The sequence below is a fragment of the Anopheles bellator genome, chromosome 2 (assembly GCF_943735745.2).
Source record: "Anopheles bellator chromosome 2, idAnoBellAS_SP24_06.2, whole genome shotgun sequence".
Taxonomy (NCBI): Eukaryota; Metazoa; Arthropoda; class Insecta; order Diptera; family Culicidae; genus Anopheles; species Anopheles bellator.
Window position 1 is genome coordinate 47,855,712 of NC_071286.1, and position 141,300 is coordinate 47,997,011.

The 141,300-nt window shown below is 43.8% G+C and overlaps 12 protein-coding genes across 13 annotated transcripts; 7 read left to right on the forward strand and 5 right to left on the reverse strand.

Moving 5' to 3' along the window:
- The first annotated feature begins 18,309 nt into the window (after positions 1 to 18,309).
- LOC131212370 (transcriptional activator cubitus interruptus) lies at positions 18,310 to 60,517 on the forward strand. Its single transcript, XM_058206211.1, has 7 exons — positions 18,310 to 18,677; positions 53,523 to 53,716; positions 53,768 to 53,962; positions 55,587 to 56,059; positions 56,134 to 56,802; positions 56,860 to 57,024; positions 57,088 to 60,517. The coding sequence occupies exons 1-7, from the start codon at positions 18,310 to 18,312 to the stop codon at positions 59,950 to 59,952; spliced, it is 4,929 nt and encodes a 1,642-aa protein (XP_058062194.1). The 3' UTR covers positions 59,953 to 60,517.
- Positions 60,518 to 60,812: 295 nt separating this feature from the next.
- Positions 60,813 to 62,062, forward strand: LOC131212373 (venom serine protease Bi-VSP-like). Of its 2 annotated transcripts, none has more exons than XM_058206215.1 (4): positions 60,813 to 60,999; positions 61,057 to 61,288; positions 61,383 to 61,567; positions 61,650 to 62,062. In XM_058206215.1, exons 1-4 carry the CDS (start codon positions 60,987 to 60,989, stop codon positions 62,039 to 62,041), a joined length of 822 nt encoding a protein of 273 aa, XP_058062198.1. In that variant the 5' UTR covers positions 60,813 to 60,986; the 3' UTR covers positions 62,042 to 62,062. The 2 variants fall into 2 exon arrangements, with proteins under 2 accessions (XP_058062198.1, XP_058062197.1); XM_058206214.1 differs by having other exon boundaries at positions 60,813 to 60,995.
- LOC131212372 (CLIP domain-containing serine protease HP8-like) lies at positions 62,044 to 63,193 on the reverse strand. The gene is made up of 2 exons (XM_058206213.1): positions 62,839 to 63,193; positions 62,044 to 62,759 (listed from the first exon to the last, which is right to left on the reverse strand). Exons 1-2 carry the CDS (start codon positions 63,177 to 63,179, stop codon positions 62,111 to 62,113), a joined length of 990 nt encoding a protein of 329 aa, XP_058062196.1. The 5' UTR covers positions 63,180 to 63,193; the 3' UTR covers positions 62,044 to 62,110.
- A 2,279-nt stretch (positions 63,194 to 65,472) lies between these two features.
- LOC131212371 (RING finger and transmembrane domain-containing protein 2) lies at positions 65,473 to 69,336 on the forward strand. The gene is made up of 4 exons (XM_058206212.1): positions 65,473 to 65,591; positions 66,161 to 68,009; positions 68,095 to 68,310; positions 68,543 to 69,336. The coding sequence occupies exons 2-4, from the start codon at positions 66,420 to 66,422 to the stop codon at positions 68,774 to 68,776; spliced, it is 2,040 nt and encodes a 679-aa protein (XP_058062195.1). The 5' UTR covers positions 65,473 to 65,591; positions 66,161 to 66,419; the 3' UTR covers positions 68,777 to 69,336.
- Positions 69,337 to 69,777: 441 nt separating this feature from the next.
- On the forward strand, positions 69,778 to 70,878 carry LOC131208892 (ATP synthase mitochondrial F1 complex assembly factor 1). The gene is made up of 2 exons (XM_058201824.1): positions 69,778 to 70,419; positions 70,501 to 70,878. Exons 1-2 carry the CDS (start codon positions 69,814 to 69,816, stop codon positions 70,759 to 70,761), a joined length of 867 nt encoding a protein of 288 aa, XP_058057807.1. The 5' UTR covers positions 69,778 to 69,813; the 3' UTR covers positions 70,762 to 70,878.
- Positions 70,507 to 72,352, reverse strand: LOC131208891 (uncharacterized). The gene is made up of 2 exons (XM_058201823.1): positions 71,232 to 72,352; positions 70,507 to 71,171 (listed from the first exon to the last, which is right to left on the reverse strand). The coding sequence occupies exons 1-2, from the start codon at positions 72,261 to 72,263 to the stop codon at positions 70,818 to 70,820; spliced, it is 1,386 nt and encodes a 461-aa protein (XP_058057806.1). The 5' UTR covers positions 72,264 to 72,352; the 3' UTR covers positions 70,507 to 70,817.
- Positions 72,353 to 72,744: 392 nt separating this feature from the next.
- Positions 72,745 to 83,250, reverse strand: LOC131206884 (neuropeptide F-like). Its single transcript, XM_058199472.1, has 5 exons — positions 83,147 to 83,250; positions 80,873 to 81,052; positions 74,015 to 74,134; positions 73,604 to 73,661; positions 72,745 to 73,526 (listed from the first exon to the last, which is right to left on the reverse strand). Exons 2-5 carry the CDS (start codon positions 81,049 to 81,051, stop codon positions 73,458 to 73,460), a joined length of 426 nt encoding a protein of 141 aa, XP_058055455.1. The 5' UTR covers position 81,052; positions 83,147 to 83,250; the 3' UTR covers positions 72,745 to 73,457.
- On the forward strand, positions 74,764 to 77,771 carry LOC131206883 (synaptic vesicle glycoprotein 2B). Its single transcript, XM_058199471.1, has 6 exons — positions 74,764 to 74,990; positions 75,062 to 75,223; positions 76,082 to 76,244; positions 76,310 to 76,431; positions 76,569 to 76,992; positions 77,058 to 77,771. Exons 1-6 carry the CDS (start codon positions 74,867 to 74,869, stop codon positions 77,650 to 77,652), a joined length of 1,590 nt encoding a protein of 529 aa, XP_058055454.1. The 5' UTR covers positions 74,764 to 74,866; the 3' UTR covers positions 77,653 to 77,771.
- A 5,182-nt stretch (positions 83,251 to 88,432) lies between the features above and the next one.
- On the forward strand, positions 88,433 to 97,258 carry LOC131209555 (scavenger receptor class B member 1). Its single transcript, XM_058202648.1, has 9 exons — positions 88,433 to 88,510; positions 89,085 to 89,252; positions 94,097 to 94,188; positions 94,283 to 94,789; positions 94,874 to 95,136; positions 95,202 to 95,482; positions 95,550 to 95,668; positions 95,757 to 95,879; positions 96,616 to 97,258. Exons 2-9 carry the CDS (start codon positions 89,210 to 89,212, stop codon positions 96,913 to 96,915), a joined length of 1,728 nt encoding a protein of 575 aa, XP_058058631.1. The 5' UTR covers positions 88,433 to 88,510; positions 89,085 to 89,209; the 3' UTR covers positions 96,916 to 97,258.
- Positions 97,259 to 98,447: 1,189 nt separating this feature from the next.
- Positions 98,448 to 106,555, reverse strand: LOC131211022 (uncharacterized). The gene is made up of 6 exons (XM_058204359.1): positions 106,474 to 106,555; positions 100,612 to 100,873; positions 100,106 to 100,251; positions 99,099 to 100,017; positions 98,922 to 99,009; positions 98,448 to 98,615 (listed from the first exon to the last, which is right to left on the reverse strand). Exons 1-6 carry the CDS (start codon positions 106,553 to 106,555, stop codon positions 98,448 to 98,450), a joined length of 1,665 nt encoding a protein of 554 aa, XP_058060342.1.
- A 9,862-nt stretch (positions 106,556 to 116,417) lies between these two features.
- Positions 116,418 to 128,359, reverse strand: LOC131211624 (calexcitin-1). The gene is made up of 7 exons (XM_058205181.1): positions 128,045 to 128,359; positions 123,214 to 123,324; positions 122,403 to 122,455; positions 121,805 to 121,924; positions 118,640 to 118,716; positions 117,870 to 118,005; positions 116,418 to 116,736 (listed from the first exon to the last, which is right to left on the reverse strand). Exons 2-7 carry the CDS (start codon positions 123,272 to 123,274, stop codon positions 116,626 to 116,628), a joined length of 558 nt encoding a protein of 185 aa, XP_058061164.1. The 5' UTR covers positions 123,275 to 123,324; positions 128,045 to 128,359; the 3' UTR covers positions 116,418 to 116,625.
- A 7,606-nt stretch (positions 128,360 to 135,965) lies between these two features.
- On the forward strand, positions 135,966 to 140,216 carry LOC131210840 (uncharacterized). The gene is made up of 5 exons (XM_058204137.1): positions 135,966 to 136,280; positions 138,876 to 138,911; positions 138,997 to 139,157; positions 139,254 to 139,369; positions 139,438 to 140,216. The coding sequence occupies exons 1-5, from the start codon at positions 136,196 to 136,198 to the stop codon at positions 139,766 to 139,768; spliced, it is 729 nt and encodes a 242-aa protein (XP_058060120.1). The 5' UTR covers positions 135,966 to 136,195; the 3' UTR covers positions 139,769 to 140,216.
- The last annotated feature ends 1,084 nt before the right edge of the window (positions 140,217 to 141,300 follow it).

The window sequence follows — 141,300 nt, forward strand, 5'->3', positions numbered from 1 at the left end:
CCGATTTGAGTCTCTTTATTGCATTGTTATCATTTCATTTACCTCATCACTTTTCGTTCGACCCTAAAGTACCCTTTTCTGAAATCTCTATATTCTTGCTAACTTTTCTTACTTCCTCATCACGGCGGCTCACGGCTCGGCACGGCTCACCACGGCGCAAGCAACCCACAAAAATTTTACTTAAACTTTGTTCCATGCAACATCGACCCCAATGATCGGCTCATTAATTTTACAGCCTCGAATGCTGCCCTGATGTCGTTGTCGATTTAATGAGTGTTAATTAGCATAAATGAATAAGCCCCTTTAAACATAACGAAAGTTAATATCTGGCCAACCACGGCGGGTCTGGTCACTGTCGAATGTAGTGTTCTGTTTCTTTTGGGCCTACTTTGAGCTGAAAAGCCTTCCGACGACAGAGAAAGTATAGCGTCCAACTTTATAACACAACGCCATTTTATCGGTGAGATCGGGTGATCACATTTGGTTCATCGGTAGCTAATTATCTGTCAGTTGCATCCAGTGTGCGAGCTGGTCCATCACGTTGGCCTCATTTCTTCGGCGCAGAATTGAAATGTATTTTTACATTAAAACTTTAGCAATGTGCTTTTTGATTCCTTAGCATACTTTTAATAACTTCGAATAGGCACAGATATGTGGATATGGTGAATAAAAAATTGAAACTACCGAAATGCAAATTCAAGGTCATGGAAACACCGAGCAAGTTTCAGGTTTCGCATATCTCAATCCTCCTGTATTGGCAAAGTTGCAGCCAATCGATTAACTCGTATACGAGAAGTCAATTCATTCAAGAGCATATGTGTCATGCAATTTTATAAGTCTCCAATGGCGGCAGAGAGCTTCTCTTCCTTACACGCACTCGATAAGAGTTATTTTTTTATGTGCGTTTTCGAGAATTGAGCTTGGCTGTAGCAATACTTACCGGCCTGAATGCGGGTCCGAAAGTCTTGTTCGACGACGGTGTGAATATCTGTTCCGGACCTGCAAAGTTCGCTGGCCGAGAATCGAAAGCTACGCTTTTTAAAGTAAGAGGCGATTGGGATACTGTTCGGATCATGGTGCATTGGCTTTTCTGCATACTTTTTTTCCCATACTCAAACTTGCTTTTTGTCGGATTGCTTTCGATTTATTCTGCCTCGTTTCGGATTTTGGCTCAGTCTTCCCAGTCTTCCGAAGAGGATAGTTAACTTGCTCACTTTATCTTTATGCAGCAAAACCAGGACCCAGTGGAATCACTTTGCATTAATTTGGGCGCGGATTTCGCATAACGGCCCTCCCACACGTTATTTACCTTGTAAAAGGCGTAGCGGGATGATCAAGAATGTCAAAGTGACGTTACTGACAAGTAATAGTACAAGTAATTGCTCGATGTTTTTGCATGGGACTGTACACACTTTTTAATGAAGTGGATCCTGTTTTCTAATTTCACGATAATACCACCCGAAATAAAGAAAGTTGAATAACACGGGTTGTTAGTCCATTTACTTATTTAGGTATGTTATCAACCGTAAAAATAACAACTATTAAAACTATTGCCGGTACTGGAGAAATGGCTCTTGTTCTTATTAGTATCAGGTGGACTTGGTGATCGATAGAGATGTCCGAGGTCAGGTTCAGCATCTTTTGTGCGATTGCCACGTAAATAATGTTCAGCGTTCGGTTAAGGGTTTCTATTTTTTGGTTAAAGGAAAACCAACTTTAAGGACTACAGGATGGATAATTGAAGGTCATCGTACAGATGAAAGATAATCGCTGAAATTCACGACGAACTGGTCTATGTTTTATGAAATGAACATATTTTGGAACATGTTACAACATATTCCAATAATGGACCTGCCGTTTAATTTCATACGGTTGCAGTTCCCACCATAATTGGCTTTCACTATTATAATGATCAACTCACAGTTTAGTATTACATGATGTGTTGGTACGTTTTTAGGGTAGTTGCGAGTTTATTTTCGAGTTTACCACTCCTCCAGCTAAATAAACTCCAGAATCAAAGGTTGAGTGAATTTTTTAGTTGGCTCATATCTGGGTCGTGAGCATAGACTAACAGAAACGAACGCGAGGCGAAACAAACCAATTTCATGAGTACGATTTCAAGCAAATAAGCTAGCGGAATAGCTGGGCAAAATAGGAGATGCGTAGTTCAAGCAGCCCGCTACTGCCGTGACGAGTCAGCGGAGCGAACAGTTGTTTACGATGCCGATTGCTTGGCTAATATTGACAGGGTTTATGTTGTATGGAAAAGAAAGGTTAAAACTCCGATCACAAAATGAAATCCAAATCGTGCAGCAATCGTTCGTCGATCGAGGACGACACTCTGAAGATCATTTGACAAACGAATTTGTCTTTTTCCAACCATATATTTATTCAACTAACAACGAGCCGGTTTATTTCTTCAAATTCTTTCTTTTATGTTGCCGTCAGTGCTGCCGGCTTTTTACATTTACCAGCTAGCTTCACTTTAAGGCTACCGTTGCTTCATACCACGTTTCTAAATGAGCAACAGCTTCAAGTTTCGTTTCGGCTGACACCCAAGTATCAGGGATCTTATGGTTTACTTGAGATCTTTTCCTAACAAAAAAATTGCTTTGCAGGATACCGCAGCATAAAAGGGATTATTTATTGGCCTTAGTATCAAGTTACTTGCTTTGGTAAAATCGCTTCTTGTACGGTTGATTTCATCCGATTTGCAAACACCACCACCGCATTCGCCAATCTCGCAGCCCATGATCCCCACAGTCGGTTTCGGTTGAAAAAGACAAGGTAAAACATATTTGCCAACCGCAAATCTTCCCCAGCCATGCCCCGTAAGCACACACTGAGATTAAAGTACGTACTTTGAACACAAATTAGCATAAGCCTCATCTGTGTTTGAATCAAGGTTACGACGTAGAGAATTGTGATGGTACGCGCTATGGTTTGTGATGGGTTTAAAACTTCTACCAAGTCAGTTTTGGACATTTTTTGTATTTTCGTCTCGATCAGAGTAAGGAATTAAGGATGTCTAAGCATTGTGCTTAAACTCAGCGAACGGTTCGTCAGCTGGGCAGTTGGTAATTTGTTGACGTTAAGTAGGAATCAAACGGATGCTCTTACTTTACGATGCGTGGTCTAGAGTGAGTAATTTTATATTTTAGAAGTGGCACGACATTTTTACGTAGAACACTTTATATTACACATTACATTTTAACGGTTTTTTTAAAGCGGATTTTTTCCCATCAAAAAGTAGCGTTTTTTTAAATACGAAATTGTGTTTTATTCATTGCTCTAAAAATAACAAAAGCAGTCACTCCTAACACAATAACTGACAAAATCATGAGTAGAATATCATGAAATCAAGCATTCTTTTGCAGGTTAGTAATAACTGAAAAAGCGATGAATGCAATAAGACTAGGGCTATAATGTCACAACAACCCATAGTGCCCGGAACATTTCAGCGTAATATTGTCGCGGAGTCAAACTAGGCCATCCCTTTCCGTTTTGATAGACGGCCTTGAAGTCGATGAAGAGGTAGTAAATGTTCTTACGAAACTCAAACATCTTTTCAAGGATCTGCTGAATGCGTTATACTCCTATAGTTGCCTCATAGTAGCCTGCCTTCTGTATGGAGAAGATGATGCCAAGATTCCAGACACAAGCCATCAATTCACTATTCCATATCCCAGCTAAGATTTGATGAATCTCGTGTTCGGTTCTTCCAATTTTTATGAGCCTGGCTACGTCCATGCTCCCTACTGACTTTAGCATTGACTGAACAGGTTCGGTGATTAGTAAAAAAAATTGGTTAAAATACCACTCTGCATCAGATGTATGTATGAATGAATCACATTTATTATTATATTATATTATAGTTTATTATAGTTATTAACAATTGATTAAGAAGTGAAGTGAGAACAGATAGAAGTGCTTTATAAATTGTCCAAATTATTTTTAACAATTGTTTAACAATTATTAAACATCTGTAATTGAATATAATTTGATGTAATTTAAATAGGATCATAAATAAATCAATCAAATCAATACACAGCATAATCATATGTCATAAAAAATGTATACTGCAACCCGTTGTTTAGGATTCATTAAAGTCAGTAATCTAAATATTTTTATTTTACAAATATTAAAATTAGTTTAACACAATAACTTTTATAACATAGTTATTACCATTTAGCTATCACTTTATAAAAAATCATTCTGTGCTTCATTAAAAAAAATAAAACTACAAAAAATCTTTAAATTTATTGCTGGATTTAGGGAGGAAGGAGGAGTTCCCTGAAAGCTTGGATTTGCATGCCAGCTAGCAAAAGATGAGATCAATTACGCTGCGTCCTGCTGCATCGATTGGTTACTGACACAGCAAAATATTACTCACACGCGAGGTAGAGGAATTACTCGATGTTATGGTGCATTTACGTGTTTCCAGCTGCAGCTTGGCGTGTTTCCATTCCGACTGTCCGCCAGCTAGATATTCATCGAACATCAATAATTAAGACAATTTATGGCGGGTCTCCCAAGGCTAGCGGTCTTCCTCATTATGTGCGGCAATAACCATTTTTATCACCAACGAAAGCACCAACTTGTCCGCAGGGTCAATTGAGTGAAGAGATAATTATGACGAACAGGGCAGCGGAACATATAGGCAATAGAGTATCAACGGACCGGGCCCATGAGTGTCGCAAATTGCGTTCGTTTCGCAATCGCGAGCTTAGCCCGAAGTGGATGTGTTGCACCGGCAATAAAGGTTTTATTTTCTCAGCCGCTCATCTTTCTGGCGCACGAGACCCACGCCACGTCTTGCTGCACGCTTTCCGTCTTGGGCTCCTTCCATATCTTTGCATCTTCATTCGCGACCCTTTGCCATGTCTTTGACGGCAACGCCAGATCCAATCATTTGGAACTTTTTAGTGACGGTACAATGCACGGCAAATTTCAAACTTGCCTGCAGGAGAGAGGATCCAAATGAAGCACCGTAGATACGGCGCCGTAAGCGGACCGAATGGTAGCATTCGCTCCAGAGTTAGACCCCGGTGTCCAACAAAAGCACAGGACGTACGGGTTTGTTGGGCGCTTTCCCGTTGCGGTGGAGTTGCGAAATTTTTACGACTCTATCCACACATCATCACACTTGTGAAACCACAGTGGTTTGCCAACGGTTTCACGGTTTTGCCAACTTATGCCACAGACATTCGCCCATTCGACCGATCACGTGAATGCAAGGCATCATTTTCTAACAGAATTCCAAGAAATCCCAAAACGGAGTGAGATCACCTTTCTCCCAGAAAAGTTTACCACTCACCAGTCGAACTTTCGAAATTCTGTCCTGTGCTTATCGTGTAAATGCTTTCAGATGTGCTTTTCACGTTGCACAAATGTTTTGTGCAATAGCTGGGAAGCGAAGGACATGAGCAGAGGAAGAAGGCTAAATTTAAATACTTTCGCTGATGCTCCATGAAAATGGCCTGTAATAACTTCATAATGTAACATTCCAGTTGGCACTAATTTGTGGCATTACCAGTCGCATGATTGTGTTCGATGTGAAAGACAGACATAAATCTGCTGCAGGCTGCAGTGGCCGGAGCTGCTGCGGTAGGCCCAAAAAACTTTAAAGCAAAGACAGGAAGGCACATCATGTGCACGAACGAAGTGGAAGCAACGACAATCTGATTGAAATGTCAGTCCTTTTCAAGAGTGGCTGCTGCTGCTCTTTAAAAATGGTCAAGCCTCAAAACAACGAAGTGCTAACCAGTTACCACAACCTCGAGTCCGGCGGGTCGGACTGCGCTTCTTGCTGGGGATCATAGGTACACCAACGATCGCTGTTTTTACCGAAAACGTAGTTAAGCGAGCAACAGAAAGAGCACAGCAAGAGTACCGCTTGTCAATGTAAGGCTGTAAAGTCAAAATTTAATGACTTAATTATGCATTACGCTGCCAGGTATCCTGCACAACTTTTCGCAGCGTGGACGCCGTTTGTGCATAGTTGATTCTACTTTCGTGAGCAGGGCGTGTGCAGCATATTTTGATTAACAGCCCAGCGTGGTGTCGGTGTCCATCATCGGATGACAGAGAGGTTTCGGTTGCTTTTCCCATCGAAACCATCGATTTGTAACGCATGATTCTTGGACAATGACCGACGTTACTTTCATCTTCGTAATAGCTGGTGGCTTACACTGACAGGGCACAGCTTCGTGACGCTTATCGTAAACTACACGAAACGAGGGCTCAATCAGTTTAATTGGACCGTAGAGGTGTGGCGCAGCCATCGACAGCAGTAAACCTGTAGGTGTTGAGTGTGTGAGCGACAGGAAACATAATGATGCTACTGAATTCCATACCCAGCTTCGTGAATGAGAGAACAACAAGGGAAGCTCCTAAGCCTGGTACGGGTTAACATTGCGAACGTAATAGTAACAAATGATCAGGCATTGATAAAGAACTGCAAATTCCAATACAAGCTCATGCCCAAAACTCATTATCGATCGTTATCAAAATAAGTAATTTAAAATTAAATTTCTATTGAGCTTATACGAGAAATAGGGTTTACCATACTGTCTTTTAAGCATTAAGTCGTGATCCAAATAAGAGAGGTAAGAAAGATCATTTACAGGAGTCTGCTAAAAATTGTGGTTCCGATCGAAACCGGGTTTCTTATTAAGGACGTTCAGCGTTGTCGAAGCATTTGTCAGGCTTGATTACCATATTTACTCGCCACGTGTATTTTTCAATCTGAGAATTGTCAATCGTTTGTTTTTCGAAATTCGATGTTCGAAGTTGCTGTGGACTAAATGTTACTTCCATAGGTAACGTTGTTTAATAATGTGTGTATTTGCGCATTTTGATCGTAAAATCAGTTACCACCACACATATTAGTTAGTTCAACCATCATCACGGTTTTCTTAACGTTGAGCTCAGGAAAAAAAAAAGATTCATCATAGATTGATCGAAAGTAGTAGTTGTTGTAGTTGTACAGCGAAATAATAATTTTGGACAACAATTACTTAAGGCTGCAATTTCATCTATCTAAACTAACATACTAGTTATGCATGATAACTTCGTATGTGTAACTCATACAAGGAAGGCTCGGCGAAACACTGATTCAGAACATAACCGGCGTGATTTTGCTTTGCCGAACTACAAACTTTGGAGAACAGCTCGTAATTTTCAGGATTTCATTTTTATTGTGTCAGCTTTTTATGGCACGCCTTTCTCTAGTTGTCGAAAAGAGAAAAGAAGGTGTCGTTGGCCAGAGGCGAGAAAGATGCCGAAAGACATTTTAACGACTTGATTAATACCACCTTGATTCCCGTCGCTCGGCGTTAACTTAATTGATGCTGTTGAAAACGAAAATTGTTTTCGTGAGCTTTTTTCTTCTAGATTTTTGCCCTTTTGTGGCTGCTCATATTCATTCGTGAGGGTTTCGTCTTAAAAATAGGCATAAAAGACAAAATGGGACGTGTGCCCGGGGACGTAAAAATACGACAATAACATTCTCAACCCAGTCTAAGACGATGGCACTACTGAGCGCCGGACCGAATTGCATAATTAGCAGAATTAACATGTAAGTCCAGGTTGCGGTGACAATGTTTCAGGATCGCTGCTCGTAAATGTTGTTCAGCTACGACTGGCATGGGCCAAAAGAAGTACAGGCTTGGTGCCTTGGTGTGTTCGGAAATGTTTGGAATTTTGCGTTCATTAATCAAAGCTCCTCGCGAGCTCAGCAATCCTCCAGATGAGCAGCGCTTTCCAGCCGTGATCTACCTAAAACGGTAACTGACAGCTTCGTTGGCCAAAGATCGTTTGTTTCCTCCAGAGCATTTGACGCTTTTTCCTGCAGTTTACTGGAGTCCATGCAGGGCCAGTCAAATCCTCTTCCTGAAAGTGTGTAAATTTTAAATCAACTCATTTACTACACTACAACCATTAGAAGCCTATTACGAACTGTTTGTATACGCCGTTGAGTCCGCCGCACCAAATGGTGAGAAGACCAGATGTTTATTACTCCACGCAGCTAGTAAAACTAATCAGGAAAGTTGCTACAACCATTAGCCGTTTTGCGACTTAATCAAATCCAATTCGCTCGAAGTTCGACATGAACAACGAGACTTGGCATTCATCAGTCTGGGCGCTTCGTTCAACGGGTGGGAAACAAATTCTGGAAGGCAAGCCAATGCTAGTGACATCGCATAGTTTCGCGTTACTTTGGAACAGCTTGTTTCAAAGGAAACTTTTCCGAACGGAAGTAGAGTAGCGAACGGCACTGACGAACATCAAGGGGTAATCATGTGTGAGTTAGAAAACATCGTGTGTGCCCTTGCTCTCTCGCTGGCTTTGAAGATCCGTAGATGCGCGAATGGAACCGCACGGTGAACACGCGGACGAAAGGATTAATGATCACGTTTCGAGAGGTGAAAGATTTATTGCCGGTAATCACAGCTGGAGGACGCCGCTGCGTGAGATTGATTGGAATTTCGACACCGAATGCGAGCACGAAGCCGCGAGTGAGTGCGAAGGCTGCCGCTAGTTGTTGGCTGTGGAAACGGATAAGAATCTTGCCACGCATGCCTCAGAGGTCGCCGGATGGCCGGCCGAGTCTGTCATCCCCGTTCGAGTGGTCCGCTCCCTGGATTCGTTAGGAAGAACCGCGCCGGTGTTCGTAGAGCGCGCTTATAAACTTTGGGGAATCAACCTGACGGGACTGCGCCGTGCCGTTTCAGCGCGGGATGATTAATGAAGAAGCCTCTCACGTGGCCGAAGATATGGGAAAAAGATCCAGTTTCGATGCGAAACTCTTGGTGGCGGATTCGTGTCGATCGTTGATCTTTTGACGATTTGGACTTCGGTTCGCAAACAGGAACCAGGAGTTAAATAAGACCTCAGTCGATAGGAGTTTTGAAGAAACCCCCCCCGGAATGGGGAATCTTTTGCTAACGGAGGCGCCAAGCATCACTGTCGGAGTCGGTAGAGTTGAACGTTTTCCAAACGTATTGCGTGGGGTATTCCGATAGATTTTGTATAGATGAATTCTTGTGCGACATTGGTCATTGCAGTTTGGATTAACCTCTGTCACTGGTCAACAAATCCGCTGAGGCTGAAATGAAATCTCACTGCTTAGCGCAAGTAGATAAGTAGCAGCAGTGCCTTCCATCTACATAACAGCAATTTGTACGAAGCCTTGTTTTAATGCGGTTTTTTCCAAGGGTCTCGATGCGATTCAAAGGGTTATCAGCTGGGTTGGGGCGTTCCGTGCTGGACAAGTGTTTTCAAAAAATGTAACTGTTCCTGCATCACCAATGGATCGGTACAGTGCAGATTAGCGGGCTTGAAAAAACACGGCCTCGGCCCAGCATAACGACAGCAGCATCGTTTCCCACACGCGCAATTAGCCCATTAACGTGATACAGTGAGCTTCAGTTTTTGCTGCACTTTGCGGCTCTGCGGTGTCCTCTTTGTGGTTAGGTTGCTCTTTGTGGTTAGGTGTGTGGAAGGTGTGAAGCAAGATAACGTGATAAGCGATCAGTTTCCTGCCACGGAAGCTGCACTTAAACCACTGTGTAATATGATCGTGTGGAGACGGCATCAGAATACCCGGTGGCATCCAGTGGCGGGGCGACGCGTACTGTTTGGACAACTGTGAATTTAATCTCAGATGAGCAGATTCGTCTATTGCGGCACTACGTTTTGTGTTGATATTTACCTCAATTCGAAGCACTTTCGTCAGTCCCGTGTCGTGTCACTTGCTGGCAGTCCTGGATATACCTACGCTGGCTGAATTCATCCCACCAACGAACAGTAAAAGCGGAACAGAAAAAAGTGTCCTATAATCATGTAGATGATGGCTTAATTAGCTAGTAACAGGAATTGGTTTCGTGCCTTGCCCCGTCAGTCCGCGCGCCTCTCTCCACCGCCGATCACTTTCGTCTTCGATTACCGCCCCTTGGCCGGCGCCGACCGACCGATGCTCGAGCGCTGCTCGTTGTTTGGTCAGCGGGCTTGATGTCGCCGGGCATTAGCGAGGAGGTTGCATACTGCGAAAGACGGCAACACAAGCTCATGCTCTGGCGATCGAGCCGCGCAGACAGTGGGCAGTGCGGTCGGCTCCTTGCACGACATCGCCCGGACGCTTCGAAAACCAGTTTGGGAAGAATGTTAATAAAAATAAAGCAGTGCGACCATCTCGAAGGAGGCAACCGCCCAAGTGTTGTGCAGCAATGTCACTGAGGAGAGGTACTCCAGGGACCGGCCGGGGAGAATGCACGACAGAATGTTGGCCGGCACCCGCCTCCTTCCTGGGCGCCCCGAACGGGGAAACGGTCTTGTTCTCAGTTTCGCTCACTTAATGCGGGGCCGAATTCGTTCAGCGTTCAGGTTCGTGCGATGATAGATACCCGGCCGGGGCAGCCGTCGAGGCACGATCGTCTCGAATGGAAATAAATTGAAATAATAAATGCGTCCCGCTAATTTACATAAACGAGTTCATCAATTCGAGTGAGATGTTAAAAATGTACATCGCAAAAAGAAAGTCCCCTGGGTACAACCGTTCCCGAGCAGCCGGCCAGCAAGAGTTCAAAAAAGTTTTCGTAATTTAACGCAAGGGAACACTCAAGTGAATGTAACGTACACTTGTCTCAAGCCCTTAAGGGAAGCCATTTTTGATCCTCGAATGTACAGCAATCCGTCGATTGAAGCCGATTTGTAGCTGTTGCTTTAAGATCACCCCATTGCTAGAGCAATCCCGCCGCTGGCCATGGGTTCGATTCCCGCCCGTAAAAGCACAACGTTACAGAAAGCAACACAGACTCGCTTGTGCCATTTCTCCGCATTTCAAAAGACAGCATACAAAACGCTTTCAAAAATAATCGTGTGACTGGATTGGCGACTTTTGTGAGAGCAATTTTCTCTCGATTGGGAGAAATGGCAATTATTATTGCATTACGTTTTGGTAGCATGCATTCAGCAACGGAGAAGAGTGTATTTATTCGGAAAGTTTAGAAGGTGCATTGAATGGTTTCAGAATGAGCGACATTTTCTCTACACGCAGGTGTTATTTTATTGTAAGAGCTATTGCAAAATTTTGGCAAGCCAAGGGCTTAAAGTTTCACACTGCATCCGATTCTACGACGGTCGTCAATGCGGGTAATAACACCACAACAAAAGTTTCATGTTTTACCGTGCTATAATTCATCGCTTCATAACAGCGGATCGCTCGGAGCTGTATACCGTGCCCAAACCATTTCTCACCCGATGCCAACGTCGTGGAAGATGGGCTCGCTTTCGTCTGCATCGTCCGCTGCGGGACTGCTGCTGGGCTGAAGCTTATTCGAACGAACCATGATTGCTGCGGCTTCTTTATGCAATCGAATGTTCTTTGAGTGTTCTCCGTATGCGATCGGGACGCCGCCGCACGAACCGAAAGGTCGGCGAGCATCTCCGGAAGAGGATGCCTCCCATCGTCACTCTGCACCGTCCACCGGCAGCCGGCAAATAAATGAGAACCCTAAAATAAACAAGCGAAAACGCTGATAAAAGTCACGCACTAAGGCGAAATCTGAAGCACCCCGATATTATTATGATCGCGGTGCACAAAACACGCGCTGCACGCTAGGGTAGACCACACCATCTCATTATAAGTTGCGCACGGCCGGCCGGCCGGCTGCGGGGGGAAATCAGGCTATCGGGACGTACGTGGGGCAGCCCAGTTTCGCGAACAGTGAGACCAACGAGGCTCGGCCGGCCGGCCGGAGATACTGCTACATGTTTGGCCCGAGGAGCTCGTCTGAGTTTATGTTATGTTGCAGAATCTTGAGCAGCACGGCCACGGTTATGCCCGGGGGGCTCAAACATCGTCCATAAAATCGTCTTCGGTGAGTCCTTTTCTTGCCGACCGAAAACGTGTATTTCATCTTCTCCTCGGCCTACATCGGCCTGGCGAGTGGAGCATGCGATAAATACGTTGGCGTACGGACCGGACCTCACCGAAGCAACACCGACCCGGCCGACGAAACACTGCCACAATCGTCAATTTTCTGATGAGGAGTAAAACGAAGATAATGGCTTAATTTAGTTATTTATATTTCCGCACTGGCCAGCTTGCGGACCGCATAAGTTGTCTCGGGCGATCCACGGTGAGCCACGGGGCTGGCAAGATCACATAACATGTTGTTTTAGCGCTTGCTTTGTTTCCAGCCACACCGGGCCTAGATGAAAAGGGATGCACCGTCGCAGTCGGAAGAACACAATCGATCGATCGGCCAGCATCGCCCAGCTCGGGTTAAGGGTATCAGAGGATCAGGATGAATCTTTCGGACCGCTTCAACCCGAATGATTCGTTGTTTTGGCCGCAAGAAGGATTTTCGCTGTTACCGTACAACATTCATAAGACTGCAATGAAATCCTGTTCGAAATCACGCCAAAATAAACGCAATTATTCGATCTACATCTACGTTTTTTCCTCATTTTATGTAACAAATCAGTATTACAAGTATACTTGGAATCAACGTTTATGAAATTGCCATTTATCTGATGATATGATTGTGGATGATTGGAGACGTTGAACCGACTTTACGGGTTAAAGTTAGCAACTCTTAAGCATCAATTGCCAATTCCGGAAAAGTAAACGAAGAAACGGCATGCTTACAAATTGCCGAACGGTTGGGAGTAAAACCTTAATAAAGAAAGTATCGATGGCCATTGTTTGGGTTTAACGTATTATTATAATTCGCTGTTTACATTGCAGTATCAAGTTCTACTCTGCGATTGAAAGGATAAGGTTGAGTTGGGCAAGTCTTTAAGCTGATGAACCTAACCGGAGCGTTAAATTGTTAAATACAGAAACTATCTTGAATGTTGAATAGCAACAATGTAACGAAAGTCTTTCCATCCCATTTCACCAAGCATTCTCATTTTTCAGACCGTGGATTGTTATGAAATTTCGGTCCATCGTATTATTTCCAAGCAAATGAATCGAATTGCAAGTGTTTTCGTGCAGAGGTTGCTAGCCCCTTGATCATTTGTTCAATATTTACAAAATCCAAACGGTCACTGGGCACCCGACTGAGCTTCCGGTTGAAAGGCGATCGAAGGAAAACACAAATCATATTGATCTGACAAAATGTACAGCATGTGTTTGCGTTCGGGTTTGGGATGCTAGTCTTGTTTCTGTTAACCCCCTTTTTATGTGGCGTTGCAATCCTCAAACATGAATTTACATTCTTTCGATGAACCAAAATAATGTCTGTGAAATTATTGGTCTGAAAAACAGACACACATGCGTGGCTGGCAGAGACTCGTCTCGACAGCCGGCACGGCCGAAACAACAGCATTTCGTTCGACCGTTTCCTATTTTGATGGTAAAGAAAATATATGAATATAATTATTTCCATGATTTTTGTTCGAGAGATATCATACTTTTGCTAGCAAGACGTTCTGTTCCAACATGCTGCTTCTAATTTTGCAACAAAGGCAACAGTAGACACCACATCGAAATTTGAGACGATGGTCCAGACGTTCAAATAATAAAAATATGATATTTATAGCCTCAGTGCTTTATTTCCTCAGCGATATGGAAAAGTAATCTCTGTCGACGGCGTCGCTTCCATGTCCAGATATAAAAACGTATTTTAATAAACTATCACACATTTTTCAAAGGGCGATTCGTTTAGGACAGCTTGTGCTCCTTTTTCTCCATTGCTTCAAGCTCTTTCATCAGTTCGTTATCGTGCTGCTCTCGCACTTTGCGAATGCCCTTTTTTATCTGCTATTTCTTCGTTTCGGTTCAGTTTAATAAGGAACACGATCAGTTTGTATGTTACACATATTATACATCATTTTTTTTAATTATTTATTAATTTTTTATTACTCTCAAATCTCTTCTTTTATTCGTTCGAAAAACGTGCAATACAACTTCCTATAATTAACCCGTGATTTCGATTAATCGATTTTCAAACGAATCTCGCGGAAAATCGCACGGTGGAGACATTTTAGCATGTATTTCGAAATAAAATCAGCATATCGAAGCAAACCTGAATAGTAAAAGAGAACAGACAAAAAATACAATACAAATGGTAATGGGCTTGCAACACAATGTTTATTAACTAGTGGTTTGTGGAAAGAAAGTCGCACGACTTACCTTAAATTCGGGTTGTCCTGCCACGTTTGTGTATCCCTCTGCGTCTGCGTTTTGACCTTTGTTTTGGAAGCATTCTAAAGCGGACCGAAACATCGTACCACGGGGCAGATTTAAAGCATATAAGAGATCGGCTAAGAAGACAACAGGCAAACAAAGACCGCGAATCCTAAACGAGAAATTAAATAAGTGATTAAAATAAACACGAGGCATTTTGAGTCATGCTTGCTCCGAGCCGTGTCAGCAAAAGTCAGCGTTTTGCGCTGCACGCGTGTGTGTTGCCACCGGAGAACGGCCAGTGCTCCTCCGAAATCCCTCGCCAGGCAGACAGAACCCCCCCAGCAGCCCGTGGCGGCTCCGGAGAAGCTGGAGAGCCCCATGGGTTGAGGCAGAAGGAAGGAAGCTGGGGAGCGCTGCGCACGCTCGCGCGAGTACGATGTGGGGCGCGTGCAACGCGGGCAAGGAATCGGTCAGAGAAAGCGCCCGAAGTGAGACGGCACCAGGGGCCGGCAGGCGCTCGAGAACGGGATGGAAGAATCATTAAAGAGATACCTCTTAATTTTCTCACCCCTTCCCGATCGGCTAATGAAACGCGTTTATTAGCGTCTAGCGGTGGGCTCTGGCTCCGTAACATCCGGATGGTACTCACCCGGTCCGGTCGGCTTTCTCACTCTCACTCAGGCTGGCCGGCTGGCAAAAGCCGCGGCGCAGCATCACCCAGCTTGGGGTCCCAAGAATTTTTTGATTATCTTGTTTATATTTCTCCCCATCGAACGGTCGCCCAGGACCGCGGGCCGCGGGCCGCGGTCCGGTTGCGCGGACTCGTTGTGACTTTATTTTCCCGATTTGGCCCCGGGCCATCCCGTGGCGGTAGTGTGGAGGCACATAAACGAATTAACGAACTAACGAACACGAAGCTCCGGCCGGGGCTCCTAAGCTCTCCCAGCCGGCGTGCGCTTGTATGCGTATTCGTCGATAAAAATGGAGCCCAAAGAAGCCCACGCGAGAGAATGGGCCGTGAAGCGGCCCTAAAGGATGGGTGAGATCGAGCTTGCTGCCTCTTCACGGGCCATGTGAGGTTCGCCGAGCCCGTCGCAAGTTTGGTCGAGGCCGGGAGCGAGTGAAGGCACTCTTGAAATAAATTGAGTTGTAAGCCGCCGAGTGGCGGCTTCAAACGAGCCAACGGCGGCTCGCGGCTCGAAAATACGATAACAGCAGTTCCCGGGAAGATCTTTGCGATCGCGCACTCGGCAGGCAGGTTTTCGGACGGACAACCCGCAGGCCAACAGGTAGGTACAGCAGCAGCAGTGGTCTCGTGCACTGGTATTCGTGCGACGTCGTGGTGGTAGTGCGTCGTAACTTTTTCCCTCTTTTTTCTCTCGCCGAGTTTTTGGGACTTTTTTTCACCGAGCCAGTAAGTGAGCCATCGCCATGACCTCGAGACTCGAGGCTTCGGGCCGATTGCCCGAATCCAACGCCAGCCACCTCCTACGGTGAGGGATCCAATCGAGAAAATTTATAACCCTATCCGACAGCGTCCGACACCATGCCGTCCACGCCGGGCGTCCTTTTACGCACGCTGCGCGCGGCGTTCGTTGTGTAAGTGTTTTATTGTTGTTTTCGATGTTTTTTTCTTTTCGCTGGACATTGGTGGAAGAATTGCAAACCGAAACTAGGTGCGCTGGCGTGGCCGGTTCAGTGTCAACAGGTGTGCCGCACCCGACTCTGACGAGGATGTGGATCAGGCTGGACATTCCCGCTTAACGCTCAACTTTATGGCCAGCCAGCCAGTCCAGGGTGCTGACCGGTTGATTGTTGTATTATTTTTCCGGTTTTACGCTTCCCCACGCACCGGGGTTTGGGGGTTCCTAGCACCACGTTCCGGATAATGGTTGCCAATTTGATGGCTGCAAAAACACTGGATAGGCCACAGTAAAAATGTTATTTACGACTTGCCACATCCACGGGTAAAGGGCTCAAGTTACGATCGAGCCTGTGATAAGCCGCGTTGAGGATTTTCGGTTGGCACGAGGTCTGGAAAGAATTCCGACGTCCAGCGGATCGATCTTTTCCAACGTCCTTTTTTAGGACCATAATGGAAGCTGTGGTGGTAACGAACCTGTGCTAGTAGTTGGTAGTATATTGCGCAAAAACGTTCGATGGAGACGCATGGCGCTTAGTAGTTACACCAAGTTCCAACGACGTTCAAAGAACAGGCAGCATAACTGGGCATCGATCGTGTTAATCTGTTCGAAAAAAAGAAAAGCTGTGAGATTTTCGGTATGTAATCTTCAGACAAGTACAATAAGGTCTTCAGTACAATAAAGCATTCGTTAAATTAAAGCGCATTGGGCAAAGTGTCACAAAGTGAGATTGAGGAAGTAGAAGAAAGGCGATCTCCTGCTCATGAAATTTATTCCTGTATGCGTGGGACTCGGTGCGGCGCGATCTGGAGTAAAATTATACGCACGAAGGAACGACCGTCGTCGTCGTCATTGTCGTCATCGGCAGCTCACAGCGTTTGAGGACTTCATTTCCTCTCGAAACGGTCTCGCGCCCATTTCTCTCTCTCTCTCTCTCACTCTCTACACACATTTCTCTCTGTCCGTATATATATATATATCTGTGTATATATATATACATGTCGCTCGCTGTCTCTCTCTCGTGCTGCTGCACATTATGCGGCAGTATGTTTTCGGAACGATCTCTGCTGCCAGACGATTATCGGTGGCTCCGTTTTGGTAGCGTCGTTCGTATACCATGTTGTTTTCGTTGTCTCCTGTCGGCACCGTTCCTGCCGCTGCCGCCGCCGCCGTTCAAAGTCCGCCTGATCATGTGCCGCTGTCATATTCCCCGGTGCGGCTCGCTCTCGATCGTGTCGCACTCACACCACCACGCCACGAGCCGTCTTTCTCCGGCGGCCGTCGTATTGTCACCACACGCATACACTGGCCGGCAGCGATCGCTCGCTCGGTGCGCCCCCACTAACACCCACGAAACGGAGAGAAATCCCGGTTCGAGAAACCTATCTCTCGATCCTCCGTTGCGCCCCTCTCCCGCCGCCCGCGGCGGCTGATCCGCGCGCAACTGGTCCGAATTGTTTCGCGCTGCATGATCACTTCATTATCGAAAAGCGTCGTCTCCGCCGGCCACCGTTCTCCTGCTGAGCGGTGCGCTGTTTTCGGGATTCTCTTTCGCCCATTCGCCGTACCCACACACGCGCACACCCCATCGTGGGTCGCTCGGAGCACATTGTATCGGAATGCTGCCAGTTCGATGATCGTTCCGTACACGCACCGAACAGTCATCAGTGTGCACGCAAAGGTTGACGTCGGAACAGTGTTTGGTGTTTGGTGTGGTGAACTAAGCTCTGAAGTGGCCGGCCACCGTTGCGGGAACGATCGATCGATCACACAATGCGCTCTCCTCGGGTCTAGGCTTTCGACTCGCTGATCGTGTCACGGAGGACCACTGGGTGCACACTTTAGTAGCTTGTTGTGGTGTCCGACAGTGAGGTGTCCAGAACGCAATCCGCTTTGTGTCCGCCGCAATCAGTTCACAAACGTTAAACGTTCGATCCCTCTCCGTGTGCGTTCATCGCTAGGTGCTAGACATGTCGCGAAGATAGTGCCGTTTGTGTCGCGTTCGTCGTGTGGTCTTCCGATTATCCGACGGCATTTCCGTGTTGAAGTTGTGCGTAAAATTTAGATGCGCATAGAAATTGCAAGCTCTATGGGCGCAGTGAGTGTGTACAGAGAGAGCCAATGAAATGCAATTGATAAGAGTGCATCCTTTACGATGGTCAGTAACGTCGAGCTACCGTGCCCGAGGGTCATTACAAACAAATAGCGCGCCACGTGCCATGCGCTACAGATCGGATTGAACAGTTCGGTTGAGTGAGCTGAAACCAGCGCGTGACGTACGGAAGAGTTTAAAACTCTACGGTCGGTAACTAGCTCCTGGTTACAAGTTTGTGATATCGGCAGTGGCTAGATCCCATATGGGGGCAATAGTATCATCACGGAAGCGAAAAAAGAAGCTACTGTTCAAGTGATAGATAGTGGTTCTGCCCAAGAGAAAGGATCCTTGAGGTTTCTGGTATTGATATTCGTCGCATTAGTGTGTTGCATGAAACGCAGAGAGAAGCTCCTTCCACACTGTCCACAATGCCGGAGAAAGAAACTTTCCACGAGCATATGCAAGTGCACCCGTTCCATCACCCCGGACATCCGCTGGCTGCACACCACGGCCACCACCATCCACAGGCGGGACTGTCGGCACACGGATTAAGTGCAGCCGCCGCCGCAGCAGCCGCGGCCGCGGCAGCCGCCGCAGCCGCCAACGGTGGCGCTCCTGGCAGCGGCAGCTACGGTCCCCTGCAACTCCCGTCGGCTTTCGTAGCATTCCACTCGCAGCTTTCTTCCACAGCGGGGCTCGAGCAGCGATCGCCCCACGATGGACGCTACCTCTGGGATCCTACTGGGTCGCCTTCGGCTTCATCGTTCCATCATCCGCACCATGCATCGGTCCATGGGTAAGTGTAGAAGCGATCGTTGAGTAGTATCCCGGTTCATCCGATCGAACCAAACTCGCGGATTGTCCAATGATTTGTCTGAATCGCGTGCCGCCTGTTTCAAGGAGCAATAGTTCATTTTTTTCCTACAAAAGATGGAACGAGTAAACAATACCAAATACTGTTAGAACTCGGTAACGTGTTGCCGATAGAAACGCAGGAAACGCTCCTCATTCTCGTTATATAGGAACTACGGCACAAATGCCATGATGTACCTGATTAGAGCAGAGATGTTGGGGCCCCCGACTAGAGGGCCACGGTGGAAGGGAGCGGAGCCATCAAAAACACATGTAAACACATCCTCCAAACAAGACGCAAGACAATGAAGCGGCGGGGTGCGTTTGAATGCTCGAGGGATGGGTGATACATATTTATAAATAAAATAGACAGTTTTTATGATCCCGTCCCGTCGCAGGAAGGCTGCGTCGTCGGCAAACGTCGTTTCCGAAACCCGAAGCTGGAGACGGTGGCAAAAGCAATGCATTCAAACACTGAACCCGGATCAACAGCGAATCTCGGTAGATCCTTGTTCTTAACGCGGGGGCACAGCAAAAGAAATTGCTAAGCAATTATTTACTCAGTAAAATGGGGTGAAGTTTTGCCTTTCTTGCCGCACTGTATCGGTGTGCAATTAATGTGCATTTTAAAAACAAACAGAAGAAATGGAGGAGACTCCAACTCGCAATTCCCTTATGTTGCTGCTTTTTTATTTACTAACTTTAATTCATTACTCTTTTCATAGAGACATGCATAAAGATTGGTTTTGTTTTACTACTCCTATACATTGCTTAATAAGGCACAGATTTCCTTGCCATGCGACTTCGCTACTTCTTAACGCTAATCTACAGTTCGTGCAGAAGTTTAAAAAATTTGGTCCAGCCAATTACTTGAGTAAACAAAATGTGCTGAAAGTGTAAATTAGCATTCGGAGCACGGACTGGTGCATGACGTTAAAGTTAACGATCGATCCTGCTGGGTCCATAGAAAAAATACGCAGGCTGTCGTTGTCCGGGTTACCGAGACCTGTCATTTTTTCTTCCGTTGACAGTGCTTAGTTTTTGTATCACACTGTGCGTTCGTAAATAGCTGAAGGATAGGGACCCGGAAAATGAACAGGGCAACCTTGCCGCTCGCTACGTGATCGAATGAGGGTCTAAAGCAACAGGTCTTAGTCGGGAGTCTAGGATCTTCGGGACTCTACAGGATACTTCAGGGCTTGGGTTGTCCCGTTGCGTTCAACATAATCAGGGTTCTTCGAATGGTGGGTTCGGAATGTCGGAAAAAGGTCCATGTGTAGGCCAGCTTTTCAGTTCCTTGAAATCCAGTGGCCCCCGTTGCACAACGGCTTGATTCGTGACCGTTCTCGGTGGGTCGGGATCTTAAATAGCCGACAGTGTTTCGAGAATTGTCCGGCCGGGCAGAATCTTTCTGCCGATGAGGTCAAAAACTAGAACCCTCTACGGACAGCATCCGAAGGGTGCCACTGCCGACATTTGACACCTATCTCGACTGCCTCCGCCTTCGAGTAAACGGCGATAACTGAGTGCGGTGATGATGGCTAACGAAACGAACGGAAAAAGTGGTTCCAGTCTTCTTAGCCATCATCGCGACCATTACTTTTTAGCAGCTCCTGCGACTGTGGCCACGAAGAAGTTTGACGATTTTAGACGATTATGAGAAACCGCCTTTTGCGGCAACTGACAAACACGCTACTGCGTAACCTTAGCCTGCAGGATCAAATATCGTGTTGTGGCGATGCGATGCGATGTGTGAGGGAACCAGGCATATTTTACTGTTGGAAAATGTTTGCTTACAGAAGCACAATCACTATTAAGGGGGTTTGCTTGGCTAGGTGCCCGTAATTTTCTCAATTCGTCACCTATCACACGTGCGACCTTTTCACCGACTGGGCCGCTGCTGATGGTGCGTAAGAAACATAACACTTCCTCTTTCATCGTCGGTTATCCCAAATGTGGTGTGGCATTCGGACGGCGGCGGCGGCAGTGCGTCGGTGCGATTCATTTCATTCTCGCTCTCCACACACCCCCGGGAGCGTCGGACGTCGATCATCCAGTTTTGTCACATTTTCTCCTTCCTGTTTGAGCCAGCCATTTTCGTCGAGACTTGTGCACTCTGTGTTTCCCAGCGTCCGCTATTACCCGGTTGGCCGGACGAACGGCTCTCGTGTGTAGAATGTGCTGATGGAGGCTGAGTTCAGAAGGTTCAAAAATAAATATTTCTTCCGCTTGCGATGTGGTAGACCACAAAAAAGATTGTAGCAATAATGTTCACACTATACTTCAAGCAAACCTTCTTCACATTCTGTTCGCTGTTGTTGTCGATCGACGACGATGCGGACCGAAGAAACAGCATCGGAAGCTGAGTAGTGGCAGACCGGTCTGTTTTTTTTTTACGAACCTTCCAGGTTCGGTCCTGCCACAGCGAACACAAGTTTGTAGATATGTCGCGTACCACCACTTTCGATTCCTCGCTCTCTGGAAGAGGTTTGCTTTCATGCAGTCTTGTGGAATAATTGCACGGAAGAACTTGTAGAAGCTGTGCGGCGCCGAGCAAGGACTGCTGAAATTCTTACTTGCCAAATTATCAAATTGAGTGGAAAGTGGACGGTTTTTGTCATTGCTAATCGTCTAGATCGAATTACTTTGCCGCCTGAAACCACCGTGCCGATTACTTTTGTTCACCGACCATGTGGGGCTTCCATCTTTCCTTGCCATCGAATGTGTTGCCGTTATCATCCTTGTGAGTTCACCTTATTTGTGGTTTTTGAAATGGAGCATAATAAACAGGATGATTGAAAACATCCGCTGTTCATCAACGGCTCCGTTACATTGCACTTCGACATCGGTGTACGCCTATAAAAACACAATAAATCTGCAAAAAGTGAATTAATGTTTGATCAATCTTCACGTCCCGGGAATAGACGATCAACATTCAATGTGTGCGACATTTCGTGTATAGAAAATTAGCGAATCGCTTTTTAGATCATTGATAATTTGTATCACATACGGCCCAATGCCCTGTAGGAGTCAATTGCTCCTGGGCACAATACAAAAATGAAATGGACACGATTCCACACGCTGCATGCTGCATGGGACATGCTTCCTTAAAAAGATCATATCATCGCTTTATGTCTACCTGTCTACCGAAAAGAGGGCACGTTGTCTTATTCAATCGGCCGGTGGCAATCGACCCTCACAAATTAACACGTATCTGTCAGAGTCACTGTTCTCACGAAAGGAAACCCAGGCCCTTCGTCCGATCGTTCACTCACGCACCTTCTTGTTGTTTCAAATCTTACAGTTTGTTCCCCGTGTCATTGTTTGCATAAAACCGATCCCCGAGCACAGCCGGTGATCCAATCTCATAGCGAACGTTTTTCTCCGGATTCCAACAATTGCCAAGTTCAAAAGTCATGCCATTTCCTTTTCTTACTCTTACTTTTACGAACATATTTTGTGGGTGGAAAGAAAGATATTGAAGAAAAAAGCTAGAGGCAAGGAGAAAGATTTGACCGACTCGTCAACGTATAGTGTGCTGATGTGTAAAGTCTCCGGGTGCCACGCCTGGCGTTCGGCAACGGAGGCGGATATGATCAGGCAAATTCTTCGTACTCGAACACAAACGTGCTCCGGTGATCCTTCCAAGAGCTGCTATTATTTTCTGCCAGTTTTGTTCCATTCGGCTTACAACGTCCCTTTTTGTCGCACAGAAACGCTAATAGCACATATGGGATGCAAGTGTAAAATGAGTAATGCTCAAAAAGGACGAAACTGCAGACGAAAGGGACAAACCGAAGATAGACGGTCGGCTGTCGAAAAGATCCTGTCAAGCTCTGCCAAAGATGAAACGAAACGTTGCTGGAATTCGTAGAAACGAAGAGATTTTTTTTATAAGTGATATAATACAACAAGCCATACTGTCTTTAATCGACTGTCTACCGGTCGTGTCTTTACCGACCTTGTAAGTGAAATTCCTAGTAATGGTTTTCCAAAAATAAAGGAAAATAAATTGAGTTTTTAATTAGGTTAGTGATATGACATTGTTATTGATAAAGTTCGATTGATGTTATCGAACGTTCAGTAATTCATATTGATTTGTCGCTCGTTGGAACAGAGTCGTTGCAAAGTGAACTGATCATCGATTATGGAAGGCAGTCTTAAAAGGTGACAATAGCTTTTGCGAATACTGTCGCAGGTGATAAACCACAGTCGACCGGGTGAATGCACCTGGACATGATCGGTTTTCTTCGTGACGAGCATTAATCTTTAGCACCATCACGAGCATCGTTTCTTTTTATTTAATAGCGCACTGAAAACCGGAGGAGCACCATATAGGGGAGGTTTAATTCAAACAATGGAGACAAACACATTTATAAACAGTTAGCAACTCACGATTATTGGCGCTGAAGATAGAAACAGTAAATAACACAGTCCTGAAGCGAAGAGGAAAACAAGTGATCGAACCCTGAACAACCGCAGCACCAATAAAAAAGCTCAATCACTGATGATCGGTTAATTATCTCTTCTTGTACAAGACGCAACATTTCAATTACTTCACTATAAACTGCTTGATCGACTTCCTTTCGTCGGGGCAACGCTATGGCAAAGTAAAACAGCTTGGCGCGGTTAATGTCGTACGCCGCTGTCCTTTGTGTGTACGCCGCTTACGAACCTGCTCCACCAAGGCAACCCGAAAACTTCCGTCGCACAATCAACCCGCAGCAGCCAAACGAGTCGGCCAACAAATTCAGGTTGATTTTTAAAAGCAGACCCGAAAAAAAGCCAACGGGCGGCCATTCTGTATCCGCGAACTGTCCAGAGACCCCGTGCACGGGGATCTGCGGCCAATGTTTGGAGTCTTGCTACAAAAGGTCCGATGACTCCATCATGAAGTGTACGTCTTGTAGAGCGCGCGCGCGCACAGGAGGGACAAAAAATCGTCCAAACGAATACCTACGGAAAGAAGTCTGAAGAAAACAATCATGGCCGCCAATCCCTTCGGAGGTGGCGGCGGCGGCGAAAGTGGCTGTGATGAAAATGACGGTTTCTAGTGGTCTTTCCAGCCACACACATCTTTCTGCGGCGCACTCGGCCCAGCTGAACGAGAAATGGGAGCTTCTGAGCTTTGCTGTAGAGAGGACCACACGAAGGCGACGGCCCCCAGAATGCAGGAGGCCCCCCAAAGGCTTCACCGTGTGCACCTATCAAGCGCAAGCTTCGCCGATATTGGAGCAGGCTCTGGTTCAGATAGAAAGAGAGCAGTAATGAGATGAAAATACGTCGTACGCGGCGCAGCCAAGCCCAAGACGGTAGTGCAACTACCGCCAACGAAAGGATAAGTAGAAGCAACACACGAATGGAGGACGAGCGAATGGGCGAACGAAACGCAAAGCGCAGTCCTAAAAAGGACTGACCAGAACCGCGTCGAAGCCGGTCGACAAGTATGCTGGGATGGGGACGGGAAGGAAAAAGTGCTAACCAGTTGCCGAGATCTCACGAGATACGATCGGAAGGTTTTTTTGTTTTTCTTGGAACAGGCAATTGCAGCTTCGCTCTGACGGTATGGGTGCGCATTAGCAGCAATAACTGAAGTAAAGTAAAGCAGTAGCAATAAACATTTATTTACCGATGGCACTGAAGGTTTGCCGAAGAGAAGTCACCAGCTATTCGATATGTTCGATGCCTAAGCTACTCTAGACTGTTTTGATAATTTAACAGTGATTTCGCTCAAACCCTTTTGCTCAAAATGTTCCCAAATCTTAATGCGATGGATGCTGCAGAGTTCAGGAAACAAGCAAGCGTTGTTCTTTCAGAGTGGTCCGTCAGTGGTCCTTTGCAGTATGACAGCTGAAAGTCGAAAAAAAAATAAACAAACTAGGGATAAAGGCACACGACGGGCGAATGCACAGCAGACTCCAGCCGTTTCGGTTGCGACCGAATATAGAGACAAGGGCGACGAACGTGTAACTTTCTAAATATTGTTTGTGCAAATAAGAAACGCCAAGGGCAAAAAGACAACATGGATCTTCTAGTTTTGTCAATGTGCCGAGGACTGTCTTACTCGAAAACTTAACAAAACGGAGAAAAAGCAAGCAATATCTGGTAGTGTGAAAAAATGTGTTGTTGTGCGATGCCGTGTGGCAAGATAGTCGGTGTGGCCGCAGCTGAGATGCGCCTTGGCACTTACTTTTCACACGTCGTACGTTTGTTTGTTTATTTTTGTGGGTTAATATTTGAATGCCAACTGCCGTTTTGACTGCCGATCTGTGTTGCTACTAGTGCTGCTGCTGTTTTACTACCGTTGCGGTTGCCTTGTCGTTAAAGGCATCTTGCTGCAGGAGTGAATTCTCTACCGTTTGACGAATCGAATCCGTTTTGTTTGTTTGCCTGTGGGTAACGAGGGTGCCAAATTTGAAAACGATGCTGCTGGAGATGCTCGTGTGCTTGCCGGAAAAGAACGTCCCATGTCATGGGTGCATTTCATAGTTGTCTCAAACCGATAACGACAATTAGTGTGTAGAAGAGTATATGTCCTACCTTGTCAGACTTGGGTCCGACGGTTAGCCAAGAGACTCGAAGGCCGGTGTCCTGTTTCTGGCGTTTGTTTTTATTTTCCGTGAAGTAATTTTCGGTGACATTTTCATCACCCATTCACACTTCATCACGGTGCCTTCCCGTGCGACCATGGCCACGCTCCTAGCATGGAGTGTATCGAATATCAGTCCGACAGATATGCAGTGGGCAGCCGTTGTTCTTTTCAGGTCACCGCGATCGAAATCCCTCAGAAGACGGCCAAGAGGACGGGGATGGTTGGTGTCATGTGCTACTTGGAAACGTTTTCGCTGACATTTCATCTGTCTTCCAGATTTACAGGCCTTGTGGCCGCGTAGCCGGCGATGTCGATCGCGGAAGGCTTTTGCTCGGCTGCGAAAGGCGATCGGCGCGCACGAAGCTGGCGATCAAAGCAAAATGAATGATAACAAGTCAATCATCCATGCATAAGATGCGAAATTCGGCGGAGCGTGCGTGCGTGTGCTAGGGAAGGATCTGCGACTGCCGAAATAATGCAGTTATTCAAGGTGATTAACGCCGCTGTCGCTGCCACCGCTGCCCATTGCGAAGATTGATGCATCAGATGACGTTGAGGAAGCAAGAATGCCGGTGCCCTTTTTTGCGACGCTCTCGCGCGATTGGTAACGGTTAAATTGGGCGCGGAATTCGCGGTAGAATGTTGAATGATCATTAATCTTGGAATCGGAAAAAGTCATTCAAAACGTTAAGAATCGGTCGTGTTACCGTCGGTTTGATCGATCGGGGGATAAAGTCTGATGGCTATTTCTGTCGTTAATTTGATTACAAATGTTGGAACTTTCTGTAGCGCATGGTACAATGCGATCGAAGAACGAGTTGAGGTACAATTATAGTTCGAATGCAGTTTGGTTTTTTTCTGTATATGAATATCCTTATTCGATTTATATTGGGTTGCGGAAAACTAAATCCATAATTTTTGTGTGAAATTCAAAACATTATTTAAGGAGTATCCTATGGTCCGATTTGCGTCAAATATGCTCCGTTTTGTTGTATAATTTGTTGTATGTTGAAGAGCTTCGCAGATGGATATTCGATCCATGAAGCTGCTGTGAGTTGAAATTAAAGTTTGAAAACAACTGTGTGAACATAAACTGGAAACTGTGTGATCGATACTATCGACAAAATGAGATATCAACCACTAAAGCCATCTGTCGAGAAAAGAATGGGTTTCTTTTTTACCATAGTATGTTATAGTATGGATGGAAAAGAATGGATTTCTTTTTTACCAACCTTATAAGGTTTGTAAGGCCTTTACCAAGCTTTTAACAAGCTTTTACCAAGACTATAAGGTTTGTAAGGCCTTATAGTCTTATATAAGGTTGATAAAAAAGAAATCCATTCTTTTCCATCCATACTATAACCTTATGTAAGATTCTATTATTAGCAAATGGGTGCATGTACATTACTTGTTACATGAGGTATTATCTTTAGCTCATCCTTACCAGGACTACTGTCTCATTCAGTTGTCCGAGGCTCTGTAACATCCGAAAAAAATATCGAACCTTTGGAACCGTTTGACCGATCGGTGTTCAGGGTGTGTTGTTGAGCCAAGGAACCGTTCTTCGTTACCTTTTTTTATGTTAGGCTTCAAACTCCCAATCGAAACGCACTCTTGTGCCAAACTTATTCGGACAGGTTTTTTTTTCTTTCGTACCTTCTCTGGAATTAAGACGAAAAGCACTTCATCTCATCCCAACGCCGTTACGAGATCACTCCGTCTTTCGGCATAGCCTCTCTCTGGGGAACGCAGTGCACCGATCTTCTGGTTGTAAGCTTCTTTTTCTTTCTCCTGCGTACCAATACCATTTACCATTTGGTAAGGGAGGGAAAGAAACGATCCTCATGTGTTCTGTCTGTGCCATGGGCCGAGGCAAGGAAGAGGTTCGTAGAAAATGTTAAAATTGTAATATCTTTGTTCGTGACCTAAGGTGCGACAACAATCGGTTTCTAAGCGCTAATTTTGGTCCTTCGCAAATGATGTGTGCAACCTTTTTTCCCTCGCTCATTGCACTATTCTTGTAAAGTCTCATCAACTGCGGGACGGGATTTTCACTTGATGTGGATGGGTCGACAGGTGCAGATGAACTGCTTCACCTCGTAACGGGCTCCGGTGTATTCGATTACGATAAATTACCGCCAAACGTTTCAGTAATCAAGTTGGGCTACGATCTCAACAAAGACGATGCTGCGATTCCCTGGAAGTATGCGTAGAGATCCTTTCCAATTCATTCATTGCGTAAGTACCGTACCGCAGCTCATTTTCTGAATGGTGTTCCTGCAGTGAATTTCTCTGAGGTGTCTTTTTAAATCGATGAGAACCCAATTATCCCCCTCACGGTATAGCCGACGGTGCGTCCGACGTCTGTTTTGTTCGTTTTCGGATCATCTTCTCGGTCATCCGTGCTGATGACAGAGTAAAGAACAACGGATTATATCCTCAAACAACTTCCCGGAGCGTCGACCAGGAACTGTGTGAGCGCAGGGTGGGAAGATTCGTCCGCTGGGTGAATAATTGAGAAATTCGGCCACACTAGACACGGATTGGGTCAGTCCCAAAACACTCCCAAAAGCCGCTAATAATAGTGATTCATAAAGCAGCCGCGCACAAGGGTCGGAGATCGGTGGGCAAGTGATCGTCGGCCGTTCTCAGGTCTATCAGATTGATGTTAGGATCACGGGGCACGGCCCGGCATTCTATGCCACCCGTCATCACCAGGTTTTGGAGCAGAAGATTACATGGTAGGTGAATTTTTAATTACAATATCGCTTCACGTTCGTGCTACATAACACATACTATCGGAAACTGGACGCCATCCTCAGTCTACCTTGTCGGCCTCTTTATTGTCCTTCAAACACGTTGTTCCGGTAAAGAAGAATATAGTGGGAAGGATCGAGCTTAGGATTGAGTCATATTTGGAAGGCATTTTGGGGTATTTATTTTCATGTTTGTTATAGCATTTGCTATCTGTTGAACGGGAATCACGCGCAGTGGCGCTCGACCAATACAGAGCCTCAGTGGCAAACTAGTTGATGCGACGCCCAACATGTCGAATCTAAAAAGGGGTTAAAAATGTCCAGTACCTCGATTAATGTGTTCTAAGAAACGATTATCATGAAATGAAATGACGTAATCACGATGTTAATAACCATAACTCTTCAATGTGCAACATTTGGAGAAGGATTCGAGGAAATGGCCATCTTACCGGCAAACACCATGGAAGCTTCACTGATTAAACGATTGTTTTGATATTATTCTTCGGCGTGCCTCATCGCCTACTGCTACCATCCTTCACTGCAATCGAGAGCAGCAGCATTTCTTTCGTACCATCATAATTACTGTATGTGCCGGAGGCCTAAAGATGACAGCAAAGCAGAACACAAAAGCACTAATCAACTCGATCGTGCGCGCGGAAGGTGTTCGCGTTAGTAACCCTTACCTCGCCTTGTGTCGCACGACCAACGAGGCGAACTTTTTCAAATTATTAAGTCATTCAACTTGGACCCGCGTGTCTGCAAGACAGTGTTGGCATACACGAGATAGAAATGTTCCTTTAGAGTGGATCATCAGAGCGGTAGAGTGGACCAAATGTAAAAAAAGTGTACCAGAATAAGAAAGGAGCAACGAAAGAGGACACGACAAGGCTCGTCAAACCATTGCATCAAATGAGTGCGCACAACGAAGGCGATCGATGAAACAAAAAAAAGGTCATACTTAGCGACGCGAGGGATACTCGCGAAGGACCACCGAACTGTGGTCCGGAACACAACGTTTAACAATGTACAAAGTTAAACGAAAAGCATTAGTCTTGAGCGTGGGTATGCTGCGACCTAGTCGGGGTTTGCTCTCGGTTGCGCCGGTGCGCCATCACGTCCTCCCGAATGTGAAATGCGCACTGGGGCGCGTTTCATGTGGAATATGAAATGGGGAACGAAATATGGTGCAAAAGAACCCGACAGGCGAGAGATGTTGTCGAAATGATAGAAGGAAGGATATGTTTTCGGCAACAAAAGAAAAATAAAAGAATGAATCCAACGGAACGACTAAACAATCGTTCGACCAAATCTAACTCGAAGAAAACAAACATTTAAACTAGGGAGCGTTCCAGCGCGCGATTGAGACGTCTCGCGTCGTGAATGCCTTATTTGTGCTCCGTGTGTTTTTCTTACGACCATACAATCCTGCATGTTTTGATTATGTTTTCGTGTGCGCCATTTCTGTCGGATTAGAGATTTGTTCAGTTCACAGAAGCTGCCTGGAGACTCAATCAACAATTTCGGTCGATCTGCAACCGAAAAAGAGCAATATTTTAAAATGATTTCCAAGGCAGCTAGAACCCAGCCTTTTCGTTGTTGACCGGGTAAGTCATTGCAGGAAAATAGTGAGGTCATTTTGCCAAGCTCCAATCTGTCACGCTTGGACTTGGTTCGCAAACGGCGGGTCTAAGGCAGTGTCTCGCCGACGGGCGCTAGGCTCTGTGAATTAATAGTTCGATTCCGGCTACGAGACGAGGGCTGTTGTGCACGGTACGAAGGGACCCAGTCACATTCATCCATCCCACGCATGGTTACGACGGCGTTTATGCTTGTCATCAAATAACAAGCATATTTTACCTTTCCCTCTCGTTCCAAGCTTTTTCATCGGTTTTACGTACTCTTAATGTTACCCAAGAGTCCCGTCCCGTGAGACACGTACCACACCCGACTATGTTTGTGTCCTAACGGACATATCTATTCCTTTAATAGACATATCTACGCCAAGCCTGCAGTTACGTTATGTAGGAAAATTTTAAACTATCTAGTAGAAAAGAAAAATAAGGAAAAAAGTCTTACGTCTTACATTGAAGAGAACCTGGCTGTCGATGAAAGTGGAATTATGCTGTAAACAGTTCATGGGTCTGCAAAACCCTTCGTCAAGATTGGAAGAGAAAACAATAATTTAGTTGGAATGTCCAGCACAACCAAATACTCGGTGGCCTCAGCGCGCTAACAGATTGTTTAAATACAAACAACAATCAATTGTTGGGGTTTGGCTGTGATTTCCAGGTTCGTCGCTGGACAATGTACTCTTTTGTGATTCCGGCCTGCGGCCTCCCAAATTGGGCTCTGCCATCACCGTGCGTGCTGGCTGTAGGGCCCGTTTCCACTCGTAGTAAGACTCACGGCGGCATCCTAATAATGCAGCTTTATGCCACAAGGGAGCGATGGTTGGAAAAAAGGCACACAACAATCACTGGCAACATTCGACGGACTGGAAAAGCGCTAACGAAAACTGACAGCACGGTGGAGCAATATTTCACGATCCATCGAAAATGTTAACCATCAAAGCAAACAATCGGAACATCTACGGCCGGCTGCTGCTAATATGGCCTTTGCAGATGATGTATCGTCACCAGGCATGAGCGAGCAGCTCGTCGAACCATCTGAAGGATTCATCGAACCACAGACATTCAGAGTGGTCGGAATGAGCGTTTCGGCGGTGGGTGCCGTTTTTATGAGAAGGCCAGAAAATTTGTGGCCGAACGGAACGTGACGTTAGGGTGTGGAGACATATGGAGAACAATTTGTTTAATTTATGTTGGAACACGCATTTCTCTCGGACGATAAGCGACGAAGCGAAGCTGAAGAGAAACATTAGGAAACAATCTTCTGTTTGGTCAACGTTGTTGGGCCGTTTGAAGAACGGACTGAGAAATGGCTCAATTTCCCTCCATTGCCAGGGTTATCTCAGCGCCTTTCGGTTCTTCTTACACTCTCCCCCTTCGGCGGGGTCAATTTGGGATCCCGTCGAGCACAGTGGAAAGTTGTTCGTTGGCTTCAGATACGTTAGATATCAGAGTACTTTCTCATCTCGCTAATGCTCTCCACAGCCAAGGATCACGCAGCAACGACGTGGCGAAGAAGAAGCCGACAGAACCGAAAACTAATACAGAACCTTCAGGATGACATTTATTCGATTAGCTTGGGGGGGTTTAGAAACTTTTCACTTTGCTTTCAGTTCCCGTTGGCTGGGAGGAAGAAATAAATGTAATTCGTATGGAAATTTCGGAGAGTGGTCATTGTCGGCCTTCATCGTACTGTCTGCCGTTCTTCCGAACCGCTGGCCAGAGTCCGAGAGGTACCTGGCCCAAATCAATCGATTCCGTCGCCCGCCCCGGGTTGGGTTGCCGTCTGAGTTTCCATTGTTGTTTTCTATCGCCTCAAACACGTCGGAACGTTCCCGTCCGTTATCGAGGTGAAGATTTCGTTACCACCGTCCGTTACCCTGAGTTCTCTCACGAGGCGCTTTGTGTGATTTGTTGTTTGATTTATGGGAGTTGTTTTGGATGTTTCATTCGCGTCTGGGTTGTAGCGAACCGGTCGTGTTTTATGCTCCAAACGAGAAGGGCGAGCCTAGATCGGATGAACATATTTTATCGTCCATTTTTACGACTTTATAAATTTAGGCTATTCAATAGTTACGCTCGCCAGGCCGCAAATTTTTTTGAATCCTAATAAGAGGAGGCAGGTGTAAATTATCGAATGAATTGGATGGAATGGCGGGCTGTTCACGTCAGCTGGCCAGAGAGAAATACGACAGAATGGACCACGCTACATCACGTTTCTTTATAACTCACGCCAACGAAAGGCAAGCTCTAGTAAACGTGCCACAGGCTACGAAGCGAAGTGATGTATGAAGTCATATTTTTTTTTACTGTTTATGAAGTGGCCAGTCGCATGAAATGCTAGATAGTTTCAAGAAAGTGGTACAACTTTACCATTGCTTTTTCCACGGATTTGTCAATCGTTAACGCCAAGAGTTCGTGCGTCATCGCATCCCGTGGAATGTGGCCGCTTCCTGTCCATTCTCCTTTGTCCTGCTAACACTGGCGCCACCTGTTTTCGGTAACTAGTTTATTTTCTTTACTACCCATCTCCTGTGTTTGGGCTCAATTAGGGTGCATCGATAAAATGCACCGAAGTAGCGCGGCTAGATAAGTGAAACAGATGGATCCTCAAATGAGTGAACCATCGGACAACATTTGTGCCGCGGAAGAACCGGACATATCGCCGGGATGTCTTTATGCCCCCACCCAGAGTACCTGTTTGCGGACTCGATGTACTGGGTCCAGACGGAGTCTAGGACCGGTTTCCAGGTTGTCTTAATTGGAATCCACACTCTTTCCACTTTGTCATCAGTTTCCGAGACTAATGGCTTTATTCCAACTTCCATTGTGTCGAAGTTCTTTCCACACCATCGGTGTAGAGTGACTGTTGGTCAGTTCATGCTATATTCACGTTTATCGTAACACGCAAGTAATTGCGATCACAAACATTTTTTGAGCATAAAACCGCACCTGATACTTGTGTGGCCTATATTCATTTGTGTGGCCAGAATTTAATAAACTGCTTGTGCTTGTTAAAATCAGTGTAATCGGTTCACGGCGAGTTTAGTGATAAAGTAAAATAAAACTGGAATAAGCGTATCCACAATGCTTTGAGGTTCCTGGGCAAACGCTGCCAAACGGCAAAGCATCTAAAATAAAACCGGTTTGTGGCGGTAGTACTAAATCAAACATTAACTGCTCGTAGATAAAGTCGTTGACTTGAGGCCCCGGTCCACACTGCAGAAATGTCGGCGAGGTAGTCGCAGCCGGAGCCCATTTCTCCCAGCTTCCATATTGCTCCTTTCGGAGAGATTCGACGTGTTGGTGGTACGAGGCTTTATCGAACGAAAGTTTTGTCTTCCGTACCTCAAATACCATAGTAAGTAGGGATGTTCCCGATTCCGGTTGGATGCCTCGGAGGGCGACAGCGGTCAGCTTAGGTGGCTATAGATAGAAAAAGCCAAGGCGAATATGCTAATCGAGAATCTTTTGACACCACATGCTGAAAAACATACAAATTGCTTAATTAAAGCGTTGAACGAGTATATGTTTTACTCTCCCGCATTCGTAATCCAACAGTGACTTTCTTTGCTACGGGCGGCCCTTGTGGCACGTCAAGTTGACATCATGTGGCGGAGAAGCGGCAGAATCGTTTGATAGCAACAGGAAAGATGGTAGAAAAAAAGGAAATAGCGCTACGTTAGATACGACCGTTTTGGAAGCTTACGGAGCCCAAGAGAATGAACAAGAACACAGATTAGGGTGAAGAAATATTTTGGACGATGATAGAGAGAAGGTGTATTGAAAAGAAAAAGGAAAACACGAACATAGAAAGGTACAGAGAGAGAGAGAGAGAGAGAGAACGCGAAGAAGAGAAAAGGTTCTACAACGTATAATTTATTGTTTGTATATCGCAGAAGAATGTCGTTTCGGAGCTGTCGGTTTTCATTTCTTACCGAAACTTTATATCTTTATTTCGAATTTTTTAAAGAAATAGGTAAAGAAAGACAACTAATCGGATCGGTTCGGTGGGATTGATCGAAATTGAACTATTGGAGTCGATACGTTTTTTTAAATAGACTGGAAATTGCGCCTGAGAAGGAGAACGAACTACGAAGCGGTTTTCAGTGTACTGATCCTTTATGCAAATAATTTACCTTTTGCAATACTATGAAGTAGAAAATTAACTAAACTATAGTGTAGAGAAGTTGAGCGTAGTTGAGCAGGTAAAGACAGCTCGGCGGTTGTAACCGGATTAAGTAAGTAAGTATAGTGTAGAGACCGTATAGAAGAATGCTATCAAAAGCAAACATTATTGTACACATATCGTTCATCTTCGTATTTTAGGTTATCGATCCTTTACTTGTTTTGGAGCGTTTAAAAATTTTACAAACTTATGTAGAACAATTATTTTTTGTATGATTTTTGACAACCGTGCCCGATTTCCCAGCTGAATTGCTAGAAACCGATTGTACATCGTATCCATAGTAATCCTTTTCGGTGTTTCCAAACCTAATAACCTTATACAATTGGGCAATGAAAAGATACAAAATCTATTGCTGGAAAACAAACTTCTTTAATGTTTGGTTTCGCAAATGTTTCGTAAATCGATCACGACGCTCTCAATAAAACCTTGGTCGATGATCCGAGCTCCTGATTGGCCTTTACTTCCGGTTACGTTGTGGGTGCATGAGGACACATTCATCTCGAGCAACGAAAGCTTTTCTTCTCTTCAGTTTCTTCTTCAAAGGGCCGCCCCGTGAGGAGGACTTCTCCATGGCAATGGTGACACGGTGCATGTGGGGCAAACCACTCCCGTCACAACCCAGTGCATATCAATCCGGTGACATTTGTGGAAAGGTGCCCCGGGTGTTGGTCGGATGCTCAATATCGCAGTGAATGGACTACATTTCCCGCCGACCGACAAGTGACTCCGACCCTGACCGGCGATCGTTGCCAACTCCATAATGACTTTTCGTTTGCTTTGCCCGGATCTAGCGACGATGATTAATGTTTTGGTGTGTGATGGACCGAACCTTTGGGACCATCCTTGCTGCCGCCGCCGCCACCGCTCCAAAGGGTCGGTTTGTATCTTTGCCGCTCGCCGGGGTAGGACAACGGACCGGCGTTGTACCGACACGGGCCGGTGCCTGTTATTTCTGCATGTTAGCGCTGCTCAAATGGAGCGGCAAAACTTGAAAGACCCACGACAGTAAACGCTACCCGTGTACCTGCTGCTGCCCGGGTGCTCGAAATCCCGGAGTTGGAGTTCCGTTTCGGGGTGCCCGTTCTTGGGAGGAATCTTCCCAAATACTTCCGAACAAACGGACCGGGCCGCCGCTCCCCCAAGGGGCAACATTAAATTGGCAGGCAAATCATCTACCAATTTTGTCGATCCTTCTTCCTTCGGCAGGGAATGTTCCGGAGGTCGGCTCGGCTCGGCGGGTCTCTCGAGAAGGGTCGGCCGAATGATGATGATCGGTCAATTTCTTCGCGAGCCACACAGTCTCTCGACCTCACCGAGGGTTGGTGGGTTTTGGTTTTTCTCCCCTTGCCCCTTGCGCCGCCGCCCGGTTTGGTGTATTATTATTAGCACACGAGCGCTGATCCGTGGCTGATGACTCAATCAAATCGAAACATAATTAGACGTTACCAAGGTGGCAACGAAATCGAGATTGAGGAACTGGCTCACCGGTGGGATGAAAGACGCCGGTGTCGGTGCTCGGATAAGATTCTGGGACTCGGCCACCGTGGGCTGTGTTTAATGAATCCCTTTTTGAGCCGTTTCGTGCGCTCTGTACGGATCCCAGATGCAGCTCTGGTTGCAACCGGCCCAGCGTTGCTTCGAGTAGAAATTGATTAGCTCTCTGAAGGAGTCGCTGCGTGATACAGTTCCATGATGACAACAACGTTAAGCGTACCGGCGATTTGCGCCATCGCTCATAACGAGCGGTATGGATTGATTGAGGCTACGATTGGAAGAAAAAAAAGATCGCTCATTCCGACGGTCAACAACGCCGGATAGCTTGGCCAACAACACCCCACCGTTAGCGGTTACATACGGCAGGAGGTCTGCATCGGTCGCGGTCCCCGTCATCCAGCCTCCTCCAGGCTGGTGGAGCAAACGATCAATAAATTATTAATTTGACATCTGTTATTCCAGCAATTCAAAGTGATCGATCAAGTTTGTCGGCTCCAGTCGTCGGAACCACCCAACGCCACTAACTAACCGAGCGGCGCGCCGTAGTCTCGCGGCTGTAACCCTTCAGCACGGCCACGACGAGTGCCGTTCGGGATTAAGAGCTTTCCCATCCAATCAATCTTCCCGCAGTTGGCCGACCGGCCGACGGGAAGCAAGAATCGCGTGGTCATACTCTGCGGCCCGCTGCTTGGCCGCAATCTTCCGACTGTCTGAAAACGTAACTCTTTCCGCCCGTTACGTTCTGAGCGATACCTGCCTGTCCTTCGGGTTTCGAAGTTGATGGTTATGTGAGTGCGTCGTGCGCGCACATACACCTTCATCAACCAGCGAGGCTTTTGAGGGTTGCCTTCGAGGATTGCCTTTGATTAGGAAGCTCTTTCGTTTCTCTCGTGCGATTGGCAACGGTCGTAGATCATTCCGCGCGTTTCGATAGCTTCGTGTCTGCCACGAACTCAGGCAGTAGATTCGAATCTGTTGCAGCCGCGTTTGCCAGACCAGAGTTCCTGGCCGTCCTTGTCTCGAGCTTTGCGACGGACGTCGTCCGAAAGAGTACGTGGAAAGAAGCAGATAATCCACTTAACACACACGTTCAACAACTTACCCAGCGCGGTAAGAAAGAAATGAAAGAGAGAGAGAGAGAGAGAGAGAAACAATCCGGTCGATTAATCAGCCAGCGATGATCTTGTCCACTGCCTTCGTGGTCCTGTTTGGTCGGCCAGAAAATTGTCTCATTTACGCCCCAATCCTAACGCCACGCGGCGCAAGGGTCAGCGTTTTGTTTCAAAGTATCACACATATTATGGAGGGAGCCTCCACAACGATCCACCGGTAAACAACTTCAACTCGAGTTGGTTGGCTAACGATTGAGTTGTAAAACGCTTAACTGTGCAAACGCCCTATGACAACTCATTAAGCAAATTTAAAAGGAAGACCACCGTTGATTTAACAATTAAAAGACACGTTGCGCGAACATTACACTACCCGATGAGCCCACACGCAAATAGTAAAATCGTTCGGTTTCTTTTACCGACCGACTTTGGTAAATAGAAGGCAACACAACGAAACTATTCTCATTGTTGTATGTCCATAAATAGTGCGATGCGGTCTACTGCTAACTTAATTAGGGCGTTTTTTTTTATTGCTCTTTCGTCGTTTCGTGGCCTTTGTGTGTCTTCATTATTCTTGATGAACGTAGCTAATGTTCTTACGAATAGACACAGTTTAGGGATGCTCAGTTTTGGTCTGTAATCGGTTCTACGTGGGTTCTAACAATCCCCCAAGGCGGCTGAACTTTGGTGGGAAAAAATCTCGTGAGTCTGAAAGTTTCGAGCAAAGTCTCGGAAAAGTTTCTGGCGATGACCATCGTGAAAGAGCGTAACTGTGGTGCACGAATAGCGCCCAGATAATCGTTCCTATATCACGTTTCCATTGGAGCTTCGCCGTCATGACCCGGTGTCCGTCAGACGGATCAGTCACCGTATGGTTTTTTTAGGATCAGAAATATATTCTTCCTCTTTACCTATTCGATCCGTTAAAGAACAGACAAGGCCCCACTACCTTCGCATACCCAACCAAAATATAGCAGAAATTCGAATATAATTTCAATTTCCACTGTTCATTTCAAAGCTTAATGGTTTATTTAAAATTTGAAGGCAGGACCGACGGCTAAATTAAAGCTTTTCAAAACCCGTCATCGTAAACGAGAGCAGAAAAGGACGAAATATTTTTTTCAAAAATTTTAACTATGAATAAATGTATATTGTAGAATCAGAGCGAGGTTTCTTCGCGTTTCGCGACACCGAAAGAGTGACAAGAGCACTGATCGTTTGTTCTGATGATCGAATGATCGACGAGCAGTTGCAAAAATGATGAACCAATTAACCGTTTCATGCCTTTTTTCAGCGCCCAAAGAAAATTCTATGTTTTCTTTTCACTGTTTCTGGACGACCACATGAACCGTAAATCGGAGCGCAAAAACGTCAAATCGTTTACGCTTCGTGTGGCAGGTTTAAAATATAAAACCGAAATGTCAAACGTGTTTACATTCGTGTTTTTGGTCCGAGAAAACAGAAATCGAAGAAAAACAAATTAATTTCAGTATTTTGTTGTTGTTTTTTTAGATTTTCTTGCTCTACCAGCAAATAGGAACCTACATTATATCCTCTATTTGTAAACAAAGCGTTTGCTTAATGTTGTCCGCTGTCCGCTGAGGCATAAATGTTTTGACATATGCGCAAAAAGTTTGACATTTATCTGAAATGTCAGATCGTTTATTTTCGCTTCGTCTGGACGTGCAGTTTGCTCAATGTAATTTAAACGTTCCATTCGGGTGCAGTGCCTTTTGTAGAACCGAGCACATTCTTTGAAGTATTGAACTTTTCAAGCTAAATTTATTTCAACTAATTATTGACTAACTTTCTAAAAATTTAAAAAATAACATATAAAAAAATTTAGTTAATCTTCTATTGTGGCATTTTTGTTGATACACCTTGTGCCAATTATAGCTCAAATAGTGTTGTTGACAGGCCAGATGTGATGCGGTTGACGTCTTTCCTATTGCTCTGATATGGTACATTCTCCGCATTGTACACTCCTTGCAGAGGCAGTAGCGTATTCAACGTTTCTTGTCTGCATATTTAAAATTACTGTTGAGTTATGAAATATTCGTCATTGACTAGCATTTTGCCAACCTTCAGAAGAAATCACCATTGTGCCTTCTGCTGCCGTTGCGCATTCCGTACATCATCAAACCGGGTAATGAAAAGAACAAACAAACGATCATATTAACACTTCTAACTGTCACAAAAAGAATGTCCCTAAACAAGTGAGCGTTATGCGGATGGCAGGATAGTAGGACTGCTACCGTGCAGTTAGTTGGGCAGCTCACCATCTGCATCAAAGCGATGTGCAAGACCGGACGGTCCGATCTCGTGGCGAAGAGACAGAAAAGTCAAGAAAACGTTAGATAAGAGGAAATACAGAGTCAACATCGTTCCCGTCACCGTAAAAGAGGTTGGACGTATAATAATAATAACCAGGCATTCCCGAACCGCACCGTGAGTTGAACGCGGAGCTGACTTAAGTAAAATAGATTCAAGTACTGAAGGAGCGAGAGAGGCTCTCACACAGTTATTACTAAATTCCGGTGATTCCGGTATTCAAGCAAAAATAAGTCTTTAGAAATAAATGGTTGTGATGGACGGAAAAAGAAAACTTCCACTTGAGGAGAAAGATGCGGGCATAAAGATTAAATTGAAACACAAATAAAACGAGAGAGATGAAGAGAAAGGATGTATGAGATACCTCCACTTTCAACAACTTATTTAAATTGATTAACTCGTATATGTAAATTAAATTTATTCGAGAGGGCATTTATTGTTTGGGCCGATTTCTTCGGCTTTTGCATTCCCCAGTTCGCTTCGCTTAGCGGTTTCCTCCCGTATTCTCCGAAGGTGTCGTCCAATCTCGGTTTTCGGTTTTCATAATTTGTTGGCCTTCTTTTATGCTCTTACACTGATGATTCCAGTTCCGTTTGCGCTTTTGTAGAAACTGAAATGTAAAGCGAAACGTTGATTCAACACTATCTTTTAGTTGTTCGGTTCGCTAAGTCAGTTTGTTTTCAGATGCATCCAACGCCATAGACAACGGCTATCATATTATACGTGGAAAGATGCGTTGAAGGATCAAACTAGACAGCTTCTTCTATTCTTCAAGATCATCTGCATTTGTGAGATTTGAATGAGAATTCACGGCCGGCCACTTCGGCAAACAAAAAACCATCGACTTCGGAGAAACGACCAAAATAGCTTAATTTTCTTGAACTCAAGCGAATGCATAAATCATTTGTAAATCATGCAATTCCTCGTCGACCTCGCGTCTGGTTCGTCTTCCACCTCAAACTGCGGCTGGCACGCACTTGAAAATGCTTGTTGAAGCCTTGTGAAGGATGCCATTTGGCGGAGTACCGCGATACTGGCGATCTGTACTGTAAAGCAAACGGTTTACATTAACGGCGTGCGGTACGGTGATACTGTCCCGTAAATTCACTGACGGCTTCTCGACCACTTCAAGTGTGGCGATGATAGGATCATCAGCGCGCAGATGACCACGATGGTGAGATTTGATCGCTCTATCGTTCGTGACAAACACCAATTTTCGTTTCAACACTCATGCTCGCTGGCTCTCTGCGGCTGTAATTAAATCACCTCATCAATCTCTTCAAACACAGACTGCCGCCGTCACCGTTTCCCGTTTCAGCGACATTTAAACGGGCAGCTTTGACCCGAAACGGGTCCGAAAATATGCATTCTCCAGTAAATATACTACTGTGGCTAAGAAATAACGGGAATTAGCATATAACTTAAAAATCTCTTTATTCTTTCAAAATCGTTTCCTCTTGCTGAATTCTTCAGGAATAACCCATAGTTCAATAAGTTCCGGGACTAGCGTAGAGATGGCGCTAATAATGCCATTTACATACCAAGGTTCAGAAGTACCAACCTTCAGATAAGATGTGTCAAAATTTGATGTAATTCGAAGCATAACCAAGAAAGCTATAGTGGTTAAAGTCACGCTACCTTTGCAATCGTGAAAAAATGGACCAATGGACCATCGTGTGTTGATAAAACATTGTTTTCTAATGGGAAAAAAAACACTGTTCAAGCTCAGCAATGGCTTGAAAAACGTTATCCGGACTCTACTCCGACGAAAAAAACCATTCGTCGGTGACAGTAAATTCCGAAAACACCAAGCAAGTATTGAAAATCGTGATGGGTGCCCACAAAACCAAAGTGCGCGAGATAGCTAAGATGGTGAACATATCAACTGGTAGTGCATTTACTATTTTGCGCCAAAAATTGGCTATGAAAAAGGTTTTTTTCCAAATGGTTTGCCGCGTTTGCTCACAATGGAACAAACGATCACAAATCAAAACGTTGACCAAATTCAACGAATTAGGCTTCCAGCTGCTTCCTCATCCTCCGTACTCGCCGGATTTGGCCCCCAGCGACTACTGGCTCTTTACGGATCTCAAAAAGATGCTCCAGGGAAAAAGATTTGGCTCGAATGAGGAGGTGATCGCTGCTACTGAGCTTCATTTTAAGTCAAAAGACAAATCGTTTTACAAACATGCTCTTGAAAAGTCAGAGAAGCGTTGGAATGATTGTATTACACTTGAAGGAGATTATGTTAAGGAATAATAAAGAACTTTGCTTATAAAATGTTGTTTACATAGATAATCCCGGGACTTATTGAACGATGTGTTACTGAAGACCTCTTGAGTTTAGCGAATAGCCAGAATTGTCACATGGTGCTCAGTCAGTCAGGTTATCGCGATGCAAAAACCAAGAATTAAACATCCACAAATCTGGTCCATTTTTACGGCACAGCATTACGCAAACGACGCATGACACCCATGGAATTCTCTGTTTGGTCATTTGAAATTCATGACCCTTTGACTTGCTTTGACATCGTTTTTGTTCGGTTTCGACTCACATTTAGTGCGTTGCTCGTCCGATTGATTGGTTCCGTCCGATTGATTGATGGTTTCTACTGACCCTTTCGTTATTCCAACAAGGTCAACAAGATCTCGGATCGCTTATTTTGGAGCACCATTTCTTTGATTTTATTGACGAGATTTTATGGCCGATCACTTATAATATAAACTCTTGTTTTCGACAGAGGTCTTGCTCACCGAAGGCCTTCTGTTGGCAATTTCATCGTTTCGGCAGTTGTCAGGCAGTACAAAAATGTGTCCCTATCGGAATCACAAACTAGTTCACCATCACTAATTCCCATTACATGTTGGCCACAGTGTTACATTATTTATCAAACGCATTTTATACGGGTATTCAGTAGACGACATGTGGCGCATTGATTCTGGGGTCTAGAAAAACAATTTTGACTCAGCCATCGCTAGCGGGCATCAAGACCAATGTTGGTTCCAATGGTCTTTTTTGCATGCTGGGCTCCGTGGACGTAAGGTTACCCAATCGATATGGTTCAGCTGCTGGATTTTTTTTTTCGCCAAGACAGTCTTATTTATCTGCGTTAGGCAACTGCGCCACTTCCGATGGAGCGGATCAATCACGCACGGGGCACAGAAACCTAACACATCGCCCCCCAGCACCGTGGACTTTTAGTCAGCAACCCCCCCCTTGTCAACGGCGGGAACTACGTTGCGTGAAACACCCGTTACTTCCTCTAAGCGCGTTGCGGTCTAAACCTTCACTTGTCTCTAATGTGGCTGCCGTTGTCGTGTGTTTGGCACTTTATAAACAAATACACATAGTTCGTCAGATCACCGTCGGATGATCATCGCCGCGCAGTGTGCGCGGTGGCGCAGGGCACGGTGGAAACACGTTCCAGCCGGTTGCTGGCCTCCCGAACGGAAACCGAAAACGGACCGAAACAGAAACCTCTCTCTAATTGGGCGGAAAAGTAATCGGATGGCACCGTAAAACCGTGGCTCTGTCGGTCGGTCGGTCGGTCGGTCGGTCGGTTGGTTGTGGACGTCGAGTTCTAAAGGAGTTATTTTTGATTTCCGACCAGTTTGACAACGGTGGCAGGCTGCGCTCTCAGAATGGGACCCGAAAGCGGAATGTGTGTGCCGCCCCGAGAAGGGTATATCTTCGGATCTCCCGTCGCCGTCGGAGGAGGAACCCCGTTGATCGGGACCGGTCGATTAGTGTGTGCGTTCCTGCCGCGCCCGCGAAGGTCGATAACACCGGAAACGTACGTTTGACAAGTTCCACCGGAAAGGGCGGCAAGAGTGCGGCGTGAACGGCGTGTGGACCCCGAGAGCGCCCGGGATAATCAACTGGGTATTGATCTTGCTTGGGATCATTCTTCCCGTTCGTTCGTGCGGTTCCTTCTCGGGCACACCGTGGCAGCAGTGAGCCCAACGGCCTAATGAAGATGTTCGATAATTTCCACATTAAAATATTCATCCAATCCGTTTTGGGGGGTGGGAGGGCAGGGCTTCCGGGAAGCATTACATCTTCGGTACCGATTCTCGGCGGCGCTGCCATTTGTTGCTGTCGCTTATCCAGCCAATTAAAGTGAAATTATTGAATATCGCTTTGCATGCGCTTAATGGACGCGCCCGGTCAAATGTCAAGTTGTGGACCGGAGCCGTCATCCCCTCTCTGTTCCCCGTTCTCCAGCCGGTCGGGACAAGCATCAATCCAAGCGCCCGGAACGGCGAGGTTTGCAGCTCCAGATAGATTGGTGGAGCTGCAAGCTCCACTCCGTGCGCACGAAACGGACGGCAGGCAGCGGCGGAGCGTGGCCAGCAAATGAAACTGATCATATAAATCGCAATAATCATAAATCAGATAATTTCTCCCGTGGCCGCCACGTAAAGCGAGGCGTGCGCGAGCGGGGTCTTGTCGTCATGTCGCGCGCCGCCGCCGTGGGTTGTGCAATGGCAGCGAGTGCCCGGAACCGGTTCGGCGCCGAATCCGATCGAGAGCGGTGGGCTCGGGGTGCGCTGAGTCACCGATTACCATGGCCCACCACAAGCCGGTTGTCGATTCGCGTCCGCCTTTGCCCGGGAGAGCGGGATTAGGGAAGATTCGCGGGCCCCGATAAGACATCGTCTCCGCCGGGCGCGCAAAGGTGTCCGGCAACGTCGCCCCAATGGGCCAGGGAAAGAGGCCGAGAGTGTGCCGGGCGGAGCATGCTTTGCATGCTCACGGCGGCCGATGATCTGCGGCGAATCCGGCCCGGCGCGCACCTAATGCGATCGTAATTGATCGATTATTTGGAGCCAGTCCCTTCGAGGCATGGTGGCGGGGGACGCTGGGCGGGGCGGGTACGCGAGTGCGCGCCACCCGATGCGCCTCGAGTCGACACGCTTGCGTCGGCGCGCGGGGTGGTCCACGGCACTCTCTTGGAAAGGTGCTGAAAGTCTTGCCTCCGCGTGGCCGCCGACGGTGCGGCGTTGATTAAAATGTTATGCAGACGCGGTCCCCGGTGATCTGGAACCCCGAACCGACCGGTGGGTGGGTGGGTGGTTGGTCGGCGGCTGATAGGCCGGGGGGCATCCGGGACGTAAGCTGATCCCTCCTCCGGCGCGCGACATTCCTAAAATGGAAAACAAACGAATGGTCGGCCGCGGGTACACGACAAGTGAAATTCAATCCACTGCGACTCCTCGCGACAGTCGCGGTAGACCTCGCCACCCTGTCATCCGCAACACCCCTCTACGACTCCGGGCGCCGCCATTAACACGTTCGGACAGGGGGGCGCTGCGACCGGGCGGGGTTGACCACTAAACTGTGCGGCGAGCACGCCTTCTCCGATGTGGCCCGCCCGGGGCAAGTGGCCAAATAAAGACACTCATTTCAACACCTCTGGCCGAGCGCGCTAACGAGGTGTGTCCGCGTGCTGGACAGGCAGGCAGGCAGGCAGGTAGGGCAGGTAGGGCAGAGGGCAGATACACCAATCTCACACAACAATCGCATCGCTTTTGATCGATGGGCCGCAAGAATCCCCGATCTGGTCAGAAGCGCAGAAGCGGGACCACAGCTAATAAATAATTAATAACCTGCGTGGCGGGGCGCGACGGAACGTGCGGAGTCTGTACCGGGGAGTGGGGGGGGACGCGTGAACACGCACACCACGCGTTTACGACCCACGATTGGGGTCAGCAGCGCTGGCGCTGATGTCTGAAACTGACACTTCGTCTTCGGGCTTCGGTCACTGCAGAGCCCGAAGATGGGCGGCAAACGACACTGGGCTGTGTTTGGTGGGATCGGAATGGAATGGTCCACCAAACACTGTCAAAATCGGGCGCAAAGCGCGGGTCCTCTACTGGGGTCTTCAGAAAGTTTTGCGCTTCCGTAACAGAGGGCGCTACTACTAGCTTAAATATGAACGTACGTGAAGTTTCATTTCGACCGGTCAATTCATTCTTTGTGCCAAATTTTAAAAGGCTTGTATTTTAATATCGACAGAATTTAAAAAATTGGAAAAGACCAAGTATCGTGCAGTGTTTGATTTTTTTGGGACGTTTAAAAGCAAAGGAAATTTATCAATGAATGTACAAGGAATACACTTCCAGTACAAGGACTCTTCGTCTTCAATTAATCTATTAAAGGCAAAAAACCATAGGAACTTAAAACGCGATGTAAAACACGGGACGGAAAACGGAAGAATTAAACACGTGGAAAAAGATAGAAGGGACAGAAACTTAAGACGTCTGATTCGGTTTACTTCCGACGATGAAGTATCATTTTATCACGTTTCGTTTGACAGATGTCATATTTGACGAGCTTAGGGTGCGTACACACTGTGCCGCGCTACAGGGGGGTCTACAGTAGGAAAAATTCAGGATATCGTATTGAAAAATAGTCGAGTTAATGAAAGAGATTTAGTATAGACCTGGCTATCTCATTGAGCAGTGTAACTAATATTTTGAATAAGATGATTTTATGTGTCTGTGTTTTTTGTGTCTATCATCACGATCCTGAATCACTTTATTACAAGAGGCTAAAGAGTGGTGTGAACCTGCATCTTTTCCTCCGAAACGAGTTCATCTCCAAAAATCGGCAAAGAAGTTGTTAGCATGAAATTTTGTTTGCGGATTACTTGCGCATAGATAAAACAATAAATTCTGCAGGTTATTGTGACCAGTTGAAGGAAAAAAAATCATAAAAGACCCGGTTTCAGTCCAATGTTAATATTGTTGGAACTTCCATCGACTAGCGACTTCCATCTGTTTCCAGAGCTAAACAACATTATGCGTGGTAATCGTTTTCAATCGAATGATTTTTTTTTCAAATGATGAGGTCATAACAGCTGTGGAAGCGTATTTTGAGGCTCTTCCCCTCACCTTAGGAACGGAATACATAAATTGAAATCTCATTGGAACCTAGTGTATGATGTTCAGCGAAACTATACCGAATAATAACCAGACTGTTTTAAACCTCTTTGGGCGCCCTCAATGACTTTGCCAAGTTTTTCACCGAAAACCCGTAGAAACTCACAGATATTATTGATTTCCAGCGAAAAATTGTCAGTTTGTGAAAAGGAACTTTCCGCGCCGACACTTTCCAATATGATCTACGATCTGCAATGCGTAGGTTCACGGGTAGAGGGAGTGTTCCTGTTTCCCATCACGGGTGTGTACAAATTGACTCCTTTTTGCCCTGTCCCCCGCTGCCACCGCTCACTGATTGGTCGCTCGCCGCGGCAGGCACACGTTGATCGCCTATTAGCTAATGTGTTTCATTTACTTGTGCCAACAATTTACTTATCATCATTGTTCGTACGATCGGCCCAGGCGCGGCCCAGAGCCAGGTGGCGCGATGCGCGGCTCCAACGCAGCGCAGCCGGCGGCAAGGGCACTGCATCCGCGTCGGTCGTTTGCATTCCGGGAAGCGATGCACTTTCTTCCCACTCTCTCCGGTCCTGCCTCCCCCAAGGCAAGGCCAAAAAGGCAAACACAATGGCAACAATTTCTCGCATCTTAGAACGACATTCGATCGCCGCCGACGACGACGACGACGATGCTGTCATTGCGCTCTCGCCTCGCCCGCACATACACAGGCACACCACGCAGGAGGGCGGTGAGACCGGGGAAGGAAGCCGGGGCGGCGGATGGCAGCGGACAAGCAAACGCACTCTCCAGACAATTTATTATGCGCGTCGTATGGAATGCGCGCGCCCGAGCTACGATTGCAACGCTCGGGTTGGCGAATTGTCGCTTCGCCAAGGTTCCGCCCGTTGGGGGCAGGGGCCGGGAGAGGGGTGTAATTTATGTTGCCACCACACGGTGCATGGCCACCAACACATGCTGGTGCGCGGCCAGCGCCAGCACGCCGGGTGTCCGTCAATCTATTCCACGCGAAGTCAGTGACCAGTGCGCAGCGCCACGTCGGAAGATCCGGATTGCCCGGGTTCGCCGTTTTGTCCTGTCACGCTAATTATTCCTCCCCCTTCTGCCGACTGACGGGAGGCTGTTATTTGGGTATTTGGGAGAATAAATCATTTCGCTGGTCAACACACACAGATCGCTGCCGATCCAGGTCCGGGTCCGGTGGCTGGCTGGGAGCTTCCGTTTCGCAAACAACACCAACTCGTGGCTCGTAATTAAACTTTTACGATGATCATCATTTTCAGCGGCCGCCGGTTCCTTGTTTGCACCCATAGGAACCCGTAGCGCTAGCGCCTCAAAAAGGCAAGTCCGAAAGAGGGTTGGGCTGCGAACCCAAACTGTCTGGGGCAGCTTGACACTCTCCGTCTCCGGGAGCCGGAACGGAGAGTTCCCACCAGAAACAGGCGCACCACAGCCGAGCAGCGCGTCACGCAACAACGTCGTGCGCGGCGTGCCAGGATCCGTGCGATCCCTGCGCATCGATCGCTAAACGAACGGGGGGTAGGACACGCGGCCCCGGCGCCGGGGAAACTGGTTTGTGCGACGTGCGGATCCCGTGGGGATCCGTAAATATGTAATTACTTTATTATTTTCCGGCCGCCGGACGCGCTTGGGAGATGGTATCGGGCGAAGGTTCCGAAAATCCGAAGAGCATAATGATGAATAATAACGAAACGGGGCAGGCACCAAAACGCGACGCGCGGTGTTCAGTGCTGCAATCAGCTGCAGGCCAAGTGCTGCCACCAGAGTGGTTGGCCCGCATAAAAATGATGGGCTGGCCTCTCAATACCCCCTCCTCCGCTCACGCCGCAAGTAAGCTGTTTGCAATCATTACGACCAATTATACTGTATCGTTCGAGAACTGTTTTTTTTCCTCTTCTCCTGTTCATTGAGGCCGAAACTGAACCAAACTCTGTCAATATCAACGGATTGCCGCTTGTCTATTGACGACAGTGGGTTACAATTGGAGTTGCTCCGATTTCCAGTCTGTGGCGTTTGTGTGGCGTGCCCCATATCGTTCTGTCTGCTCTATACTGGGTCAGTGGTATACGTCCTTTCGGTCGGGTAGAGTTCATGTTCAAGAAATTCATTCAAATACTTTAAGAAGTTTCTGATGGTCCGGTTTAGTTGCACCGTTTTGTCGTGTACATTGTTGTCATTTTAAAGGGTCTGATTTTGTTTTGGCGAAAAACCTTAGTAATCCTCTCTAGGGGGCAGTCACTTGGTATCAAGTCCGTACTATACGGTGGCTGCATTAAAACTTCCTAACTAAGCTCCCGGAGTTTTTGGCGAGTTACTATGGACGTACTATGGGCATTGCGTTGTCCTGATGGAACACAAAAAACCCTTCTTCCTTTGGCCGATTCTAGTCGATTCTGATCGATTGCTAGCTTGAAACGGTGCTGTTTTAGACAGTACAGATCTGAATTTATTGATTGGACATACGGAAGGAACACATAATAAAGAATCTCTGTCAAGTTCCACCAAATACCCAGTAGATCCTTCCTTAGTCATTAATCCTGGCTTGGGTTGCTTCACCACGCATTGACCACGATCGTTTCGCATAATGTCGTCGATTGAATTCCTTTTGACCAAAACTTCACAGATGGAAATTGGATCTATCACGTTTTTTGTGTTAATTGGTATGGTACGCAAACATCGAGTTCTTTCTAAATCTAGACTTGCGCGAATGGCTTTACATTGTTTGATGGTTATGTTTTAGCTTTGATTGTTTCTGTGATCATCAACTTTGATTGTTTCTGTGATTTTATCGCCATTTTCGGCGACGGGCTTGTCTGTGCATCTTCAACGTCAAAAACGCATGAACGGTAAAATGTATCTATTGTTAATCCTCTGTAGCTAAATGGAATAAACAAAAAACAGGGAAAGTATTTTTAGTGTGTGAAATGTCACCTTTGAAATGAGCATAATCTTTACTTTGTATCATCAATACTTTACGAGATATCGATCACTACATCCACACTACGATCACTACGAGAAAATAATGGATTTCTCTTCCGCGAACCCCACATATCATCTGACAAGAGAGTAATCTTGGTACGTTCTACATTTCTCATATTTAAAATTGTACTACCGGCGTGGATGGAAGCTTTTTGTTGAATTAGAGGATTTTCGGATCTATCTGACCATTGGTTTTTTTTTTGTCAGAGTGTGGCTATTAGTCTAATGTCCCAATTGCTTTTAATTACATTTTATGTAATGAATTGCCAGAGTACCAAGGACTTATTCATGATTTGGCCATTACAAGTTTTCGTTCACATTGCCCTTTGAGTCATAGTTGAGTTGGTTCAGATGGGATCGATGCCATCCGGTCGAGTTTTTTCGATTACAGTAACATGGCGTTGCCTTAGCAACGACGCTGAAATGTCCTTGAGTTCTTTAAATTTACACTTTCGCATACTATTAGCTTACCCTGGGTGCTCTGGTTTCATCAACATATAAATAAACAAATACAAAGACCCATTACCCGTCCACGGATCGATCGATCGATCGGTTCTCCAGTTCCCATTAGCATAATCAAGGACTGTGGCTTCGGGCACGATCCTTTGCCAGCGAGGATCCATTGGAGCAGTGGTTCCCCCACAAGGACGCTGCGTTGTGGACCGTGCTCGCACTGGTTGGGCAGCAGGTCGGAGTCGGACTGACGGGGACCACAAGTCAGCTGCGCCAGTTCGGGGCTGATCGTGCGCGCTCAAGTGCGCGCAGCGACCAATCGAACCGAAGGGGCGCGAACGAAGCCCCAGCGATCCCCGGCGCCGCGGCCCCGGCCCCACCGCACGATGATCGTGACTGGAGAGAAGGACGAACGCGCAGAGCGCACTGCGAGGTCTAACGAACCACGCCAGCCGCAGCCGCTTCGTGGTGGGAGGCGTCCGAATGGCTTGTTGCCGCGGCGACGGTTCGCGTTACCTGTCTATCTTGTCTATCGGGTCCGCGGAATCATCCCATCTACGGGGTGGGCGTGACCAAAACTCCAATTTGATCCGCTCCACCAGCTCAGCTCCGTCGTCGGATCAGTTCGATTGTTTTAGGCCTTTCGGTGTGTGAGAGGTCGCTTCGATCGCTGGGACTGTCCGCTGAGGCTGCTGTGGACCCCCGTTCCTTGGCCCGAAGGGGGGGTCGAGTGCACGCCCGCCGCCTGCTGCTGCCAAAGTAATTTGGTCTTCGTTATTGCCTCGGAGCAAATTGTTTATTTTGTAGCTTCTTCGCGATCATCGCTCCGTTTGTTGTGTTTGCGGTTCCCAGCCCATGGCCGCAGACTGTCTCGCGCACCGTCTTTGTCGACTGCAACTTCGTGTGCATCCTTGCCCGGACGCTGGGACCCCTAATCTAACCGTTGCAAATTCCCGGTGGGTTGTGGCCACGGGTCGCGGACCGTGCGGGATGCTTATAAAAGGTTATTTCTCAATTACACATAATCTGTTCATCGGCTCGAAATTTCTCGTCCGAACCAGGCGGCCCAACCACCCGGTTTTTCCGCTGCCGAGGTGGGCCTGATTTTCAGCCATCCTGCAGACGGCTTCTTCTTGTACATAAAAACCAGTTTGTGTCCGAAGGACAATTGTACGTCAAATTGCCTCAGCGATCGAGTCGTACGTCGAATAACCTGAAACTCTAGTGTAGGAAGTGGGCTTGAATTCGGGTGAATTCAATTGACTACAGTCAAGGGAACAAATGAAGTCAGGAATTCAATTTAATGTGAGATAAAAGTTGGGCGTAATGAACGTGAAAATCACGACTAGAATTCAGAGTTATGCGAAGTTCAGAATTCCCCAAAATGGACACTAGTACGACTTGATCTTCCGCTAAATTCGGTTGGTTCCTTTTGCATGCGGTGCGCATATTCGAATATCCTATCGAACGGCGAGATCTTGGGCACGGATGGAACCACGCAACACGTGGGCTGAAAAGTCCCTCGTCTAAGAAAGGAAACGCATATTTTTGATTCGAAATTGGCCACACAATCATTCCGTGAAAAGCCGCACGATCATTCCGACGCCACTTTAACCATTTAAGTACCACTTTTGTAGAACGATTTATCTTTTGGCTCAAAATAGGCCTCAGTTTCAGCCATAACCTCTTCAATCGAGCGATTTTTTTTAGTAGTAAACATATTTGGAGGTCTTCGAATTGGCAGTAGTCGTTGGGAGCAATTCGAAGCTCACTTTACGTTTTACCATTATTTTGATTACCAATCAACAGATTTATTAACTCCAATAATATAAATAAGGTGTGTGGTACGTTCTTCTAAGATCAGGAAAAAACACTCCAATAACGCTATGTAATATTAGCTGTTGATGGTATTTCCCTCCGAGAGATAGTCAATGAATATTATTATTATTATTAATATATTGACGCTCAACGGGCAGTAAAGCCTAACTGAGCTCATATTACACCATTCACGTCCCAAAATACCGAGGCCATAAACTTTCCTGCCGAATGTTGGGCTTTCGGGCGCTTTGGACGATGTTCACGTGTTTCTCTCCACTCAGATGACTACCGTTTTGATTCCGGAGTGAAGTGATGGATCCATGTTTCATCCGTTGTCACATATCATTTGGAGTCAACACGTTCTCTTTATATCTTTAGAATGTCAGCTAACTTCACTTTCCGTTCATTCAAATCGAGTCTGTGGATTTTTTAAAATGTTTTCTGGGGAAGTCAGCAAACCCATCTTTTATTGTTATTTCTGATGGAGCAGAGTCCTTATAGCACTTTTCAAGCCATTGCTGCGCTTGAACGGCATTTTTCTCATCAAGCAGCAATGTAATAATAAAACAAGATATTTGTGTTTAATCCATTGTTTTAAAAATAACAAAAGTAGCCTCACTCGTAGCACAATAGCTCGCAAACTTTTAACAGCAATATTTAACAATACCTCAATTTTAACAGCATTCTTTTAAAGGTTACGGTGATTCATTAAGGACACATTTTTTCATTTGGTTTATTCAAGACAATTGATTATGGAAAAAAAACTTGGTCAAATGTCCACCACGATAGGCTTGGACAATGGTGCTTATTAACATAGCCACCGAAGTGGGAATAAGTTTAAATGAAATGTGCTTTTCGAATATTGTACGGTTTGACTTGAAGACCTACCTACCTTGGAAATTAGTTTTTAATATTTTCCAATTTTCTGCAATAAAAATTGTATTTTATACAATGGAATGGAATGAACGAACCTTTCGAATAAAAGTTCAACCATCGAAAAATATTAGTCCATTTTTGTTGTACAATCAAATGAAAACATGTGTCCCTAATAAATCACCCTATACTAACTGAAGAGCGATGAATGCAAGTGTTAGGCTCGTTTCATGTGTTAGGCTCGGAACTTTTCAGCCCATGTCTTATCATCCTAGCTCGAGTAGATCGGGCGTATGCACATTCGGAGACCGGCACGGCACGTTGTTCGTGCCCGTTTGCCCGTTGGCTTGACAGGAGAGAAATGTTGGCCAGAAATTTAATAGCCACCATCAAAAACGCATCCGGAAGAATTGTGTCTCCGGGCTGGCAGGAGACAGAGACGCGCGCGGGATACGGTGGTGTGTGGTTTCGGTTCGTCCGTCCGTGCACAGAAGCAAGTGGAGCGCGCCCTGAACCATCGCGCCAACCGTGCCGTCGGAACGCGCATTCGCGCAATACGCGATGGTGCTGGTAGATTAGGTTTATCGATGTAAACAAAGCGAACCCCTAACCGCACAAAAGAAGGATCACATTGCACGCCGAAGAATGGCCGATGAAAAATGTACGCGCTGTGCGCTGGTGGCGGCCCCGAAGGAGGCCCGGGGGGACACTAGCGCTCTCCCCTCGCTGGTTTACGTGCTCTTCTGCGCGCTTGCAGGATTCAGCGAAATTTGAGAGCTTCCTCCTTCGGCACCACAATGGAGCCCCTCCACAGGACGGGCAGGCAGACGACCGTCGTCGGTAGGCTCTGAGTGGCGCAGAAAACTGGGCACGAAGCACGCAGGGCCAAGAAGTCTCTACTTCGGGTATCTACCGCCGGAAGCCGCTACTACGGAACTCCGGAGCCTGAGTCGCGAAATTGTAACGCGCGCGCTTCATGTTACCACCGCGAGTCCCGATCCTCGCGGGTGGCCCACACACACGGCCGAGAGATTCGTAGAAAATCATCGACTCAAGCAGCGATATGCTGGCGAAACCAATTGAGTCCGGTCTGCGTGTCCTTTCCCGTTGCTTGGCCGGGTCGCTGTCGCTCACATTACGACTGACGTCTCCATCTCCATTCATCATAGTTAACGTTGCTCACGGTCGATCAATATCTTTTCAATTGACTCAAAAACAACGCCGACTCCGCGACTCCGATTGCTACACGGACACTGCGAACCTCAATTTGAATATGAACACCGATCGCCATCGCAGATTGCGTGTGCGCGATCCGTAGGTTCCTTGTAAAACAATGCCTATCTGATCCCCGCGGCCATCTCGCGGCACGCCGACCCACCGATACGGTGGTGGCCGGGGACGGTGAAATGTAGCGCGATGAAATATTGAAATGTTAAAAACTACACCGCCAGCGATCGCAATCGCCGCCGTCCTCCACGCGCGCGCAGCAAAACCCTTGCCGCAGTCACGTGTGTGCGCAGCGTAAGGAGCGCATGCCGACGATATGCCGATAGGGCAGAAATTGAATCTTTGGCGGCCGTTCCTTTCTTTCCGATTCGGATCGCGTTGTCTCACGGTCTCTCTCTCTCTCTCTCTATCACACAGGTTGGCCAGTAACGCAAATTTTGCGGAGTTGCAGTTCCTGAGTGCTCGCCGTGCGGCGGTGGCCGCGGCCGTGGCCAGTGCCGGAGCGGCCCAGATCAACGGTGGGACAGTGCTGCCCTCGCATCCGCCCACATCGGCCACGGTGGTGCCGCTAACGATCTCCCCACCGGCCACGTCGGGCGCATCGCTCAACGGTGACGGTGGCCCCGAAGGATCCAACGGCGGTGGTGCGCGGCCCAACGGAGCGACTTCGCTCAGCAACGGCACCTCGCCCGTGGCCGGCGGCGGCGCCAGTCCTGGTTTGCCGACGGCGAACGGTACCACCGGACCGACGGCCGGCGTGCCAGTGCCCCATCCCGGGGACTTCCACCCTGCCTACAGGATACCCGGCTACATGGAGCATCTGTACTCGCTGCAGCACGCCTCGGCATCGCTCCACGGTAAGACACCTTGTCCCGTACCGGCGTGACCTTGCCACACAAAGCAACACCGACCAAGCGTTCCGACAGTGGACCGGCTGGTGCGCGCACCGGAAGTGTCCGTGCCGCGTCAACAAACGTTGAGAAACTTCCTCCTCCGTCTGTGTGGCGTTGCGCGTACGTGTAACGCGCCGCGCAAACAAATGGGTCCATTAGCCGTTAAAAATATAAGCTGCCAGCGAACGACGGGCGATCGATCGTGTCGAGCAACAGTGAGTGACTAACGTCTTCATGGCCAGTGTCTTCGCGACAAGTGTCTTCGCTCCGAGCACAGCAGTGTCTTGGGCCTGCGGTTCTTGAGCCGTCGGAAGCCAAAATATTGTTTCGAAAAGCTCATAAAACTTACTACACTTGGCGTGGCCGGCGCAAACCGTCCAGCCAGTGGCCAGCCAGTGGTCTGCACACAATTTCCCGCTTTTCTAACACTGGTTGGCGTACATTTGGATGAAATAAAAACAACAATAAAATGCAAACACATTACACCCACCCAAGCGGGGGAGATGGCCAAAAGGAAACGGTAGCATTCCTCGCGCCACGCGCGCCACAAGCGGACCCCGCGTGGAAGACTAGGGCCGGTTCTAAGCAAACGCCGTACGCCAAAGGATGTTGGCTCCGGGGTCGACGAGAGAATATGACACGGGAAGGGTTATTTATAAGTTCGATCACGTTCATGTTTGCGGACGACGACGGCGCGGGTTACGTTCGCGCCGCCGGACTCGCGCCCCGGTTGCATTCTGTGAAGTGAACCGTTCGAGTGTACGATCAGCAGAGAGCGTGTTGACGAGGTTACGACTCACCACCATTACGGTTGAACTCTGCGGAATTCCACACGCCGACTTCCTTCGAATGTTGTTCAACCGGACAGGACGATTTTGTCCCGAAACTCTTCTTCTAATACGAACTACGGCCAGCAGGATCGGACCGGTCCTGGGGCGGGTCTTTCAATGATACACTTTCGGCTTCGGTTTGCTAGGCCCCGTGGACTCGCTTTGATCTTCAAGGCAGTACTTTGATGCCACAACGCCTCCCGCTGCCAGCGAGCGTCGGAATGCGTGACACAGATGCGCTGCTCGTGACATGGCAAGCAACGACGCGTTTCAATTATGTTTCGGCCAGTTTATGATCTTTGTCCGAAACGGTCCCGGAATGACAAACGGCAACTATCGCGGGGTACGAGTGTGTCTTCATTAGGCTTGTTGTGGGTGCACGGCAAACCTGTCGCCTGGTCATGTCTCCGGCCGGACGACACTACATGACTCTGTCCACGGCTCGTCCTCGTGATTTAATCGCTGATCGTTCGATATGGAGAAGCGGTCATCATCGTCCACACACCTAGCGCGCTAACGCCGGGTGCCTCAGTGGTGTTTTATAGCCGTTATAAAATCGCTGTCCAAAACGGCATTTCGTCGACGTCCCCGTCGTCGTCGTCGAGGTTGCCGAAATCGGAGAACCTCGGGGCGATCGCAAGACTGGTGTGGAATAATCAAATGAGATCGCCATCAATCGCCACAGCCTTTTGCGTGGTGTAATTAACGTCTTATTTGAGCTGGCTCATTCATACATTGTGGCTTCCTTTACGTTGCAGGTCTTGGACTGACGCCGGAGTACATTAATGCACGTAACGCAATTGCCGATCTGCATCCGGCCAGCTCGCTGGCCAGTGCAGATTTCCACTTCAGCATCGACGCAGCCAGCCGACTGAACAGCCCGCGACCAGGAAGCATTCGTGCCAGCGTGAGCCGCAAGCGAGCCCTGTCTTCCTCGCCGTACTCCGATTCGTTCGACATCAGCTCCATGATCCGCTATTCTCCCAACTCGCTGGCCTCCCTAGTGAACGCTTCCCGGAGCAGCAGCACCAGCGGATCGTACGGCCATCTGTCGGCCAGCGCTCTGGGGCCGCCGCTCGGCATGCACAGCGCGATGCCGCCGCATCTGCAGCACCTGCTGCGCAGCAGTGGCTTCCTCCATTCGCTGCCCGGCCATCATACACCGACGGCCAGTATGTTCTCGTTATCGCACCACCCACTGCACCCGGGCCACTCGCTGGGCAAACCGCAGGTACGCATAATCGCCAGCAATTAGCATCAAAGCACCTTTTCACGCGCTTTTCCCTTCCCGTTCCGTTCCCGCAGCACATAACCGATCTATCGAACAAGAAGCAGGAGCAACCAACGTCCAGTTCCCAAGTGACGCGCGTCGAAGCGGACAGTGCCACCAACGCACAGCAGAAAAAGTCGCGCCTCAAACGCGAATCTGCGCAACACAATGTGGTGCCGCTGCACAAGGGTAGCCCTCCGTGTGCCATGCTGACCTCGAACCATCACCTTAGCCCTACCTCGACGCAAGGACCCACCAACGGTGCGGGTTCGGCAACGTCGACGCAAAACGGGGGCCTCAACCTGAGCCCCATGCATCCCGAGCTTGGTGCGCGAGGTGGGGACATCGGGGCCGGGATCGGCAACGTGGGCGATGGCAATGAAGCCATCGGCGGGAGGATGGCCGGAACCATGGGCTTTGAGTGCGGAAACGGAGAGGGCGGATCTCGGGCAGACACCACCGACCCGAAGGACGAGCCAGGGGACTTTATCGAAACCAACTGCCACTGGCGGGACTGTTCGCTGGAGTTTAACACACAGGATGAGCTGGTCAAGCACATCAACAATGACCACATTCATGCGAATAAAAAATCGTTCGTCTGCCGGTGGGAAGAGTGTTCGCGCGACGAAAAACCCTTCAAGGCCCAATACATGCTGGTGGTGCACATGCGTCGCCATACTGGAGAAAAACCGCACAAATGCACGGTAAGTGGCGATCGCCGCAAGGAGGCGGACACGTTCTTACGTACTCTCGTTCTCTAGTTCGAAGGTTGCTGTAAGGCTTATTCAAGACTGGAAAATTTGAAGACACACCTTCGCTCGCATACGGGCGAAAAGCCATACACCTGCGAGTACCCTGGTTGTAGTAAAGCGTTTAGTAACGCATCCGATCGTGCCAAACATCAGAACCGAACGCACAGTAACGAGGTGAGTAAACGGTAGCGGAGAGAGTTGTACGATCGATGCGTAACGCCAATGTTCCATCCCCAGAAACCGTACGTTTGCAAAGCTCCGGGCTGCACGAAACGTTACACGGACCCTAGCTCGCTGCGGAAGCACGTGAAAACCGTGCACGGTGCAGAATTCTATGCGAACAAAAAGCACAAGGGCAATCATCACGGTGGCGGTGGAAGCAGCGGCGGTCTGGGCGAAGATGGGGAAGGCTCCAACCACATGTTTGACAGTAGCCCCCGGAGCGAGGACAAGACGACAAGCATGAGCAGCCCCAGTATTAAGTCGGAATCGGATGCCAATTCCCCGAGCCACCCGCCGATCAGCAGCCCGATGTCCATATCGGCGCTTACTGCAGGGCTTGGGGAAGAGTACCACGAAGGAGACAACATGCATCATCTGGGTAGCCTCGCGACGCTGGACGATGCAGCGTGGCCGTACGTGGACGAGGATCTTGAGGTGGCGGATCTCCCGTACGTGCTACGTGAAATGGTCGACCTCAGCGGCCCCAATGGAGCAGCGACTGCGGTGTCAATGCGCAACCATCCCCGGAACCGGCTGAAGAATCGCATCAACAACAAGGGCTCCCTGCTCGGTAGCAGTCCACTTTCCAACATTCCGGAAATGAACGGCCAGCAAATGCGGAACTTTGGGCTTGGCGATTTGAACAAGAAGATTACCGATCTCAAGATGGAACCGGGTACGACACCTCCTCCGCAGTCCCTTTCGCTACCGTCGCCGACGGTGGCAAAGATAGGCCAGTCCGATGCGATACGACCCCCGCTGCCACCGCCGTCCTCGACCAGCACCACCACGACGACAATGATGATGATGAATGCGTACTTGAATCCTGCCGCAGCGCAGAACCGACGTGATAGCAACAATAGCACCACCAGCAGCTCGTACTACAGTATGCGTTCGGCCGACATCAGTCGCCGCAGCAGCCAGGCGTCACAGCAAAGCTCGATCTCAACCATGCGACCGACTTACTACAACTCTTCGTCACTGTACGATCCGATCTCACCGGGCAGCTCGCGCCGATCGAGCTCCATGTCGACGGCCACCAACGGAGGACAGAGCCTACCACCGCCGCCTTCCTCGCATTTGATCTCAACCCATCTGCAACGCTTCGGCGGCAACGGCACTGCGGGAACCGTGGGCGGCATCACGGGAGCTTCGATGGGAGGCCATCCGAATGCCAACGGCTCACGGCACTCCATTCCCAACAACATGAGCACCGGTGGATTCTATGGGCCACAGCAACATAACAGTGGATTGGCTGGCCACAGTTTCGATCGCCGCATGTCCGAGCCAGTTGCAAGTGGTGCGGGCATGGGCAGGAACGTAGCTGGCTCGACCGGGTCAGCCATGTTTGGTGTGAATTCACAGTACATGAACCGCCGGCCGGCTGGAGTGCAACCACGCAGTTCCCCGACCTGCACCGCTACTTCCGGTGCCGCTGCTGTCAACAAGGTTGCCGCACCGTCAACCGCTGCGAAGCTGCACCCCAACCAAGAAGTGGTTTTGGATGAAATGGAAGAGGGTGAAATGGTGGAAAACAAACTCGTCATTCCGGACGAGATGCTACAGTATCTGAATCAGGTGGCGGATATGGCAGGTGAAGCTAGTGGCAGAAACAAACCAAACAACAACCAAACGACCCCAGCCATTCCCAGCAGTGCCAATAATCCGTGGAATTCTCCTGAGAATGACACCGTCGGGGACAGGATTTCAGTACGAGCGCCGCAACAAATGTCAACAACGAACGCAAACCAAACGGTCAGCTTTACGCAACCCCAACCGGCCATGTTGTTGAGCCCTCAGTCCCAGTACAGTAACGACGATGGCAGTCTTATGAGCAACGTTATGTCTCCACAAACACCGCAACACCAGCTGCTGTCGCCGATAATACCGGAGAATGCTTCCGGTCCTCTGACACCGGCCTCGAATAACTACACCACACCGTCAGCCCAAGACTTTCCCCTGCCTGCGGTACAGTGCCAAGGTGTGCAGCACAACACGAGCGGGATGCAAAATTTCAGCAACGGGAACGGCGGCTACCCGGCTAGCGATTGCTGTTACGGACAGGGGCAGAACGCACCACAGCAGCAGCAGTCGGGGCACCGCAGTCTAAACCGGCCGATCGCGTGTTCTAATTTGATCGGTTACTATCATCGAACCGATCAGAGTGCACATCATTGCTGCTTGGCAACGATGATGCAAGGGTCCCTCTACATCAACCAACCGGCGGGCCACGGTCAGCAGCAGCAGCAGCAGCAGCAGCAATCCGGTGGCACTCAGATGCTACCGCATGCTTCACAGAACGCTCAGTTTAAGAATCCGTTTAGCCTGAATGTGTCCAGTTTGGCCGGTGGTAATCATAGCAAGCCAGTAGCCGACGAGCCAGTGGCTGCGTGCAGCAACGCCGCAGCCAATATTGAAATTCAGTGCGGTGACATCAGCCAATCGCAGATGTCGCCTGCAATCGCTGCCATGGCACCAGCAATCAACGACGCCGCACTTCGGACGGACCCGTGTCAGCCGCTGCAGCAACAGTCCGCTCCGACCGTGGCTCCGGCGCAACCGATGGAAAGCAGTTTGCAAACTCCACCGCTGGTATCGTCCCCAACGGGCTTTGCGGATCCTGCCGTAGCTACCCCGTCGGTTCTACCCATGACACTCACTACCGATAATTGCCTGACCACCGCGGGTAGCGGTGCAATGGGCAGCGATACTTATCAGCGAACGCTGGAATACGTGCAAAACTGTCAGAATTGGAGCGAATCTGGCGCCGACATGGTCAGCAGCAGCACGCATCCATCTTCTAATCTAGTAATCAACGATATGAGTACTTCACTGAGCTCTTACTTCGAAGAAGATCGCTATTTGCAGATGATCCAGTAACAGCAAAGGCGATGGCTGGCCGTCGTCTATATTGCAAATGTATTCAAACTGTTCAGCCACTGATTTACCGGGAAGTGGTATTTAGCTGGCTTAGTGCCAATGATGATCTATGCATGCATTTTCTAATCTAATTTTGCCATAACAATATGCTCAAGATAGCTGAGAACGATGGTCGAGATTCCTATAGATTTAGTTTTTTCCCTCTTTATTGCAACAACATAGAACAAAAGCGAAGCGAATGACTGTTTCAGCTGTCTTCTAACAAGCTCAGTAATAATGGATAATTCTCTTTCTTTTGTAAAGACCCTTGTACATGTATGAAATAACAAAAAGCAGCAATGATGTTTTAGGGAAAAGAAAGATTGTTTAGGTGCGTTTATTAGTTTGAAATCGCGCAGTGCAGAGTACAGCCATATAAAAAGGGATTTATCATTGCGCTGGAGCACTGCCATCACCGCAGTAGCTGTAAAGTAAGGTTGGTAGCCGCATAAGAATTGATCGTTCATCAGCGAGCATGTTGCTTGCGATGTGTTAAAATAGTGAGCCGGAATAAATTGGATGATTCATCAACAAATTAACAACACTCGATGCTCCATGTGTTAATTTACAGATTTTTTAGCAGCATTTTCGTAAGGGTCATTGAAGTAGCAGGTTTGTTCCATTTGCTGCAAAAGGTTATTGTTGAAGCAATTTACTGCTACAATGATGATCACACATTCGAGCGATGCACGAATGAATGCCAGATGGCAGGCAGCGCTGATCGTCACTACCACCACCACCATCCCTGTGAAAGCCGATAACGTTAGCGTCGCGATCGCCTGTGAAACCACTATACTCTTGCGAGAGCGACATAAGAGGTGGGTTTAAATGAATCACCAATCATCACTTGAGTGAGCAAACCATCTCTTGCTGGTTTGATAGTTTGCCACAGTTTTCTAGCAGCTTTCTTACTTAGTAGTTCTATGGGAATAAAATGAAACTCTTCACTACCAATTTAATAGCGGTTTTTGTGGTGTTATCCGTTAGAAGTGCACATGGGAACTGTAGGTAAGAGTAGCTGCGTATGAAAAGTGGTATCACAGTATTCGAACCTTTTTTGGTTAGGGGTCTTCCCGGACAAAGTGCATTTGGAGTTTAGTGATGTACTTAATAAGAACTGTGGCGACTCCTCGTACACTGATTGGATGAAGCCCGAAGATGGTCGGCCTTTCGAAAACCCTTGGCTGATCTTGTTTCGACATCCGGAAGAAAGTGAACCATTTTGCCAAGGAACGCTCATTACCAGCCAACATGTGCTAACTTCGGCAATATGTTCGGAGGGCATTGTCATCAACGAGTATGTTTTGAACACTGGTTTCATTGCATTTTTTTCAACGTATCATTTATTAATCATTTACTTCTCGTTTCATGACACGATCGTAACATGGCAGAACAACCGTGGTAGTGGGCGAATATGACCGATCAATGAATCCTGAATGTAACGCAACAAACGGTTGTTCTACGATGACTGAGCTTTTTGCACTACATAAAATAGTGCATCCGAATTTCATCAACGAATCGTATGAATACGACATTGCTGTTGTAACGCTAAGTGAGAAACTTAGATACAGTAACAGTGAAGTATTCCAATTGTCCACTTACAGGTAACAGTTTGGCATGATCTTATTTGTTTGTTTTGTTCTCTGCTATCGTTTTAGGTGTCAAACCAATTTGTTTGCCATTGACTCCTATCATACCTTCCAATGTCCATACACCATTGGCGTACAATGCCCTCTGGCCAGAGAAAATTGTGCGACCGAAACAAATTCAAATGCGTTACATCCCTCATCTGGAGTGCCGGAAGTTCACGCAAGATTTGTTGGCTTTACACGAAGGACAAATTTGTGCACAAATGAAGTACCCTGCGAAAATAAGTCTGATCGGTGGGTCTGGATCGCCGCTGTTGACGGAATTTCACGATCGCTCATTTCAGTTCGGGATACTCTCAATCGGTATGCCGGACGCTAGGTCGGTTGAGCCATTCGTTTACGTAAATATTTCTACACACATTACCTGGATTCATGAGACCGTAATAAATAGTCAAACTTAATAATCACAAATATTTTATTTTGTAAAACCATCAGCTTGGGGAACTAAATTCAGTGTGGGAAAATGTATTCTAAGTGGATGTACATTGTGTATCGATTCTACTTTTCATCATCTCCGTCAACCAATTGTAGAATGGAGCGATAGATGTAACAATGTAAGGTTCACCAAGCCTGGCAGGATAAGGAGGTCCGTAAGAAAGCAGTCCTACCAAGTACACTTTGTCCTCGGATTGCACGGAATAGACTAATCCACCGGCACTTCCCCGTAAACTTGGCGCATACTCTGTGTTGTCTTGGGGAACATGCTCTTGTTTAAATACTATACAAAATATTCCGTCTTCCAGATTTAGTGTATACGTTGAGAGCAGATTTGTACAGTCTTTAGGAGAAATGCTTTTCATCATGTACTGTTTTGGGATCAGGGAAAGACCCGCCTCTTTGGCACCGCACCAAGACGAAATTAGCAGAAGAGAGTCTTCAGCTTGATTGTGTTGATTAATGCAAATCGGTAGCACGGATAACCCGTTTACGTTGGCCGGTGTCCGCATTTGAACCAGTGCTATATTATTCACCTGTCGAAACATATTGTAGTCAGGGTGAACAATTACTGAATCTACCATGATGTCCTGTGCAGGTGGCGCACAAGTTTCTTCTTGTTCCGCAAGTAGCGAGCAGTCATTCTCAGTTGAACTGTTGTATTCACCTAATCTCACATAAGTCCTACAAGCGAAACGATGTTAAGAATATTGCTCGGGTAAGAACTACTATCGTGAAAACTAAATTTATAGAAACTACTTACAGACGACCAAAGCTATCGAATTGTGTGACGAAAACTGTGGTTACGACGTATAACTCATGGATCAAAGCTCCTTGGAAGACGTAGGTTACGTTTTTATCCCGCTTGTAGCCGAACCGGACAATCCATGGGTGTTCGAATAACCGAGAGTTGATTGGGAATTCCCTGTCGTAGAAGCGTTTGCCACATCCTTCATGATTCAGTGTAGAACAAAGTAAATCTGTAGAATTTTGTTCGACTGTTGTAGTATTTCCTTGGCTACTCCATGATGCCTCTGCAATGCTCACGATGACCAAAACAACGAATACGATCCCGGCATCCGGGCTTAAGTTGCTGTGTGCCATATTTGATGCTTTTCGCACCATCAACACTTGATTACTGATTAGAATTTATACCGACGCGCACAGAGCAATACAAACATCTTTGAGAATATCAGTGTTTTGCAATGATAAGCTAGAGCTGATTTCTTGGGGAATCCCCATACAATAAAAAAGACGAAAACACGGAGCAATAATCATATCACCCTCGTGCACTACTTTCAAGTCTTCAAATTTTCAAAATAATCTGTATAACATAGGAAGTGCGCATGTACAAAAGCATTTACGTAAGAAAAGTTTGAGTGCATTGAGCAACATTGGTGGGCGTGTATACCGAAGTGTAGAAAATAATTCTACGTTAGTTCACATAATTTCGTCGATTCGAAGGTCTAGAATGTTTTAATGGTTTGTAAATGATGTATTCGAAAGCGCGCGTGCCTCTGCGTCTCCAAGCACCGCCCTGACTTTAATAGTCGGCAGCAACTGTTCCAACTGTTCGCAGAGCGGGGCGAGTAGCACCTGCGCGCTTGGTCCGTTGTTGCCACAATGTACGGTGAGGTGAGGACGAAAGGGTCTCCCATTGTTTTTCCGTGTAGCCGCGCGAGGACAACCCATGCTTTGAAGTGTGGGTTTTCTAGTTGGGGTAGCGGCTTCCCCTCGACGTGGACATCCAACATGGTTGGCCTTCGATGTTGGTCCATGTCGATGTGTTTTGTTCCTAAATCGCCGCTTCTGTAATGATAATGTAAATATTGATGTGACATGATATTTGCATTATTGCACAAATGCACAAATTAAACAAATGTGCTGATTAAACAAAACACCTGCCGGCGGTATCGGGAATCGAAACCATGGCCAGCTGCGTAACAGCAACGAGCGTTGCCGGCTGATCTATCTATATATATATAAAAATGGATGTTTGTGTGGCTGTGTGTACCGCTTTTTCTCAAAAACTACTGAACCAATCCGCGTGAAATTTTGCACAACGTAGTTTTAACGTAACGTAACGTCCCATACGTAACAACGTCTCATACGTAACGTCCCATACAAACGTTTTCGAGTAAATCGTACCAAAGGGGAAATGTTCTGGTGAATGTTTGAAACCACTCCCCTCTTTAAATAGGAGGGCTCCCATTCAAAATCTAAGTTCATTTCAGATAGTATTCAAGCAATTTGAGTCAAATTCAGCTGGTGCGAGTTTTTACATGTATCCAACGGGTAGCGGGAAAGGAAGCCGATTGTGTACGTCACCGGGAATCCCGATTGTCTGAAAAGGATGAGTACCGGGAAATGAAAAGGGAAGCCGATCGGACGTGATCTGGAAGTCCGATCCTTTGAATCGCCGGATAGTCGAGAAATAACAATGAAATAAGGCGTGGCGAAGCTCGCCGGGACCTGCTAGTCACATATAAAAATGGTGAATTCTAAAACGGGTACACAAACAGCAAAAAAAGTAAGCGCAATGAATTATAGTTAATATCGTAGATAGTTCAAGGCAAAATCACCATCATCTTCAATCATGATATGTACGCTAAAGTTGTAACGGAGCGCTTATTTTTTCTTCGTTTCGCGCGACACAATAAAAATGATAGCAATGTTGATCCAAAAGATTTAGGTCCTCTGAAACTGCCACTCATGGATATTTCAAATCTCTCATCAGAAATAACATAACAATAATAACAATAACGAATTACATAATAACTTAATAAGATCGAATAAATGCTACCTATAGTTATATGTCCCAAACAAAGCTTCCGGCGTATTTACCTACGTCGCGATTCCAGTAGGCGGCCACTGTAGTACCTGAATCATCACGGATTACGGTAGGGTTGATCTATTTATAATATTGAAATACTTAAAATACTTATATTGAATACTGAAAATATATTGATAATATTGAAAGGGATATTAAAAATAATGTTGGAGAAAATATTTGTATAAAGTCTTTGAAATGGTTAAAGTAATTTGTCATACTCGTCGATAGAACTTTTGATGCATTTCTAAAATTTCCGATTCGGTTCGAGAAAAGTCGTTAATGCCCTTTTGGCCTCAGAAGGGTTCAGCAACGAAGAGAACGGCAGCGAAAGGAAAATAACATGGTTAAAAGAAATCAGGTGACATAATACCAGCTATACGAGGTAATAGTTGCACTATCGCAGTGTCTGGACCGGGTTTAAATTACAATGCCCCATTCAAAGACAACGACCAGACCAGATGAAATTCGTGCACGGGTTTTCCTGACAGCTGTCAAACTTGACTTTTTTCTTTAGCAGCACGCAGCCATAACATTAATGTGTTCGTATAGACCACTTTCGTACGTGTGATTCATTTAATGACGAAATCGCTTGTACGATAATATTTCATGTGAAAATTTTTGTGCTTACGACGAAAATTGAAAAGAAAGTGTTGTGAAAAAAGGGAAATCGGTGAACACAACAGGTTGGTCTGCCAATGACGAAGCTGTTCATGGAACGAGATTAGTTGAGATAAAAAAATGTTGTGGAGACAATCGTACTGAGTGCACAACATAAGCAACAAGAAATAGTTGCCTCAATCTTATCTTCGATAAACATGATCAGGGAAGCAGTTGCTGACTGATTTTGTGTCTTTTCTAGCGCTTGGGTTATGCAAAAAGAAAGGGAATTGCTTTAAAAACATTTTGCAATACGCATTGGCAGTATTTTGTTGGTGGACTCGTCGATGTGTGCGTGATCGAAACACGGAGTAAAAATGGTAAAGTGCATCAGCATTGCGAGCATGAGTTTCTTTACATGTGTTTTGAGTGAAAACAGCAATGCTGCAATACTTTCTCCTTCAACTCGTCAACATAAAGCAGAGATAATGCAAGATGTTTATAAAGTTTAAACTTCATTGTTGAGACGCAAACGAGTTTGATACAATCTGTTTCTGGAATACTACCAATTGGCTTTATTCTTTGTGTGGGTACGCGATTACTTGAAACCAGTTTAATACTAATGGAAACTGTTGCTGTATACTTTTCGTTGCAGCGTTCGTAGTAGGCCTGTTACACGGCATGGAATATGCCGTTCAGCAGCGGCGACAGTATCTGCGGAAGTAAAGAATACTACAACATTCCACACCTATAAAAAAAGGAAGCTGATGCAAGTGCGTGGAGTAGTGGAGAAAGCTAGTTTTAGTACCTTTTCCACCGCACTCCTCCTCAACGGGAGAGTGAACAGCAGCATTGAAAAGGACAAGGACTAGGATTCCCACGTCCTTCACAATATCACACACGACTTTACTAAAATGTCCGATACCAACCCTACGGCTGACCACAATAGACAGCAGACGGCAGGCCCAGAAAAAGAAGAGGCACAAAAGCAGCAACCTTCACCCGTCGAAGTGGATCGTAAGTCTACTGCAGCTGATCGACCGGTGAATTCAGGGGCACTCACAGAAACGAACAACCTCCCCGCAACATCAACACCACAAACCAATCCATCGGCTTCGGAGCAATTGTTGTTTTGTAGCCCAGCAGCAGACTCAACAAACGTTGTGTTAAATCCGCAGACATCTACAACCTCGGCAATCGAGCGCCAGACGTCGGTCGGGTCCATAGATAGTGCAACGATGCCTTCGGCAACAGGCGGCGGAAGTGGAACCGCCGGAGGAAGTGGATTCAGGAGTTCCATCAGCAACGGCCGAGTTTCGTTTAGTCGATTTATTTCTGTAGATAGATCACGATCAGGAAACGAGACATCGAATGGGCGCTCATCAAACTTCAGCAATGATGTGTTTAGCGATTTTTTAACGCTAGTGCAGCAAGCAAGACATCCGAGCAGCTTTTTTTCAGGGGAACGAAGAACATTTTTTAATCAAACATCATCTTCTGGGAGGTCGCATGCTCCAGGAACCAGCACGCCTCCATCGGCCAACAGTGCTAATTCGGCTAGTGAAGTCGTAATCGATGTTGACGGTGGCAGTGCGGTCGGTGGCGGAACATCGCTACGTTCGTCACAAAATGAGCTGTATCCGATGTCCACATCGTCCAGCACTGGCATTCGGCCATTTATGTGGATGCAACAGACAGAAGAAAGTGCCCCGACTTCTGCTCCAACAAATGGCGGACGGTCGCCACTAATGCCAAACTTCAATTATAGCCACCATCACCATCATCATCACTTCCACAACCATCAACCGTTGTCGCTGCATCAGCACAGTCAGCCGTTGGCCGGTATGACGATGGGCGGAGCACAACAGTCTCCTTTGTCCGCAAGTGTTGACGGTGGCACTTCATCAGCCGTTGGGGACCAGCAACAACATCAACACAGTGGTGGCGGTGTAGCAGCTATCTCCACACCAACCGGAGCAAACTTGCCACCGTTTGGCGGTGGGGGTGGCACTCGTAGCAACAGCGTGAGCTCTAATCACCTCAACGATGAGGCAACTGTCCACGAAGCATTGAACCAAATACCGGAGGCTCGGGTTATGATGGACACTTTGGCCCGATACACACCGTTACTGTTGATTTTGGTGGCCAAACTGTGCTACGACCATTTGGACGGAATTATCTACTTCCTCATGCTGTTGATAACGTTCTACCATGCTAACTGGGTGGTGCGACAGGAAATTTCGAAACAAAAGCAGCGTCGCATCATTGTGCTACTGCGCGAGATGTTGGTTATAGTTGTGACGCTGATGATATTTGGGCTTGTCTTCGAATTTGAAAATATTTGGCTGGTGTTACTGTTTATGCCAATTTCGTTGCAGCCGCAGTCATTAAAGTCACTCCTGTTTTCCGTCTGCATCACCGACCTCATTCTGAAACAGATAACGATTGTGATAAAAATCATCTTTACTTTGATGCCTCCGAGCTTGGTGGACTACAAGAGCAGAGTGAGTAAGCACTTTAATATGTGTGCCCAGCAGCATTGTCTGCAAAAGCAGTGAAATTCAATATCTAATCTTTTCTTTTCTAAAGGGCAAAATATATCTTATGATCGAATCATTATCGCAATTATACCGTGCCGCAGCTCCTATACAACCGTGGTTAATTTTCTTGTTTGAATCGTATTCGGGGTCGGAGAAAATGGTTGGAGTTATCTTATCGGCAGTATACATAGTGGCAAAGTCTACGGATCTACTGGACAGAGTCAAATTTTGTCGTCGATCGCTAATTAAACTGATGCAGAAAACAGTAAGTAGATAACTATTCTGTTTTGCACACTTTTGGTAACTCCATCAAGATGATCAAACTCAAAATCCTTGCGTCACTAATACGTTCTTCTAACGCTAAGCAATTACAAGGGCTGATCGTCTTGGCCTGCGATAGAAACAGTTGCTAATCTCTGTTGCTTATTGTAACGTTGCCGCGGTTTAAAGGTATTGTATAATATCGCTGTTACTGATAATGGTTTTTCTTTTCTTAGAGCTATGGAACTGTGCCAACAAAAGAGCAGTTGCAGACTTGTGGAGGACAGTGTTCGATTTGTCATGACAACTTCAATTCGCCCGTGCTTCTGGAATGCAATCACATCTTCTGCGAGTTATGCGTCGGAACCTGGTTCGACCGCGAACAAACGTGCCCTCTGTGTCGTGCCAGAATTGTGGACGATCCTTCTTACCGCGATGGGGCCACCACATTCTTCTTGCAATTATACTAATTGATGTCGTTTTTTGACTGCCGTGGTAACTAGAATGAAGCACTAGCTCTGTACTGCTATGTACTGCTCTTAATTCCTCTCTACTGAGTTAATAGAGTTCATTTATTGTTGCCCTAAAAATATGTGGTTGGAGATTACATTAATGTGTATCGTTCGTAAATTTCAGATGCAAAGAAGTCGATAAGGACAACTAATTCCTAACAAATGAAACGCAATCCGCGCTAAACACATGTTCGGTTTTGGGATAATTTTTTTCGACTCCTAACGGTAATTTTATCGATTAAAGAACCTTTGCGTACCAAAAGGGACAATGAAACGGGCAATATAATAATGAGTTATTTTTGTATATATACATCTATATATAAATGATCAGTAATGGAGTTCCCGAAAAGCAGCATGAAAGAAGTTAGTTTACTTATCTGGCAGCTTGTCCAAATCTGATTCGAAATAAAAAAAAGAAGCAATTGTATGTTCAATAGTATTTACGGTGCAGAATTTATGTTGAACTATAATACACTATTGTAAAAGATGTGTGCATCAATAAAACAATATCCTTAATACTTTGCATCGATTTGCTGAATGTTAAACAACTGCAGTTACTAACATTATATTATTTTTAAAACGTTTAGTAAACATTTAACGCTTGTCCATCTTTTTACTAAACCTGTATTAGATAATTCTGAGAGATCTTAGATTATGAATAGAACAATTTAGACTATAGTAAATTGAATTTTTCGAATGCCAAGCTTCCGCCATTCTAACAAGTCTGATAAGTTTGGTCGTTTGGTCTCATGCAGTTTTACACAGTTGCAGTTTTTACGCATTGTGAAAATCGAAAACTGGCGGAACCGTTTCAACGGTTTTGAAGCACTGTTTATAACATTTTTCAAAACGACAGGCTCACGTTCACAAATCTCACTATGAAAAATCGTCTCACCAGTGTGTGGTTCTGTCAAACTGACAGCGGCATTCCTTCAACAAATTTTCTTGTTTTGATTCGGTAATAATCGATTGCGACTCCGGAACGATTTTCCTCAATGGCAATAATTGCTGTAGTCCGGCAAATCGTTCATTATCATTATCGGCATTTAGTAGCTCACCATTACTCGGTAACACGAAGCTTAAGAATGTCGTCAGCGCGAGTAAGGTCAGAGAAGGTGTTGGAAAACATGAAGGAGAATAATCCATTTTTTGAAAAGTATGCCACTAAAATTGCTTCTGTGCAGCAAAGGTCACCCGAAGAATTTTTGGATCGTCTGAACAGTGTGGAAAAAGAACAGAAAAAGCCAAAGTTTGGACCTTCGGAAGTGCAGCGTGATTATTCAGAGCTGCTGAGACCAAAGGAAGCGCTGGACAAGAGTGCACTGGGAAACGGCACGCATCGTAAGCTTAGTGATATTATGCGATTGGAGTTGCTGGACGATAAGTCGGGAGACGACATCAAGCACCTGTGGTTGGAATATCACAGGAATAAAGATGTTATCTCGGCTTCAATTCCTGTGGAACAGCACCAATTAATGATGACGCGTGCAAAAGAGCATCCTGTTTTCATTTTACCTATACCTCGCAGTCAAGGCTACGAGTTTATTATGCTGCAGTTTTCCGGCAATACGATACACTTCACTCCTTTGATAACCTATCAGGTGAGTAATTCTGCTGTCGAAGGATCGATCGATCGAAAGAAAGGTCGATATTTATATAAGATTTCTTTTCGGTTTTTTCAGGTTCACAAAGAAGATGCGCCAGAATGCTTGAACATTACTTTGTATACCGAGTATGTCGACAAAGGCGTAGTGTTGATGCGAGGAGAATACGACACGAAGGTGATCAACGCGCAAGAAGCGCAGTGTTTGGTTAATCAGATGCAGCTCTACTATAGTCAGCAAAATCAAACGAAATTACAGTTGTTGGAAAAGTTTACTAAACACCCGGACCAATTCAAGCACATGGATGTCATAGAGGAATTGAATAATCTGAAAATCTAAACCCCCAATGCGGTAGCTGAAACATGTGTCCTCGAACGTTTGGTAATAAATACTGCTCAAAACAGTATCTCATTGAATTCCGAAAAGGTTTCAATCGTTAGATCTGGTGATAAGCGTAACGAAGTTTCCGGTAAATTCAGTGATTGATTCAATTCGTTGCGTTGCGATGCCGGCACGTGATTTGGAAAAGAAGTTTCAATTGACGCTTTTTCATCTTGCTGCGAAACTAGATCGCAATCGAAATTTAGTAAACAGATATCCTTCGTTGGGTTTTCTTCGCCTTCAAGCAATGCATCCAGCTTCTCCATCAGTGTATCATCCGCTCGAGTTTGATCGAAGACAAACGACCGTTCTATTAACAAACTTCTCCGGTGTTCAACAGACGCCGACGGGGAAGGCGGAGATGCAGTCTAGAATTGGGGTGTCCAACAGTAAGAAACCCGCAGATCTATAAATCGGTTGGTACTTACCAGCAACAGATCCTGCTCCGGTGATGCACAAGGCTGTGTTCGACGGAAAGGTGATTCTAGAAACGAAACCATTGGCATCACGTCTGCTCTAGGTGAACCGTCCTCGATAATGAAGGTATCATTTCGAGGAGGACAATAAATTACATTTCCATGGGCTGCTTTTTCGCAAAATGCTTGCTTATGTTGCGAGTGTAAATTTCGGTTGCTGGCTTGTGATTGACTTTTTGCCTTTGGCGGAATAAAATCACCAAGTTTAGTTTTTTGGCTTGTCGAACGACTAACTACTTCTGTAGGACGACAGACCGTTTCATTCGAATTATGCATACTGTGTTGATCGATTGGAACAGCTTTCAATTCTTGAGCGCAACGTTGTAGAAAATTTTGCTCCTTTGGTATGGCGGTCAAAACTATTTTGACGCCGCTTAGAAGTTGTTCCCACTCACCAGGCACAGATTGTGGCAGTTTACAGTGTGCTTGTGTCGATTGAAATTCGTCTGGATCAGACAGCATGCCGGAAACACCGAACGAATTCATCCGATCGAACGGTGTGGAAGTAGAACGTGGCATGAAGTTGGTTGACACATTTACCGTTTTATCGCACACTTCCGAGGGGAGCGTTATCTGGTCAGCTCCGGAGAAAAAATTACCAGGCAAGTTGAGATAATCGTCGAAGCGCACTGTTTTTCGTAAACTTTTTTTCGGATGTTGTTGCTCCTGATGGTGCCGCTGTTGATCGATCCATTTCATTAGACCCGTTTTGATGCTAACATTTGCTTCGCGGCGTAGATATGTGTCCCCGCCGTTTCCGTCTCGCTCGAAACGTGCATAAACGGCACGACCGAAAATGCCAGGTTGCTTACGCGGCCGTATTTCCGGATTACAGAAACCGCTCTGCTTATTACTGGGAGCAACTGTTGCGGGACGAGGTCCATTGTTTCGAGTAAGAAAATCCTTAAACAACTGCTGTACGTAGACACTTTGATCGTGGCGCCGTTGTTGCTTACAACGGTCCTGTTGACGAAAGGGTGCCATGAATCTGTGGAGCTGATGAAGCAGAACGTCGTGTATTCTACGATCCCTTTTTTGTAGATTGGAAAAGTGTTAACACTTCGACAGTTCGATCACTTATTTTAGCATTCTGCAAGGTACGATAAGATCTCTGTGAGTAGTTGATGTGAATAAATGTCAAGTCGACTTAACATTTATATTTTTTGCACTTGTGAATGTTTACTTGTACTTTATCTAGATCAGCAGCGGAATCCACACAAATCAACCAACTAACAAACTTTTAAATTAACTTAGTATCGAGTCGTTGAATGTTGAAATGTTTCTTCGATGCTGTATCGAATATTGCTTTAACCTAAAACGAAGTTTATTGATAGGTTGATTTATGCTGTTGATAGGATGAATGGAAAAATAATGTTCTTACCTTCATTAATTGTGATTAACAGATACAGTAGAATAAAAGCCAGGCTTTTTCGTGTTCGCCAATGATCGGTACAATATTCGTGTTTACGTATATCAGTGCTTTTTTACAACTTCGAAACATATGATTTTATGTTTTTTTTTCATTAACCGGTAAACCAAATTATCGCGCAAATATTATGCCAAAGCAAAAGTTGATGTTACGAAAAGTTGGTTTCAATCCAATTATTTAGTTTTAATTGTATTACTTCTTTTAAAATTCTTAGCTTTGCATTATATCCTTAGCTATTTTGAGATGCAACACAGCGACTGTGATACCGTCATAATTGCCGTCAACACAAACACAATCAAACGAATCCTTCTATTTGCTCGATAACGTTAAGCTGAACATTTATAATATGCATGAAAGGTTTATTATTGAATAGTGTCTTCTGCCTGAACGTAAAGTCGGAAAAGAAATATGCACTTTGTCACATTCGCTTTGGCACACTAGTTCTACATTTTAGTTGCACACCGAACCAACCTTTATTTAAATGGGATTAAGGTCTTAGTGCAATTGTATGCCCTGCGATTACTTATTCGGGATTAAAAGACAAGAAGAATCTGGCGAATAGCATTCTGCCATAAGTTACTAGGAATGAATTCATATGTAGCTGTGTCCTGAACTCTAGTGGCCAGTACAGGTACAGCCGGTTTCGGGGTGTTCAGGCAAAACTGTCTCTTTGGTTTTGATCATCGGGATTACGTTGTTGGGATGGCCGGTAGGTATAGTTGCGTATTGGTTGAATCGGATGCGAGCGTCTAAGCATTATGCGAAAGTTGTTCATCTGGAAAATGTTGGATCCTGCCAATCAGCCTGTAAAAGTTCCGCTATACTTATTCAAACAGACAATATAACAACACCAACAGTTTAGGCGTCGACTTGAGCGAAAATAAGTCGGTATTACCTCTTGCTCGTCTTGTCCAAACACCAGCGGATTGAGGTAACCGCCGCGTTTACCAAATCTGCGAAAAGGAAGATTGATCGTTCAAGAGGGAAAGGTAGAGAGAGATAGATAGAGATAGATAGAGAGAGAGAGAGAGAGAGAGAGAGAGAGAAAGAGAGAGAGAGAAAGAATGAAAAATTATACAGACGATTGGTTTGTAGTATGTTAGACGATAACGAGTGCCGAGCGAGTGCTGGTTACATGCTTGATAGGGCAAGATACGTCTGTGGTCGTCAGTAGTCGTTAAGTATTCCTAGTATTGGCCGCATCAGTAGGCACGGAAACTATGAGGATTGGACTGGCAATCGGGTTGGAGGTTGGGTAGTGGAAAGGATTGTGTGACGAGGCTTGGAGACGGTGATAGCGGCTCACCTGGGTCTAGCGTCAGTCGAGTGAGCTCTATCGATAGCTTCTAGGATGAAATATCCAATAATTTTGTCAAGCCCCGAGTGGAAACCATTAATATTAGCAGAAAGATCACTTCGTACCAACCTACAAGAAACATAGAGACACACACATATATGAAATAGAAAGCAGTGTGACAAAAGGACACACAGATAAAATAGTAGTATAACATAAGATCGTTGTCAATTATTTCCAAACCTAAAAGACAATGATGTATTGAGTATTGGCATTGTCAGCTTCTGCTTGATTTGTTTATGTTAAGAATGTTCCGCTCCACATGTACTCAATATGTACTCAATATGGTGTGGCATGCTACGGAAATTAGCCTCTGTTGCATGAGCGTAATACAGCACAGAACAAGAAATAAAAATTCTGCTACAATGCATTTATAGTGAGCTGAGAGGTACTAACGTTGCTGTTAGAATCTAATGTAAAGAAAGGGATATGTTTGTTTTCCTGACAGATTGTGGCCTGTGGTGCTCGGTACTGCGGTACTGTGAGTTTGTCACCATTTTAATCCAAACCCTTTTTAAGGCAAACAAACGATGGGTTTGCAAACATGTATTTTGCATTCTATGCATCTTTTCCGGTCCTGTGGCTTAGTCCATTGTTTCTATCTTTTATCAGAACAACTAGCAACAGACATCGAGAGAGGGCAGGTAAACTAATTTAAGCTGCAGTCACTAGTCGTACGATCCCCAGTCGTCTAAGTAATGTTTCTATGACTAGATGTAGTATAGAAAGCGGGTAGAAGTTGTGCATTTCATTTCGCTCTCTTTCACATTGTGATTATCAAAAAAGTAATTGTTTTACTAAAAGATGTATGTCGAAAAAAGTCGTGCAATGGTTTTCACAGTTGATGGTGAAAAACCTGCTACAAAAGGTGCAGTCAACGGTTCTGAGCCAAAACAATACTCCTTCGATGAGGTGATCGACATTATTGGTGAGTGGGTGAAGAACGATGCGTTACGGAAGTAAGGAGCAGTATAGTAAATGCTAACATCTGTTGGACAGGGTTCGGTAGAACGACTCTGCAAGTCTTTGTGGCATCATCTATAGTCATGATGGCAGTATTGAACGAAACAATGGGCATTTCGATCGTGATCCCAGCAGCCCAGTGTGATCTCAATCTCTCATCAACCGACAAAGGCATCTTAACTGGGGTGAGTTTTGGAGGTAAGTAAAGTGAACAGTGTCCAGTGTTGCATTGCACTTAAGCAGCCACTAGCTCCTTCTTCTGCTTCTTCTTCGTCCCCTCGGGAGTGATAAGTGATTCTTCTTCTAATTCGTCAATCCCAACCGCGCCGAGCGGTCTTGCCTGGCAACAGAGTCGATGTTATTCTCTGTTCCGTACTGGAACGTTATGTTTCTACGGGCGAGAAGTACCTACCCCCTGTCACGAGAATCGAACCCAGCAACGACGAGCAGCATTACCGCGCACTCTGTCAAAAGGGCGCGGCCATTAGCTTAGTGCAATCATAATTTGAGGTATTCAATGTTTTACGTTCTATCATACGACAAAATGTTCAACATTGTATAGACGAGAAACCTTTTTTGTATTTAGTTTGTTTTGATAAACGTTGTTTCTATTTTTTCAAAGTGACATTGTGCACGTAGAATCATTTTTCGCTTTTCATGGGTACAAAGTTTCACAAAACAGGGGCCACGAATTTGCAACAAATGTTGCTATTGCACAACAGTAAAGTAAAACTAAACTGGCCAAAGTTGGGCGATGCTCGAAAGTTGTAAAAGCAAATGGGTAGTTTAGCACAAAAAATGATGGCGCACAAACGGGCAATTTTATGCGTGAAAAGTGTCGTAATAAGATGGAAAGAAAATCTGTCAAAACGGAACTAATTTCACGCTGCGTTAATCCGAGAATCGTATTAATCCCGAACAAAAGCAACCAAAGCTCAAACTCTATGTAATCCGTTGTGGAGAAAGTAACACGGAGGGCAGTAGCTTCAACGTTTTTTTTTTTAACCTGTAGCTCAACGGTTGTTGCATTATACGTTTTATTCTGGCTTCGTCCAGGTATCATCGTGTCGTCACACTTCTGGGGTTATATAGCAGACACGAAAGGTCGCCGGAGCACACTCATCGTTTCATTATTGTTGACCGCCACCTGTGCGCTAGTGTCGAGTTTTTCCATCAATTTTACCATGATGGCGGTTATGCGTTTCCTGGTCGGAATATTGTAAGTAGGGCACCCGAGGGTTGCATTGACCGTGGGAGGTCATTATTATTATTTTTTTCGTGTAGTATTTCAGCTCCATCGGCGACCATTTTCGCTTACCTGGGAGAGTTCTTCAAAACTGAAAACCGAACCATGGTAATCACCTACGCCAGCGTGGCCGTGGGACTATCAGGTGTCTTCACTGCAAGTGAGTATAGCACACTATCTGCTGGCTCATCCAAGGAATAACCCTGATGTACTTCAGCGAACTGCACCTTGGTTGGCAATCAATCTCGTATTTTGCCAGGATTTCACTTACTTTCCAATGTCTCTCTCTTCGATTAGCAACCGGGTGGTACGTACTTTCGTTTGACTGGTCACTAACGTTACCCAACATAAACTTTGTTATGCACCCTTGGCGGCTTCTGTTCATCGTCTACACACTGCCCACTCTGGCCGGAGCTTGTTGGCTGATAGTACTGCCCGAAAGTCCAAAATTTTATCTGTCCCGTGGCCGTCAGTCCGAGGCATTCGTCGTTCTTCTGCGTCTCTATCTAGAAAATCATCCGAAAGCGACTGCGCAAGACTTCGATGTGAAACATATTATTCCTGAAGCGGGCCAGAAGAGTCGAAACACACTATCCGGATCCACAGGTGGTTTCTGGCAGATTGTTAAGAGTGTTTACAATCAGACAGTTCCTCTGTTCAAACGGCCCAACTTGGGCAACTTCGTCATTTGCTGCGTGGTCCAATTCGGACTATTTGTTGTGTAAGAAAATAATCGATCAACGATCGATACATTAAATTCATTCATTCATTTGTTATGGATTTCAGATCCGCCGGCATGGGGCTTTGGTTCCCGGACATAGTAAATCGAATAACCACGTCAAACGCCACGGATGTAACGGTATGTGAGGCGTTAGGATCTAGTTCGTCTTACACGAACGCAACTGAAAGTTACGAAGAGTTCCCTAGCAGAGACGCCTGTAACAACACCGTTAACGAAAGGGTTTTCATATATGCGATAGCACTGGGCGGACTGTACACGATATTATATCTCGTTATGTCGACATTAATGCAAATCGTTGGTCGCAAGTGTGTGGTCGGGTTCAATCTGTTTTTTTCCGGATTTTCCGGGATAGTTTTGCAGTTCGTGGGCAATCCATACGCCATGGTTTCCCTGTTCTGCTCGTTCCTTGTATTCGCCGGAACATCGATTTCGATTCTAAACGGTGCTACTGTGTCGATGTTTCCGACCAACGTACGAGCTATGGCCGTCTGCCTGAGCCTTATGATGGGTCGTTTGGGCAGTGTTTTCGGAAGCAACCTGGTGGGGCTTATTATGGAGCAAAACTGTACTCTCACTTTCTATCTCTTTGCAAGCGGGTCCATCATTTGCGCAGTCTTGACACTGATTCTGCCCAGCTAATGCTACAAATATACACATATCCGTGAAAGTTGATCTTTTGTATGTGTTTGAAACTGAATAATGTTCTGTAACAAATTGTTCAATAACTGTAATAAAGTATTCCTGCCTGTTGCACGTGACTTGACTTGTGCCCCTTTTAAAGTACAATCCAATCGTTTCCGGCATTTAACTTTGGTGCTTCAATGTACGTTTTAAACATATTCGCAACCCCCAAAGCTAGTGGCATGTTGGTTGAAGTACCAGCAATAGAATTGACACCATCAAACAATCGGTGCGAGGGATGCAGTATGGGAATTGTTTTGAATTGTTTTCCATCGTATACCTACTATTCGTCACGTTTCCCACTGCAGTTTCCTCTTTTAACCGTTCGTTTGAGCGTCAGATGACATTGGCGAGGGTACCTCGCATATCAGGGCAGCATTCGCGCAAAAATCAAAGGACAATTTGAGAACGCCCTTTCGGCTGTTAGGAATTGCGCTCGTTTAGGAATGTGGGTTATCCTCGGCGTCTGTGAAGTACTCGGTAAGCTTTTCTCGCTTCAAAAATGTGCTTTATTGGACAACTTAAACGTATTGGGAAAGTTAAAAAAATGCAAATAGGCTAACTGAGAAGAGGTAAAACCAAATTTTCCCTGTCACCGTTTTCATGTTTTCACTTTTTAAGGTGGTGTTTCAGTCGAGTTTTAGTGATTTTTAGCTTTACATATGCCAGTAGTGAGTGAATTGAATGATTTTCGGTCGTGTTTGTCTTTAGACGATCCTTGCATACCTTGCATGCATTAAAAACAAACCTTTCCCCTCAAATGATTCTATGTATATAAAGAATCCGAAATGATTATGATATAGGAACTATAATTTTTCGGAGGCTACGAAAATAAATGGGTAAGACATAAAATAAGTTTCTTCTCCTTCTAGCCGATCAAGCACTTAGACAAAAATTTCTTGGGTTTTCTTGGATTTGAAAAGGGCGTTTGAAACCATATCAAGATCGTTGCTGTTAGATGTCTTGGAACGTTTCGATATCGGACGGGTCCAGCTCTATTGGCTCAAAAATTATCTTACTGGAAGAACCCAGAGAACGGTTTTCAAAAATTCTGTTTCAGAATGCATCGATAACAATCTTAGAGTTCCTAAAGGAAGTGTTCTTGGTCCAATTTAGTTTATATCAACGACATGAAACAGGTCCTACGGTCTTGCGAAATTAATCTCTTTGCCGACGACACAGTCATATTTTTTTCACATAGGGACTTAAGAGTAGCAGAAGATCTAATGAATAGCGATTTGATTGAGTTGAATGGTTGGCTGAAGTACAAAAAGCCTAACGTAAAGAAAACATGTTTTATGGTACTATACTATAAACGCAGGCTCGGTCCAACCAAACATCTTAATAAACAAGGAACCAATTGCCAAGGCCTCTCAAGTGAAATACCTGGGAGTCACATTAGATGACAGGCTAAATTTTAATGCTCACATCAATGGAGTTATCGCCATGGTAGCAAGAAAATGTGGAGTGCTTAGCAGAGTGTTAAGGGACTTAAACCTGCTTGGCTAAGCAGGAAGAGCTAAGAATTTTAAAGATGTTATCGGGAATTGCCGGCAACTACTTATTTGTAAAGGGTATCCAATGGTTTAATTCAAAGCCCAAAGAGATAGTGAATACAGACAACATTTGGGAGTTTAGACGAAGGTGCGCTCTGTACGTCAAAGAAGTAGTTAGGTAAATGTAGTTAGTATAGACTTGTAAACTGCTGCACTCATCGACGGAAGCTGGATAATGATGAGAAAAAAATTTGTTTGTTTGTTTAATTTCTTCATTTGAATTTGGATTTTTGACCATAATTTACAATAATAATATAGTGTACATGAATGAGACAATATATTTTTAAAACGCGCGCGCGCGTGTAAAAGTGGACAGTTGAAGCAAACACTCACAATAGAACGACTCACTCTCGCTGCACTCGTGCTATCGTGGAACAGGTGCATCAAATTCGGCCGTTGATGATTGTTTTTTATGCTACCGTAAATGTCCTAGATAAATGTAATTTCGGCCATTCTTGGTAGTGGTACCCTAACGCTACAGTAGTTCTAGGGAACCCGCTACACTGAAAAAACTGGAGATTTTGCGGGGGCAGTCCGGAAATATAAATATCAGAACGATAACTATCTCGCCTATCTCAAACCTATGTTGTGGTAGGAGGTGGGTCTCATCATCATCATCAAAATAACTATTTTTAATTAAAAACACATTTTATCTTCATATTTTCAACGGGATAGATGATAAAAATTGATTAAATCAAAATACCAAAAATTTATCAACAACAAGATATTGTTCCTTCCATAATAACAAATCAAATGTTTGATTGATGGATTCTATTTACTTTTGTTGAAAGAATTTGATGTATAGCCCGCCTAGCCAGGATAGCATAAACCGCGGTGTGTAATGAGGATTTGTTTCAACATAGAAATAAATCGTAGGAATTAGCACAGGAATAATATACGGAGCAAATAAGGAATAATCAAAGAATAAAAATTAGGAATAAAGAAAATTGTCACTCAGTATCGTCGTCGGTCACACCTGACCTGCTTTGGTACGAAGTTTAAAAGATTCACGGATTTTCGGCTGTCTGAAAATCGCTGAAAATGCTAGTTGTTTTTCTTCTGTAGAGGTCATAAGGTACTTTCACGAATGCACTCCACACTCAAAGCGTAGAAATTTCAAGCTGGAGCAATGAAACGGGCATTGCTGCCGATGGCTGTGCGATAAGCGTAATGTGCAAGAGTCGATCTGCGCCAAAAGGTCAATGAAATAGGAAGAATTTCAATAACCAGAAAAACTAGTAACGCCCAAGCCCTTACTCACTAGAATAAACTACTTGGGCAATAAATTGACATAACTTCGAAAGCACACTGGAAAGCACGCACGTCTTCGCGGTGGCCACGGTCTTGGCGGGGAAAAAGTAATTTCCATTGAAGACCGTGGGGAATACCCAGAAAGTGCACGCACCCTGACCTGTCATCGTTATTAATGCGTGCGGATGATTTACGGCCATTCGGCCTTGAGCAGGGCCAAGGTCCAACCGATCAGCTTATACGAAACATCGCCCTAAGAACAACTGTCGACGATGTCGGTGACGGTCACCCAGCAATGTAACGCAGCTCGCGAGCCAGTACAAAGCACTGGGCGTTAAAGGATTAAGCTAGCAGAGCTACGTGTAACTTACCTTGGTCTGGCGTGTTGGGCATGCTTGGTTTCGAGTTCCTGCAGGTACCTAATGGCGGCGGCTACAGACGCCGCGTCGTTGTCTTGTGGCCGGGCCGCCGTTAGTATGCTGAGATCGACGATCAATGTGCAGATCATTAGCGCCACGAGCAGACGGTGTGTTAAGTTATTGTGTGCCATCCTGTATAAATGAGTTCTATCAAATGTGGTTTGCTGCTATAGCTAAGATACTGGCGGCTAGAATGAGTTGAATCGTTGGTTTTTAAGTTGCAGGAACAGAGGGAAAAATTGAAAAGAAATAAAAAATTTAATGCCGGCCAAGACATGCAGACGAGAAAGTTCCTATCATCATTCCCAGTGATGGTATATTTTTGTATGCTATTGCAACCTCCAGTAATCGCTGCTGGCAAGCCGATTGAGTTTTGCGTTCGTTCTTCTCCCTTTCCGTTTAATCTATCTTCCCGATAAGTGAAGGTTCAATGCAAAGATCCTCCTGATTTGCTTTCAATTAATCTTTACTTTTTTCTAACATAAATCAACCAGAAATTGCAATTCACCCTTGTTTTTCCTTGTTTTTATTTTGTTGCCACTTCAATTTATTGGATTGGATTGGATTGAACACAGGATTGAATTATTCAGTGGAAAGCTTTCTGAAATTCCAATTGGGCAATTGAGTAAGCACAACGTGGTTATTTTTATAGTACTCATTTAACTAATATGTAAACACATATGGGTTTAAAATGTTTTGCGCACTTGAAAAAAATTTATAACTGCTTAAAATCCCAAGATGACTGTAATTAAATTTACCAAATTAATTAGCACTTGGCGACAGCTTGTCTAGTACAAGTTCGGCTCCCGAAAAGGTCTGCATCAAACCACTGAACATAATATAATGAGCGGGTAATGTTTGGGTAATGCAAAACATGGACGTGCCTTATCACTGATTTCAGCATTCTAAATTCGCAACGACGAGGGCCGCATGTCCAAACCCAACCGGAAGTGATAATTTTCATGTTTAAAATAGACCAACAACGTGGTGTCTGAAAAACTGCAGCCTCGCCGTGCTCCTTCGCTACAGCAGGTCCGGCTCAGTTACGCAATTACGTTGGACGTTGTTTACGCATAGCAAACTTTTTGTAAGCTAACAAATCAAAACTCGTTGTGTTTCATTAGCAAACATATCTTTCTCTAACAAATACATCCAATCAAGATTTGTAATGTACAGATTTTTCATAAATCTATCAAAACCGATAGAGAACGTAAAGAACATGTGAAAGTATAAAATACAAGAAACAAGACAGAGTCCTACCACTGATTATCAACGACGAACAGGTTCTTCTGTGCTTTGAATATTTTCTACACACCGATTAAGAAACGGAAAGATGGCTCTTCGTGGTCATAAAATTTGTTGTATTTGTTTACTTGTCAGTAAAATATTTACCGTGCTTGATCAAGACAGTTTTTACCATGTAATTGAATTGTTTATCTTTTCAGCCAACCTCCGCCAGGTGGTAAGAAGGTGATTCATATCGACAAAACTGTTTGCACAATAATTGTACGCACGAGTGATTGAATGTCAAAAATGCGCTAGGAATCGAAAAAATGGTTGGAATGTGGCAAAAAAAATACCCCAAGCTTCGGCGCTTAGTCACTTGTACGGTGATAGTTTTTTCCATTTTGAATTTTTGAGCAAATGTTTATTACAGTGGCTCGGAAGAGAAGAGTTTGTTTGTACTCGATATTAGCTCAACATTAGCACTTTGAAGATATCACAGCGAGTCAACCGATTTTGCCGACGATTTTTTGCCGGCTTTACTCGTAGTGAAATTAAATTTAGATGCGCTCGATGAGGGAATACCCGAGTATGTACGCATGATTAGCGTCATAGGGCATTCAGAAACGTTGGTTATCCCTTGATGGGCGTCAGATGTAAATTTTTTAAGTCTCAGTCTCACATCATGTCCCAAAAATTTAACCATATATACATTGACTCATGCAATAGAAAAGCCGGCTGTCGCAGCATTAAAAAGTGAAACAATGTTTCTGGTTATCGGATCCGTGCATAAGTAATTAAAATGGTAATCAAACTTCTGGACAACTCTTGTTTTATAGCATTATAAAATTTACGTTTTCCGTATTGTACCCTCGGTTGAACAATGCAACGCTGTGATATAAAAGTCACACCAGTTAGTCCTTTACTGAGCACTCCAAGTTTTGCTCGGGACACATTTAAAAGACTAAACGATTAAAAAACCAAAGCTGTGAAATTAATCACCTTGTAAAGTTGGGCGAACTGCACACTCTGGGGAATGGGGTCTTAGGCGTCGAAATGTGGGTTCACGATCACTTACTTTCACAAGAAACTGCACGGCACTGCTTAATATATAACCGAACGACTGTTTCAATCTAACGCCGGAAATCCCTTCTACGCTGCCTTTTTATACAAAATCTCAATCGGTCCGTTACTGAATGCGGACGGGCCCGAGAAGAGCCACCGTACTCTCTCCCGTAATTTTCCACGAAACGGGCTTTCGCTCATTTTCCTGCAGGTCACCAACAGTACGGTGGAAAACGCTCTCTTTCTATCTCTCTTGGCATTTTTCCTTGACTTACGGTTTTTTACGGTGTTCTCCCTGACTACCCCGAATTTGCGTTCAGCGTTTTCGACGTGATAAATAAATTTGTTCCGTAGAGTAAACCAGTGCACGCTTCAATATGGGACAAGTAAAGAGTTTGCTACAGTGGGAGAGGGATAAGAAGAATTAAGAAGGTAAGAGCAAAACCACGGAAAACGCGAAAAACTAAGTTATGGGAAGAAAAGGCTAAAAGCGGTTGCATGGAACGGCAACATTTCATGGCGCAACTTGTTGATCGGTCCCATGCTTTGAGATTTCTTAACGCACTTGCACCGATTAGAAAAATTAATTAATTCGTGAAAAGTCGAACGCTGCGCTATCAACGATCTAAGAAAAGTCTGTCTCTGTTGCTTTAAACCTCCACCCTCAACCTAACAGTGCTTGGATGGTACAGTTTTCTTCTTGGCAGTGTGCTTGCAAGGGGAGTTTGTCTTTTGCAATAATCCTACAGTTCCCTATCAACATAGGAAATTATTCGAAGCATTTCCTTTAAGGTCAGTGGGAATTTATGGTACAATCCACAGCAATGTACTTTGAATGTAAAAATTTGGTTACCATTTCTCTGTGGCACTGATTGCCTTACGGCACAAAATCGCCTATAATTAGCATCAAATACACGAACTTGTCACCTAGCGATGTCAGCTCAGACAAATCGAACGATCGATAACCGATATGGGTTGAGCGATATGCGACTAATCATGCTCATGCCCATGTTCGTTGAGGCGATAAGCCGCACGGGAACTGGTTTTCGTTGCATGAATTATCCTAATGTAGGTAATGTGGAAGCCCCTTCATTTAATTAGTCTCTCATGCTACCCATCAATTGTGTAAGCAAAACTTTGCATTCGATTTGAGTGACCCGCGCGCGATCGCATTCTGGCGGCGCGTGGAAACTAGCACCTCTTATCACGGAACGATATTTGTATTCGTATGTAACGGGTGCTGTAAATTAATTTATTTCAACAGCAATCGATAGTAAGTGCTTAAGCTGGTTTCAGCGGATGAGGCCGGCAAATAAGACCAATAAAGCATTCTTCGCCGTTCGATTAGATTACAACCCACACACATTTTTCCCACATAGTTTTAGGTTGTGACGGTAGCATTTTCCATTTGATACGTTCGCTCGTTAATTGCAGCACTAGCAAACACTTACAACAATTCATAAAACTTAAGTAAATGCGATTAGTACAACGTTTCCCCACATTTTTTGCAAAAGCTTCACAGCGGGAATATTTTGGTTTCCTGTAGAGCCATGCTATCACTAGCATACCGGTTTGATTCATATTGTTGCAGTGTAGGAATTACGACGGACGTTTTTGGCATAGTAATTTATTTATCTGTGCAACGAAGACAATGTGTCGCGTCCGTAGATCATCCGATCGGTTACTTAGAGCGAGAGACGACAGTTTGAACCCTGACAATTACATGAACTTCAGTGCAAAACTTTATGTTGCTGCTCAATACGGCTCTGCGAAATGGTTTATGGACCAAGATATTAATAGGACGGAATGTGTTCTTTAATTTAACTCCTTTTAAAATTATAACCCTTTCATACAGCCCCTGAACCTGACCTGAATGGCCTGAAGTTTTTTCTATGAAGAACTATGGCCGAAAAATATTCGGCCAAACTGGATCAGATGTAGTAGTGTATTAATATTAGTGAACAAATTTTAGAGACAATACATCTCGATTACATGTGATGCTTAAATTTATTGATTTTGTTTAAGACACATTCGTTAGTCTAATCACGTTGCATGTTAGCTATGTGAAGAAACAAAATTCGATTTGATGTTTGTATAAAACTAAGGAAGAAATAGGTTTCTACAATTAGATTGGAAACATTTGTCATGGAAAGATGAACTGAATGAAACGTTCGTTTGTTTAATTATCTCTCTACATATCGATAAATCTCAAAGAAACTGTCAACAACTTTGAAGAAAAGAGCTTCAGTGCCCAGCCTGCAATTACAGCCGTTGACGCTGAAAAAACGCAAGCTGCCTGTAAAACCCAGCCAAGAAGTAGAGGTGCATGGCGATTGGCAATAATTAAGCCGTACGTAGTTGCTCACAACTGACCTGGTGGCTTTGTTTTAGTGAAATAATCGACTTGACCCGATAGACGGGGATTTTCTGCGCAGGAAATAGCACCGATTGTCGGACGGGACCTGAGAATATGGCGACAGGCGCAAGGAAGTGTTGTCGCCCGCAATGCGACGACCGGAACAGCGACGACAGCGCTTCAGGCATTCAGGGTCGGGTCAACATTGTGAAATCAAACCAAACATCTTAACGATCGTGTATCTCAGCACGCCCGACGCGTGCTGATTGTGGGTTACCAGTGATGTGACCAACGACCTGTGCAAAACGTGTTACCGCACCTTGGCTGCTTTTTACAGTAATTTCTGTTTCTATATTAGCGAAACACTCGCAAGAAGATTTTTTCTTCGCTTTTAATTTGAAACCTGCCAGTGACGGTGAGACTGTGAAGATAATTCTGATATGTTACTGAAACACCCACCAAAGAAGAGACACTCTACCAGAAAAAGAGTTCGCAAAACACACGAAACATAAGTTAGACGCAAGACTTAAGAAAATCAATTGTAACGGCATCGAAAAAAAATGGCACTACCGAATGATTCAGCTGAAACGCGGATCTTAGCTTTAACTAATGTATCTCGTCCGCATCTGATAAGTAGTAGTAAGTGATCATACAGGAAGGGAAGAAGAGTGAAAAGAGAAAACACAAAAAGGAGTTTAATTACACATTCGTTAATTCACAGTAATAACGTCAACATCACTAGTGACGCTTCCTTCTGACCTTCTGACGTGGTCGTGTGGTCAGTGACGTCAGCTGCGTACATGGTATGTAGTATGTAGAACCTTGAGTACCATTATGAATGTGTGCCATGTAGGGAAGAAAAGTCAATTTTGGAAGACCCGGCTGTACGTCAATGATCTCGTGAACTTGGCGATTTTCGAAACCCTTGGTCGGCATCTTTCTTTCGTTCCGTTTTGCTTGCTTCTCAGCATCGAATATGCAGCCAAAACGGAACGGACCATTGCAAAGTGTGCGTAACCGATTGGATCCGATCAGCGTAAGGACTTCGGTGGTGCTGGCCACACCATCCGCATTCCGGTGCATGTGTCGGCGTCGTTATCCAGCAGTAACCCCGGTGTCAAGTGCGCCGTTCGAACATCTCGATCGTAGGCTTGACTGTGGCGCACGATGCTACGACAGTATGACTCCATCGTTGCAACCGCAACCGCCAGGCTGCAAACTTGATCCCACGTTCGGATCGAAAACTGGACGACTTTGATCTTCATTTACTATTTTCACGGTCTCCGGCGCTCGTAAATCGAGAGTAAGGAGACATGCGAGCAATTATGCAATAGGTGCCCATGCGCCACCGGACGGACGCTAGGTCCGGTAGCCGATCGCTTTGAGTGTGCGTAGTGCTCTGTAGGCGCGCACGTAGCTTACTAACTGCAGCAGAACTACAACCGCAGTAGCACTTAGTAAATCACTTCGGCACCGGGCGGCCCTTCTGCTGTTGGGGTGACCGATGCTCATGATCGACGGTTTTACGTTAGCGTTACACATTACAATGTGTTTGGGGGCGCTTATTCACCACTACGACGGGCCACGTCGGCGATCAGCGATCAAGTGTCGCCGATGATCTTTTTCAATGCTGATAAAAAAACACCTTCTTATTATTTTGCATAGCTGTTTGATGTATTCATGCACTAGCCGACGGTTCTGAAAATGATTTGGAAATTCTACAAACACCATTCATAATGGTAAAATAATAACTAAATAGAAAAATATGGACCAAAGAGGAATAACATACTAGTGTAGTAAGGATATTGTATGAATATCCTTTTGCGATAAGGAGATAACATTGCAGAGGTAGAACTTGACAAAAAGATGATATCAATATGAGGGGTCCTTTACAACAGTGACAATATTTTTAAATTCGCCTAAAAAGGGATGTTAGTAGAACTATGTTTTTGTAAAAAATATCACAAATACCTGTATTAGTATAGGTTTTATGTTTTAAATAAAATATCTCAAATACCTCAGTAAACCCTTCAGTTCAGTTTGAAACAGAACATAAAGTTTTCAATTAACACCCTTTTTTGGCGAATTCAGTAATAGAATTCGGAATGTCTCCTGGTGTAGTTTACTGATGTTTACTATTCTTGTTTAAAACAAAGTTAACAAACCCATCACTGCAGAAAATAGTCTGAATCTGATGTAAATCCATAGGGGCCCTTAGCTTATTAGTACGAATGCCACCGAAGGACATTGATCGTGACACTATTTGATATTCTTCATATTATTTTGCTACATCCATTGTAAAACTAAATTGTAACTAACGTGCTGGTCGCGTTTTAAACAAAAGCAGCTTCTAAAACATGAAAAGTAAATTGATCGACTACCAGTTCTGCATGCTCTCTTGTGCGTGCGCTTCTTACACACTCGTTTAAATCTTCGTGCTCCAAATCGGCCACATACTTCTCCCGCTCGCGAGAAGCATCATGCTGTATAAGCAAGATCTCTTGAAAATACCAACAAGCGTGTGCACTAGTGTGTTGCCTGACATGTGGAGAGTATTTTCTACCATGCGATCGTGGTAGTGATTCGGTGGTAGCTTATATAAAGAACAGAACCCCGTCTGCTCTAGTCCTATTTGCACTATCACCTTCTGGTGAGTAAGATCTCTCGCCGTTCGCTCGGCGAACTCTTTCTCGAAACGGTGGCTCGGACAGAAGCTGGATGCAAAAGTTTCATTTTTTAGTAATACGTTTTCGTGATAGTGGCCAGGCTGTATGATGTGAATTTGTGCTTCAATTGGCAACGGTTGCTTTTAAATTCGTGAACGTTAACGTTGAAGAAATCGACTAAGAATCAACCAGCAAATGAAACTTTGGGAAGCGAATAGCGTATACGTGATAAAGCTTGCGTTCGACTGTAGGCATAACGTATTTTAAAGCAATTACCAGGTAATTTATTCGGTTCTAGTGCTTTTTGGCTGTGAACATATTGTAGGAAGTCGGAAAAGGTGAGACTGAAGTGTGGAGTTTATTGTGCCATCCAAGAATGACCAATTCGTTTTAGTGTTAAAGAAAACTGAAATAAAAAATCAACAAAGTTTTACTTCTTCAAAATTTTGACGAATGGCGTGCAGTATTTAAAACTTTACAAAATTTGTATAACAATCGTTGAATCATGGAACAAATTTCCATAGAGAAAGTGAAACTGAACAGCGACGCAAGATAAAAGGCATATATTCTTGGAGAAAGTTTCGCATTTTTTTAGAATTATATCAAACAACGATTGCCGGTCAATTGCTTTTTTAAAAATGATAATTGCTTCTGGTAATTATTCATATGTTCATTTCATTATTCAATTCATACTGCTCGCCAACGATTGTTAGGCGATTGTTTATGCCGCGACAGTTTAAATAAAATTATCTGACAAAGTTGCTCGATGGCTTAAGAAAACATCTACCTTCAATGAATAATTCATAAAACTGGCCGGCTAAATTTCTTCCTATTGTCTGGTTATCGATCACAGATTTGCACACAGACGCCGTCGTTTGTGCTGAACTTTGGCAAACTATTGTGCGGAAAACGGAACGAGATCTTCTGCTTTGGTTGAAAAAATTCGCTACAAGCAAACCGTCCATCCATTCACGCACAATGACTACCACACCGAGTTTTCCATTGGCCGCGAGAAGGAAGAGTAAGTAGATTTAAACTAAGTGTGTTTTTTGTAATTTGTAAACGTTTAAATTTGTTGGTTAAATTGCCTACGGTTTGTCCTGACGTGCAGTATTTAAAGATCACTTAGTGCGCGTTGTAAAAGCATACATTTCAAGACCGAAAGCCACTCTCTCAATGTGAATTGTGATGAAATAGGTAGTTCTCGAGTTTAAAAGCTAGCGGGCAGTGTAAGAAAAAATGCTATGATGATAATGACCCGGGTATAATGTGGGACGATCCGGATGTTGATCGCACGAGTTTATCACTGTCGTTTTAGCTTTGACCTCTTACCATACCTGCCCTAACCTTGCCATGCTCGAGAATCTCATGAGACTTTGCATTGAATCTTAAGACCCGCGTGTGAAGCCATACGGTCACGCGTTCTGACATGCATCCACGTGGCGTATTCACAATTTTAATAGCGGTCAAATGTTAACGAAATGCAATGTTTAGTAATGCAAGCAGCAATGGCGAGATGTGCCAACTAGTGAAGGGCTCTATAATCACTGTCTTTGTCGGGTATGCTCCGTACCTCAATCACTCTTGGCCTTGCTGATCTTGCAGGTTGATGATGTTCATTATACGGCTATTGATTCGTGAGAGCGGGACGATCGCTAGATAATGTTACTAGGAAATTTAGAAATGCGATAAAAGCACTTGTTGCCATCTAGTGGTATGCAGAACAGGGTTTAGTTGGGCCCACTAGGATCAATCTATTGTGGCCGAAGGTAGCTGAGCCGATCCATCATTGCCGTGTGACGAAAGCAGTGCTGGTCCAAAGGCAACTGTCGGCTTGACTGCCGCGTAGTAACACATACACACCAACATGCCGTTGCAAGGACCTTGAAACGTGCTCTGGGTCCTTGTAGTGCTCTCACATGCAATGTTGCACTCTGCCTAGGTCGAGCAGTGACGCTGTCAGTACTTATCGTAATGTGTTGAAGGTATTCAGCTGTACTGGATCCGATCGGAAACACGCAGTGCTCGAGAAAAGATCGTAGTAAAAGTGATATTTCTTCTTCTGCGGGCAACCTTTGAAGGCCGTCAAGTCCACGAAACCTCGAAATACTGCCGTTAGTCGTTATGTTGCCAGCTTGCCAGTGCATCGGATCATTGATCGCGTACTCTGCGATACTTCCTGTAAGTAGCGAAGTTTGAACCAATTTCAATCCAATCCTTCCTTAAATTTCACAAGGATCGGTTTGTACTTTAATTTCGAATTTAGCGGATAAGAATTCCCTCATTTTATAACAGTAGACAAATGTTTTCAACTGATTTTGCTTTTTTTTACTTTGGATGTTCTGATCCGGAAAATCCTTTTGCTGCGATAATAAGCAAAGCAAAGGCATGCAAAGTAAAGTAAAATCAGTAATGATGATGATAAAATGATCAAATAATGATGAGTAATTAAAATTCAATCATTCGATGCGACAGAAATGTTGTCAACCAGACAAAAGATTACAATTCGACCGAAAGTTGTTGATTATTTTTCAGCAGTGCGATCATTCTGTTGCGGTTTTGCAGGTTTTTATTTCTGCAATGTAGACTGTGCAAAAAACACGTGCAAAGTTTTCAACAGCGGACACGAAGGTAAACATTTGAAAAAGGCTTACGAACGTAAGCAAATGTACAAATAAAATCGAAACAAAACTAAGCAATTCGTTCGAAATGAACTGAAGCTGTCTGTCATATTACGAACAGTAGGGCTATTATCACTTTGATCATTGCATATGATATTAGTTTAATATGATAAATATTGGCTTTATTTGGATGCTGCTGGCCGAATGTGCAATGTAACATGAAACAGAAATAAAAAGGTATATGACTTGTTTCGCAGAACTTGTTTTCTACAACTGGTTGCTTAAGTTGCGAGGCGATGGAGCATAAATCTACCTAAATTATGCGCGACGTGCTGGTAAAACGAGACTTCTCTCTTGACGATTTTTGCTGCCAAATTTTGAATATTTTCGTCTTCGAAAGCTGAATGAACAGAGCCCAAAACCAGATTATGCAAAAATTTCCAAATTGGCCTTTTAACGGAAATATCCTTGCAAAGATGAATCAAAGCACGGGCGGACACATTTGACCTTCACCCGAGGAGGCGAACGAGAGACAAAATGTTTGCCATGGTTCAACATCACCAACTTTTTGAACGACAGATGGCAATGAGCCACGCGAAATCGTGCTACCAGCCCGTGGGCGTACGGTTTGGATGCTCCGAAAATCTATAGATTTCCTTCCCGGCAAACGGAAAAAAATAATAAATGGTGACATCTCTTGGGCGAACTGGGTGAGGCGATTGACTTGGCTTTCTTCTGTCGGTTGAAGAATACCTAGAATAGAATATGACGCTTTCGCTCGAACACGTGCTGCTCGCTTCCCGGATCGGATCGGATTAGTCTATGGCAGTTGCACTGCGCAGCTCGTAGGATTCCCATAGTATAATCACCGCTTTATGAAACAGCCGAGTGTCGTCTTATCCTTGACTTCCTGCCCCGAGCAAACTTGCTGGACCCCGATCATTTCATCGACCAGTGTCACCGTAAAGCGATTGCTTTTTTCCCCATCATGACCCATACGCTCTTTCGTGTGAATACTGATCATACACCACCAATTAAACGGGCAGTTATGGTTCCAGCCGCTTTGTTGCCGCATGTTGACCGGCGATTGTGTGCGGCGAAACAATGTTCCAGGAAGGGGAACGCGGGCGATTGTTACTTGTGGTCTACCCAGTGGCGTGAAAGTAACCGGTTTATGGGAGCAACGTGTGCTCAGCGTCCCTGATTTCCTGCTGTCCGATCGATGGACAGAAGGACAACAACACCGACGGCTTTAAATGACCCACTAAGTTCTAATCATTCGCGAGTTCAATTACAGGGTAAGATTCACGTGCTATACTAGGCTGCGACAACGTGTTGCCCGTGGCAAAGGTTAGCCCTGTTTGCTCCCGGCAGACCTGGCGTGGGGGTGGGGGTAACGTAAGCTTAGTGGTTCATTGAGAAAAATTCCTTAAATCAATCGATTCAAGCTTGAGGTAGTGATCGGTCAGCGAGGCAAGTGTGCCCCGGTGTCGCCTATGATTAGCAGCTTACGACACGCGTTACGGAAGTCGCCTGATTACTTAGTGGTGTGATCTGCATCGTGACCGCAAACTATTTATTAGTTGCACAAATACTGTTTTTCAGTTCCACGAGCGGAAGTAAGGACAACGCGTCGTAACTATGGACAACTATTACGTTTAAAAGATGAATCGATGATGAACTGTACATTCTATTGGGAATTAATTCATGCGGGTTTTACAGTCGCTGCGTTTACTCACTAAAATTACCATATTTTGTTACGAAATATGTGTTCGTCAGCTACTGTTATCTAACGCAGTATGGGTTTTTATAAGGTGCAAAATTATTTTAAGCATCTGCAAGTGTCGAGCTTTGTACCTGGTAAAGTGCTTTTGCGAGGAGTACTTCTTCATTAGTTCAATATGAAGAAAAGTGTCACCGAAAGCTATCGTATTCTAATGGATGATGATGAAGAAAAGTGGATTTGTTACGATAATCCTCAAATAAAGATGGAAAAGGATGGCGAATTAGGTCCATCGCAACCAAAGTGAAATATTCATTGTGCAAAGGTTTAAGGTGGGATATGAAAGGTGTGGTGCATTATGAGTCAATGAAATGATTGATGGATACGGCTATCGACAACAATTGATGCGTTTGAAGCAGATGGGCAGAAAGGAGATGGCAGATGGAGAGAAAGTAGTAGACACTTCATGCAAGTAGTCATATGTTTTGTTCCTGTGGTTAGGTTGCGAAAATAATATAAAAATTTGACAAGTGCCTTAAGTTGGTTTGCGAATTTTTAGCGTAGAAAGCATCAGTGGCCAAAGAACGACGAATTGATCACAAAACAGGGACCGCAGCGCGGCAGACGGAGCTATCCTAACTTGTTTCATAACTCGTTGCCGCTCGGCTGTGCCCGTTGACATTGAACTTTTACTATTGTCTCAGCGGGTTCACGGATTCTCTCCAAAAATATCGCCTGACAACAGCCAGACGGCCAGACGGTGCGGTGAACCGACAAGCGATGCTGTTGTTACAACGATCATTCAGCATGATTTTGTGTCCTCTCAGTAAGCGCGGAGCATGTTGGGTTGTTCCAATATCGACCGTTCAAGATCACGTGAACAGGTTTGTGAGTCACACCTCGCCCGCCGCCACTGACACTGCTTTTCTCAGCACCGGAGCACGATCCGGAGAAAAGATCCGGACGAGAGGAGAGAGCTCCGAGGGACGGTTTTTTGTTTACAAACAAATGAAAGTGCAAGTAACACGCTTTCTGCGGAGACGGAAAGAGTGTGAGCGGGTAAGCTGGATGGCCCCGGCACGGAACGCCTGACGTAACGGGTTCTGGTCGGCTTGTATCTTCCGAGTCCGAGATGGCCTCCTGCACTTATGTTCCACCGGTCCGAGTCTTTACGCGGGTCTCGAGGTTACGAGTGCATGAACTTCGGTGGTTGCCACTAGTGCGTGACACGCTGACACGTTGTTGGATCGTGACCAAGATCACCGCCACATAAGTGCGTTGATTCGGTAGGCTGAGTCGTTTAGGGGCGTTAAACTCGATCGACGACGCCCTGCGGGACAAGTCCCTGCGGCTCATGGCATTGACTGTGTGCCTCTCGCAAGTGTTTGCTGATGACTGATTTGTTTTGCTTTTGGAAAGGGTTTAGTGTATTTGCTTGTGTTTTTTTTTCTTTGCACAATTGACAACTTGGAATTAATCTTCTCTCTCATTGACTGTTTTTTTTGCAATTGTCTTCGGAAGGAGTTATTAGGCTTTGCTGTCTCGGGGTACTGTTTATTACACTGGCATACGCAATCATCGTGATTGATCCCACCGAGGTTATTGTGGAAGATGTAGGTACCATCGTTGATCCGCGAGTCACACGTGAGCTAAACGGCTTCCAACGGCAACTTATTTTGTTTCTGTTCGACGTTGTGCCATTTACAGAAACTGTCCATGTACGAAGGGTCCTTCCTCAATCGTCTGTGGAAGAAACCGCCGCTGGAGGTGTTCATCAGTATTTACGTGTTCAACGTGAGCAACCCTGAGGCGTTTATGCGAGGAGAGGAGCGGCTGCGGTTGCAGGAAATCGGCCCATACGTGTACCAGGAGTTTTTGGAACACCGTAACTCAACCTTCAACCCGAATGGGACCCTCAGCTTCGTGCCAGTGCGGCGGCAGGTTTTCGTTCCTGAGCGTTCGGTTGGTGATCCGAAGGAGGATCGCATCATGATACCCAACATTGCCCTGCTCGGGGTGTCGAGTGCCGCTTACAGGATGTCCACGTTTGCTGCCCTTGCCGTAGCCGCGGCGCTACGGCCCCTCGGAATGCCACCGATCTTGAACATTACCACACATGACCTTCTCTGGGGGTACGATGATCCGTTGGTGAAAATTGCTTCCACTCTCCTGCCAGACATCATCCATTTTCAAAAGCTAGGCATATTGGATCGGGTATGTTTGTGACTTATTGGATTAGCGCAATATTAGTTTAACAAAACTGACGTGCGTTCTTCTACTCGCGTCTCTTGATCGTAGATGTTTGACGACGGCTTAGATACTGTTACGATAAACCTACCTGAATCAGTACGAAGTCAGCAACTGGCCAAAGACGACAGCTTTGATGCCGAAACAGGCGACGATCACCCACTTAATCTACATGAGGACTACTATCAGGATGCAGTGTCCAATGCCGACGCGGACGAGCCGATCAGAGATTACTCGATCGATTTGTGGAACGGATCACCGGGACTGTCCCATTGGGGTTATGTTTCGAAAGACCATTGGGATGCCGATAAAAGGTACTTTCATTGTCTCGAACGTTAGTTTTAGCAAATTCGTTAAGCATGCGTTCGTTCACTTACAGAAACACTCCATGTAACACACTGCAAGGATCGTACGATGGCTCCGTTTTTCCGCGAAACATTTCCAAAAACGAAGTCTTCAAAGTGTACCGCAAAGCGTTTTGCCGGACACTGCCGATTGGGTTTGAAAGAGAGGGCGAAGTGGACGGTATTAAAGCGTATTGGTTCTCCATACAAGAGAATGCGTTCGAAAGCTCTCTCGACGATCCGTACACATCATGCTACTGTCGGAACAACAAGTGTCTCCCAAAGGGCCTGGGAGATTTGAGTCCCTGCTGGTACAGTAAGTATTCAATCTGACCGAGCGCCATTGCAAGGTTTGCTAATTCTCTGAGCCAATGTTTTTTTAGACATTCCGGTCGCAGTATCACTACCCCATTTCTACAAAGGTGATCCATCTCTCGCGCGGGCGATTGACGGCCTAAACCCAAACAAAGAAAAGCACGATGCTGTTATCATTATGCAACCGGTACGTGATTGAACATTCGTAGTGATGCAATGCAAGTGTTGTATCAAGATCGCCGATTAATTCCCGTTTTCTGCCCGTTGCCTTACAGCAACTCGGTATTCCCATGCAGGCAAACATTCGCGTTCAAATCAGCCTATTATCGAACATTAGCTTCAATTCCGAGTTGAAACCGTTCCATAATACTGTCATCCCACTGATATGGGCAGAAATGGTAAGCTTCAAGTTTCATCATATAATTTTTTTTTATTAGATTTTTATTATCCACAAGAATGAAACGGTACCTTTTTCATAGGAAACACAAATTGATTACATTAAAATGAAACATCCTACATTATACAAAGTATGTGCCATCGATAACTGCTGAATCTCTATGAATTTGTCATAATTTTTTTTTAAATTGTTATATTTGAAAAGACCCAAGTCTGGTATGTTGACCGCATGAGAAAGTAATTCCCAATTCTTTCTCGGACCGATTTTCCATCAAGTGATTGCCTTTTTTCAAGCAAAAGAGTCACGGTGTTTGTGTGTTTCATTTTGTGGCATTGTGACTGTTTTTTTATTCCAAACTTTTTTCAAACGGATCAGTTGCATCGTTTGACCAAGTTGTAGTAGCTTTGAGACTTTCCCAAGATCTTTTATGTTTAGAATTCTTCCAATGACCTGTATTTTCATCTTTGGCTTCCTTTTGTAACTTGCGAGCAGCATTTCCCTTGTGGTTTTACTGTTTGCCTGCTTTCTTTCGTTCTGATCATGCGGAACCGCATGCTTAATCCTCCTCAAACGCTACATCCTGTTTTGTTTTGAGGTGAAATCCTTTGCCAGATATCAAAACCGTTTTGCAAATAAAGTTTTAAATTTGAGAGCCATCGGTTAGCTTGTACGCTTGTGACTTGTATACTTTATCGCCTACACTCCTAAAGCTTTTTTCATTTTGACTTTCGTTGCAGTCGCTGGAAAAGCTCACGCCGGAACTGATTTTGCTGCTTAATCTTCTGTTCGGGATTGCGCCGTACTTGCAGACAGGTTTCGTGTGCTTGCTAGCGCTACTGGGGGCTTCGCTACTGGCCACGGCAGCGTTAGTGTTGCTCTGCTCCGCGCAAGCCACCACTTTCGAATACGATCCGCGAAAATCGATCCGGTATTCAACGGTCAACATGATACCTTACCCGCTACGAAAGGAGTTAGAAAAGTATGGAGAAGGCGAGCCAATCCGTCGGGAGCCGCTCCTGATAGAGAACTATGCGTGAATCTAATCATCTAATCGCCACGATACACTACGGCTAACTTATTTCGTTGGTTAGAGCATCTTTCCGCTACACGGTGACCAGAGCGGGAACTTTCGAACTGATTTGATTATTCTTATAGAATAATTATCTATACACAGATAGGGAGGAAGACATTAAACCAGTGCTGAAAGACACTCGTTACAATTATTTCATTGTGATATTTTGTTGAATACGTAGACGTAAAGACACCTTTTCAGGTTTCAGCAAATATAATATTGACGCGAACTGTTAAACTAATTTTAACTCGTCGCTGGACATTTAAGGTACAAGTAATTTACGGCAGTCATAAGATGTTCTGGGAGAATCAATGGTAATTAGTGAAATATAACACTCTTGGTGTAATCGATTCAGAGTACTAAAAATAATATTTGAAAGTGTGTTGGTGCATACTACAAGACTATGGAGAAATGTACAACTTTATTTTGCTACAGATCTACTGAGGATTTTCGCAAAGAAACAACAAGAGCTACATTCTATGCCCTTCTATGGATAAATTCAAATACCCCTACAATTTTAGTACGACTGAACTTGAAACTTGCGAAAGTCTCACCAAAGCATAAACTATAATCTTACGAATAGGTTTGTATGAAATGTGTAACACTTACGCAAGATATCCTAAGTAACATCGATGTTGAAGCATATTTACTAATTCATTATTTCGATCATATTTCGAAGTACATACTAATTCATTATTTCGATCTGTACGGTTTGTACTTAACATTCATTAACCTTACTGAGTTGCGTTGGTCTTATGTAACATTTCCACACAAAAAAAACTGTGGGAATCTCAAAATTTAATATACTCTTTTTGCTTGACTTTTTAATATCTAAAAGTCGTTCTTCAGAAAATCATATATATTCCTACGTAAGAAACGGTGCCTGTCTATTCAAAATAAAATTGAATTGTTCTTTCCCATTCATTGCATTGGACATAAAATAACAAAAGCAGTTTTAGTCATTTGGCCGATTTGTATTTGTATTCTATTCATCCACATCAATCGTTTGTAACTTTACACTATTCGTCGGTGATAGGTGATTTTGTGATAGGGTCAATACAAAACCAATTTGAACTTCAATTACTCTCCGTTTGTCTTAATGCAAGTCAACAACAGATGTAGCAAATATAACGAGAAATACCTGATGGAAAAGTGGTGGAAAATGCATGAAACGAAATGCAAATGCTAAATTAAAAGTAGAAGAAGCAGGAAAATTAACCGAACCGAACCGAACCGAACCGAACCGAACAACACAAAATCCTGCATCGCCATGTACTAGTGAAAAATTAATACATTTTTCCAACGGTTTCTTCTAGCGCTGTGTAGTCGTTGTATTTTGTGCCATAGAAGGAATATAACTAATCTTTACGCTATAAGCTAAAGTAATATCACAATATGTGGTTTCGCGGCCTCTGCTGCTCGCACGTGGAAGTTTTTCTTTTTGTATTAATTATGGCGGAAGCTATGGTCACTGGTTTGTGCCATCGGAAGCGTTCGTCAATTATTGCGTATAGTTTCTGCTATCCACTGGCGGTAGAAGGAAATTTTCGTGTACACATCGGGATAGTTTTTAAACGCACATCCTGATCCAAATGAAGTAATGCCAACCAAAATCCACGGTCCACGTTTACTGATGCGACACTGCAACGGTCCTCCGGAATCTCCCTAAATATAAAAGAATTTTAAAAAAAACGTTGAAATAACAACATCCAAAAGTGCAATTAGCAAATAACTTCTAAGCAATCAACACTCTACGGTAGAGTACTTTCAGTTGACGTCAGTATTTTGACCGAAGACAAGGCGACATTTAATTGTTGGAGCCCTCCACTTGTCATGTATGCAAACATGCTACATCTCAAATTTGTTTATTCATTTGTCGCTTCGTTCACGGTTCTCCGAAAGCGAGTCCGCAATCGGGTAAGGTCTACTAGTTTGGCTGTTGATTGAGCTACGAACATAAACGATACATACCACGCACGTTCCACCGGCCCCGTCTAAATTTCCGGCACAAAGATGTCCTCTGTGCAGTTTGATGAAATCACCGTACGCTTCCTCGCACCTAGGGCCAATGCAAATGGGCGAAACAAATGGTAAATTACTACAGATACACTCCGTCCGAACCCGGGGTGGCTGTGTGGTGGTAATTACTTTTTACTGGCCTGTATGGGAGCCCGCGTTTGCAGCAACACATCGGTCAATTCGTCGTCGATGGTCGATTTTCCCCAACCTGTTGCCAAGCAGTCGACATACTGTGACGTATCGGGCATTGCACCGGCCGACGCGCCAGCCTCAGCCTCCGGCGCCAGTCCGGCCGCCGTCGCGATATCTTCACGCAAGTCCTCGGTCCGATAGTTCGGTTCGTTCCGATAGTAGACGGGCGCATGGGAAAATTTATCGTTCCGCCGTCTATTGTTCCCGAACTTGCTGTTCATACTGGATCGCCGGTGCTGATGACTGGCCGAATCGCCGCTGTCGATGGCTATTTTTTCCGCCAGTGGATGAAAGTTCCAACGCATACCGTTACTGCCATGCGGCGGCGTTCGCCACCTACTTCTGTCCACTGTCCGCGCAGTACTAATTGTGAAAACACGACGGGAACTGCTCGACGCGTTTGACTGAAAATCTCGGTCTGTAATGTCCTGCGCGGGGCTTTCGTTTTCACCATTGTGCCGGTGACCCTTCGACCGGAGCTTCCGTGCTACCAGTTGATTTATCATGAACCGTGCCGTTCTTGCCTGATTCGTGGTGCGGCCAGTAGGTGCGTTCTGCTCGAAAGAACTCTTTAAGCGCTTCAGAAAGTTATCGTCCCGAAATGGAAGCGATTCCGGAAACTGTTCCGAGTCTTCCGATTCGCGATCAGGGACCGATGATCTGATCGGATCTTCCTCTGCGTTGGTCTCACGCTCGAAGAAATAGGTCGGTTGGCCGGGTGGTGTTGGTTTTTCCTGCTGTTCCGGGCGCGGATCAAAGGCCACACTGTTTACCTTGAAGTCAGCGAAGGGAAGACATATCTTCCTAACCCTCGTGTTCGGCGCCGTGTTTGCTGGCCGCGCTAACTTCAGCAGCACTAGGATGTTATGAGAAATGGGAATGAGTGCGAAACGGGCAATCGTCAGGGAGCTGTGTTCGGGGTGTCGGAGCATCCGTCTGCTTACCGAGGTCGTGCTTGAAGTTGTGGTACTTTTCGTGCAGAATAATTTTGTCCACCGGAATGCGCTGCTCGTATCCGGATTCCGCTTGCCGGTCATGCTCGCCTAGCACCGCCGTCCAAAGGGCCGGCAGAGGTAGATTGAACAAGTCACTGGCAGAAAAGAATAGGGAATAAATCGATACTGTAGATAAGTCAGTTCGCTAGCCAGCTCCAAGTGAAACCTTGGCAAAGCTCACAAGGCACACCCTCACGGCAAACAGGGTGGGTGAGCATTGAATTTCTCATGTGTCCTTTAGGCTGTGTTTTTTTTGCCGTTCCACCACCGCCCCAAAAGGCTCTGAATGCGGTTACTCTTGGGGACAGTTTTTCGCTCTCTGTTGGTGTTTAATCGAAGTCCTGCCCCGAACCTCCTACTGAACGTGAAGTATCACCGCGCCTAAGGCATCACTAGAGGCCCACTCGGAGATGAAATCCTTGTAGAGTCAATATTAAACGAACAGGAATACTTACTTGTGAATACAGTGTGCGGCCGAGAGAACCCAATTTCGATCAATTAGTACGCCACCACACCAGTGCCCGATGAAGCCGTACGATGGATGAAGCAACTCCAGAGACACCTGCCACGGATACTGACCTTCCATCGTCGGGGTCCCGTGCATTATCTTGGCGTTTCGGACCAACGGCTGCTGCACGCGGCTGTGATTGCTGCCGATCGAATCGGCCATGGTGAAGTCTCTTCGCGGTTGACGACGGGATGTTCGAATGCCGCAGTCTGAATAAGGAAAAAAATAATTAATTAAAATCCAAAACTTTGTTATGCCTTTAAACATGTTTTGCGGTCGGAATGTCTGCGGGCGATATTTTTACAGTCAGTTTGATAAGATAGTTGAAGTTTCAAATTCTTCCGTCCCGAACGAGATTATTTTACACATCGTCAATTATCAATTTGCGACTCTATCTGGGGTGCCACACGGAGTGCAAACACTCGATCTGACATTTCTGATAAATGCCAAATTGTCAAAACGTTTATGCCTCAGCGGATACGTAAACACTGTTAGCAAACGCTTTGTTTACAAACAGAGGATAATGTAAGTTCTTATTTGCTGGTATAGCAACAAAATTTAAAAAACAGAAAAAAATGTAGAAATCAGTTTATTTCTCTTCGATTTCTGTTTTCTCGGACCACAAAAACACGAACGTTTGACATTTCGGTTTTATATTTTAACCCAGCCACAAGAAGCGTAAACGGTTTGACGTTTTTACGCTCCGATTTGCACTTCGTGTGGCCCACCGGCAAGTTACCGACTAATCTATCGAAAGAATTTTCAAGGACAAATAATAATCAAAGAAAATTACAAGCCGTATGTGATGTGTGTTAAAGAGTGTGTTAAATTCAAAACGGTTTATACAAAACCTGTGGGGCAACCAATAGCTTTGTTACCGGATGTGGTGGCTTCGGCCTCGTCTTACGCCGGACACCAGCGCTAATCAATTTAAGCCACTCGTACTCAAGGAGTAGATGTTTATCCTCAAGCACCACTACTGGACGGTGTCGTTCCTTCCGGCGATTGCTCAACAAACAATAACTACGTTTCAAAGCAAGTGCCTCGGGGTTATTTAATGATATTTCTTAGGCCTTTCGCCATACCGTGGTCGTTCCCGTAGTATTAAATAACCGTGCCACTGGTGGGGAATGCATGGTTGCTTCCGGTGAGACGACCCGACGAAAGACAACACAGGACTTTGGCGGCTGCGGTTCGAGGTACGCGCTGCAATCAGAGACGTGACTGTTAAAGGCTACCTTTGCAAATGCAATCAACGTTTAGCTACCATGGCTTTGTAAAGGCTAGGAGCCACCTTCCCCGTTCCCTAGGCCCAGAGCGAGGCTCGTTAGTCGCGCGTCGTGTTCACCTGCTCGCCATCCGGACGGGTACAACACTATGCCTATGCTCCAGTCCGGTCCACGGTATGGCTCCCGATGAAAGGAAAAGTGAATTTTTGCTACAAGCAAGATCCGCTCCGTTCCTCTCACGCCGATGCCGACGATGGCTTCAGTTCAGGCTCGTTTCTTGTTGCAATTTCCACTTTACCACTTTCTTCCTACCGTCGACCCGTCCCGTCGCGCACCGCTCCTTGCGCTCCCCGGTACGCTCCAGCATCCTTGATGCTCATTTGGAAATGTTTTATTACTTGTCGTTACATAGCAATTTCTCCGCACACCCGCACGGTTCCCCACAAACGATCGTGAAGAGTCGAATCAGTGGCGCTGCGAATCGGTGGAGGATGCAGTTGTGGCACCGTGGCCGTATATTATTATGCAATCGAACTCCGGTGGACGCTAATGGTAGCCTGCGAACGGTAGCCATGCAAAACAGCATCAAGGGAAAACGTAACAGACGATCGGCGGCCTCGGATCGCGGCCACGCATTAGCAGTGCCGCCTGTTTTCGGGGAGGATTCGTACGCCGCGTTCAGTAACACGGTGGCGGCGGGCGCACGTCTCCTGCAAATCGCGCGCTCAACGGAAATGCCGCCACTGTTTCATTCGTTAGGAGCCACGCTATATTGTACACACGTGTTTTTCTTTTCCGCCACCCGATGTATTTTTCCGTTTACGGTAAAAGCTGCCCGCTGCTGCTCCTCCTCGGATTGCTTCACGCGGGGCGCTGGCGATTCGTTAGCGTGATTTCAGCGGAGCAGCAGCGGCAAATGAAGTGGCCAAAGTTTTGCTTCATCCCCCTTTTGCATTGGTGGGCCATTTTTTTCTTTTGGCGAGCTCCGGAAAGTCCGGATGATAATCGTTTGAAACGTTTAGAGGCTTATAAAAATATGATTTGCTAGCCGCGCTCATCAGGGACTGCAATCAGCGAGTCGCTGGGTACCAGGCTGTCCGATGAGTTTTGCGGTTCGATGAGAGAAACATAATTTTATTATTCAGCATAGTCACCCTGCTCATGACCTCATCCTCATCATTTGATGAAAAACGCTTCCACGCATGAATTTCGTTAGATCTAGAAACAGATGGAAGCCTCAAATCTGGCGAATATGGTGGATGTTCCAAAAATTTAATTTATGGCGTTTTGTCAACGTGAAAAAGTTTTCTGTAAACCGGGCCTTTTTCACGAATTCTTTTCTTCATCTGGTATAAACGGTTACAGCAATATTAAATTTTTTTTTACCAGTTTGCTAACGCCTTCTTGGCCGATTTCTAGACATGAACTCGTTTCGGAGCCGAAGAACCAGGTTCAGACCATTCCTTAGCCTCTTGTTTTGATTCACGATCGTGGTGAAAGATACAAGTCTGATCCCTAGTGAATCTCTAGTTTCATTGTTGGCGAATGACCAGCCCATTTTGCACATTGCTTTCTGAAATCCAATACTTCAGGAAAAATATTGCTTCCACTGCCCAATGAGATGCCCAAGGATTCTGCTAGATCTTTTTCAGTTATTCGAATATTTTACAATACGATACAATGTATTTTTCCTACGATTTCAGGTATTGTTGCTGGTTTGGGCTGCCCTTAACGTGGATCGTCTTCAAGCCTTGAAGACGATCACGTTTAAATTCAGAAACTCTCCTTCAAATGTACCAATTGAAGGCTTTTTAATACAAAATCACTCACTGCACTATACTTGATTTTTTCCGTTGTAAAAGAAAAACGCTCACACGGCAATACTTGTTGAAGCGCAAAACTTATTGAACATCCCCGCATCAATGTCCACACGCCAAAAAGGTGTAAAACTTCATGTTTGACACACTGTACCGACGCTGCCGATCAACGGGTTGGAGTACAGCATTGATTTTGTGTTCCGAAATGAACATGTTTCGGGGCTAACCATCAGTCAGCCCTGCTGAGGGACTGCTCCTGAGCGCTGAAAGCTGATCGATGAAGCACACAGCACCGGCACAGCAAAAACAGAATTACCTCCCCCGGCGGTCACCTAGAAATGGCAATCACGTTGGACGAATTCGTTCGTTTTAAATCGGGACCACCCGGTGAGGTTTTTGGCAGTCCCGAAAAGTGCCCGTTGTGCCGATCTGTCTTTCACCAATTTAAAGCAAATCGATTGAATTAAATTGCTGTTTTATTCACAGCATAATCGATTCGTTGGCACAATACCGGCCCGCTGTGCGTGAATCGGAACCGACCGACCGGCCGACGGCCTTGATTTTCTTCCCACTTCGGGACCAACTGAAGAGAAAACAAGAGTTTTAACCGTACTGCTGACCGATGTCGTGTTGCTGACGGTGGATTTACCTCTTTTTTTCACTCGTCGCCGGTCTGCGGACATCGGAGATCCATCTATGGTTATAATTTGCATCCACCTTCTCGGGGCCGAACCATCGAAGCCGGGTTTGCTACAAGGGCTCGTCAAGCAGGAAGTGAACGAGAGAAACTGTTTTCGTACCACACAGCATACCCACTAGAGCGGATGTAGTGGATCAAATAATGTTCGCATTTCCCGTTCGCACTGGGGCCTCCTCGGAGTGAAAACTGTGACCGACCGCTCGGAGAGTTTGGAAATCCACCACCGCCAACTCCAAACTGCACAAGTGGCACAGCGGTTCCTAAACGGATTTTGAGACCCACCGGAGCACGTGCCGTGTTCCGGTGCTCGAAATAATGAACCAATCAGACTCGCGGATCGTCCACGATTGATTGATCGTGTTTGAAGAAAATTAGACGCCATGCGCCGACTCGTTGGATCGCTCCAACTTCAACCGGCCGGTACTCCAGACAGATCATTACTGCTGCAGTGAGCGCGTTATGCATCTTTATTATTCATCGTTTCCCTAAACGAGCCGGAGCCGTCTCATCGATTGATCGTATCGATTCGGTCTTGAGTGGCTCTTCGTTCAAGTGCCGACACTTACCCCACCCGACGCGCCCTCGGACCGCCTTTCTCCCGTCGCACACGGTCGTCACCGAATGTAACTGATGATGATCTCATACGAGATATTATAACACCGCCGCCGGTGGGAACTGCATCCGTTCCGATCAATCGTTCAACAAACCCAGGCCCCGGGCGGGGAATCCGTTTTCACTTTCGATGCCCGTATTTTATTCGCGGCGAGACTGCTGGGTGCGAATGACGCGACGTCGCTGCGCCAGTCGCTAGACATCTAGATAAGCAGCTAGTGATTTGCATAGGCACGACGACTGCGAACGAACTACTTCCGGTCCGGGTAACCAGCTAAGCATGGGGTTTTATGAGGATAACCCGCGTGCCCTGGGACGGCTTATCTAATGTCCTGCCCGACGAGTGAACGAGAGTATTTTAAAGCCAAAAACATCACAAAGGGGTCAATTTGCCGAATGGTGTGGCGTGGCGGACATTTCTTCTGCTCGGCACAAAATTAAGCATATAATTTCCGCTTCATACGAGAGCGAGTGCCCCCGGCGATGTGGAAGCGCCCCGCAAGACTATGTAGAAAGAACACCCTTGGGGCAGAGGATGGATCAGTGAAAGTTAAATGTTAAATGGCCACCTTTTGTGGAGCAACACACCGTTTACATAATCGCGGACCGCCGCCGCTCGACCCTCGGCCGAGCCCTACCACCCTGGCCGCGGTTGCTGTGCCGCGGCCATAAGCATAATTTCATATCCTCCTTTCTTTTCAGCCCATCGTTGTTGCGCGGGATAGGGTTTGCGATCGTGCCCTGGCTGGCCCCTCGATCTGGCCGCCGGTCGGACGGTCGGAACGTGATTGCAACACTTCGGGTTGAGTTTTTTTTATCGAGTGCCGTGAATGTGCCCAGCCGCATTGACGCGATTGGGTAATTTATTTTAATTAATATGCTGACCATGCGTTCCAGCGTGTGTGTCCGCGGCGAGTGTGATCGATTTTTGCCGTGCATCTTTCCTGTTTTCTCCCCGATCGATCTTGGTTCCCGAGCACGGCACGGAGCACGGAATCAACGACGATACTATCACCGGCTCAGGGACTTTCGAATACATAATGGCTTTATTAATTATGCGTGCGAAGTGCGATCATCGGGGAGCGCGGTCGAGCGGCTAACCATTGTATTACGGGCTCGAATTACGATAACGATGATTTAGTCGATTCAGCCCGACCGGGGGACTGTGAGACACCTGGACTTAGTAAACGCATGGAAGCATAATTAACTTTCGAGTTTATGCCCTGCTTATACTCGCCCGACACTAATCGCTGGCGTTCGATTAGCACACCATCAATCGGTACACCTCTAACGGGCTGATATTGCCCGTCCCGGACCGTCCGGAGTAGATAAATTCTAGCTCACGATTTAAAAACACTAAAACTATCACTGGACAAAGGGAAACAATGCAAAATTGAAACATAGGTAAAAAATAAGGGTTATCATAATCTGTAGGGTTATCATAATCTCACCTGAGAATAACAAGTTTTCGGCGCCGACGAAACCAACGATCAGCAGGAAAATGGCCATGCACATGATTCGTGCATTTTGCATGGTTCACTGCCCAGTAATTGATCGTTCCTTTTTTTTAATTCTGCTGCTGCCGGCGATACACGATGGGATAGGTGTCGTGGTGCTGATGCCAGAAATCTAAGCAACGATGATGATGACTTTCGCTCTCTATAAAGGTGACTAGGCTCATTACCCTAGTCCGGTCCGGTCGTTTTGTGTGATATCCACGACACCACGAACTTTAGCAGATCCAGGATACTGGTGAACCTGATAAACACGGAACTATGTCTTGAGGAGTGATCGGCGGGGGCCGTCGCGCCGGGGCTCCAAGTTACAGTTGCTGGAGAATCCGATTGCAGAAGCTCAGCCGAGTTCGGGCCAGCAATGCGCTCGCGCGCGCAAATCGCGAATCACTTTCTCCAAATGGCTTCGCCTCGTTTGTTTGATTGTTTCACTTTCGCGAACCCCATCCACGCGGACACGGACGAAACATGCGCGGCCTAGGTAAAGGCGACTACGGCCGAGGTTCTGGCATGACCTTTCGTTTCCTCGTTTAATGGCTCATGTTGTTCTTCGCCCGCTTCACACTCTCACCAGGCACAACACACGTGGCCGTGGCCGGTCACATCAGCAGTTGGCACGGTAGTTCTGCTTTGGCGTCTTCACGTGTTCGTGTCTTAAATTGTTATTGTTTTCATTTAGCTTCATGTTTATTGTCGAATACCTTGCTCCAGCTAGCTCCTTGCGGTTTCGGATTTCTCTCGCGCGCTACGTTGCACCGCTATGGCCTGTTTTGCATAAAATTTACATAACTCGGAGCGGTTTTTCGATAGCACTGGAAGCAACTGGAGCCCGAGGTAGCACACTGCAAGTCGCGTGACGGTGCCGTTCGTCCGGGGCGGCATTCAGTGACGGAACACGGAAGTACATCTTCACATCAATGTTTGCTGGGGCTTCCAGAGGGGCCTTTACACTTGGCCATTGCTTACGAATATTTCATCAATCAAGAACACCGGTCTACACGATACGCTCCGCAATATTTTCTTTTCACTGCACTTTTCTCTGCGCGACGAATGCAGGTTTTCTAAATTGCAATACCTTCACACAAAATCGCTGAGAGTATGAAAGAGTATAAGAAGTGAGCTTGAATTGAATTTGCTTGGCAACGTCGCCTAACCGTAACAAAACTGAGCAGCAAGCAAAAGGCGAACAGAACAGGACGGAGTAGAGAGAAATTGACACGGAGAAGCGTTCTAATGATAAAATGGTTGATGCAGATATTTAAGCTTTCCAGTCATGATTTCGCTTGATGTAATGGTCTAGATAGGAAGATCTGAAGACCAACCGGCAACCGGCATCCCCTGGCAAAAGGCACCTATTATTTGGGAACGGAATATGAAGTAATTGCCCGAATGAATTATAGTAATGAAGCGGGGGCTCTCGGCGGTTGTCTGTCGGTTTCGTATTTAAAACGATAAGCAGTCGTGGCGCGCGTGTTGGTCGGGAACCGGCATTAACCACCGGCGAAATGGCCAACGTTCGCCGTAATCATTTTCACTGTTTGCATGATGTCTAAATCAATTACTTTTATCAGCAAATTCGTCGATTGCATCGCCTGATACCGGGCCAGGATTAGTGATTTGCACTGGAATCGTGGCTCAGTTCATTTCAGTGTCTTTGGCCCATTGGCAAACTATCCACTAGTATCTTTCGGGCAATCAATATAATCCACATGTTGAACAGTGTAAAACGTGGTATGATGCGAATTATTGAATTTTAATTACGGTCCGGCTCGCACCGTTACGGTCGGTAAGCTCCAGTACAGACGATGAAGTACCGAAATGGGATTTACAGCTTTTCTTTTTTGTATATAACGCGAACCCACGGAACCGTGTACTATGAAGTTGCAAAATTGGCGCTGAAGAAATTACAACCGATGTTGTTTTGCTTGAAACAAGACGAACTTTGACACTTTGTTCCGGAAGGTGAGGGAAGGTGTTACGTCGACAACAGGTGAGTGAAATGAAAAGCAGTTTTTCTCACTTGAGAACCATCTGAGTCTCACGTGGTAAACACGATTATTGGCAATGTTTCCCATACCCACTACCGGTGAACGAAATCGATCTGACAGTGAAAGCGAAAGTTAGAAAGACAATCACTTCATCGAAAAACATTACGCTTGCCCTTTTCCGCCCTTCTTTTCTCTCTCTCTATCTCGTTCACTCTGCCTATCTGGGGTTTAGTCTATCACTCGGAACAAAACCAAACTTGAACCTGTGGCTAATCATTGGGGCATCTTCGACCGACCGGTGTCCGGCGTCAGTAGCGGGTTTTACTATCCGTAGTTAAATTCACTCGATTCAACGTTACACTTTTACTTCTAGCCGTTCCATGGATGTGTCATGATTTGCTCGCCTTTGGTCACAGTCCCAGGTTTCTTTCCCATTACATACTGTGGCTTTTAGTCGGTGTTTGTCCTCCTCCATCTCGATCGCTCGGTCTATCTGTCGGTCTGTCTCGACAATGTCCTAATCCACTCCCGTAATCAGGCTGACGACCGCCTCCGAAACATTTGTACAGTGGCGTGGATCACCCAGGCAAACAATTTCGATTAATTCACACACCATCTGCAACATCGTAATCACACTTCTGTAGTTCTCGGTTGGATAATCGGTTCTCGGAAGTCGACATTTGTTGCAGTATGTTAGGAATTTTGGCGAAACAAGCGTGGTCGGACATGCGTGAAAGTTATGCAATGCAGTTTATGTTGTTGGTTTTTACTCTATTACTACTGTGTGTGCTACTCTATTATCCTTAAATGTTAACTACGAACGAATTTCCGAACGAACTAATGAATTTCGCCACGTCGGTTCCGCATGATTGAAAAATAGACAACATTAATTTGAAGTAAACAAAACATAACCTACAAAATTATTTCATTCCAAACATAACCTACTGCTACCTTACATTAAACTTCAAAAAGGAACAAGATTAGCTTGCCTAAAATTGATTACATGAGACACATATCTTTTCAAATAAATGTGTTATATGAAAAGTAACATTTTTGGTAAAAAAATTGAGCTGCATGAGAGCAACACTTGTATTGCAATCTATTATGGTTCTATTGTGCATTTTTGCTACTCAGTGACCCATTGAATAATGGAGAGATGAAAAAACATAATCTTCAAGACTTTCTCGCATTTACTGCCAACTCTTATATCTCATTCATTCATTCATTGATCTATGTCGGTCCGTCATCGACGTTCGCCAAGCCTTGTATCAACTTATATGTATTTTTCTTCACCCAAGGCAACCAATCGTCCGTTGAAGTTTATGACCCACGATGTTGCGCACACTAACCGGCCAGGCCAATCGCTACAGCCGGGATGAACTCGTGAGGAACTTGATGATGGCCATTGTTTCCACAATCTGTCGACTCATTGACGGTCCCAGCAGGATACTGTATACATTCAGCTACTTTATTGTAAGAAAAAATATAGCTGAGATGGCACAGTAGCAGAAAGTAATGAAAAGCAAAAATATCTACATGGACAGATGAACCGAAAACACAAAGGGTTGGGCACAATTGAAAGTGAATTGAAGATTTACATTTTTGGTGAACATACTTTCCATGTTTGTCAATCCAAAGTTATGTGGCATCAGGCACGTCTTAGTTTTAAGCCGACACAGTAATGACAATAATCATTACAGTGTAACTGTAACTATTTTTAATTCATTTCAGTATGTTCAATTCAGTATGTTAAGCGATTTAACAATTGAATTTGTACTACATCGTACACATTTTTTCCTTTTTACATTTTTTCTGTGAGTGATAAACTTGTTATTTATTTTTGTATATTTAAAAAATGTCATTTGAGTTTACAACTAAAACTTTCAACAATACTCAAACTCAAACGATAGACTTTGAAATGCCATTTTTTTCTGTGTCCATCATTGTTCCCATTCAACTGCTACGAAAATATTATAAATGTTATAGCCCCAGATTGCTTTAAATATTCTTTGTGATTTCAAAGACTTCAGAATTTAATAAACCAACAGTCGGTCACGAGCACACCTCACTGGTTTGCTATTATAAGTTTGATAGCCTCACTGGCTAAATCCAGTGTCCTCATGTAGTTGTGAAAACCATTTACCGTTTGATTAATATCAATGAACGCTTCTAATCTTGCTTTCGATCAATGAAGAACAGTATTTGAACAACTTATTTTCGCGGTTTACGGAGTACGGCTCAGATATTTCTATTTGTAAATTTGTATCTTTCGAACTATCGTAATAAAGTATCGTTTTAAAATCACATTTTAACAATCTAAGCAACTCATTTTTCAGTTTCAGCCCCAAACAGGTCTGTTTGATGTTGTAACGGAGCTATTCTACTTCCTGTGGCACGCCAAAACTTGGTAAATTTTCCAGACAAAGATATGCACGCCATTAATAAAGATATTTCGGAGATAAGTGTAGAGGTCAAGATAAAATTGTATCTAGCGTCAAACAAACACGCTAGGTAAAACTTAGTTTCCACCTAAATACCTCATTTTTATGATGTGATGGACCGATAAGATAAAACTCAAAAAACCACAATTGCACCATCTAGATAGAAAACAGCAAATAAATTGGAAGATACTTTCGTATTACAATCTGCTCCGAACTGAATTCAAATACGCCGCTCACATTGGCGAATTCGACAATAGGTTTGGGAGGTTTACCTTGTCATTCGAAAACCGAAGTAACACTTTAAGCGCGAAAATCTACGCACGGATATGTGAACACAATGAAGAGCGAATTGTACGATTACGCGCAGTAGTTGGGAACCAGACCGGAACTTCGTCACTTCGTCACTCAATCACTAAGTTGCAATCGGCAATACACTTCCGGTTCGCGATCTCTCACTGGCTCCCGGGCGGTTGAAGCAGTTTGTTAGATAAATACCGGTAAGCATATCACAGAGAACTGCATACTAAGCAGTATGAAAACCATAACTACACCTAACGAAACTATTCACAATGGGAGCATGCGGTTTCCGTTTGTTTTGCTATTGACGGGCACAAACTGACTGACGGATACGAAGTGAGCCGCTACCGAGGCCATCGGCAACCGTTGATTCCGCCACCATCGTGCGGCGATGAACGACAACCTACTGACTACCTACCACCGGCCCACCGACCACCGACCATGTTTACTTGTTGCTGCTCACTCACTCTCTACTTCAATGAATCTGTCTTTTACTCTTCCGCAGCTTCCGTTCACATCTGCGAGTCTCTGCCGGTGAAGTCATGAGTAAGGAAGTTGCATGCCGTCGGCGGGTTTGCCTTTCTACTGCTCCGATGTTTCCCAGCTCCGAGTTTTTGGTAGGCTTGTGGTTGCGATTTTAGTGAGCTCCCATGCAGCTTCTGGCAAACTTCCCGGCGATTTTATTTGACGCGTCTGCGGTTTATAGCTAACACGTCGTTTTTTTCGGAACTAGAGAAAATACAAAAAATGGTTTACAACACACACCGTAGCACAAACAGTGTCATACATTTTGGAGTGTGATATTTCTACTCAATCGTAACTACTAAACCTTGACTGAACCGCTAAAACCGGCAGATGCATGAATATTCATTTTCGTTAAAGAAAACTAAGGATCTCCACCTTATCGAATTTCTTTCAAGAATCAAGTGATGAATAAAACACAATTTCTTCAACCATAGATGGTCTGAAAATGTTCGATTCTTGGATGTTTAAAAACTGCTTATTAAATGTGCCCCTTTTAAAAGTGCCAGTATTATAATAAGTTTTTATTTGCTTCGATACGACAGTTCGAAGCAGTTAACATTGCGACATTGAAAGGGATAAATCGGGACAGTTCGATGTGCCTCGATTGCGGCTCGATCAACAGTTTTATTAAGTAAATGTACACAGAAACTATTATGGTGCATTGTGAAGAATCGCACAAATACATTGAATCATCATGGAGGTGAAATTGGTAACCAAAACAGCTGTTCATAGGTCTTAGATGGAATTGCATGACAAATGGGTTTTTGCACTCTATCAAGCGTGCACGACGAGGATTTTTTTTGGCCGCTGCTTGCCGTTAGCTTAATCATTTACACGGGTTTCTTGTAGTGGTCGTAGTTTGTCATGCTTGCTTGTCGTGAGTAGCGCTTGGGGGATCGGTTAAAAAAGTTACATCAATAGGCCGTTACTAAAGACACGTGACGCTGTTAAAATCGTTTATCGTTAATAATGAAATCGAAAGGAACACTGTATGCAAAAGAAAGTGGACAAGCGCTCTGGTTGGAGCAAGACGAACATGCTCCGTAGGGGACGTAGAATGTAGCAAACCAGGCACAATGCAAAACTAAATGACACTACAATTGCACAAAGTTTGTAAAATGGTGCAGTTCATTAGTAGGATCTGCTAGATGATGTATCCGGTTTAGTCAATTAGACAGACAGCAGATAAAAATTGACAATAGGTAAGATGTAGATAATGGAAGGTTAGCGGATGATAGTATCGCAATGGTACAGCCGATTATTATATCAAATTACTCAACTGCTCGTAAATAAAGAAAAAGAATTCCACTAAGACGGTTCGGTTTTCACTGTTGAGGCGATAGGACCAACACAACACGAATTAATTATCCAAAAGCAATGCTTAACTAATTAATTATTGCTGATTTGCATTTGCGGAAAAGTTTGCGAGAGCTAACGTCGACGAAAGTAACACTTAAAAAGTTTCCGTCAGAGAATTTGTACCTTTAGCATTTGGTTTCATTACTCGCTTATGCGTGCCGGGTCTCCGCCATGCAACAGAAACTCCATGATTGTTTCTACTATGATTTGACTTGACTGCCACGGGCATTCCCTGGCTTAGTTTCCCGAATGTGATATGAAATGGTTAAGCCGAATCTGCCATTTCTTATTTCTATTCGACTTTCGACACTTTTTCCCATTCACTACATGTTCTCTATGACTTCAAGCATAACCACATCACAGAAACGTCTTTATACTCGTCATCTGAGGCGTTGTTAACGGATATATTGCCATAGCACTAGCACCAGTAGCGATATTTATGTTGCACAGTGGTATATGTTTAAGAAAGAAATACGTTTCTGAAACCTATAGAGAGCTTATCCTTGGAACTTGGTCAAAAATGACAGCTAGACGCCCGTAATGCAATACCGATCACCGTCTCAGAGTGAGCCACTAGATAAGTTTGTTTCAATAAATCCGAAACACAACGCTATATCACTGTAATTTGTAGCTTTCGGATAATCGTCACATTTTAAAACACCCCATATGTTTGCATTGTTTTTTAATTAAATTTTTTGAATTTTTATTTTGTTGTTAAAGCCCGAATTATTTGATAAATTAATATCGGTCGTCTTATTTGTGGTAACATCCAGCATTAATAAAGATACTTTTTATTCATCGCTATTTGTTTTAAATTTGTTTCTAAACAGCCATTTCACAAGGGTTTGGAACATTTTGAAGTATTTCGTGTTATAGTTTTAGGTTTTAAGGAATCAAACCATTTTGCACAAGAGTGTGAATGCTGAAATCGTGAAGTTCTTTTCAATTGCAAATAATCTTTACGTAAACATCTTGGCAGCAGATATAAATCTGGTGTTTTGCAGTTATCGTTCGCACTTAGTCTATTTTCTTATCATAGTCCATGTTAAAGAATGGAAAGACAACCTGGACTAAAATATAACAGAGCAAGGGATAACTTTCAGTTTGTGCATTTCCAAGAGAAGTAGATTTAGGTTTGGTGATGTTGTTGTTGCTTCTGACCAATGACATTTCATTGCTAGTTGAAATTTTAATTGACACTTCATAATGACTGCTAAGTCTCTTCCAACTCGACTAAATAGTTGTATTTATTACATTTGGTTAGTATTCTTAGCCTTACTTTTAGACCTTCATTAAGATATTCTATTTCAATTCTTTTATAATTGTATATAAATTTCTTCTGCATTCCCAAAAACGTCAAGGATTTGTAACATCCATCGTAACAAATCTATTTCAGAACAGATAAAATTTCATAGCAAATTTGAAGTTTAACTGCTTCTTCATACGATAACAGTTCATATATTCGAATTAGGTAAATTTGCATTCAATTTATCTATTCTGTAAATATTAAACAAGTTATATGCTAATTTTTGTATTTTTCGTTTATCTAATGAAATGCATTAAAGTTGGAAAAGTTTTCTAAAAAAGGAACAGTGAGGAACAGTGAGAAACACAAACGACCCTAACTATGCAAGAAAACGTAAACAACGCTTATTGCTGTTAGTTTTATTCATTTTATCATGTGTTCATATTGGCTTAGTTTTTTTTTTTTAAAACAGACGTATTTCTTGAGATAATATGATATCATTTTTCAAAAGATCGCCTGTCCATCATTTCTTGGTATTTGAATGGGATGGGCTCAGATATACGCTCAGAGTTTCATCGATAGCGGATGATGTAAATCCTGTTCCACAGCATTTACACATAAATTAAAATAGCGGTTAATATGGTTTGTTTTGTTTGTCGAAAAAACATTTTCATGAAACCAAAAAAAAAAAATTTATTTGTGTAATAAGTAGTCTTGCCAAGGTTTATGCATTTATATGAAAGCTGATATAAGAATGATATAAAAAAATGTGATATTGAAACAACAGCACTTCATCGCGTGGTCAAGATAAGTAAAACAATGGCAACTACAGGAAAAAAATAAGGCAAATTTTTAACATACTTTTCAGGCATTCCTTTTTTCACGCCGACAAACAACCATTAACCTTTCGTAATTCACTTATGCAAGCGATGCTACTGATATTAACATGAAACACCACATCTCAATCAGATCTCACACATTTTTTGGGTTTGCATTTGATATAGAGATGATCTGAGTTTTCATGTATCTTAATCTTTCATCACGTTTTTGATAGATAAGTATCATGCACACAGATAATAAAATTATTCATATAATTTACTTATAACCCCCTAAAAATTATTGGAATGCTACCGTAGCGTCTGAAGAAAAGGAGGTAGAGACCTTTCATGTCAGTGGATCCATTTTTGTGTGTAAGCCGATGATATTATTCCGAACGAGGAAACGAAAGCAAACGTTGTAGGTTTCCTGATGCTGTTTGGCATTGATATCATTGAACAAACATATTTTCTTCGGGTTGTACGAGTTTCCATTTGGCTAATCAATAATGTCTTAATCATGTTTTGTTTAAATTGTTATTAAGCAATGTCAAAGATACACATTTCATCAATAGCGACAGTGTGAAAAACCAAACAGGAATCAGTGTAAAGTACCAACATTATCGTATCATCTTTGCTATCATAAGACAATTGAAAATGTTTTAAATTGTTTGCTAAATGTTTCACCCTTGATAACCCAAGACTGCAAAAAATGTAGAGGAAAGTTCTCTTTGCCAGTGCTGGTACCTTGTAGTTTTGATCGTTTTGTTGAGATTGACTGAAAGGACTTGAATCTTACTAGAAAATGCCCTTTTGCAATTCAGTTTTCCTATACGAAGAATTATTTCAAAAAATGTTGTACCGTTTTGTACCGTGTTACCGGTTCGAATGTTCTCGAGACAATAAATGCACCAGAAAATGAGGCGAAGTAAATTGCATTCAAATCAAGCAGTATTTCTCAAAATTCATTCCTTTCCATAACTTACACCGATTCATCATTGATTCATGATGCATGTTTGAAATTGATATTAATGGTAAATTTGGAGGTAAAATAAAACATTTTTCTCGTACAGCCCAAGAAAAAATGATTGGAATTGTAAGATATAATCTTTATTTTGGGTTCAAGTAAATAGCATTGACAATTTCAATCGTGTATCAACAGGTAGTTTGACTAGGTAGTTTTCATTTTACGTCTTCTTTGTCTTCTTTGTTTTTTTTTGTTACGATCGTTTTTTTATTTTGTTATTGTATGTTGTTCTTGCCCAACAACAACAAAAAAACACTAACAGAGAATAACAAGTAAAATACAGCGTTAGAAGGAGAGCTATTTCTAGTGCCTGTAACTAAAACTGACGATGTTGTTTCACCATAATCACCATAACCAGTAATCGTCATCTTTATTACATATGACAGCTGCGTTAAAATGAAGTTTTGCCGAAGATGAAATTTCCCGGTGAAGCTGGGTCGTCCGAAGAGAAGTATTCGCGCCACAATTCGGCGAATTCATCACGATTGACCTCAACAGCTCCCTAAATTGAACATATTTAAATATATTATAGTGCTATGTGGTGAAAAAGGGTTTAATTATTGCAGTAAATAATGTCTAACCATAAGCTTTCCTTGATCTATTCATATGCTTTGTATTTAACAAAACAGCAAGCGCACTAAGCTTAGCTATTTCACAACCTTCACATTTCCAACTCTCACCTATATTCCACCTCTATCTGATCTTCCCATCATTCAGTTCTATATAACACCTTGTTCAACAATACTTGTTACGGTACCAATCACAACGTTTCTTTTTTTAATAAAGTCTAAACCCATTTTAGTTTATTTCAAGCAACTATACGGTTATTCCGAGAATACACCATCGGATTTTGCAGCTATCAAGCAAGGTCGAAAATCGTTGGCTCTATGCCATTTGCCAGCGCAGCTTAAAGCTGCACGTCCTTCCCATGTGACCTATATAGTTGTTTTTAATCGTATTGAAGAGATTGAATCTACGTTTATGCTAAAACGCAAAAAACTGGCAATGTGCGAAATATGCAATCGCTGTGAAACCTCCCAAAATATTTCGGTTTAAGAAGCTATCCCCCGCTATGAAAGGTTTAATATTATATTTTCTGTCTATTTTTTCAAATAAGAAAACTAAATAAAATAACTTGATAACCATTAAAGTATGTGACAGAACAGAATACTATAGTTTTCGTTAGTTTAGAACATTTAAACCGAGATTTTGGTTCGCAAATATTCATATTCGTTTGAGATATTTAATTGAAAAAAACCAAGGCAATTAAATAAAAACGAAACAAATAATCTGTTGAAAGCATTTGACAAAAGGTATTGTTTGTTATTTGGCATAATTCTGGACAAGATGAAATAATATAAATTTATGGTAAGACTACTATTCTTCTTTTGTTGAAGGTCAGCAGTCTCAATTTGATTGGTTTTCCGTCCAAATTGGTCACTGTTGCACCATTAATAAAAAATTATCTCCTGCGTTTGTCTGAAGGGAATCTTGTCGAAGAAGGTATCGTAGAAGCGATTGGTATTACGAAAGATATTTCTTGAAACTGATAACACGAAATCAATTATCCGTTATGCTTTCATCAACAATGAAATGGGTGATTAAACTTTCCACTTTTCTATGGGATACACTTACTTTGGACATCTTTTTAAATGCCTCTTGGCACTCATTCTTGTCTACACCGTAGCTCGAGCAAACGATAGAAAATTCGTCACCATCGATGGTACCGTCATGCGAGGCATCCTCCAGGTCGAACATGAAGTTCATGTATCTTGAGATTGTTAAGAAAAAAGTGAGAAAAAAGAAAATAAATGAACAAGCTAGCTTGATGAAAGCAATACAAATACTCTGTGGTCGCGGAAAACGTTTCGTATAGTAAATTGTAAATGAACACATACACTCGTGGATCTCTTCCATTACTAATGGACAGTTTATAGACATAACTCAATTCCGGATCGAAAACTTAGGAAGCCCGACTATGGAGTCGTCGAAGAGGCTCAAAATCATTTTGTAGGCTTTTGTTTATTTGAAACCAACTTTTTTCCATCAACCATCTTCAAACATTAAACTCTAAGGCAGATGTAGGAACAGGTGATGATATTAATAGACCCCCATCTCCTGAATAAATACGACCCGACCCGTTCTTCTAAGATTAAAAAACCCATATCCTGAATTTACTTCTTAAAATGCAATTTGATTGATGATAAATTGAGAGTGAACATTTTTGGTGTTCCTATTTCTGTCTGATCCGGCTTAATGGTAACAGGACAATGTAATATTTCCCAATAAGTTGCGTTATATTGCCTTTTTACTGACAGACCAGAGTCATTTTTTTATGCTAGAAGTTTACAGTAGTAGATGAAAACAAATGTAGCGACATTATTTAATGTAAGTAAAATACTCACCTCAGCTGCCAATCCATAACCGTACTTGGGTCTTTTGCGTACGCATCCCACATATTGCACCACTCGTCTACGGAGACCTGTGACGGGTAAAAGAATCCACATTTAGTGACTATCGTTAACTTGCGTGATTTTAGCGTAGATAAAGACTTAAGGGACTCAACTTTTTAACGGTTATTAGGATTCATGTGTATCAAAATCCACCATGTTCAGCACTCAATATTCAAACTGCTACCGACTGAACAGAATTAGCAGCATATCAAGCATAGCACATTTTCAACAGTAATAATTGAAACTGAACTAATGCAAAAAATTTAATTTCACATAATATTCCGTAGTGCCAGTAGAATGTCTAGTAACAATAGAATAACACGTTTCATTTTTGTTTATCATTAGAACGTTATTTTTGTATCATTACAACGGGCGAAGCCGTATTAAGCACATTAAGTTTTACGCTTAACTTGATGCAGTGTCAGGGTTCGCTCTGACATCTTTCGCATAATCCGATTCTACAACCGATCTGATTGTTAGATCGATGAAAAATTAAAACATAATAAGAATTACAAGTCTTGACGTTAACATTGTCCATATTAATTGAAACCAAATTCTAATTTGGCTCAATTATCATCTTCTCTTGCTGTGATGCCAAGAGTAACAAAATTTATGCGACTCGCATTGCGCAAAATTCTACATGCCTGAAAATTATCACACCCGGATACAGCGGAAGGCTCATAGCCTTAGGCTTTTCGCCATAGAAACTACGTCTCATGTTGTCCACTGGTTCTGTAATCTTTAAGCACCGCCATCTTTAAACAGAACACGCACATACATCCTTTGACCTCACACATCCTTTTCCTACGTGTCGACATCACAGAACCACTTCTGAACACCATTAATTGAATCTTTTTTCTGGCAATGCTCCATACTTCATTGTTCAGCTACAATAAGGTTTACTAGTGCTCCCAACGCTCATTCGTATTGTGTCGCCAGTCGGACCGTCTGCTACCCTCAAACCAGTCACCATCAATCGCTACCATAGCATACCCACAAGCTAGTGAAAATACTGGAAAAAAGCACGAAAAGTTAAGGGTTTTGCAGAATGCGTCAAATACATTTTCCCAGTGAAACTCAAATCCAACTCGGTTTTACCAGCGACAAATTTACAAAGTGTTGTTTTACCGTTAGTGTCGAAAAAGAACAAATGCTTCTGATTGAATGCAAGCATTCCATCCTTCTCTCTTTTTCTCTTCCCATGGCGAATCTGAGAATCTTTAAATTGCACATAATTATATAATTGCAAAATATTAAAGCTAATCGCACCTTTAAAACTCTTCAAATCCCTAGTAACTTCTAGCTATTCCTCAAAACCATTGTGATGAACGAACTTTTAATGAAAAAGTAAAACTACGTTGTGTAGATGCCATCATATTTTTGGTTTTTTTGTTATATACTAACCCAAAATTTGTAGGAAAAATTTACAGTGTGTTGCAAAACAAAGTGCAACCAATTGTTAAACCTTGTTTTGTATAGGCCACATTTTGTAATATGTTAATCTTACTTTTCAACTTTGAATATTAAGACTTTCATTAAATTTATTTTTATTGCAATTATCCTTTTATTGAAATTTACTGGTTTTGCTACGGTAGATGTTGATGCGAGAGATTGAACCGAGAGTCCCATTGCTCCCAGAATAATCACAGCGTTGCGTTGCAAAAGGATTCTCACTACTTATAACAGACTGGGAAAAGATAACGTTTTCTAGGAAAAGAACTATGCCGCATTTTTTTTTCTTCCTTTTGTATTATAGAGACTTTGAGCTATAATCGCCTAACGTTCGTCTTTTAAAGCGATCCAAAGTGAACTTGTTCACTCTCAGTAATCACTTTCATAACGTTTTTCCGATGTGACCACAAGCAAAGCATCACTAGATGCTGCACATGCCTGAGCATTAGCCTTCTTCAACATCGAGACAGACAGAGTATCGGAGTCAATATAGAACGTTTTAGCTCCAATCAATCCACATTGGACCGCAATTGTGCGGGAGACCAGGAGCGAATGAAGCCAGAAGTGTAACGCATAAGGAAAAGTAGTTTCGATGTGTGCGAAAAGATAACGGAAGAGAAGCTGCAGCTAGTGACTTACATCTTACATCTGCCCAGAACACGGATGTGGCCTAAATGGCACATGATTTTACTTTACGACAGGAAGATTCACGGGATGTTCAATTTACGGGTTGTGCATCTCAAGGATACATTCTAGCACCAACAATCTGCAGTCAAGAACGATGGTCGCCACCAAACCCCAATATCTATCAGGCTTGCATATTTCGCATTTCCTCGCTGTTTTCTACTTTTTCATCCTATCTGGCAAGACAGGATGGAAGCCTTGATATAATTATTAACCTTCCATTCCCTTCGGAATATCGCATAGAAAGTAAATACATTACTATTTACCCTTTCCAGTGTATTCATTTTACAAGAGTTTCTGTAACAAAGTATTTCCGTAATGATCTACTACATTGTTCAAATTTATAAGTAGTATATAACAAGTATCTCTTGAATACTCCTGGTGCCTTTTACTTGTCAAAAATCAAATCAACTAACAGACATCTCTTTTTCGACTGTGCAATTAAAGAGAATCGATTAATCAAATGATTTCGTCACACCCTTCATTTTATTTTGAAAGCATTAAGAAGTAAGTTTGCAAAAATACTTCACGTTGGTATATAACGCACGATATACGATTTACGAAGCTGAGCTATGTATACCAATTACTACCATGACCAATGATTTATCCCAACACGGTTTCGGGTTTTGAGGCGATGATCGTTATTAAACCCGATGTACATCCATCAAAGTTTCTTTATCCGTTCAACGCAAATAGAAAACAAATTAGCTGGACAATTCTGGGACAAATTTGCATCGCTTATTGGATATATTATGTTATGTATTTTACCTATAATACAATATAATAAATGCTTGAAATTAACAGAAAGCCGTATATTGTTTTCGTGCTTGGGAATCCACTAGTTTTATGATGAATGTTTTTTGAGATTATTTTCCGTTAAGTTATAGACACAGAGACTGCCCAAAGATTATCACAGAAGGACATAATGCATTTGCTATTTTGAAATCGTAAAGAAGTCTTAACCTCACTCAAGTCACTTACTTGTCCATCGTTGTCCTTGTCAGCCTTGGAGCGTAGTCCTTCCCAGACCTTAAACATACTGTCGTGCGTTTCAACATTTTTCGGATTGCCGGCAGGCCATCCTCGAAGTTCACAGATTTTCTAAAGCAAAGAAAGGCGGTCGGTCAAATGGTCAATTTCGCTCAGCTTCCAACGGTAACGGTATAAAGTTTCTTTAATTAGTTTAACTTTACGTTCGCTGATGTGAAAAGGTCTTACAATTAGGCAGTGGATTTCTTGGAATAAAAAGAAGATCTAAGCCAATACCTTCGGCCTATACAGTTTATTTCTTACTAAATATTCTTAAGCGAAACTAGGGCCAAAAATGTTCTGACACATGATTAACTGTGAGAACGAATAGATACTACTCTTCACAAAAGTAAGATTTTAGCCATTGTGTTATTCTAGCAACAAACTTAGCCGTTGTTGAAGTAGTTTATACAAAAGTTTTTCCACATGAGGAGTGTTTTCATTTTCAATCGATTTTTTTTAATCTTAGAGAAACGGAATGGGGCGCATACATTCCAATCGGTTAACTTTGGACGAAATTTAATGAAGATTAAGTTTGTGATTCACTCACCTTGATGGCCAATTCAAAGTCCTTGCGATCGATTTCACCACTCTGGTTGACGTCTGTAAAACATAAAAACAATAATTAACGTCGTTATCAAACAAGTGGAACGGGTTCATTTGCCACAGTAAACAAATGCAAATTATACACTCTGTTAGCTGTTACTATTGGTGTGAAATTTTGTTTGCGAAATAATTTAACTTGTATGAATAAAATACACTGCGAATGAGCTTTTTAAACAGCGAACACAATGGAGGGGACGGAGGGAGAGACAGTACGAATTGTCAACCAATCGAAACAAGTAGCAAGCTACAAATAACTTATCGGTTAACGAATAGACAACCAAAGGGACTGAACATTAGCACCACACAGCAAAGTTTTTTTTTTTTTAGAAGAACGGACGGGGCCGTTCCGATTTATGCCGCTAAATTCGGCTTTTTATTTTTCATTTCGCAATCGAGTCTTATTAATCGAGTTGTATTTTAAAACGAGTAAAAGTAATACGATACTAGCAAATGCTACGCACTTTGGTTTAATAACATCACTTAATGATTTGAATTAGTTCAATCTCGATCCTGTTTGGTGTAATTTAGACAAGTTTGAACTATACTGAAGTGCTTGTACATGTGGTAGTTGAAGACACTTTCAAACCAGTATTTATGGTAAGAAAACAAGGATATCCAACATAAGACTATACGGAATATGCGATAACCTGCGATCTAAAGCATAGTGACTTGTCCAAAGTTTTTACGTAGTCTAAATACCGTATACAAAGAAATGCACATGTAATCAATTTTAACTAACAATTGACGCAACTTACCGAAGAACACGTTGAACACATACAACAACTTCTTTTTACGGAATTCTGAGATAGGAGACATGTTAAAAGCTGAGGTTTCTAGTGATATCTGAAGTGCGATCGCCTGTAGAGCTACAGAAAAGGAAAGAAAAAAATCCTATATAGTATTGACAATGTTAAATGGCTTAAAAGGATCATATTTTTGAATTTTGTTTAAAATATGTGGATTGAAATTGCTTTTACTGTTCGATCATTTGATTGTTGGATCAAACGTAAACGCGCTGCCTTCAGCTTGGGCTACGATCAGAAGAGCATCGTAGACTCAAGTTATTTCTGCGCTTAAGATCTTGACTTCCCGTATTATCTCACCGACACGATTGCGTCCTTGCTCGATTTAACTTTTCAAACGACCTGACGTGGAACTCAAATTTGATGCGCGGTTGCCCCTCACCAACTCAGTGACCCATTACTAGCTTTTTTCGTCACTTGTTGACATTAATATTTCTTTCCTATCAATAAGCTTAGTTTGCAACGAATGTGAACTAGTCTTAGTCGAATGGTTTTTTTAAATATTCGAAGATCAAGCCGGTGCCATATTTATGAAATTTACTAATTCCTAATTGTAGGTGAAGGTGATTGATAGGGGTATAAGTATAGGGGAAATTCCAGAAACTGGCAACTCCATCATCAATGCCAGTTTCTGGAATTTCTTCAAAAGAAATTCTATTAGTATAAGATGGATAAATTTAGTTCATTGTGGTTTCCCGTTCTCCGTTCTTAACACCGTCTGTGAAGGGGTGGCCATCGTTGGTTTACCATTGCCTCGCGGGTGTTGAAGGGTGACGGAAGACGGAATGGGAGTATTATTCAATCAAATATGGTACGTACGTGTATATTCATTTCGCATTTCGCATATTCTAGGTTTTAAGATTCAAATGAAGTGCCAATTAGATGAAATTCAATTTGCGATTTTGATTACTCAGAGAAAAAGATGTCGCCATCGTCCATTTAGTGCAGAACATCATCCTAACATCGACGTGCGAAGAGCGTTTCCACGAATGTCTTTATTGCCTTTATTGTTTTCTTGAGTCCTCTGTGCTAGACATTCTAACCGAGTTTGTTGATTTATTGAATGATTTATTAATTATTGATTGCTACTAAAAAATGTTTCACACCTGTCGAATGGATGGGGGTTGTCGAAACATACTTAATTACTTATCCGGTCGAACGTTGTTGACCTGCATCAAAGACTCTTTCCACCGCTCCCACTCCCAGCATCTCAAACGGGGCTCATTCTGGTTGGCCCAAAAGAAACTTTGCTGACTGGATCGTCGTCCGCCATTCTCATGACATGACCAGCCCACCGGAGCCTGGTGAGGCGCACACGGAGTAGCCAAAAATCGAAAATGAGCCAAAACACGTCTAACCAAAAAGCTGTCAAAAATTGCCTCATTACTAAAAAAGGCCGAACTAGTCACCATAAGCAAGTGACATGAGTAGCAACATATAGCTCGCATAAATACAAAATTATCAGAACTTTTAAAACACACCTCGTATGCAGTTTTTCACAATTCTTTTTGAAACTATTTCAGGCTCAGTTGATGATGAATAGGGAAAGGGGTAAATTTTCGCATGACCATCAAGGCGCTGGTTTATGCAAAAACAGAAAAGTGATAAAAGGGTGTTCCCACAAAACCACTAACATAGTTACCCACCAAATCATTCTACTTGGCTTCCAGCCACTAACAACTACCTTCCATGCTTCAGTTTTACTCTTCATAGAGAACGCCAAAATTCCTACAGTTGTTCTCCTTTTTCTTCGGCGTATAAAATGTGTCAAACGGATTTGTGTACCTGCCACGGGCAAACAGGTTAAATTTGTCCATCCGAACGGTGTGCGTCATATGTTCGGACATCGCTTCGGTAACGGATCAATATGTACGCCATTTCGTCCAGCAAGTCCACGTGTGATGGGTCTACTATTCCCTCATTCAGCGACTTCTTTCTGGCCATGTGGCGTGTTGTGACCTGTCCCACACCTACTTCTGATTGATTCTACTAAACAGTATCTAACTGCCGGTAGCTAACAGTATCTTCTGACCACAGAATATAAGGGTAAAAGGATCGAGTTAAGGCTTCCTTTCGCACGAACTTAAACACTATACAATTAATACGCCAACTTTTGGGGTTTTCCATGCTCCTGATAGCATAGTAGCAGAGAAAGATATTATCTTCATATTAGTCTTCTTATCACCGAAATTCCGCTGCAAGGAATCAAGGCGCGCGATAGCTAATCGCGCTACATTGAAAAGAGACTGTCTTACGGCGAAAACAAGAAAACTGACATCCCAACTTAAAACCACCAAAACAAAAATAAATTCGTATCTTGAAAAAATCCGGAAAGCTAATTGATGAGCGTTAAAGCGAATATTTACAGTGACAATGCTATTAGCATGACAAGATTCAGGATTGGTTTGCCGTTATGATGATTTAAATGTACGGTGAGTTCAGATTGTTTTATGTACTAGGGGATTATTTGAACCTTATGATTCATTTCATCATCGATTTCCGATTCGAGGCACATCTCAGCTGGGTGGAAAAGCCGCTCTAAATAACGCAGGGGCTAAGTTCAAGTGATTTAGGAAATTGTAAGGATTTTTTTCAACAAACATTGAATCATATGAATATCAAATACACTGAGGATAAACTATTCGTAAGTAGTAATAGATAGTTATATTAAGTAGTTAACTTATAATTTTCCCATTGTCAATTTACTCATTATTCTCCATCATTTTTTTTGTTTAGCTAAGCTAAGTTGAGTCATACAATTTTAATCTGTGATAGCTTTAATAGCAAATAGAAAATTGATAGCAAAGTGTATGTTGATTTCAGAATTAATAAATAATTTTCAACATTTTATCATTTTTATTTGGTTTGGTTGTTCTATCATCTTGATATATTCATGTACCATTGAACTATTGTAGCAGTGTCTCTCTCAAATTGGTGTTGATCATATCAATCTAACGACCAACCAAAGACGGCCACCGTCGTTCAATTTAGCTATGAGAAGGCACACAATCTATCTAAAATGAAAAATGGTGTCCTCCGAAACGTGTCTCATTGTTGTACCAATGCCAAAACATACGATGGATCCTGTTTGGATTGCTATGCAATTCACATTTGCCTACGATCAATTGGCAATCCACCCATAACCTATTTATACACGAAAATGATAAAATTACCGTTTGGTCGCCGCTTAGTTTCATTGATTGGATAGATTTTTAGAACACCATTACCGCAAACTAGGTTGCCTCTCAACAACTCTAACTTCATTCTTTCCTATTTTTCACATTATGCAGTGGTATGGTTTTATACCTCACAATTTATTTACTTTCATTTTTTGGACAGGTCCAGGTGTACTGTCACACAGTAATCTATCACGAAACAGATTAACCCCTTTCACAATAATCTAACTTAATTATTACATAAATTATTGTTTATGTTAATGTAAGAAGGCATGAGCAAAACTGCATGAATTACCAAATGTTCATCAAAGCTTTCCAGTTCTTTCCAAGTTCTTTCATTTAAGTTTTTCATATAAGAGGTGCAGATGCATTTTCTTTTATCGTGTTCAAATAGCCACGGACACCTAGCAATTGTTTTCGTTTGTGTTTCTATTCTGGTATGGTATTCAAAGCATCATTTCACCTGTCGCTCTCCGTTCTGTTTGGTGTGGTGTTACTTTTCCTCTAAATTCTCTTTAACAGCATCTTTAAGTGTGGCTGTGAGGATATTTCTGTTGCTTTTGTTTTTTTTGCAAATCCAATGGTTTCGTTAAAATTTTAAAAAACAGTTGAATAATTCGACATTTTAGACGGCCTCGTGAGACGTTCACTTCGTCTGCTACCACTATATTAATACTAACACTGTTTTAGCGCGCGTTAGTATATCCACAAAAGATGTACCAACCCGCGTTGGTACAGTAGTCGGCAGCGCTCGTCTTTGTCGTGCAGCTGCCCTGGGTTCGATTCTTCAGACTAGCGTGACCGAAGGATTGGCACGGGGCCAATAACACCGACCGTAAAGACTCAACGTTACAGTACGCAGCAAAGATTAACATTGTCTCTGTTGCAGGCCAAGACCGTCCGGGCTTATACTTACAGGATAAGAAGAAGAATCCCTTATCACGGTAGAGTGTCAAAGAAGAAGAATTGCTTCCCCACTCGTAAGAAATTTCTGTCATTAGTTCATATCGAAAAATCTCGTTCAACTGCTACAGCTCTACGAACAACATCAATTAACGCCGTAGTACAGGAACGCATAAATTAGCTCTTGCGGCAAAATCTCGTGGTTTGATCAGCATTTCATGGAGACGCCTAGTACCCTGCTACACAGGTCATATTACGGAATCCTAGTTCGTTCAGACTGATAAAGGCTTCCTTAATGTACTGATAATCCTACATTAATTCATTCCTATAAATATTATTATCAGTGAATGAATATGTTGCCTCAGTATTGTTTCCAAAACCATAATGTTAAAAACATACAGAAAGCATTTCTCCCATGATTTTTATTTTATGTTTCGCATTGGCCTTTTAAATACAAAACGTAAACTCGGAAAATTGTCAGTAAAATGTTTCACGCATCTTGTTTGAAATAGAGCAACATTAGAATAATTCCCGATATTTAGAAATAAACCAGATTCTTAGCAACGGGAAGGCTGACTACACAAGTTCTACGAGAGTTGAACGAACGATCGCCTTGCAACAACGATAAACACCAACAACTATCTCACTCACTAACCATTACTCCGGAATACAACTAGAGTCAATTGAACAGCTTAAAAACGCACCTGATCTTTATGGACGAAAAGTTCGTTTAAGGACTGTTGGCTGGCGAAGAAAACAATTACACTATGGCTTGCTTATACGGCAAACAGAGGGCAACGAAAGCAACACTTCGATCTGCAAAATGATCGCAATTATACCACACGTTAGTGAAACCGAACTGTATCACGTTAATAGTTTGGCAAAGCGAACAGGTAGTACACAGGCAAGACAAAACGCACAGCCAAACGCACAGAATATTAGAACTTTAAGACGCAGGACAGTGAAATATGCTTGGGAGGAGCGCTAACGTAGAAGAAGTGCAGAACTATACAAATCGTTTGCTAGGCACAAAACGAATACAGGCTCCCGACGAACCGTAGGCAGCTTTTATAGGTGCGGCAATCATTTGATAGGAGCGACGGAAAAAGAAGCTATCAACGCAGCAACGTTTAGCAGAGTATGTTGAATAGCTACAACCCGGAGAAGAGAGAATGAGAGTACGAACGCACGAACGAACGAACGAGTGCATATTCCCAGGTTCGGTCAGCTGTGGACACTGGACCAGATAACCGTCTCCCCGAGCGCCATTCTCAGCGTTCTACGTCCGCAGCGCGAAAATAGTGCTCTCCGCGAAGGCTTAAAACCGAGCACTCGAAATTTGCACCGGTACCACATTCTGGAGCCATGAGCCATAGAACCAGGACGATGGCTCGATGCGGTATTGTTATCCTTTTTCTCTTTGCATTCGAGGCTTTGGTGCGTCGACCTTGCTACCGGGAGCGAACTTCGGCGCGAACCATGAGCGAACCCACTTCGATGCTACGATGCTACAACTGGTTCGGTTGCTGTTCGGAAGCTCCAACCGTAACCGCAGCGCCGATAGAAGAATCATTTAAAAATCAGAACCAGGCCACGCCACACGCCACGAACACCGGGGGATAAAACTGGCCTACGAACGAGTCACCGCCAGGTGATAAGTAGTAAAGCTCTGGCTAATATGCTTGGTAATATGTAGAAAAGTATAGTTGGGAAGTTGAAGAGATGAGGAAGAAGTCTTTCAGAGTTTTCGAAGGCGCTGGGGCGTGAATGTTTGGAACTGACCATTCGACCATGTCATCAGTCAGTAGAATTCAGCTCTTCATAATCATAAATTGAAAACCAATTTTTTCATCCATAGGAAATCATTCACATTATTGCACTACCAATTTACTCGGTTCTATGTTTTTCTGTTCAATTTAATATATTGTTATAGTATATTTAGTTATAGTATGTTTTAGTTATAGTATGAGTCACATCGTTCATATTTTTCCTTCAATATACTACACAAAACCGAAAACTGTGTATTTTTTTGTGTTTCATTGCCTCTTTTCGATTTTCCTTGAGCTTTTGATTTCCTCTACGGTGTCATCAATCACACCTTCTGCGGTGATATTCTATTTGAAAGTGTCAGATCATTTGATTGAAATCCGCGCTTAGACACAAACACTGGCAAATCAAGCTAATTGACATTAAATTAGAGGTTAAATACATCAACATTGCAAGGCCAAACAAAGTTTACATGCGGAAAACGTTACGATCTTGCATAGTTCAATGTAGAATCAAGGTCACACAAAACAATTCGTCATGGTTGTATAAATAGTGTGTCGTACCAGAACGTACCAGGTGACATGAGTTGTGAAGTCATTCATTTGGAGTAAAAAGCAGAAAATATATTTCCAAATCAAGCATTAACAATTGTCAAACATTTTAATACTGCCTTTTTTCCAACCCTTTCTTGTCATTGACGCAAATTCACATCAACATTTTACTAAAACATATAAAATTACAAAATATATACATTAATTAGCATGTAAATGCTTGGGATAATATATATGAAACACTATATTGGAATCAGTTGTAATTAGTCATAGTTATAGGTTGCGTCACGTTAGTGAAAATCCCTTTAAACTAAGAGTCTTGCTGCCGTGTGTTTAGGTTAATGTTCGTTTTAAGTTCTCACTAGCACACCGTCACAAAATCGTCGATTGCACAGGTCTTTTGGCTCCAAACCCTGAGCGAATGAGCCCCCTTACAACTGTCGATAAGCATCTGTTGTGCCAATTATCGAACGACTTGCTCTGTTCCCAGTGAATTTCAATCGAAAAGCAGTTTTACTGACCTCATAGCCATACCGATTTGGCACGATACTAGCTTAAATTCTCGGTTAAACGCGAATTAGGGTAAATGATGAAAAGAGTGCAATATTCGGCATAAATTTAGACAGATTTTCCGATCAATCGGTGTACTGCTTGCTGTATAATGTGTGTTGTAACTGTCTTCGGTGCTACTATCTAAGAGCTACTTATCATGCTGTAAGTAAGGAAGCACACTTCCACAGCTAATATCATTTTGCATTAAGTCTAAGTCTTAAATGGCCAAAATAAAATGTTAAAGTATCCAGTTCCTCCCAGCTCGTAAATATTATCGTCATTCCTTATCTTTAACATCATTCCATATGACGCCGTCATACGCATAGCAGCCGCAACAATACACACGCCGCGCACAAACAATCTGCGACAAAAGTTGCAGTAGAGAGAAAGTACCCTGTTTTTTTGTCAACGCATTTGTAGGTCGAATGAACTTGTTTGTAATCACAAAAATAAGGACCTAAATATTTTGTATTGCATGTTTTAGGGTTACTGAGTATATGTAATATTGATACCGTTAATAATATAATGTAATATATACCGAGTTTATTCAGCACCAATATTGAGCAATCGTCAAACAACTGAAATTTTTCAATTAAATGAAATCGCACACTTAAAAATCATACTGTGAAACTAACATACCTTTGAGATTTTAGTTTTTTTTCATTTCTTCCTCCGGTTCTGAATTTTTTCTCATATTTTTCTGCCCACTCCTGATACTAATCACGAACCCAGTTCGTCTGTCTTAAGTACGATAATTGGCCACTGCATTATTATCACTCATCAAATAAAACATTTTATGGCGCTTACTGCCAGAGAGCAAGGCAATTTAATGCTGTATGAGACGCGTGCATCAAAATTTCGTTTTACGTTTTTAATGAAAACGTGTACACGGTCACATTCAGGAATTATTGCTACGATACAGGAAAAAGCAAAATGCACAACAGACACAACACAAAAACAATTCATCATATTACAGCTATATTAGTGTTAATACTTTCCTCCTTCTGATCAGATACTCAGGAGGCAGGCAGGAGGTGACAGGAGAGTAACAGTAATAATGAAATATCTATAATTCGAAATTAGCTGTCAACTTAATAATTCTAAAAGTGTTTAAAACATGCTTGACATTGAGTGCTTTAAAGAATGGTTCATGGAAGACTTAATATTAACCGATGGTGCATCAATGATAATGAGAGAGCAAAAGACGCTGGCTATCGTGGGAGGAATATGCTCAGTTAGTAGTCAGTATATTTCCTCGATGTTTTTCTAACCATTTGATCGAATTTACGCGACAAGGCAAACTACCAAATCGGACCGCGACATTCGATTGACCCATGGTTCGCCGTTCCATCTCTCTGGACGTAGGACCGACAACATTGAGCAACATGGATTAGTCAAAGAAGCGCATACTAATAATGTTTTATATTATTATGATCATAATAATGATAAAAAGCTAAAAAAAGCTACTGAACAGTTGAAGAATATTTTTTATTTTTTATTAATTTGATTTGATTTTTGATTTTATTGATTTTGATTTGAGCAATTTTTCATCCTCGATCATAATGATTTTTTTGTGCATGTCTTATTTTTTTAGTGTGAAATGTGAAATCTATTGAAAAAGGTTGGATTCATTTGTTTCTTTTTCCTTTTTATTTCCATTGCTCGAAAATTCGAACGAAGCTTTTCAAAGCTCAATGCAGCTTTTCAAGTCGTCGTGCTAAGAACGCTTTTGACAGCGCCAGCTAGCTTGCAATAGCGGAAGCTTACTAGGTTCACTACAAAAAAGGGAGGGAGAAAAAACCAGAGGAGAAAGTGAGGAAATCCCGTGGCTCAGTTTAAACGGACGCAGAGGAGTTGAGCAAGTTGACAAGGACGACACCAAATGAAGGGTACGATAGGTGAAAATCGAACAAGTGGTTGACGAGGTTAAAACTAAGGAGACAACGTAAAAATTGACGCCCACAGGCAGTGATAAGACGATTTCGGACAACGCTTGAACATAATCGTGTGCGATCGATCGTGTCTAGTGTCCCATCCTAGTAGCAACCAGTCTCTGAGACTCTGGACATGGTAGTGGCAATCGAGAGCTTCTTAGATGAATGGGAAAGGATTGTTTGGAAAGGTCAGTAACCTGCGAACCACTCAGCAGACGATCATCGGTCACTCGAATTACCGGTCACTTAATGATGGTCTTAAACGGGGTGGTACGCTATCTCGGTGTGATGTTAAACTGCTATATTGTAATAAATAGAAAGAGTATGACTACTTCGTTGACGACACTCATCGGGTGGTTGCTAAAAGCCGTTTCCGGCGGAGGGGCTTTCTGGCCTCGGAATCTATCCGTCGCTGAAAAATCAGAAAAGGAAGAGACAGTAGCAGCCGCTGGACAAGAGGTACAGCAAGTTTAACTTCCATCTAAGACAGATGATGTCAAGGCTTACAAAACTTCCACCGCTTAAGCATCGCGAAGTGTCCGTTACATACGGCATGTCCAGTGAACTGGTATACCCGCAATTTCCTGGTGCTCAAAATGTGTTGAAAACAGATGTTGGCGGGAACCTAACCTGGGCCAATAGAGGTAAGCGCATGTGCGAAAACCCACCGGCGTGGGAGGAAGTTTGTGGCTATTCGACCCACCTGATGAATGGATCAGAATGGAAGGGGTATTAGCGTTTTTAGCTTAGGACGACAACGCCAGCAACAGTACCTAAGGGATGGCTTGGGGGCGATCTTGCACCCCGACAAACTGACCAGGTCAGCCACAGTGCCTGGTCACTTTTCAGTGCGTCTTGGCATAAAATAAAAAGAAAGCAATTTGGTTCTCATGGCACGGTCTACGTGTACCTCGTCTCACCTTCTAAGAATACCATTTTAATGTTTATCTCATATAGTGCCATATTGGTATGTTATATTCATAAATCCAAGCATCACGTAGTTTTGATATAACACAGAACCTCTGAACTAATTTTGACTATCAACCGTCCAAGCTCACTCAGAACTTTACGAAAAGTCAACATCAGTTGCACATGTTTTGTTTGCCCTGTATACTGTGCATTACATTATTGTTGGTGACAGCAAAAACCTCCAATGATTCGTTACTAGTTTAGACTGCTGATTATCAAGAAGACGGTCACATATACAAGGTATTCGTGTTTATCAGTCAATCAAATAGAAACTACAATGTACAACGTACCATTACAAATGATTTATAGACAGGTGTCTAATTGCATTAGCTTCACAGCTTCACCCCTTCTACTGGCTACAAAAATTTAAAATTACAAATGATTCGACTAACTAAGATTTATTGCTGTATTATAAACAATCAATATAAAATATACTTTCGTGTCCGTAATAATGCGTAACCTACAACTAAAGTGTACTATACTCATATAATAAAACATACATACATACTTGCACCTCAAAACTGTCGTCATCATCTCGTCACCTGCGTGGCTTTCAGGAACATGAAACTTGACCTCTTGCATTCCTAACAGCTAAGTAAACACGATGGTTTCATACATTTTCCGTTAATAGGCTCATTGGCTCAGAAAGGCCATAAAATCCGGTGCTGATAGAGAGAGAGTACCTAGTACTGAACATTGCTGCTCTTCCTAGTAAAATAGAACTACAACAGGTCGATGTACCGTTTTGCTCTCCCGAGATAGCCAAATATTTACGCGCAATAAACGCAAAATGAATTTAATCGACTCTCACCCACCATAATCATTTACCGATAAAATTACCCCTACGCAGCTCCTTTCTACTATCGATGGCAATACGATGATTGACAAGGGATGGACTGTGCAAAACACCCGGCTTTGCGAAGGTGGTTGTAAAGATTTCTTTTTACAACCGGCACTTAATCTCAACTAAATGACTAAATTGTTGCTGCTTGCCATTCCTCTCCCGATTCTTTGATTTCCGGCGACGACTTAAACCGACAAAAGCCTAACCTAAATACGATCTTGGTACCTTACCTTCAAAGGTCGTCAATGGTTCACTACCAAAACTAAAACATAGTCGAAATTGTACATTATTTGGATCAATTTACTAGTATTAAGGTAACTGTTTCTGCTTGTTTACTGCGAACAGATACTAACTCTTGGTTGAATAGTCTCAATTAATTAGTAATTATTCTTACATTTAACGGCTATCTCCTCAAAGATGCGATACCTTTCTTCTTCTGTCTGTGTTCTAGCATAAAAAGGTCTCATCATATTCATGCGGAAGATTAGCTAGCTGAAAACTGGGCTCAATTCATTCACACGAAAGGATGGGTGGTGTTTTCTGTTGTGCATAAAAAAGGAACGGTTTTGTTGCAAACCGAATGAATGGGGTAGCAGACTAAGGTATTTCTAGACCTATTCTAAAGGTGGGTCGTCTCAGGTGTTTTCTATATGCTTTGTAGAAACATGAAAGATTCATCCCTTTTGGACGAATTGTGTGGCATCAATCAATGCGATAGATTCAATTGTGAATATGGGCTAACCACGTGCTTATGACAAACCTTATGACATGAACATGAACTTTAGTAGCAAAGCGACATTATTTATCGATTTTATGTCGATATGAATTTGAATACCGAGATAGCAAACCCTGGGGTATTAGGCTCAATAGTCTTACCACACTCCGGAAAGTTTGTCATAATCATAATTCTGTCTATGAAAAGTAGAGACTCACAACTAACATCAAGATGGTGTAAGGTATCTATTATTTCATACCGCTTGTTAGATCAACCACAAATGCACTATTTGTTCCTTAGTGTCTTGCCTCTTAACGTTCACGGTATCGTACTAGTGATACCATTTCCCTTCTTTATCTATGCTCTATATTACAGAGAATCAGAATTTATGGGCGCCAGTGATCATGGTATAATTTATTCACATCTTCAAAGCGGGAGAGAAATTGTTCACATATACCTGAAAGCGGGTATTTTTATGTGAATAAAGCTAAACTTTGTTCTTGAATTCGTCTGTTAAAAGACAGGAGGTAGAAATATGTTACAATGTAGTTTTAGTTTTTTAACATTACTAGTGAGTTTATTTTATTACTATTTTTCAATTCGTTATTTAATGGTTTCCAAAATTGTTGAACACGTGTACTTTGTACGAATCGCGTTATTTTCATTCAATCAAGCGAAATTTGACTATTAAACAATACAGGAAAAAGTACTTTAAAACACGGGAAAAAATCTTCTGTACGATTCGTCTTTAAATAAATTACGAAACACGAGGATGAAAAGTGTTTCCGATTTATTTTACAACAGTGATAAATTATTTCATCAATTCTCTGTGTTAAGTATAGCTATTAAAATCTGTTCAATAGTTAGCATGTTTAGTTTGTTAATGGCACATAGTGGCGTGATCCTAATGTTGTAGGCTGAGTAGATGCTTGTTGGCCAATGTATTCCAAGCTTAATACATGGTAGATCCTCAGCGACATCACATATTGATTGCTATGTGACAGAATTCCAAGTCGCACACTGCTTTTTATCAATGAGCATAGTGAGGACGAAGTGGATCATACAGCGCATCAACAGGAGTTATAAATTTTCGGTTGCTAGTATATAAACCACCCGCTAACTGGGAACCGCGCAGTAGCTCTTGGTCCGTTACCGAACACGCTCTCAGCGACCTGAATACTACTTGTTGTTCCGCGCATTTCCAGAGCAACTCTTTGGCTATGTGTACGACTACGTTTAGTTTGTACTACGAAGGTTTTTTTTAAGTGAATTAGCTATACGCTACGTTTCCAGTGTACGAAACGATAGCAAAAAGTGAATACTTTGTTTTTGAGGTCGAAGCAACGTCAACGAAAATAGTTTTATTAATTTTATTAGTGCTCATCGAAGAAGTGATTGTGAATTTTTCGGTTCACTGAGTTTATGGATTCTATCAACAAGAAACTTCAGAACGTTTATTCTATATTTAATACAAATTGAATCATCACTAGAGTCAGCTTCTCTTGACTACTAAAGCAGTAGCCATGCTGAATCAGTACAAGTTTGGAACTAGGATCCAACCGTCGATTATCATCGTGATAATGTGTTTATGTTTGGAGCATGTAAAAGGTATGCTAGTCGCTTTTTTAAATCTTTTAATATAGAAATCATCTGTGCCGATTAGTGTGAATACAGTGAATTTTGGGTTTTAAACCACAACCAGTTATTAAACCAAAATTTTCAACAATTATTAAAAATTGCCCATCATCTGTAAGGTTTCACAGAATTCTTATTGCTATGATTGTTATGATCTTTCGATAAGTTGTTTTGTAAGTTTAAGATTAGCGTTTTATCAAGTGCAAACTCAACATACATCCATATAATTTTAGTTCTTGGTAGTTCGATGTTTATTGAATTACATAATTCGTTTTGCACAATTGCAAAACCTATTCCTAAGTACTCACCTATTAGTTGTGTAAATGTTGTGTAAATGTAAATATAAAAGTCTAATTATCACATTGCTTTCCTGCCTATCGAAATATGTTCGTCGTATCTAGTTTCATAAACATATGTAAATCCTCCATGTGTGATTTGTGATTGGCTCTGTGCTTTAGTGACCCAATTTTATATTTTGCAATTAGCTTTCAAGTATAAATGTACTTTTGACGAATGTATTTTTTTCTTTAGTTATTGTTAAGTGTTATCGAGTGATGTTGAATTTGATTCTAGATTACAAACTTCACTATCTCAATTACAGTTGTAATAAGTGTGTTTTGCAAAGTTTATAATTCTTTTATCAATGGAAACAAATTCCGTGGCATTCATGAGCAAGGCGTCTTCCTAATTTTTACACATTCATGTTCGCTTCGAAGTTCTCTCTTGTTTACAGTTTCAAAGAAAAGCGAACCCTTTGATTAACCAACCAATGTTAGAAGCTGAGTATTACATTCCTATTTAGCCACACCATTGTTTGAAACGGAGGTGTAGAACTATGCTGCGGGTCTTCCACAATAAAACGGGAGCAACCAACATTGCACGTAGCGGCAAAGCCTATACAATCACAAAAAGACACATTCTTCCTTTCCTTATGCATCGTAAAAACATATGAACGAGCAAAGGTTGCGTCATTTGGGTTGCGTTTTTTGTTGTGATTATTCTATGTTACTTGGTACTTTTGTTGCTTTTACTAGCTTTCTTCTTGTTTCAACCCGATGACGCCATTAAACTGCTCGCTCCACTGAAAGTGTGTTTGATTTTCATTTCTACCGAAACCACCTCTACCCAGCGCAACCTTTTGCCCCCATAAAGAGCTTAAAGGATACGATAAGGAAGCAATCATCCCTTCGGGGAGCATTCTTGCAAATGGTGTGACAAACATGCCAAGGACACATACAGAATACCACGTCATTCCTATGCGTCGCTGATGCAAAGTTTAAAACAACAAAACATGGAGCCAAACGCAACCAAAATATTTGATTTTTCAATTCGTGCTACCATCTGCCCTCAGGAGCATAATCTTTCGTTCAAGCTGCCCTAGTACTTACTGCGTTGCTGCATAGCAAACCCCGCGATACATTCTTTCTACATTAGTTCGTCAGGGTAGACTATTGATAACGGCTACAGTAGATCCATCAAACAATCGAAAATCTTGTTCACTTTTCGTTTTACGCAGAATTTATGAAGCTCATCGCATGGTGTTTACCGATGCACTTTCGAGTGGTGCGTAAAATGCACCTAGAGTGCATTGTCAAAAAATGGAATCAATTCACATTAATATACATACTACATAAAATTTTTCCAAACTTTGTGACATTGCATCGGAATCTAGATAGTACGGTAACTAGGCTAAACTAAGTGAAGGACTGCTTTGAATCAAACAAGAAAAAAAACTGATGGGATTGCTACTAAAACCGACAGCTAATATGCCGCTGCTCGGGGCATCATATATTATAATCATCGATTCTATAAATTAATGAAGTATTGCCGTTTATTGCGAACGTTCAAATACACCGCACAGCTTAGCTTATCATGACAAGCGGAGAATCGAAACCTTCTGAACCCCTACGGATAACCGATATTAGACTGTTATCTTTCACCAGCTCAAACCGCAACTATTGTATCTAAACAGGGTTTGAGCAACAGGAAGCTAGGAAAATTTTAGGAAGCTAGGAAGCTAGGAAACAACGCCTTTTACCATCATAAGTTGATCCGTTCGCTCCGTACTAAGAAGATTTGTTTGAAATCCAAGAAAATACTGCAAATTAGGATTTGAGAATATTATATGTGCTCAACGAACTCTATGCATGTACATTAAACAGGGGGATGAAAAAAATCGCTAACTATATTAAATCGCTATAGCTAAAATATAATGATGGAACTGACCTCCAAAGTTGATTCGATACTTCAGGAAAATCATTGGTGGTCAGTTTTGCAACCGATTGGTTAGCAGAACAACGTGTCCTTTACAAACAAGTAATCGTAATCGTAAGTAATCGATACGTTTTCAAGGGAACGACTGTGAATCAGCTGCACCTTAGCGGATTCAGAAAGCATACAGTTTGATTAAAGAATTCCCGCCGGTAGTAGTTCATTGAAGCAATTGAGTTGTGTTGTGTGTTGTGTTTGAAATTTGAAAAAAGGTGCGGGTGCCACGAATGTGGTCACAAACGAATTGTACTCACCAATGGGATTTCTCGTGTTTGCCTCTGCGGCATCTCTTTACAGGATCCTGTCTCAGTTACGGACATTCATGCTGGGGAGGTAAGAGAAGCTACCCCACGAGTTGCCGTCGTTGATGTTCAATTATGTTGACTTGCTTTACAATATTTCTGTGTCGGTCACCCAGCGCACGGAAAACGAGCCAGTCCTGCAGACCGTAATGGAGAGGCGTTCGCTGGTGAAGGCCTACCATTTCGTCAGCAGCAACCACCAGATCAGACCAAACCCATACCGGCTGCAATGTCTGCCGCAGAGCGATGGGCGTTGGTCAGAGTGCTTCCGGATAAAGTACGTTAGCGTCGGAAAGTGTCCACGAATGTAACCACAGGCATCCGTGGTACCGTGGCATCCTTTTTCGTTTCTATAATGAGTTTACATTTTCAGAACGCATACAAGCTTCTGCAGACTACGCCACCTTTGGCAGCTCAGTTCTTTTTCGACCATGCCACGACAGGGCCAGATGACGACACCGCGCAGCGGTTGGGCGAAACAAGCAATGAGTACGTTAGAAACTGCGCAGACATTTTGATGGTTGTGTTTGAAACCGATTTTTTCGTATCTTTATTAGCTCCAGTCATCAGCCCAACCAGGTTACATCAGCCGAAGTGGATATCTTGCCTAGCGATACAATTAGCGTTTCGACGAGACCAGTAGCTTCGATCGGTCATAAACGGGTTCATCGCCGCAAGAAAATGCCACTATCTGTAGATTTTGATGACAAGATCGAGGATATCAGCAACATCAACATCGACCGAATGTTGGCACCTACGGATGAGGACATTCGACAAATGTTACTTTTCGATGCTGCGGTGGCTGCTGCTGCGGATCCTTCGAATAGAGCAGGGCCATTCATCAGCAAGCGCTTCAGTGGCAGTGCCCGAGTTCCCGCCAGCGTTTAAGCATCCATGAAAAAGTTTGTGTTCGAATCGCCGTTGTCTGGGTTAGGAAGCGATATCATGCTTACAAATTTTACTCATCCCTATTATTTCTTGCCAATTCTCTTAAGATACCATAAAAGACCAGTAATCAGTGAATAACTATGACAAGGAATATTCCCCACTACGACTAAATCGCCCAGGTTTATGAGCTTGGATTACACATAAGCCTTTAATCTTGTACTGGCATTTTATCGTCGTTTCTCCACTACCTTACAATATTGGGTTTTGCCAACTTAAACAAGGCTGTTTGGTAATAGGAAATGAGAATCTATCACCAAGACGATGAATATTGCTAAACGGTTTTTGGCAGCATTCATTATAGGCTGGATTGGTGGTAGATAACCATTTCGGATCAGATGTGTAGAAGCAATCTACCATTCGACTTGTGCGCTGTTTCATCTGCTGTTTATGTGGACGTGTGGACAAACATAAAAAAATGTTTACTAACAGCAAAAGAAAACAATAAAGTATAACGGATTTTATGGCACATTATCGCATTTACGAAAGCACATTTAGTTTGTATATACACTTGCTCGTAAGAACGAAATAACAAGCAAATACATTAATGTAAAAATACCGTAAAATTAAATAATAGCCAAGCAAATACTGTTGCCTACATTTTTGTTGAAAGAAACGAACTATCCTTCTACTTTTATTATTTTGAATAAATTTACAACTGAAAACAGCTCTAACACCACGTATACCGACAAAAACATTAATTTTACTCCTATGTGATGTTTTTGCATATGAAGTTCGTGTGTTGTCGTGTTCTTCCAAAACAGCTTTCTATCTGTTTAACTTGGCACTATCTAAATGTAATGGAAGGTACTTTGTACATTTGGCTTATTCTTGAAACAATCAATACTGAAGAACTGTATGGAAATGTTGAAGGTCTAACAATTCCATCGGACAATGGTTTTTCAATTTGTTTATTGACTTTATATATTAATGTTTGAGGATAGGAACAAAGTTTACTATAAACCGGGACATTGGCAGTCTAATTCATTCATTGTCTGTTGTTTTTATCTGAGTCTTTACACTGGTAGAAAATGGAAGCTTTTCATCTGGAGGATGCAATTCCGTAATCAGTTTTCGTAACTCAGTTTTCTGATAAGCTGCAGATGTCGCAAGCCATGATTAACCATATGATAAACCTGCTGTAGTTTGTATTGTAAAACAGATATTGTAAATGTTCCATCAATATTCAACTTTTCATTTGCAGTATCAATTTGCAGCTATCATAATTAACTTGTCTTGATCTTGTTGTGGTATTCTTTGTTTGTTTTTTTCTGTTTTCTGTTTTTTAAAATGTAAAATAAATGTCTCGGTTTCCATCAACAGCTTTATGAATAGTTTATCCATAGCTCTTATTAATGTATCAATAGCTTTCTTAGTATATGTTTCTATTAATAGGAATAACTAATATTCCTACGTAATAATAGGATTAATACATATGAATAACTATAACAAGTTATAAGTTATTCTTCCACTTC

Excerpts from the sequence above, each read along its gene's own strand:
- LOC131212370 (XM_058206211.1), top strand. The coding sequence starts at position 18,310 with ATGCCGGAGAAAGAAACTTTCCACGAGCATATGCAAGTGCACCCGTTC. Across the intron at positions 56,060-56,133 it reads ACTCGCTGGGCAAACCGCAG|CACATAACCGATCTATCGAA; the intron begins GTACGCATAATC and ends CCGTTCCCGCAG. Across the intron at positions 56,803-56,859 it reads AAAAACCGCACAAATGCACG|TTCGAAGGTTGCTGTAAGGC; the intron begins GTAAGTGGCGAT and ends CTCGTTCTCTAG.
- LOC131212373 (XM_058206214.1), top strand. The coding sequence starts at position 60,926 with ATGAAACTCTTCACTACCAATTTAATAGCGGTTTTTGTGGTGTTATCC. Across the intron at positions 60,996-61,056 it reads TAGAAGTGCACATGGGAACT|GGGTCTTCCCGGACAAAGTG; the intron begins GTAGGTAAGAGT and ends TTTTTTGGTTAG. Across the intron at positions 61,568-61,649 it reads GAAACTTAGATACAGTAACA|GTGTCAAACCAATTTGTTTG; the intron begins GTGAAGTATTCC and ends CTATCGTTTTAG.
- LOC131212372 (XM_058206213.1), bottom strand. The coding sequence starts at position 63,179 with ATGGCACACAGCAACTTAAGCCCGGATGCCGGGATCGTATTCGTTGTT. Across the intron at positions 62,760-62,838 it reads TTCGATAGCTTTGGTCGTCT|GACTTATGTGAGATTAGGTG; the intron begins GTAAGTAGTTTC and ends TTTCGCTTGTAG.
- LOC131212371 (XM_058206212.1), top strand. The coding sequence starts at position 66,420 with ATGTCCGATACCAACCCTACGGCTGACCACAATAGACAGCAGACGGCA. Across the intron at positions 68,010-68,094 it reads TGGTGGACTACAAGAGCAGA|GGCAAAATATATCTTATGAT; the intron begins GTGAGTAAGCAC and ends TCTTTTCTAAAG. Across the intron at positions 68,311-68,542 it reads TTAAACTGATGCAGAAAACA|AGCTATGGAACTGTGCCAAC; the intron begins GTAAGTAGATAA and ends TTCTTTTCTTAG.
- LOC131208892 (XM_058201824.1), top strand. The coding sequence starts at position 69,814 with ATGGCAATAATTGCTGTAGTCCGGCAAATCGTTCATTATCATTATCGG. Across the intron at positions 70,420-70,500 it reads CTCCTTTGATAACCTATCAG|GTTCACAAAGAAGATGCGCC; the intron begins GTGAGTAATTCT and ends CGGTTTTTTCAG.
- LOC131208891 (XM_058201823.1), bottom strand. The coding sequence starts at position 72,263 with ATGGCACCCTTTCGTCAACAGGACCGTTGTAAGCAACAACGGCGCCAC. Across the intron at positions 71,172-71,231 it reads CGGAGCAGGATCTGTTGCTG|ACTGCATCTCCGCCTTCCCC; the intron begins GTAAGTACCAAC and ends CCCCAATTCTAG.
- LOC131206883 (XM_058199471.1), top strand. The coding sequence starts at position 74,867 with ATGTATGTCGAAAAAAGTCGTGCAATGGTTTTCACAGTTGATGGTGAA. Across the intron at positions 75,224-76,081 it reads AACTGGGGTGAGTTTTGGAG|GTATCATCGTGTCGTCACAC; the intron begins GTAAGTAAAGTG and ends GGCTTCGTCCAG. Across the intron at positions 76,432-76,568 it reads ATCAGGTGTCTTCACTGCAA|CAACCGGGTGGTACGTACTT; the intron begins GTGAGTATAGCA and ends CTCTTCGATTAG.
- LOC131206884 (XM_058199472.1), bottom strand. The coding sequence starts at position 81,051 with ATGGCACACAATAACTTAACACACCGTCTGCTCGTGGCGCTAATGATC. Across the intron at positions 74,135-80,872 it reads GCCCAACACGCCAGACCAAG|GTTGGTACGAAGTGATCTTT; the intron begins GTAAGTTACACG and ends TGTTTCTTGTAG. Across the intron at positions 73,662-74,014 it reads TCGACTGACGCTAGACCCAG|ATTTGGTAAACGCGGCGGTT; the intron begins GTGAGCCGCTAT and ends TCCTTTTCGCAG.
- LOC131209555 (XM_058202648.1), top strand. The coding sequence starts at position 89,210 with ATGACTACCACACCGAGTTTTCCATTGGCCGCGAGAAGGAAGA. Across the intron at positions 89,253-94,096 it reads ATTGGCCGCGAGAAGGAAGA|GAGTTATTAGGCTTTGCTGT; the intron begins GTAAGTAGATTT and ends TGTCTTCGGAAG. Across the intron at positions 95,483-95,549 it reads TTTGAGTCCCTGCTGGTACA|ACATTCCGGTCGCAGTATCA; the intron begins GTAAGTATTCAA and ends ATGTTTTTTTAG.
- LOC131211022 (XM_058204359.1), bottom strand. The coding sequence starts at position 106,555 with ATGCAAAATGCACGAATCATGTGCATGGCCATTTTCCTGCTGATCGTT. Across the intron at positions 100,018-100,105 it reads CAACTTCAAGCACGACCTCG|TGCTGCTGAAGTTAGCGCGG; the intron begins GTAAGCAGACGG and ends ATAACATCCTAG. Across the intron at positions 98,616-98,921 it reads GGGCCGGTGGAACGTGCGTG|GGAGATTCCGGAGGACCGTT; the intron begins GTATGTATCGTT and ends TTTTATATTTAG.
- LOC131211624 (XM_058205181.1), bottom strand. The coding sequence starts at position 123,274 with ATGTCTCCTATCTCAGAATTCCGTAAAAAGAAGTTGTTGTATGTGTTC. Across the intron at positions 122,456-123,213 it reads TGTGTTCAACGTGTTCTTCG|ACGTCAACCAGAGTGGTGAA; the intron begins GTAAGTTGCGTC and ends TATGTTTTACAG. Across the intron at positions 121,925-122,402 it reads ACTTTGAATTGGCCATCAAG|AAAATCTGTGAACTTCGAGG; the intron begins GTGAGTGAATCA and ends TCTTTGCTTTAG.
- LOC131210840 (XM_058204137.1), top strand. The coding sequence starts at position 136,196 with ATGCTGAATCAGTACAAGTTTGGAACTAGGATCCAACCGTCGATTATC. Across the intron at positions 136,281-138,875 it reads ATGTTTGGAGCATGTAAAAG|GATCCTGTCTCAGTTACGGA; the intron begins GTATGCTAGTCG and ends ATCTCTTTACAG. Across the intron at positions 139,370-139,437 it reads TTGGGCGAAACAAGCAATGA|CTCCAGTCATCAGCCCAACC; the intron begins GTACGTTAGAAA and ends TATCTTTATTAG.